The sequence below is a fragment of the Mercenaria mercenaria genome, chromosome 14 (assembly GCF_021730395.1).
Source record: "Mercenaria mercenaria strain notata chromosome 14, MADL_Memer_1, whole genome shotgun sequence".
Lineage (NCBI taxonomy): Eukaryota > Metazoa > Mollusca > Bivalvia > Venerida > Veneridae > Mercenaria > Mercenaria mercenaria.
The window spans coordinates 22,194,038-22,338,216 of record NC_069374.1 but is presented as its reverse complement, the minus strand read 5'-3'; the positions used below and the strand labels follow the sequence as shown (position 1 = coordinate 22,338,216).

The window sequence follows — 144,179 nt, the reverse complement described above, 5'->3', positions numbered from 1 at the left end:
ATAACCACCATTTGCATGAATTCACAACATGACGACAGACGTCAAACAGGTAAGATGGTGTTTTCATAAAGATTAAATATCAGACGAGCTGTAACAACTTTGAAATAATATCCAAATGTTACCTAGAACAAGCATCCAGGATTTTTATCAATGGGGCACGCCAAACTGCAAAAGTTATAGTTTACCAAATTTTTTCGTCGTCTGCACTTTCTTCGTCTCCCACTATCTGAGGTCACATTTTAACATTTTGCGAATTAGTAAATTTCTTGAGGCTTTAATTTATCCGACAAACTTGCCAACCTACTAGAGGGGGTTAACAAGGAAACACTGTTGTTACTGTCAGTCTCAATTTCAATTTCTGCAGGGCCTACGGTCCTGGGTCTCTTGGTTTCAAATGGGCGTAGGAACGGGGGCTGGAGGCAAGGGGACACGTTTCCCCCAATCCTGGCCAAAATTCAAGTAGCAGACATTAACAAAAGGGAAGGCAAATTTACATAACCAGTAACAATGTCTATAGACAATACTTCTATCTGTAGACACCGCTGCAATTAAATATTAATAGAACGGTCGAATTCATATCTTCTTGGTGGATGGATATTTTAGACAAGACAAGACAAGACAACATGTACCGAGAGACTTTGCTACTTCTGAAGTCGCAATTAAATTGGTAAATTCACACAAGAATGGGTCAATGTGGATGGATCTTGGTAGCAAATTTGAAGAAATTATGCAGAAGTTTTCTTCGGATAGGCGCTTCCAGTAGCTGAAGGTTATAGAAGCCCAAGTTTTATCTTTATCTTGGTTGGTCATTGCATATTATCGCTAAATTAAATTTTAGAAAGGGATCTGCATCAGTGCAATGTTCATTTCAATAACGAGGACGGTATCCGCTCGATTGACAGAAACAATGAGGATTGCAATATGGTACATCGTCAGAGGTATCCTTTTTTCTGCACACTGTCTTCCAAAATAACGTTCTAATTTTACTGTGCTTCCAGTTTTTATGAAACAAATACAATGGCTAACACACAGAGTGCCTACTTTTCATTTTCTTAAGAAAGATTTCCTAGTATAAACCTAAATAATACCATTATTTATGAAAATAGATAGCATCGCCTTAAAATATCTTCATTTCAGCGACAAAAAAAACCGATTTTTTTTTCATAATTATTCATATCATATAAGATAGAAATTCGACATTGATATAATAAGGTATGATCTTAAACATCGAATACTAAAACTTTTCAAATCTTCAATACAATATGGAATAAATACATGTTTAAGGTGTGAATATCTAGTACATCTACATGTATATAAATCACACGAGGACGGTATCGCTCACACGAGTAGGTAGCCGAATACCCAGTGTGATTACCATCTTCGAAAATAATAAAGCAAAGTGTGTACCGATGTCACCATAATTACTAAACCTTGTTAGCTGGTAGCAAAAGGAGAGAGAGAGAGAGAGAGAGAGAGAGAGAGAGAGAGAGAGAGAGAGGGAGGGAGAGGGAGAGAGAGGGAGAGGGAGAGAGAGAGGGAGGGGGGTGGATATTTGTGTTCTGTTTAAAAATGAAAAATATTGCTTAAATTTATATTAATTCGAACCACTTTATGATTTCCAGACTATTAAAAGTACTACAATTTCACATCGAAATATACGTAAATTTGACGTTAAGGTTACCTAACTAAATCTCAATATTTTCTATTTCTTTTTATATATGTCGTTGCATATAGATTCATATCTAAATACATATAAAAACAAATTAATTGCTTTGGATATATTTAATTTCTAGGAATTTTAAGATTACCTTATTAAATGTCAATATTTTCAACATCTTTTTATATATGTCGTTGCATACAGGTGTTTTTTTATATATAATTATGTTAAAAAGAAGTTAATTGCTTAAGATATAGTTAATTTGTAGCAATTTTATGATTTCCGGGTTTTCCAAAAATGCTACTATTCCATGTATAACAAGAAGGTCATGATGACCCTGGATCGCTCACCAGAGTAATATGTTTCAAATGTCAAACTGATGATTTTTAGAATTTTTTTGGAAAATTTTCCGATGTACAATCAAGTAACCCCTGGGGCGGGGCTAATTTTACCCCGGGGGTCATGATTTGAACAAAGTTTGTAGAAGTCGACTAGGCAATGTTACATATCGAATATCTAAGATCTAGGCCTTCTGGTTTATTTTAAGCAAATTAATGAAGATTTCCCTATGTACAATAAAGTAACCCCTGGGGCTGGGTCAATCTGACCCTGGGGGTCAAGATTTGAACAAATTTGTAGAGGTCCACTAGGCAATGCTACATGTCGAATATCTAAGCTCTAGGCCTTCTGGTTTATTTTTAGAAAATACTGAAGATTTTTCTATATACAATCAAGTAACCCCATGGGGCGGGGCCAATTTGACCCGGGGGTCATGATTTGAAGAAATTTTGTAGAGGTCTGCTAGGCAACGCTTCAGGTCAAATATCAAAGATCTAGGCCTTCTGGTTTATTTTTAGAAAATTTTTGAAGATTTTCCTATGTAAAATCAAGTGACCCCTGGGCCTGGGGTCATGATTTGAATAAATGTTGTAGAGGTCCACTAGGCAATGCTACATGTGAAATATCTAAGCTCTAGGCCTTATGGTTTATTTTAAGAAAATTTTTGAAGATTTGCATATGTAAAATCAAGCGACCCCTAGGGCGGGGTCAATTTTGACCCCGGGGGTCATGATTTGAACAACTTTAGTAGAGGTCCACTAGGCAATGCTACATGTCAAATATCTAAGCTCTAGGGCTTCTGCTTTTTGAAAAGAATATTTTTTAAGGTTTTCCTATGTAAAATCAAATGACCCCTGGGGCGGGGTCAATTTTGACCTCGGGGTCTGATTTGAACAAATTTTGTAGAGGCCCACTAGGCAATGCTACCTGTCAAACATCTAAGACCTAGGTCTTTTGCTTTATTTTTAGAAATTTTTTGAAGATTTTCCTATGTAAAATCAAGTGACCCCTGGGGCGGGGTCAATTTTGACCCCGGGATCATGATTTGAACAATTTTAGTAGAGGTCCATTAGGCAATGCTACATGTCAAATATCTAAGGTCTAGGGCTTCTGGTTTTCGAGAAGAAGATTTTTTAAGATTTTTCTATGTAAAATCAAGTGACCCCTGGGGCGGGGTCAATTTTGACCCCGGGGTCACGATTTGAATAAACTTGGTAGAGGTCTACTAGGCAATGCTTCACACCAAATATCTAAGCTATAGGCTTCTGGTTTTTGAGAAGAAGATTTTTAAAGTTTTTCCTTTCGGTTGCCATGGCAACCAGAGTTCTGCATGGAATTCAATTCTTTGAACAATTTTTAGAGAAGACCATCCAATGAACATCCCTGTGAAGTTTCATCAAAATTGGCCTGTTGGTTTAGGAGGAGATGTTGTTTAAAGGAAAGTGTGGACGGACGGACGGACGACGGACGGACGGACGCCGGACGGTGAGCGATCACAATAGCTCACCCTGAGCACTTTGTGCTCTGGTGAGCTAAAAAGACGGTATCTGGACAGTCAATTTAGCCTATTAAAATTTATTTATCTCTATTTGTTTTTAAAAAATATTTGAATATAGAGGCGCTAGTATGATATTTACCAAAATTAGACAAATCCTTTTTAAAATGACTACTTTATGACCCTTAAGTGAGTTCCGGAAATTAGCCATAAAATTTCTAGTCTGTTACGCTGATCTGTCTTAGCGAGTACAGATATATGTAGTATTAAACACTTGGAAGAGTCTATAAAATCTCTTGCTTTTCCAGGGAATACACTTTTCCGCATTTCTATAGTTCCCTCCGGATTAATCCAAATAATTGTACTCAAGAGTTGAATATCGTTATATTTTTTGATTGGTCGAACTCCCCCTCATAGTCCTAATAATTGTACGCAAGAATCGAATAACGATATATTTTCTTTTTTGACTGGCCGATATCCCCCTCCGAGAAACAAGAAATATCAGAATGTAAAATCGAAGTCTCATTATTAGACTACCCCCGGATGTTCCACCGGTAGGGGACTTTTAACCATAAAGTTTAGAAGTTATACCAGCCAAAGAAGTATAAATGAGCCGTGCCATGAGAAAACCAATATAGTGGCTTTGCGACCAGCATGGATCCAGACCAGCCTGCGCATCCGCGCAGTCTGGTCAGGATCCATGCTGTTCGCTAACATTTTCTATAATTCCAATAGGCTTTGAAAGCGAACAGCATAGATCCTGACCAGACTGCGCGGAGGCGCAGCCTGGTCTGGATCTATGCTGGTCGCAAAGCCACTATGTTGGTTTTCTCATGGCACGGCTCAAATATTTATTTTTTTAGGTCTTTGTACCAGCAAAACAAGTCATTAATTTTTGCCACTGCATACATCTAAAAATAGTAACGGGTTGGATTTTCCGACTTCTTTCTAGACTTTCTTTTCTAAATACAATACCATATAATACAATAAGCTTTATTTCAAGTCGGCAAGACACAAACATATGAAACATAAGCTCTGATAAACTTTTTAACCGACCATTAACAAATATACATGTGGTCAACAAGAATATAAATAGCTGTAAAAGGAAATATTATATCATCTAAAAACACACAAATTAAGCACATCTAAAGCTGTGGAAAAGCTGCTGATCTTGACCAGCGGTCTAAAAACTGCTATAAGAACTTTGTGTAGATAAAAAACTGAATTAGCAAAACAAGCACAAAAGTGCGACAGAAAAGAAAAACGGTCTTAAGAAATCAATTATCCCCTCAAATCAGATTTGAGAGCAACTGATCAGCAACTTTCTCACACAGAGCAAATACATTAAATATAATATTTAGGAACATAGTAAAACGATCAGTGAAATCATATATAAAAACGGAAAGGATATTATATTATGAGGTCATGCAATAAGTTACCATGCTTAAGACAAGAGAATAAGAATGACAAGTGTAATTGCTGACTGTAAAGTTGCAAAAACTATTACAAAAGCAAGCATAAAACAAAAATAATAAGCACAAAATGATATGCAAAACTATTACAAAAGCTAGCACTAAGCACAGAGTAATAAACACTAATCATATGCAAATGAAACAAACAAAAGGAGAAGCAAACTGCAAAATAAGGAATATTAAGGCACAAGACAACTAATAAAATAAATAATTATTATTATTTAGGTATAAGCACCTGTGCTGTGATTAAATTAGGAAAAGAGAAAATATTAATTTAGCTTGATGAGGAGTTACAGACATCTACAGTTTTGACCATTCCAACAAGACATAAGAGATTCAAATTGATTAAAGTTTGAACGTGTCTGGTAGCTTTCTGGTAGTGAGTTCCACAGCACAGGGGCAGCATACCTAAAAGAATTCTTACCAAATTTAGTTGTTTTCACTGTAGGAATTTCTAAAATATTTGTATATCTGAAATTATATTTGGATTTTCTTTTTTGTACTAATTCTGATAAAACAGGAGATGCCAGGTTATTTAATATTCTGAAAGTTTCAATTGCCATGGTTTTCATTCTTCTGACGTGTAGGCTTGGTAAATTAACTTTAGCAAGTAGGTCATTATATGAGGAGGCGTAGTCGTTGTAGACAAATCTTAGCGCTCTTTCCTTTTTTTCTCCATTTCTTTTAGTATTATTTTAAGAACAAAAATGCCAGAAATGACACTGAACAAAAGTTAAAATTTGAAAGTATAAAAGTATGGAAGATAGTAAGCTTATTTAATTTACTTAAGTTGCAGCACTTTTTCTAGAACATTTAGTTGTCTTGCTGCCTTTTTACAGATGTTGCTTATATGAAAATCAAACTTTAACTTGTAGTCTATATCTACACCCAGCAGTCTAACAACCTCATTACAGGTAATATCAGCTGGACCTATGTTAAAAAATGTTGGTTTTTGTTGTTGTTTTTTCCGGTTTTTCGAAAGCTCTTTTTCCAACGGCTATAGCCTGAACTTTATCTGGGTTTGCTTACATTGCAGTTAAAATTAAACCATTCAATAAGAATTTGACTTTCTTGTTCTAAAAGATTACTAACTTCAGTAAAATCAGATAAACTAAAAGGTAGTGTGTTATCATTTGCATAATTATAAAGTGTTCCTTTCTGTATAAAATAGATAATTGTAATTTATAAATACAATAAAAAGTAGGAGGGCTAGAATAGAACCTTGAGGCACACCTTTTTTATGCTTTTCCATGTACTGACCACATTACCAATTTTGATTCGTTGTTTATGTCCAGTAAGATATGACTAAGGGAGAGTCGTTGCTGATTCGGATAAGCCATAGGCGAATAATTTACTTAATAAAATGTTATGAGATAGGCAGTTAAATGCTTTTGATAAGTCCATGAGGCTAGCAGCTAAGTACAAATTTTGGTCTAAAGTATGTTTCCAATCTTCTAGTTATTTTAAAAGAGTAGTTTAGACAAAAAAAAGAAAAAAAAGGAAAATACCAGCAAAAACAGTACTAACTGACATTAAGAAAACCACAGTTTGTGTTACATAACAGAAAACACTATGAAGTGAAGAGACTTATGAAAAATTATACATTATTTTTGAATTCATTCCTTTTGGAAAAATAGTATCTAGTTTGTGAATCCAGTAAGTTTCCTTTAGAAGCCTCTTCATATCATCATGGATAACATCAATAGGCATAAAGCTAAAGTCATTTAAGCTATGACCATCTTGATTAAAATGAGTTGCTACATGACTAGAAAATGCAGGATCGATAAAACTTGTAATATCAAAACGATGTTTATTCATGCGTCTTGAAACTTGCTGGCTAGTTTGGCCTACATATTGCATTTTACACTTCTTACATGTTATTAGATATATTACATCTGAACTTTTACAAGTTGCATTATTTTTAAGCTTGAAAGTTTTCTTACACTGAGAACTATTAAAACTATCACTTTCAGTAATGTAAGAACAATGTGAACATCTTGAACGATTACATTTAGACGAAGTAAAATTAACATCAGACAACATATGAAAGTCAGTTTTAACTAGAATGTCCTTCAAATTCTTAGGACGTTTAAAAGCCATGGTAGGTTTACACAAATGTAACATTTTAATAGCAGGATTATCTGACAACTGAAGTAAATTCCAGTACTTGTTAATAATGTTGCCAATATTAGGAAGAGATGTGTTTTGTAGGCCAAACTAGTCAGCAAGTTTCAAGACGCATGAATAAACTTCGTTTTGATATTACAAGTTTTATCGATCCTGCATTTTCTAGTCATGTAGCAACTCATTTTAATCAAGATGGTCATAGCTTAAATGACTTTAGCTTTATGCCTATTGATGTTATCCATGATGATATGAGGAGGCTTCTAAAGGAAACTTACTGGATTCACAAACTAGATACTATTTTTCCAAAAGGAATGAATTCAAAAATAATGTATAATTTTTCATAAGTCTCTTCACTTCATAGTGTTTTCTGTTATGTAACACAAATTGTGGTTTTCTTAATGTCAGTTAGTACTGTTTTTGCTGGTATTTTCCTTTTTTTTTTTTTTGTCTACAGCACAATTTACCCAGTGATTTCGTATCTTTGTGATCCTGTACTTACTAATATTATGATTATTAACAATATTATTTTAAATAATGTCTATAATCTTACTATGTATTAAGTATAACCACTTTTAATTTTAATTTTTGTCATAATATACTTTAAACAGTACTTTAGATATACATTTGTGTAAACATTATGTACCCTATTGTACTTTGTAATTTTTACGCCATAATGCTTGTTACGTAACGTCATCTTTTATGACGTCATATATTCATGACGTTGTTTATTTCATATCATATTTGTTTACATCCTGATGAAGACTAATAAAAATAGTCGAAACGTTGAATGAAAATGGAGTTAGCCTTGTAATTCTCCTGTTCTCTGAAAAGAGTAGTTTGGCATCCATGGCCTTTCCTAAATGCACATAAAATATTATCAAAGATTTTGTCAAAATAATTAGGTAACTATATAGACATAACTTTCTCAAATATTTTGGATGGGACTGGTAAGATGCTAACTTGTCTATAATTTGATTTTGTCATTATATCATTTTTCTTATATAGGGGAGTAACCTGGGCTTGCTTAATTTTATCTGAAAATACCTGTGTTGAGAGTATATATATATACTGTTTTATGATAATAGCCTACAACATGACAAGAATTGCTCGACTATTTAGCGAAAATATTACCTTAACCGATATCCATATCCTAAAAGCGAATTAATAGTTCATACATATGGTGGCCATACATTTTTACATTGTCACTTCCTACTTCTCATTTCCAAGGACCTATTTCCTTTAGGCTGTAGCTAGTTTAGTGACGGTGTGGCGTGAAAAACGTCAGACCGTGAGAATCGTAAGATCTTACGGTCCTCACAGTACGGCCGTGAAAAAATGTAAGACGTGAGATTCGTAAGACTATTCTGATGATTAAAGTGTTAAAATTATAGTTGGTTTAAGTCGAATAATAAAGTTCCTTAATATATTGATTAGTCAAAGGGCATTGTAGATAAAAAAAAAATAAAAAGCGTTAAGGGTTCTAAGTATCTGTACGTCTAAATCAATAAGTTACAGCCCTTTTTTGTGGCCGAAATTGGCCCCATTTCCCTATCCAAAAAGTATGTTTTTATCCCCCTACTACAAAAAGATTTTCTTCTAGATCTATTTCTGAAAAAAAATCCCTCATTTGTTTCATATCCCAACCAACAAAATCCTTTCTTGGTGTCTACATGACATGTTCGTTCCGTGTCAAAGCGTAAGCATATCAAGGCCCCAGTATGGATAATTCAAAAGGAAATGACGTCAACGTGAAAGAAAACAAAAAAACAATGTAGACTTTGCTGCGCATTTCCTGGAAATTTAATGACATTGTGGGATGATATATTCGTTTACTTGGTTTTACACGTTTTATGCTAGAATAGCGATAGTGCATGTTCTTTTCGTGTTATAACATCTGCAGAATCCCTCGGAAATTGTTGCTACCCGCGCCCTAACAGGCTCGGGTACCAACCAATCCCTCATGATTCTTCAGATGTTATAACACGAAAAAACATGCGTTCTCCCTACATTAGGCCTATATGTTCGTCCGTCTGTACAGAATAAATGTCAAAAGTCATTTAGTGCGTATATTTCCAGAGAATTTATTGCGTGTTTTTTTGCAAAGAAGTAGTTATGAAATGCTATTTTTATAGCTGAAATTTGACATCATTTTATTGAACCCACTTTGACTGCACAAAGTTAAAAAAAGACACCATTTTCTGCGAGGCTGTATCTTCAGACCTAGTTATGCTAACGTTATGGTTCTGGTACTGTTAGGCCCAGCAGGGTCTGTTGCAACCTTGTTGTAAAGTCTGGCTGGAACCATGTCGTCCGGGCTCAGATGTTATAGTTCAAAGTGACTACTGCTTTCTGTTGATCTCAGGAGCGTAGCTGTTTGTAAGGGATTCACATGGCTATTCATCTTCATACAGCAGAGGCTGATATTATGGAAGATGAAAAACACCCCTTAAGCAATTGTGCTGGCTGATCAGGGTCAATGCTCTTTAGGTAAGGGCTTAGTGTCAGACCAAGTAGCGAACAGCATAGACCCTCATCAGCCGCCACAATTGCGTGCAGGGTGATCTGGGTCTAAGTTGTACGCCAAGGCCTTATAATTCGGAAGTTTAAAGGCTAAGAAATACAAGCGCATTCCCTATTCAATGTTTTCCCAACCATCAATCAGGAAGTGGGGATAATTTGATGAAGATGACAAGGGTTTTGGCTCAGGAAGCAATGTAATGATATTTTTCAGTTTATACCAACATTCATCTCTGATAAGTTTTGGCCGGTAGAACTCATTCTTTGTTTGCCTACTTGATGAAGACAACTAACATAGATTTCACTTTCACTAATGTCAGTTACTAATCCGAGATAGGGTTTTCCATCGTATCTCACTGCTACATATTTGTTCAAGAGTAACGAAGTATTTTCTCTGTAGTCAGGGACAGTTTCTATCTCACTTTGTTCATCCTTGCAAATGTCATCAACAGTCTCTGAATCAGATATATTGAAAGATTTATCTTTGTGCTCAGCAGAGTTTGGTGTGGCTATCTGCAAAAGAGAAACAAAGTGATTAGGCACCCAGTTATGCCTAATCATGTCTGTTCTAGTGCTGGTCCACATTATATGTAAGGCAGGTTCTGTTGATTGGTTTCTTGGGTAAATCATCCGATGTAGTGCTCTCTTACAAATGGATTTCCAAGTTCAGGATACACAGAAAATATTGGAGCCTGTAATACACTGGAGAGAGCAAATATTTGCCAGATACCCATGAATGACCTTGGTCTACACAGTGACATAGCCTCTTTCTCAAATATGTCCCTTATTACATTTTCTGTGAGGGCCATGCCGGGAATATAAAAATCTGAATACATTGCAAAGTTTTTTGCCAGTTCAGGAGTGTCATTTAAAGGTAGTCCTCTTTTCAGATATTCATTTGACATGTAAAATTCCTCATTTGTACACAGTTCTTTGATTATCCTTATTCTCAATTCACTTGCATTTTCAGGATGGCCATAGGCAAAGACACTTTCACATGACGGGAGACAGTCTCCATCAGACTTAACAGTCTCTGGGTATACATTTGTACTTCCATGTTATCTGGTAAATCTTCAAAGGCTTGGTCATCCAGCTTTAGACCAGTCTCCACCATATACTGCTGTTTCCCCATGACTGGCTCAAGCTTAATCCTCCTAACAGTTTGCTTAAGGTTCCTGTATGTTTTACATCTTTCTAAGTCATCCATGTGCTTTTGACAGTCATCGCCTTTTTGGGAGTGTTGACTTCCTGTCACAATGTTACCTAGTGTTCGTTTTGGTTGTGAATTTGGCTTGCTGTCTGTCAGATACGCAGTTCTGTAGCAGTTATCAGAAAGACAACAGTCACTGTCTATACACATACAACTCACATCTCTCACTTTTATCTCACCAGTCTCATCAGTTTTCAGCTGATGTAATTTCAGTTTCCCTGACACAGTTTTAAGCTGTTGTGTTTTAAGTATCTCTGAGAATTGGTTAATACTTTTTTGCTTTACTTCTAACAATTCTACCTTTTTGTCGTTGGTTGCACCTTGGTAACAAATTCAGAAGCAGACATTATATCATCACCATGTAACACCACATTATTCGCAGTTCTTTTAATTGCTGCACCAATGCCATCCGGTATACCCCGGCCATGTCCTGATTCATGAAAATTCTATGTTCCTTTAAATCCTAAATTATGCAGTTCTGTTGAAAACAAATAAAAATTGGCCTTCTTCATATATTGGGTCACTGGCCCATCACTAAATACATGGACAGTGTCAATTTCTGGTATCTCTTCCTTGATTTTCAATAGAATTGGTTTCAGATGACCCCAAACCCCAGCTGTTCCATGCTCTCGGGAGTCTGATACTGTTGTAAATGTTTTGATTTTGGATTTTCAAACAAAGTAAATTCCTGTGTGAAGTGTGATTTGAGGTTTGGAGGCTCCGAAATGCATGGACTGTATTTCTTTACCCATTTTTCCTACATAGTCAGTACTTATTAGAGCCTCATTCTCTTTCAGCATTTCTTTTGTCTCAGGTATTGTTTATTCTGGAAGTGGATGTTTGGTAAACCTCAGCATGTCGTCATTGAATACATCCACAAGTTCAAAGACAGTGCTTGTTCTGATCTGTTTAATGACATGTTTCACTACTTTTTCATTTCCATTTTGAACAATTTTTTTCTCTTCAGTCACACAGTACTTCCATTCAACCGTATCATTCGCTTTCTCATTCGAAATTGTGTGTCTCTTATCTTTGCAACCAATGCAATTTCTGTACATACAGTCTTTGTTGTTCTCATCACAAACAAAAAGACTTATTAGATTTTCTTTGTCACAAGAGTTCAACAGTTTAAGGTTGTAGAGACATCTTGATGTATGTCTAACATTTCCACATAACTTGTATGTATCTCTGTCCGATTCTGTTGGTGAAACAATCCAAAAAGGCTTCAGTCTGTAAAATGTAGTAAACCATATTTTGCTTCTCGTTTCTATCTTATACTGCTTATGTAGATTTCTCAGTGATCTGCTAAGAGTCTCTTTTGATGCTTCTGCTTATTCCTTGTAACTGCACTTCGTATACCTGTGGTGACTCTTGAGATCTCAGATCTTTCAAAGAAATTCTTAACTCTGTCCATTTCTCGTAAGGAAACATTTCTTACTTCTACCACTGTAGATTCCTAGTTCTCTCTTCACTTGTGTTCTGAACTTATATTTTCTCAATAATGTTCCTGCAATAATGTTAGCAATGCTTTTCTTGTCAGTAACTTTCCTACTTTTTATTTGGTTCATCATTACATAGTGGTATACTAAAGTTCTTTTTACATGCTTCTTGTTAACTACGAATGTTTGGACTTGGGGCTTAAATATTTCAAGAGTCTGTTAGTCTTTGTTCTAGGTGAATTTGCCTTATCTGATTTGTTCATTTATCGACAGTCTCTTTCTGTACATTTGAGTTTGTCTATTTTCTTCACTTAGCTTTTGTCTCAGACTTTCTATTTCACATTTCATTTTCTGCCTGTTCCTTTTAATCAGATTTTGTCCCTCAGTTTTCTAACGGGACATGTTAACATTTCTGCTCTCTCCTACAAAGATATCTCTGTTGTTTTGTGCATTCACATCTTGATTGATTTCATGTGTTGGTACTGATGGTGGTGTTTGAATACTCTGCAATAATTTCAACTATAATTTTCCTTTCTGTTTAGCAGTCCCTCATTTTTTTAGCAAATCTTTTCTTTCTGTTTGTCATACTCTTAATGAGCTTTTTCCTGCCTCCAAATTTGTCTTTTCCATACTTCGCCCTTTCCTTGTGCAAATATTCAGCTCGACGCCTTGCATCTTCGTCTCTGCGCTGCCTATAACGACGTTGTCTTTCAGCTGCTGATAGTGCCATGGTTTTGAATGGTATCTGCAACATAAACAGTTGAGATTGTTTTTCACGAAAAATGTTTGTCGATCTCCCACCACAACAAGTCAAGGGCCGTAACTGTACTGAAATTAATGAACTGTAACATGTTGATGAACTATGCACAGCTTGGTTGGCACTGATCACTGCTGTAAGCACTGGCAGAAATCCGCCCAATGGTACAAGACAAGTAGCTAAAACATCATTTTATTTTACCAGTCAGGGGCCATAACTCAGCTGAAAACCACTGGACCAGAACATGCAAGCAATTATTACTTTAATGTTTGTTGGAAATTCATCCAATGTTTTCAGAGAAATAGCCAAAATATGATAAAATTGGATGATAAATCAAGGGCCATAACTCAGCTGAAAAATCAATAAACCGGAATGTGTTGATCTTGGCACTGACCATTCCTGTAAGGTTTGATGGAAATCCATCCAACAGTGTAAGAGAAATAGCCAAACTTTGATAAAATTGGATTAATCGAGGGCTATAACTCGCTGAACTGGAAAACCCAACAATATGCAACTAGGTGTGGCAATGATCACTTCTGTGAAGTTTGGTTGAAATTTGCCTTGGGGTTTCAGAAGAGTTACGCAGACAATTATTGTGACAGACGGACACACAGACAGACGGACAGCACAAAATCAATAAATATCGCCATACTACCTTGTGGTAGGAGACATGGTAAAGATACTAAATAGAAGCCCCAATTTACTTATGATGAAACACAATATTCTATAGATATTATTATATGTACAACAGAGCTCAAACAGCATCTGGTTAGAAGTGGCTCTTAGTGTACAAGACATTGAACTTTATAAAACAGTATGTGTTCACATTTAAGGTCAGGGTCACATGTCTACAGATAAATGTGAAAGTATTGTGACAAGGACAAGTACAAGTTTAACCGTATTGCGCATCACAAATTTCACAACGATAATGTTCATTTTCCTCCACTGTCTTGGGTAAACAAGCCTTGTGCAGCCACCTGGAGCATACATCACACATGACCCATCCAACTTCAACTCTTGGGTCTTTGCAGGTTACTGAATCACACAAGTGTGTGTTGCGTATGCCTTTAGCAAGTAGCCTGTCCTTCACATACCTTCAAAACATTGGCACATTTACCTGGCCAGGATCCAAGAAGGCTTTCCATTCACTAGGCACTCGAGTGTCTGAAAATAATAAAAGTTCTATCAAATATAAATTCATGGTTGACACTGACACCATGACTCTTAAATTTAGCTAGGATATTCCAAGACAAGATACATCAAAAATTAAAAAGTCTCGATAATTTTTTTTATGCTCAGTAAAACTTCAATTTAATATTCTTTATTAATTCTAAATGCCGCCGTTCAGTATGCTTAATAAGGAAAAAACTAGATGTGGCCCCACCCCTGCCACTGTAACATGGTTAAATGACTCAGGTTAAACAATTTTTAAGATGTTTACAATACAAACTTTTAAGAACCTTATGTGTAGTTTTCACTTAGTTGGCCACAACTCTAGCTGAGTAAAATCCTGAAGAGAACACTTCATAGGCTATAAAACAATCCTCTTATGTTTTATGATTCTGGGTTATGTACATTTTAACATACATGTTTCATAAACAATTTTTGAGTAAGTCTGGACAAGAAGTCTGGTCTTGTGTAGTGAAATAATGAATGTAGGTAAAATATTTTCATAGCTACGCACGAAAAAAACATTAAGATGACAATTTTTCCTAGGTCAGGGGCCGTAACTCCTACAATACTGAATGAATCCGGACGCGAAACCACAGGTGCACAACTGCACATGCTGACCAACATTCCTGTAAACTTTGGTGACTCTAGGTCAAATACTTCTGGAGCTACGCGTGACACAACATTAAAATGACAATTTTTAACTAAGTCAGGGGCCATAACTCCTACATGACTGAATAAATCCGGACGCGAAACCCCAGGTGCACAACTACACATGCTGACCAACATTCCTGTAAAGTTTTGTGACTCTACGTCAAATACTTCTGGAGCTAGGTGCGACACAACACTAAAATGACCAATTTTTACAAAGTCAGGGGCCATAACTCCTACAAGTCTAAATGAATTCGGACGCAAAACCCCAGGTGCATACCTACACACTCTGACCAACATTCCTGTAAAGTTTTGTGACTCTACGTCAAATACTTTTGGAGCTAGGCGCGGCACAACATTCTCGGAAGGACGGACGGACGGACGGACAAGAGCAAATATCTATATGCCCCCAACACTCATGGGTGGAGGGCACAAAAAATAGAAGTACTTTTGGGGTTCAGGAACCAAGTTATTAGTAAGCATTCCAGCAAATATTACCTACTACTTCACTTAACAGCCATAGTTATACAGCTAAATATATTGTAAGGAGCTACCCCCTGGGTAGTTGCACATCCTTATTACTCAGGATACCGATCTACTTAGTAATAACTGGTATTTGCACATCAACATCTCCCCTGATAAAGCGTGCAAAAATAAGTGTATGTTGGGATTAACACCAGATGCGTTGAAATGGATACCTGGGACAACCTCTTTGGGTGCGTCGATATTGGACAATCACCATCAGTTAAGATGAAGTGCATATGCATAGGTACTCCTTTCTGGATTACATCAATACCTTCAAATTACCACAGGAACTCGGATGAACGGTTAAAAATAGCTCTTTAATATTGCGACATGATAATAATCGTATAACGCTTACATAACACAAAAGTACGTTCCAGAAGTTGACAATATGGCATTGTAGGAATAATATTACACCGTAGAAATAAATACATCGTCATAGATTAACAATGGAGGACCTAGGCCTATGCAATGGGATCTTCTTCAGTCAAAGCAGTTATATATCGTCGGGTTAGAGCAAAAACCTAGTATCTCTATTTTTGAAAACTTTTCAGGAGAAGCAAAAAACTGTATAATTTTTATCTGCCTTTTATTAGAGGAACAATCTTTTACATATATACTGGAAATAATATATTTTATGTTCTGTTTATTAATAAGTGGTTTGACAGTAAACTTAGTAATTGTGCAGTTAGAAGCAAAAATTGTTTTTGCACAAACAGTTTGTATATATTTCAAATATAATTTTTGTGCAATAACCACGTATGTTAATAAACAATGTTTTTGCTGGAACTGTTACCCGAAAATGTAAACGAAATCAACTATGCAAAAACATTGCAGTTGTAAATACAGGGTTTATGCTGGCTCATTTATGGTAATTCCAGTCCTTATACACTATGCATAAACACTGCAGACGTAAATACAGGATTTATGCTGTCACAGTTTGATTACATTTATCACTAAATCATTGCGCAAGAACATCGCTAATAAAACTGAGTGGCTTATGCACTGACCATACTCATAAAAGTACTCGGTAAAAAACTGTGTAGAAACATAGTATATTCTGATAAGATATCTTGCCATAACAATTATTGCAGAATTTAAGATAAAAATAATGACAATATATAGCATATACATATACAACGTCTTTGCTCAATTGATTGTCTATTAAACAGTGTGAAAAGAAGAAAAATAACAGTATCTGAAGTACATTACTTTAATAAAAAGATAGTTATGGAAGCACAGAGTAATTCATATTATGCAAGTTATTATAATTCCGATCCGTTCTTTATTCCTGGCATTCAAAAAAAGTCAATGGATAACTTCTTGTATTGCTCCCTTCAATGATAGTTCACTTTATTTAATCAGGTTCTATGTCTGCATTGCTTCCCTCAAAGTCTGGTTCTGCAAACACTTCTTTTGCCAATTTACTTGTCGGAAGAGAGAGACTTGTAATAATCATGAAACTCATTGGGAATAATTCTTTTTGCAAATTGTAAAGAAGTTTTTCTTTTCGGCGATTGATGTGGAAGCTTGCTCTTTTACAGCTTAGGTTGTTGGTCTTTGGCTGGTAGTTGACTATCTTTTGTGAGTTGTATCCTCTCAAAATTCTAATCAGTAATACAATATTTGAAGAATAAGCATTTGGATCATCTTTAGTAAACCTGATCCACTTCATTTTCATCCAGTTTACTTCCACTCCATTGTCTTAATGTGTGATCTTGATGTTCCTTAAGTTGTGTAAAATTAGAAAAATATTCATACTTTAATGGCAACAGTCTACGGCTTGCCACATCTGGCCGTGGTTATCACAGTGTTCCACTTGCTTTGACCGAGTATTTTTGGTAAACTCATTCCAGCATGTGTGCTGTCGCACTCCATTGTGTGTTGGCAGATTCAAGAAATTCAAGATACATTTGTTTAGTATTCTTGATTGTGTTTACTGCATGAAATAATTTGATTTCTGTACTGTCCCTTACATGCATCCGACTATTATTCCACAGTTTCAGCTGATTGTGGTAGGTTTTACTTGTAGAAATCTCACAGGAACCCCTCTTCTGACCACACATAACATGAACTGTTTCCTAAACTGTAAACTGATGACAGATTAAAGCAACACAACTTCCTCATACAGTACATTACACTGACTAAATTACAAGGTGTGTACAGAACTGATTGTACAACAATGGAAAGTTTTGGAAATGGGCCATAACTTCATAAAATTTGGTGGTTTGTAGCCAAAGTCGAACTTTCACTAGAGTATTTAATGATTCCTGTGGTGGATAAATATTGCACAACAGCTTGAGTCTGTGTTAAACATATCAAATAATAAGAGAGGTACAGATAAAGTGTATCAAAACCAAAATATAATTCTAAGCATAAAGGGGGCCAGGATATATCGGTGCAAGTGTTATGCACCATGTGTCATGTGATGTGGGTCATGATGTGGAACAACTACTTCAAGTTTGAATTAAAGACATTTCATATTAACTGAGATATACTGAAAATGCATCAAAATTAACCTTGAATTCTAAGTAAAAGGGGGCACAATTCATGAAAAATTGGTGTCAGATTTATGCACCTTGTGTCACATGATGTGGATGATAAGGTGGAACATCTATTTTAAGTTTGAATCAAATCCATTTAGTAATAACTGAGATAAAGTGAAAGTGCATCATAACTTTAACCTGAAATTCTAAGTAAAAAGGGGCCATAATTTATGAAATATTGGTGCAAGAGTTATGGCGGTTGTGTCATATGATATGGGTGATGATGATAACCAACTATTTTAAGTCTGAATCAAATCCATTTAGTAATAAAACCCTTCCAGGCACATAGAAGTTATGGAGCAAAAACAAATTATCTAACCTTTGACCTGGAATTGTGACCTTGATCTTTGACCATCAGGCATAGGTGATGTGTTCAACACATCATCTGGTAACACACTATTCTGACCGTCTTCAAAGTTAGTGTCCATCACTATGTTACTTTGCACTGCATCTTCATTATTGCTTGGACTTTCTGGTGTTATTTCATTGTCACATGCACTAATTTTCAATGTTATTGTCTATCGCGTCAGCTTTATTGCTTGCATTTCTAGCTCTGACTGATTTATTGAGAAAAGAAAAAGATGAGTTATTGTCATCACTTGATCGTCTTCAGCGTCGTCATTGCCTGGTTAAGTTTTATGTTTTGGTCAGCTTTTCTCCCAAACTATCAAAGGTATTGCTTTGTAACTTGCAACACTTGTTCACCATCAATAGCTGAAATTGTACAGCAAGAAACATAACTCCATCCTGCTTTTTACAAGAATTATGGCCCCTTTTGGACTTAGAAAGTCAGATTTCTTGGTTAAGTTTTGTGTTTAGATCAGCTTTTCTCCTAAACTATCAAAGCTATTGCTTTAAAACTTGCAACTCTTGTTAACCATCAAAAGCTGACTCTGTACAGCTAGAAACATAACTCCACTCTGCTTTTTGCAAGAATTATGGCCCCTTTTGGACTTAGAAAATAGCAGATTTCTTGGTTAAGTTTTGCATGTAGGTCAATTTTTCTCATTAACGGTCAAAGCTATTGCTTTAGAACTTTGAGCAGTTATACGCCATTCTACATTGCTTTTTGCAAGAACTATGGCCCCTTTTGGACTTAGAAAATCATAGGTATGACAATACTTCTATTATACAGAGATAAAAAAATCCGATGAGCGTCTACACCTGTAAGGTGGTGCTCTTGTTTTGGTATTATTTCTTTGTCATAAGCACTATTAGGAGTGTCGTTAACATTACTGTTCATCACAATTTTACACTGCACTATTATTATTATTAACTGCAACCCATATTGTTATTTCCTTTTTCACAGATCGTCAACATTAGTATACATCACTGTATTACGTTACTTATTGCTTGTATGTTCAGGTAAATACAATTATCACAAGAATCATTTCTGAATTTTATTATTTCATCATTCTCTGTTCTTGATGCATTTTCACCACTGAACTGCAGACTTTCTTCAGCTAAATTTCCGCCTTCTGTGGTATAATCAGACCTGGCACATCTATGAAAGAACCAGGCTGTCTATTCGCAACGAGCTAGGCTAAGTTAGCCGGACAAGCCTGTATCCGATTTCTGATCTCTCTGTCGTGGGGGCTCTGTCTCACTCTTTTCCTCTGGTCAGATCGCTCTGTGTCTGTACTAGTAGAGGATGAATTATGCGCCCTGTGCGGCTGCATTTGAACTATGTAAAGCGCCTTTGAACGTGAAATTGATCATGAAAAGGGCGCTGTATAAATCTGGTATTATAATAATAATAGTGAAAACTATTAGGTACTACATGTAATTAATGTTACATTCTGTATAAATATTATACTTGATACAAATACAATTTGTTTTATATCAAGAACTATAAAATAAGATAATTATATTAAATAGATTCTCAATAATTATTACCTTAAAACTGTTTGTCATTTACTATGATTAATATTAAAAATAAGTATAGTAAAAATTAATTTTTAAAAAAAAAATATAATAATCTTAACTTTGCTAGTTTTCAGAAAACCAATCACTGTTAAAATGCAATTAATAAATGCAACATTAACCTTCCCAAACTGAAAATGAGAACTTAATACTGCATACTGAAATCCTATATAATTGGTTTTGTAACCATACCTGATGCTAAAATTCGATGTATATTTGGAGCAAAAATGTCATATCTGTTTAAACAAGGTTTGGGCTTACATTTTTAGCAATTCAAATGCAAATCTGTCAGTGCAAAACACCTGCAGTTTTAAATACTTGGTTTCTGCACCAACTGCTTGGTAAAATATTACTGACATGTTGCCTTGTATCTTTTTATACTTTGTTTTTGCTCCAACTGCATGCACAATGGCAACCGATTTTGTTCCAGCAAAAAAGCCAGTATTTCTAAATGCGTGGTTTTTGTTCTAGTAAATGAGTTAAATTTACAAGAAATTGTTTATGCAAAGTTATAGTATTTTGAAATACGTGCTTATTGCTGGTTTGTTTTACTATATTTGTGTGAGTATGTAGGCAGCATATCAAAATACGAGGTTATAATCTTGAAAAATCGCTAGAAAATCGATACTTGATTTGGTCACAAATCAGTATCTCAGAAACGACATTTCCTATAGGTCTAAAAATTTGTGACGATGTGCAAATGACCAAAATACATGTATTTATGCAAAAAAGTCATTTTACCAAAAATGTGTAGATACTAGGTTTTTGCTGTAACCCGGCGATATAGAATCTACATCAGTACAAAACATTATAATATGTGAATATAAGTAGAATTACGTAGACCAATGCATCTCTTTGGTTCTGCCATAACATGGTAATTCAGACTAGGCATACTGCAAGGTTCGGTTTTACATGGTCTTGTATTTACTTCAGAATATTGTTGTTGTTGTTGTTGTTGTTGTTCTGTAAGGCTAAAAGTGCCTATTCTATGAATTTGACTTTCTGCTCTTTAAAATAAAGTTAAGACTGCCTAATAAGTGTTTCTTTTACCTTGCTAAAGAGCTGTGAATGTATTTCTGAATAGAAAAATGTATTTCTTGATAGAAATGACTCATCTGTGAGTTTTACTTCTCAAGGTTTTACGATTGAGAAGATGCCGACTGAACGCGGACACCCGTATGAATAGCCTTTGGAGTGCCAATGGCAATGGCTTTTACCAATGAAAATCCCGGCTTTAGACTAGGTACTGTGATACGCCCAAAGCAACATTTAACAATGAGAACATTAAAAGTGTGTTACATTTCAGGCTCGAGTACTACAGGTACGGCTTAAAAGAAAAGCCACATAATTATTCACGATACACATTATGAAATAACATATTGACAAAAAGCCGGGGCATTATACGCTGAGCGTAGTGATACATGCAGACGAAATTTGTTACGCTAACAATATATAGTACATACATAGTAAAATGTTAAAATTGATGTGAAATATCCGGCTTACATCAGGCTTTAAGTTATTTAAGCATAAATATGAATCCCTAAAAGTTTCATTCATAACAAAGATACATTCACTAAAAGCCGGACCCTAAAAATGTAGAAGTAGTCCAAAGTTCCGTGTCCGCCATTTTTAAATACCGTAAATGGCACAAGGCAGCATCGTCAGACATGTTCCAATACGTCAATAGATAGTCATGATGTGGTAAAAAACTCTTTTTGTACGTGTCTGGGAGTATTTAATTTATTCGCTAAAAGAACCATCTGCCTCCTGTACTAAGTATGGCAATAGTTACGTTTCCTAATGTAGAGTACTCTCTCACAAGGAGAAATGTCAACAACGATGACATTCTAATTTTTGTGAAGAATCTTTTTAGGAAACAGTCCATTTGAAGGAAAGTTACTTAGGTATGACGTATATAAACACTTTAAATATTGAAAACAGTCCTTCTATTAAGTTAAATTGCCCTAGTTATGCTAAATGTTTATTTGTCACATAATTTCATGACGTTCATTTTGTAAGGAAGAGAACCATCACACGCTCCCTACCTTTAAGAATTAGATACTTCTGTATCTGACAAAGTCCATAATAACAATATTTAATAACGTTACTACGTAATAAATTACTTCACCTTTAAAACTCTATTTCAGGCGAAACTGAATAGTTCATATTCTAACTGGAATGTGGCTCAAGCTGGCAAGGAAGTCGCAATAAGGTCCTAGCTGTGCGCTAAAACTGTTTGGATATCCTGACTCGTAGATAGCGATAAGAGAAGTAGATCCAGTTACGGGTTTCATTCTGAGAAATTTTCCTTACAACGGAGAAGTTTGCATGACGAAGACGGGATTCAGCTGAAGTAAGATCAGACTCCTCGGTTCCTGGACGGGCAAGAAACTGGAAGGCATCCATGATGAAGCTTCGGTCTAAAGGCATGTCCCATTGAACAGCTAATGATGTAGAAACAGTCTGCAACATAAGAAGGCGGTTGTCAAGTGAGAGGGTTCTCCAGTCTGCAGGTGGAGATGAGATGCTAACTCAGCAGTAGATATCTCACTGTCAGTATCTGTGGTAGTAGGAGTGGCAGTATAAATTTCTGTTTCCTTTGTCACATCATTTGGTAGGAGAACTGAGGAAGATAATCTTGGCGGAGAGACAGTAGGAAGGAAAAGTCCTGAAGCGCTGTCCATGGAAGCAATAACTTCGGTCTTCTTGCCAGAAACAGATGATGATAAAACAGTGGAGGTTACAGACTTCTGTCTAACTGATGAAGTACGGGGTTTTGTTCTAGAACATGAAGAAGAGCACACGGTTCTTGAAGTAGTAACTGTAGAAGTAGCTGTGGTCAGTAGCGCAGAAGTACCAGAAGTTTTTTGAGAAGACGGCAGATATGGATAAACAAACAGAAGGAGACGTCGCACAATAAGATGACTGAGTGGTTCCAAAGGATGATGAGGATGTAGTTGATGGAGAACACATTGTCATACTTGAAGAAGTCGCTCCTGAGACAGCAGTGGTTGAAGTGATTGAAGTTGAGACGGATTAACACACGGAAGACATTACACAAGAAGATGACTGTGTGGTTCCAGACGATGATGTGGACGCGGTTGATGAAGAAGACATTGTCGTACCCGTGACAGTTGTTCCTGTGAGAGCAGTAGTTATAGTACTAGATGTAGAGATGGATGAAGTAATGGTTGCTGTAGAGGTCGTAGTAGTGGCATCAGGAGACTCTGACTCCCTGGAACTATAGTCTAGGTCCTGCTCATGCAAAAGAGAAAGAAGAGGCGTCATAGACAGCATTGGTGATGTGAAGGATAATGCAGGTGACAACGCTAGCCTTTTTCGAGGTGGGCTGGAGCGCAAGTCTGCAGGCTTCCATCTGTTGACCTCAGTTTTTAACACCGTCATCCCATCTAGTCAAATTGCCTAAAGGATCTTGCCCACTTCTGGTGTAACCTCAGATACTGACCACTGCTTGGGCTGGAGGTTTGGTATCTCCCTGATAGCTCCCATAACTCTCATCAGTCTGTCCCGGCACCTCTGCTCCACACTTTCTAGGGTTTGACGGTAATGAAGCCCACTCCCGCTGTACGCAACTACCTTGGAAAGGAAGCCTCCAATTTCCACTGACTGGACCGTCCAAATCTCAGGCTTTGTTGGAGAGTAAGATCCAGCCTCTGGCTTACTGACTTCAGTGATGCTGTATCTTACTGTAGTGGGGACCATGCCTCTCCAAACGTCGCTGCCACTCCTCAGGTGTTCGGGCGTTATCTTTCAAAAGCTGCTCCTTGATCAGGACGCTTGGAGACTCGACAGAGACTCCTTTCATGCATGTCCGGAAGGCCCTAGGTTCAACCGCTGCGTAGAAGGCTTCTCCAACCGATGGAAAGTCATTTCCATGCTCTTTCGCCACAGCTAGATGCTTGGAGACAATGTGTGCACGCAGATCTATCGGTCTTCTAATTCTGGCAGAGCACCACGCACAGACGACCTCCAAAAAGCGATGAGGCTTACTCATAAAGTAGTTCCTCAAGCGATCCTTGTTTGGAAACCCTTGGCCACATGACCAGCAGTTGAGTACCATACTGAAAATATAGTGGTAAAAGAATTTTGTTACTTGGGCCATCCTTTACTCATTAAATGATCCACATTGCATAAGCCATTATGGTCACTGACTCTTTGTCATCCAAATGGTTTAGACTGGTATTATTGTTATGGATTCGCTGGACTTTTATTGACTGAAGTGCGCTACCGAAGCAATTTCGCAAGAAACGAAAAATACGCGTCGCCTATAAACGTCCAAAATATTTCCGGTGCTATAACTTATGATGTTAAGACTTGTATAATTCATCTAAGAGTTTATGGTTATCTCATCTACCCAACATGTCACAACCGTGAGGTAAGTTAACAGTCTTACTTTTGCTCAACAAGTAAAGACATACACATGTATATTTCCAATATACATAAATGACACAGAACCCACCCTGGGCTCTGTTAGTCACATATTCCAAATATATGAAACACAAAGGCGAATCAAACATCAGCCTTTAAATCACCGTACGCTACCAAGCATATGAAACATAGGCGAGTTAAAACCATATCATTTAGAGCATATATATAAGAAAATTATAAGGCAACTAAAGCTTGCAACAGTAAATATCATCATTTTGTCTTCTGCCTCATGTCTTTGTTCAAGTAATCTGATTCAAGTCTCGAATCCATCGGGGTAGATTTGTTCCTCGGTAGGGAAGAAGTCTGTCAATGTGTACCGCCTTCGGTACTATTTTAGTTGAAGGGCGAATCAGGTACGTCATATCATCAAGTCGTCTCACCAATAGATACGGACCTTTCCAATTGTTTGTAGGTTTGTTACACACACTTGGCTTTCTAGTTGTATCTAGTTCTAGTCTCCTGGATTTGGCTTTGGAATCATAGTATTTCTTCCTGTATTGTGCTTGCTTTTCAAGTTTTCTTCTTGCTATGTTGTGACAATCACGAAGTGTGTCCTGTATATCAGATACATATTCACTGCGATCTAATTCATCATTCTTTTTCATAACTGGTCTCCCAATAACAGCTTGGCTGGGTAAAATGACATTGCGTCCCAGTACCATCATATTTGGTAAGATATTTGTAGTAGAATGCTCAGTAGCTCGGTAAGCCATCATCACCTGTGGAAGATGAACGTCCCATATCTTTTGGTTCGATTGGCAGTATGCTGCCAACATAGTTGTAAGAGTCCTGTTGAACCGGCTTGCGGTCTGAAGCTTGTAGTCCTTGTCTTATAAATTCTAAACAGGTCAAACATCTGTTTAAATAGGTAGGACTCAAAGTTCCTGCCTTGGTCTGTATGGAGTTGTAACGGTGTTCCAAACCTACATATGAGTTCGTTAACAAACGCTTTTGCTACTGTGACAGCTTCTTGATCTGGTAAAGCTACGGCCTCTGTCCATTTTGTGAATTCATCACACATCACTAAGACATACCCGTTTCCTTTCTCTGATATTACAAATGGACCCAGTATGTCCATTGACACCTTTTCCATTGGACCACCTGTGATGCGCTGACCAAGAGGAGCCTTGCTTGATGCTCTGCTTGGTTTTCTTGCACTACATATGTCACAGCGTTGACAATAGCTTTGAACGTCTGTTTTCATTTCTGGCCAAAAGAAGTCTTGTTGTACTCTCTTCAGTATAAGTTTTTGTCCTAAATGAGCTGCAGTAGGTATGTCATGGTTGAGTGTAATGACTTCAATCCCACCCATCTAACAATTCTGGCATATGCTTTGTTTCTGTCTGTGATCTAGTGACTACCCTCAGATGATAGCTAGCCAATGCATGAAAATCTGATTCATTTGAGCATTCATCAATTTCTTTAATGTCTTCTGGTTTATCAGCATACTGACGAGACACCTTGCATGGTACCCTCGATAGAGCATCAGCATTTGAATGTTTCCTTCCCTTCCTGTGAACAATTGTAAGGTCATAAATACCTAGCTCTTGAATCCATCTTGCCATTTGTCCTGTAGGTGTCTTCATGTTTTTCATCCAGCTTACAGCCGAATTGTCAGTACGCAAGAGAACTTTCTGGCCATAAAGGTATGTATGAAATTTCTTGAGCACTACAGCAACTGCCAGCAATTCCTTTCTTGTTACGCAATATGCCATTTCTTGAACATTCAGACTTTGCTCATATATGCTATTACTCGCTCGGTCCCATCATACTCTTGTGACAGCACGGCTCCTGATGCAAATTCTCTAGAATCAGTGTCTAAAACAAATGGTTTGGTTGTCTAAGTTTTGGATATGCTAATACAGAAGTTGTGTAAGTGCTGCTTTCAGGCTACTAAATGCTTCTTCAGCCTCACCTCACCATTGGCATTTTACATTCTTTTCACAGAGTTTGTGCAAAGGTCTGGCAGTTGAAGCAAAATCATGTGCAAAACGTCTATAATATGAGCATAAACCGAGAAAACTTCTCACTTCATTTTTGCTTGTCGGGCGACTCCAGTCCTTTACAGCTTTAGGTTTGTCAGGATCTGTCTCAACACCATTTTCTGAAACTACGTGACCAAGAAACTTGACACTTTTTCTAAAGAACACGCATTTTGGTTTAAGCTTTAAATTTGCCTCTTCCAGTCTTCGGAAAACATGTTCCAACCTTTCTAATTCCTCTTCAAATGTTCGTTCTGGAACAATGATATCGTCCATATATGCCAAACACTCCTCCCAGTGAAGGCCTCTAAGAACTTTCTCCATCAGGCGCTCAAATGTAGATGGCGAGTTGGCTAATCCGAATGGCATAACTGAAAACTGGTACAATCCAAGGCATGTAGAAAATGCTGTTTTGTGCATATCATCAGGGTCTAATCCAACCTGCTAAAAACCACTATTCAAATCCATGCAACTGTACCACTTTGAACCTGAAAGAGCATCTAAACATTCATCAACAGGGGTTATAGGGTACGCATCTTTAACGGTGACGTCATTCAATTTTTTTAATCGATACAAAAGCCTGTTGAACCATCTTTCTTTGTTACTAAGGCTATTGGAGAAGACTAGCTACCCGGCGAAGGCTCGATAACGCCTCTTTCTAGCATTTTATTTACTTCTTGCTTTTCTATTTCTCTTTTGCCTAATGGTTGACGTCTTGGTGGTTGGCGTATAGGCGTCGCCGAACCTGTGTTAATTCTATACTGTACATATGTGTTCATTCCTAAGTCATCAGATGATTTTGCAAAAATATGTTGGTACTTTATCAGTAAGTCAGCAAGTTTCTCAGCCTGTTCTCCTGTCTGTTCTGTTTTACTTCTTCGAAAAGATCTTGAAGGTGCTCAGGCATTTTGTCTGGTCCTGTTTTTTCTTTGTCACCCGGATTTATGTTTCTGTTGTTATATTTAGGTAACTCCTTTGCCTCATAGTATGATTCACAGATGCCAACAGGTACATTCTTTGGTATTCTAATTAGTGTGTCACTCGTATTTACCAGGAAAACACTTGGATTTTTAGTATGGGGCTGGTGAACTCCTTCAACAGCTACGGTTGACTTCCCGTTTACCAGAGACTTAGATACACACATAATAGCTAGATAAGCTAATGTACTGGCATTCTCTATTTCCACTGGCGCCTTGACAAGTGGTAACGAAGGTATTGTGACTTCTTGGTACGTTATAACTCTGCATCGTGCTTCAGCTTGTCCGCCTATCCAACAGCTAATGGGCGTGCGTTTGATCTGTGTATATAGTTGATTTCCTGTAATCAATATTGGAAGCATTGCGAAGAAGAAAATCTTGTCCAAGAATACCATCTGGGACTATATCACATACAATAATAGATGCCTGAAACATGTCTTGACCTAACTCAAGCGTTGCATTAATCTTTGCAAAAATTTCAATACCATGACCATTTGCACCTTGCATAGTGTTGTTTATCTGACTAAGCTCTGGTCCCTTTCCAGACTCTATTGACATGTATACACGATTTGAAAGTAGCGAAGAAGATAAACCATTATCAACCAACATACTAATACAGGGTCACCGCTGTAATTTGTTTATCAAACACAGAACAACATGTACAAAGACCACTGTCCAATATACCCGAATCAAGCAAATGTCAAACTCTCTTTTCTTTGTCTGTATACAAATTTATTACATCATTTGGCCTTACATCATCCACTAACCATTGGTCACTCAAGCTAGCGGTTTGAAGTTTTCCGACTTTTGTCCACGTTTTGGGCAATCCCTTGCATAATGGTTCATCCCCTTGCATAAGAAACAACCAGAAAACCTTCGTTCATAACGGTCACCCCTGCGTCTGTCATCTTTCTCATTCGTACCCACCTTCTCTATTTTTGTCTCCATTTTGTCAAGTCGGCTAGGGATGTTTTGCATTTGGTTCATTATCTCACCTTCTATATTAATGTTGCTATTAGCCCTCTTTGTTGTTGAAAAAGTACTTGGCTTGCCGGTGTTTGTAATATTGCATACAGCTGACCTCTTTTTGTCATCAACTCCTAAGATTGATTCATGTTTTTAAACAATTTCTACGGCTTGTTCAATTGTGTTGCAATTTCTGTCCATACATCTATACTTCAGATCAGGTGTTATATTCTTGTAAAACTGATGAAGGGCAAGGGATTCTTGTGCTTCTGTTGCAAGGTCGGGGTAAGCTCTTCGTGCTAAAAGTCTCATATCATCTCCGTAAGATGCGATAGTTTCTCCTAAATTACGCTTTCTAGTTTCAAATTTTGTTAAATATCTGGTCTGTTGTCTGGTACTTCCAAATCTTTCCGATAGTTTCTGCACCAAGACTACATACAGTCTTTGCTCTCTTGCCCGCAGTCCTAAATAAAATGTTGTCATCATGTTTGTCAAAGTTTACTCTACGTCTAGTTCTGCGGTTTTCAACATTACTCTGTCGGTGTACTATGTACTGCTCATCATTTGGTATATCTCCAATTCAAGCTTTGTTACTACTGACATTGTTATCATGCGGAACATTACTACCATTTCCTTGTCTAGTCAAATCTTGTACCTCATCATCTACGTCTGTATCTGATGCTGACGGCATAGTGTAGTAGGCCACTTGATCCACTTCATTTGCACTGTCATCATTCTGTGCACGATCAGGTATATCGTCCCCAGGGTAACTGTACTTCGGAATCGGAATCAGTCATGTTTGCTATTTACAAATATAAAAGAATGAATAGATTAGTAGTCTGTGTCAAGGGTCCTTTGATATAGACAAAATAAAAAAAAACTACCACTGCATACTTCTTCGATTGCCAAACTAGTGTATCTGCATATGATGCCATCTTCATATGTCTAAAAGTAAAAAGGTATAGCTAATATACATCTAGAACTCTTATGGATTCGCTTCCAATTCCTGATCATCTGGTATTCGCTCCATTCCACCAAAATGTGTTCGTCTCATGGATACCTTAAAAGAAAAGCTATCCCACTTCTGACACCAAGTTGTAAGGACCTACCCCCTGGGTAGTTGCGCATCCTTATTAATCAGGATACCGATCTACTTAGTAATAACTTGTATTTGCACATCAACATCTCCACTGATAAAGCATGCAAATACAAGTGTATGTTGGTATTAACACCAGATGCGTTGAAATAGATACCTGGGACAACCTCTTTGGATGCGTCGATATTGGACAATCTCTGTAGATGCGTCAATATATATATCATATTCCTTGGGAAAAACCTTTTCGGTCCTATCTAGTCAGGATATCAAGAGCATAATGATAACCGATATACATACATCACCATCAGTTAAGATGAAGTGCATATATATAGGTACTACTTTCTGGTTTACATCAATACCTTCAAATTACCACAGGAACTCGGATGAACGGTTAAAATAGCTCTTTAATATTGCGACATGATAATAATCGTACAACGCTTACATAACATAAAAGTACGTTCCAGAAGTTGACAATATGACATCGTAGAAATGATATTACACCATAGAAATAAATACATCGTCATAGATTAACAATGGAGGACCTAGGCCTATGCAATGGGATCTTCTTCAGTCAAAGCAGTTATATATAGAATCTACATCAGTACAAAGCATTACAATATGTGAATATAAGTAGAATTACGTAGACCAATGCACCTCTTTGGTTCTGCCATAACACGGTAATTCAGACTAGGCATACTGCAAGGTTCGGTTTTACATGGTCTTGTATTTACTTCATAATATTGTTGTTGTTGTTGTTCTGTAAGGCTAAAAGTGCCTATTCTATGAATTTGACTTTCTGCTCTTTAAAATAAAGTTAAGACTGCCTAATAAGTGTTTCTTTTATCTTGCTAAAAAGCTGTTAATGTATTTCTGAATAGAAAAATATATTTCTTGATAGAAACGAGTCGTCTGTGAGTTTTACTTCTCAGGGTTTTACGGTTGAGAAGAAGATGCCGACTGAATGCGGACACCCGTATTTATAGCCCTTGGAGTGCCAATGGCAACGGCTTTGACCAATAAAAATCCCGGCTTTAGACTAGGTACTGTGATACGCCCAAAGCAAGATTTAACAATGAGAACATTAAAAGTGTGTTACATTTCAGGCTCGAGTACTACAAGCACGGCTTAAAAGAAAAGCCACATAATCATACACGATACACATTATGAAATAACATACTGACAAAAAGCCGGGCATTATACGCTGAGCGTAGTGATACATGCAGACGAAATTTGTAACGCTAACAATATATAGTACATACATAGTAAAATGTTAAAATTGGTCTGAAATATCCGGCTTACATCAGGTTTTAAGTTATTTAAGCATAAATATGAATCCCTAAAAGTTTCATTCATAACAAAGATACATTCACTAAAAGCCGGACCCTAAAAATGTAGAAGTAGTCCAAAGTTCCGTGTCCGCCATTTTTAAATACCGTAAATGGCACAAGTCAGCATCGTCAGAAATGTTCCAATACGTCTGTAGATAGTCATGATGTGGTAAAAATCTCTTTTTGTACGTGTCTGGGAGTATTTAATTTATTCGCTTAAAGAACCATCTGCCTCCTGTACTAATTATGGCAAGAGTTACGTATCCTAATGTAGAGTACTCTCTCACAAGGAGAAATGTCAACAACGATGACATTCTAATTTTTATGAAGAATCTTTGTAGAAAACAGTCCATTTGAAGGAAAGTAACTTAGGTATGACGTATATAAACACTTTAAATATTGAAAACAGTCCTTGTATTAAGTTAAATTACTCTAGTTCAGCAGTTACTTGTATGCTAAATGTTTATTTGTCACATAATTTCATGACGTTCATTTTGTAAGGGAGAATTCCATTACAATATTACCAAGCGGCATTTCTTATTCATATAGAACAAAGGTTTAAGTGTCTTAAATAGATGTCCCATATATTTCTATAACATATGTAAATGCTTTAACTTACCATCAGCACAATACACCACAACTGAATCTATCAGTCTGCTTGTTGGTGGGAGGTTGGACACTTAACCACTGGTGAAAGCCACCATTTACAATCTTCGATCTTTCACTCATGAACAGGCTGAAAAACAAAACAAATTCCAGACAATGAATATGATTCCGACACCTATCAGTGAATTTATGAGACCTATTACAATGAGGATTGCATGATTAATACGGATTGTAGATAAAATATTCTTGTAGTCCTAGGGATACAGATTCTATTAACATTAACAATGGTCATGGTAGACACCCAAACTACTATGTGTCTGTAGGACAAGTGGTGTGCCCTCAGTGGTATATTTGTTACAAACAAGAGCCATGTTACACATGGCTAATCCCCCCGCCGGGCATATTATAATTGAAGGCTAAAGTTCCTGGCAAGTTAGTGTCTGAAAGTATTAATTCTGGGGAAAGCTTTGAAGAACCGTTTAGTTGTGGTCCGCATCAGGGGTTTTAAAGATGTGGAAGAAAGAATAAGTCAATAGTGAGGTGCTTTACTGCTAAATTTTATTAATTTTCATGAACAGTATAGCTATGATGTTTTTCTATATGGCTACTGTAAAAAGAAGGAATGGAAAGCTAACAGGGAACAAGAGAGCCAGAATGTCACAATATATGCCCCCGTCGCAGCAAATTTCTTTACTCTAGCAGCTGTATTTGCAAATGGAATGTTAATTTTGTTGTTGTTTAGTAATCATTGTAAGTCTTTTGTGTTTTTTTTCAAGTCCACAAAAAAACTCCTTACCAGGTAGAGATACCTTATATATAATAAAATATACCTAAAATTGGAGAGTAACATCTATGTTGTACCACAGAAAAGTGGTCTTATTTTTTCCCTACGGTCAAATTGATGAGGAAAACGAAAGATTGGTCGTTTTACTGCGCGACGCCCGTCAACAACGCGATTCGAGAAGGCTCATGCTCAATCTGGCGCGTTCCACCCACAAATCTGTCTACAACCACCTTTTCTTTTCATAGTTTGACGGCTGATTATTTGTAGTTTGCTATATATATATGGGTTTCTATGGGTTGAAGTTCTAGAAAGTAAGTACATGGATCTAAACTATGGCGAATTTACACTAGAACCCTGGTATAAATACTTTACAGTTCAAGACGACATCACGTTATAGGGTGTGTGATAATGAAATATTTCTAACCGATCCGAATCATTTTCCTATTAACAAAGATGGCAGAAAACAGTGAATTAATTATAAACAAATCTCTTTCGGAGCTGACCCCAGAGAGCGGGGTTGACGTCATGCTCAAACGCAAGCGGCGCGCTGGAAAAGAAACCGATTGAAAACGTGCAAATATTTAACCCAAACTACAATGTGTCTGTAGGACAAGTGGTGTGCCCTCACAGGTATATTTGTTACAAATAAGGCCAATAATTCAAATGTTTGCAGTCCAAAGGGGGTATAGCCTTGGCCATAACTGTAGGTGGCTGAGCCAGACTAAAAATAGTGTGCAATCCCATGTAATGATAAAGACTCATGCAAGGTTTCATCAATTCATATACATGTATGTTACTTTTTAGCTAGGTGTGTCCTAAACCTTTTTCTGAAGCAGGGACTGACGCACAAACAAGACCAAGACCCACTCCACTGATAAAAAAGGTGGACAAATAAAGACATCTAATTTGGCAACCTTTTTCGCATGAAGAGTTCAGAAGACTGTGCAGTTTTTTAAACTTATATTGTTTCAGTTATTTACTTTACATCTACAAGTCATTTAAAAAATTTCTTTCTTGTTCTATATTTAAACTAATGAAAAAATCTTCTTTAATTGAATTTAACCAGTATATTAGATGCGGAGCACGTATTTTATTCTATTGAAGGGGAGGAAGTGAGGAGAAAAGATCGGAGGCTAACGGGGACGCTTTTCTTGTAGAAAATATACATGTAAAGCATTGGTGTAGTGTTGTCTTGACTTATTTTCGCAAGAGATTTAGGGTGGGCAATAAGGAGCTGTTGTCTGCATTTAAATATGGGGTGCGAATAACTGATCACGGTAATATCCTTCGTACAAACCACAACACTACCTAGAGACAGCGATTACCATTCTTGTTCCATGGAACCACAATCAAATCATAGAATGAAAAATCTACCTGTAAAGGACGAAACAAAATAAATGCACTGGCACATGCCAAGCTAAATACCAGTACAGTTTTGATATGCAGTCATCAACAACATGCATAAAAAGTAGCCATTTAAAGCCATTACTTGCTTAACACATGTTATTTTTCTTGGTAACATAGCCACTATTCATTAAATATATAAAATTCTTTCATTTTTGCATACTATTTACATTTGACAGAATTCATGGTAATTTAAAGGTTGATCTTTGATATGATATCAATAAGAGTAAAATTATGTAGCATAAAAGGATAATATCTTGTAGATACACCTATATCCATGTTATTATACACCTTACTATTGATACAATGTCTTGTTGAAATACCTACCCTTTTAAACAAGTAGGTTTTTGAACTTTCCTGCATCCCACAATAGAAAGTTTGTTGTGTAAGAAGATTATGAACATTCTACTGAGCGCTGTCCGGTTGCGTCGTTAGCTTCCCTGGCCAGAAGCTTGGCGTATCCATTCAGCACCTGAAATGCAGCAAGGCACAACTGATAAATCTATCTACGAAATTAAAAATGAGATATTCAAGGCTTGACTGTCTTGTATAGTCTCAGACAGCCTTTGAGCAACTAAATATGATTCAACATGATCCAGTTGCTTAAGTACCTCCATGCATAGTTGCTTTCATAAACATCCAAACCTCTCCTAGTATATAATATTAATGTCCATCAAGCATTACATTTTGACTTTGAAGAATTAATTCAATGAAAAGGTTCTAAATTTTTAAGATTTATCTATAGCTTTCGTTTTGCCAAGGTAACAAACCGTGACCATTTTAAGACAAGATACTACATTTCTCACCCAGCCATGTGCCATTGTTAAAATTGCAAATACATGTAAATCCTTCTTTTACAAACACAAATGGATCTAATGATTGGCACTTGGCAATTAATCCATACAAGCCGCCTCGATATCCTAGTGTTAGAGCGCGGGAGGTCGTGGGTTCGATCCCAGGCCGTATCAAACCAGACGTGAAAAATGGTACCAGTAGCTCCCTTGCTTGGCACTCAGCATTAAATGAAAAACTGGCCTCTTCTCTCATACCCTCGTGGCGATGGATTCCATCCGGAATGAGGTGTCGAGAGTGATTAAGATAAGTTGTAGAACTTTCTTCACCATCGACCTAAAATAAATTATTATAAACTAATCCCCTACAAGCGACCTTGACCAAACACGAGCATGCTAAAATGTCAGATTTGCATATCATCCCTGTACACATTCTGATATCAAATACCCTTAAAGCTTCATGACCACTTCTTCACAAACAATCAAACTACTGTCTCGGAACAAGAATTGAGCTACATGTATATATACAAGTTCTTACCTTGTCGTTCAACCAGTTACTGCCTTTCAGCGTCTCTAAGTCGGCCTGTTCGATCCCTTCTCCTGCCACAGTCAATCTCTCTTCATTACTAAGATCTTGGGGATTTTGGTAATGGGACAGGAAGGAAGGGTTACTGTTGAGAGTTTCGAGAATGTCGGCTGCATTAACTCCTTCTTTGAATGCCTTCGCAAGTACACACCTTGTCAGAAGAAGCGCTCCAGAAAAGTCTCCATCTCCAGGAACACTGAAGACTTTTAAAATGGCCTCTCTCATTTGATTTACCAGCTCTTCTTTCTTTGTTTCCTAGACACATAAAATTTACTTCATATTATCTATGTTCAGATTAATACATTTAGACTCTGCATTATCTCAAACAATTTTGTGCCCAACAAAGCGGTAACACACTGAACCAATTTAGAAACGCATTAGTTTTCTTCAGAATCATAACATAGCTTGACTGTATCAGTGCATATCAAGACGATTATGCCCGACATGTAAATATCAAAGCCTTGAGATGTCTGGTGGTTACGGGTTTTGCTAGAGTTATTTTCATTTTAAACGCCAATCTATAAATATACATGTATAAGAAACAAATACTAATGTGCCTCATATCTATGCTAAACTCTGCCTGACCTTACATGAACAGCTGGAAGTCAGTGATGTAACCATGGACTGGAAATACTAATCATGACAAGATCCTTATATAATCTAACTAGCCAGTGTAAATGGATAAGGATGAATACGAACTGCTTGATCATTGATAATTCATCCGCATTGTTCAAGAATGGGACTACTTGTGTAAGACATGAACAAATTCCTTTGGATGTGGACTAATCAAATAAAGCGCTACTTGATTGTCAGAAATACACTTAACTTTGGTAGCGGGATAAACCCGCAACCAAAAACCATTTTCACTAGCATCTAACAAAAAATAGAGAGACAATTTCATGATTTTTAATGCAAAATGGGTCCTAAAATATTGTATTTAATGCATAATTTTAGGTTTTTATAAAATCTTAGCATTCTAGCGGGTATAGTTTCGACCGGTGGAGATCAGTCCGTTGCTTGCTATTCAGCCTGTAACTTTACCTTGAAGACTCATATAAACAATGAATGGTTCTGTCTCATTTTAATAACAGGCAAGTCCGTTTTAGAATTTCAGCAGGGTAATAGTTAAAAGTATATATGTTAGTGAAGAAATTTTTATGAAAACTTCTTTAACAAGAGTGATAACTACTTCTGTAATGCTGCCTTTAACGTGTTTACACTGATAACTTCTGCAAAATCATTCTCAATGCCGTGACAGAAAAAATATCTCAAGCAAAACATGCTATTCATGTCCACAAGCTAACAAGACTTCAAAGAAATTTTAGAATAACTAAGGAAGGATACAGTAAAACATAATTATGACCAATAAATGTAGTTCTCGTGTTTTCAGTAAATATCGGAAAAACGGAAGTAGTTTTACCTAAAAGTTGACTGAATGACTGAAGGACAACAACGGTTACATCCCTTTGCCAGGTACACAATACTTTAATTCATAAGAATATAATTATGCTTAAGTATAACTTCTACGTTTTCTACCTCACTAATAAATGAAAGACAGGGGCAGGTTGGCAGTTTCCTGTAAATATTACAGGTTACCGAGACCAACCTCCAGTTTTCTTTCATGTTGAGTTTTTTGCAAGCTCGAAACACTTCTTTTACACTATTGTTTGTATCAAGACTGTTGATGAACTTAAGGCACTCAGATTCTTGGCTGGTTGGCTGGCTATCTGTAGCCATTGGATCTGGCATGTCCTGGCTTGCACTTAGCTGTTCCTTGAATAACTTTACATTGTTCACTGACACAAGGCTTTGAAGAATTTTCCCATCCATGTTTTTGAGTTTTAGTCGGTGTCCAATAACTTCTGTTATATTATACGGTCCTGAATACTTAGCACCTAGATCATTCTATCAAGACATTGCTTTAAATATATACTGAACTATGTAGCATAATTTCATAGTTATGTCGAAACATCAAATCAATTATCAATTTGTTTCTAAATGCAGGACATATAAATTCGAAAAGTAAATTATATCCCCTGTCATCAAAAATGGCTGAACCATGTGATACAATTTATCTGACAGATTAAACCACACACTTAAGCAATGAATGTTTTCTGTGATGTGTCTCTTGATTCAACAAAAAAATGGGCTTTTAATCAGGTCACTGGATTCCATTGGCACCAGATCAGAAAGAAAATGCCTCCGCACGTGTTATACCCTACCCCAGGTATTCTAAAGAACCTGGTCCGTGAACGGAAAATATACTAACCCTTTCAATCGCGCAATTTCCATACCTAAAACAACAGCAGTGCGGTAAATTGTACTATGGACAACAAACAAGTGTAATTTATCTTCCACTGTGTTACCGTTCACATTTTTTCAATACAACTTAGCTTAGAAAAACAACGCGTATTTATAATAAATTTCAACTTACAACAAAAAACTTGCTTGAACTTCCCTGGTGAAGTTCCGTTTCTAGATTACAAAACCAGTCTGATTGCTGTTGTGAAAATTATGTCACTACACGTATTTGCTAAAATGTGAAAATGCAGCATTCATGTGCAAAAATGAATAAAATAAACAGAAGCAGATGCAGACCAACGTAGCGAATTCAAAATTAAAGATCATATACAGGATGAATTTCATTCATCATTTCGAGTTTTAGTGTACAATTGGATTTTTATTAAATTCTGTATTTGTTTGTTTACGTTTCGCCCAAACATGTGCACACTGCCGTGACTCTAGACCGGATGGTTCATTAGGGAATGGCTCAAGCAAGTTTTTCTGTACGTTGACGAAAGCATAAAATATGTTGATAATCTCAGCAATATGGTAATATTGAAGACAATTGACTGGTGCAACATGGAACATAAATTATCGCTTGTTCAATATACTAGGTACCCATTCACCGAACTGCGCGTTTGTACGATTGAAACGGGTTAGTGTACTTTCCCGTTCATGAGTTCTTATAGAATACCTAGGGGTAGGGTATAACACGTACGGAGGTATTTTCTTTCTTATCTGGTGCCAGTGCTGGATTCTAAAAGCTTGCTTCATACGGACAAAATCTGACATTTATAAAGAAGTGGAAATCATTCCTGAAATAAACTGCAATCCCGACACAAAGTGAGCAAATACTGAACAAGTTCTATGAAATTCCTCCCAGTTGGTTTATTGGAACTGGCTGCAGGTGGACAAAATTTAGTGTTTTTGTTAAATCTAAGCACTTATTGTTACAAAGTATGACAATGTAAATGCTAGACCAAATACTGGGACCGATGCTTGACAGCACCATAACAAAATGCCATGCAAAAGTAGAAATATTGTTCCATGGAAATACCAAACAAGAGCGTCTATAGGACAGTGTGCTTGACTATTTTAATGCCTGTCCTTACGTGAAGCTTCATCCAATGGAGTGTTCCTGAGGATAAAGACTTTATGGACTTGCAAAAGTATTTAAGTCAAACAAGGGTTTAACTTTCATTATATTAAAGAAACAAGAGCTGTCACTGTTGGTGACAAATGCCCCAGAAGTAGGCCCTAGAATGCCACAGTTGTATGCGCAAAAAATGACATATAATTTTGTGACCTTGACCTTGACCTAAGAGACCTTGGTCATAAACTTAACACATCTCAATATGGTTTACATTTGGGTAAAATTATTTTCAAATCCCTCGATAAATGGCAGAGGTATGGACCAGACAAGAAACACCTTTGATCTTGGAGCTAGGTGTCTGGATCTTGCACATGACACTTCATCTCATTATAGGGAACAATTATGCCAAGTAATTTTAAAATCCCTTCATCAATGGCAGAGTTATGAACCGAACAAGAAACAGACCATGTTAACCTTTGACCTCTAATTGTGACCTTGACGTCGTTTAAACACAATTGTTGATGACGGACAGACGACTTGACGGACGGACGCGGGACGGACACAGCATGATCACAAATAGCTCACCATGAGCTCTTTAAGCTCAGGTGAGCTCAGAAAGTTTTCATAACCAAGGTGGCAATGCAGAAAGACGCAAACGCTGACGCCGGGTCAAGAAGGATCTTTTCCTTATATTTATCAATGCCATCACAAAATACTTTCTCTTTACAAAACAACAAGTAGCAAAGACTAAGGCCATCTATTCTAAGCATAAGAGTTATGTCAAACATGTCTTCGGATGTTGTTCAGTGAGAAATATTAATCTTTGAAAAACATCTTTCCAAGTAGTAATCACCAAACTTAACTAAAGTTTAAAAGAAAAGGAAATATCCCTTTTATAAAATTGAAGTATATGTCATTAATCTCCGAATCCATGTGATTTTTAGGGATGTCAAAAATAACCTATATTCTCTAGTCCTCCGTAGTCATCACTTTTAGTTACAATACATCTCTTGATCTTATCTGCAGCTATATTCCATTAAAATTTTAAACAAGAGCGGTCACTATTGGTGACAAATTCCCCCGAAGTAGGCCCAAGAATGCCACAGCTGTATGCGCAAAAAATCACATGTTAACATTTGACCACTAAGTGTGACCTTGACTTTGGAGCTAGGAGTGTGAGTCTTGCGCACGACAAATCGGACAGTGCGATTTAAATATGCCCACGTTTGGAGCGGGGGGGCGGGGGGGGGGGGGCGGGGGGGCATAAAAAGAATTTTGTATTGATTTCAAATATTTGTCTTTGGATTTGGTTAACTCAAATTAAGGTTGTTGTTTTTTGTTTTTTTTTGATAATTTATTTATTTATTTGGGTTTAACGGCGCACCAACACAATAGCCTGAGTCTGTGTCAAAAATATTAAGTTATAAGAGAGGTAAAGATAAAGTGTATCAAAACACTATATAAGTATATTCTAAGCAAAAAGGGGCCATAACTCATTAAACAGTTCATCAAGAGTTATGCATCTTGTGTCTTATGATGTGGGTGATGATGTGAAAAACTACTTCAAGTTTGAATCAAATGCATTTCATTATAATCGAGATATAATAAAAATGTATCATAATTTCCTTAAATTCTAAGTAAAAAGGGGCAGAATTCATGAAAAATTGATGCCAGAGTTATACATCTTGTGTCATATGATGTGGGTGATGTTGTTGAACAATTATTTTAAGTCTGAATCCGATCCATTCAGTAATAACAGAGATAGAGGAAAGTGGCAATAAAAACTTTAACCTGAAATTCTAAGGAAAAATGGGAAAATAATTCATGAATAATTGGTGCAGAATTATGCAAAATAGTGTCATATGATTGTGATGATGATGTTGAACAACTATTTTTAATTCGAACAAATCTATGATAACAGAGATAGAGTGAAAGTGCATCAAAACTTTAACCTGAAAATCCTAGTGAAAAGGGCTTAGGGTAGGCTAAATCAAAAAATGTTGGCGCTAGTGTTATGTCCCTTATGTCAGATGATGTGGATGATGATGAGGAATAACTATTTCAAGTCTGAACTAAATCCATCAAGTAATTACAGAGATAAGTTGAAAAAAGAGAAAGATTAGTGTAAAAAAAGGTGTGGACTCGGGAAGACGCTGACGCCGGGTCGAGTAGGATAGCTCTCCTTGTACTTCGTTTAGTCGAGCTAAAAATATTGAATTTTAATTCTGTTATGCTTGTCTCTGTTAAAACACTATTACAATAGAATGATGTCACATTAACATGCGTTTAATTTGCGCTTGATTAACAAAAAAATGTATGTCACCGAATTCGTTTTTTCAGTACCACCGATTTTGTTTCCCCACCCCCGAGTTGAAATGCGACGTTATATTGTGTAATTTTAAAGTTACGCTGAAGTTTTCGGACGATTATCGAAAACTTGTACTATGGAACCATTTTCGAAATATAAATCGTAAAAAATATACATTCAAGAAAAGCAAGCATTATACTGAAATATAAAAAAAAACCCACCTATACCAGCAGTACAGTAAAATCAAATTATAACTTGAAATCCCCCGGGAATACGCTTAAAATTGGGTTGCGCAACGTCCGGTGCTGGTGTTGGCGCGGAAAAAGACGAAATTGAGGTATGTGAATGTTATGATTTTGCTTAGTATGAGACCAAGAATCAAATTTTCTCGAAAAAAGCAAAATGCTTATTATCGACACAAATATGATTAATTAAACAAAAAATCAAAATGTAAAATAGCCGGTTTGTAATTATGATTCTGGCTCTATTATCTCAAAAACTCGGAAAAAGTACGAAATTAACAAAAAATGGAATTCCTGACCTCGATATGCCTAATCTAGAGACACTGATGCTTTTATAACTCAAACTTTATAAAGTAAACGAATATCACAATTATATGCTTCAAATCCTGCTTATGGGGACATAAATTACAAAAAATCAATCGGGAATGGGTTGGCGCACCGGAATGGAGTTGCTCGTAGCCATCATAATGCAATATTATGTATACCGCAAAATCCATTCCTGGGGCGCCACCCCATTCCCGATAATTTTTGCCAATCTTTTCGCCCCAAAAGCCAACATTTCATTCAAGTGTATGTAATATTCATGACTGTTTTACACTTGTTTAGAATCGTCACATTTCCAAAAAGAAGGCACAAGAGTTAGAAAATTCGCATTTTTCATGATTCCATGCTTTTTTGACAGCCCGAGCCCACAGGCACGGTGTACATTGGAAAAAATCGATGACCAAAAGAATCTATATGATACTGTGACCGGATTTTTGGTCATCGATTTTTTTTTTCATTTGACTAACATTTAAAAAGTATATTTGTGTGAAAAAAATGGATTTTTTATATTAAACAAAAAATATACACTGGACCCGTGCCTGTGCTCGAGCCAGCAGAGTTTTCGTGATAACAGAGCTGATTATTAATGTATAGGTCCATGTTACGGAGAAAAGAAGTTCGAACGTTATCAAATCATAGAAAGAAAGCATTGTTTTAGGCCTACATGAAAATTTAATAGCATATAAAACATTTATATTATTTTACAAAACCATTGTCAATTTACGCATATATTTATTGAATTCCGGAAAGGGACTGCGTGAATGGGCCACACTTCTGGACAGTTCACAGCGCCGTAGCCACACTGAGGCAAACCGAGGCAGTTGCCTCGGTTAAAATTTGAGAGGCAAAAACAAAGAAGAGTAAAAAGTAGCCTTTCCACTGATGAAAATTTCAGTTAAAAAGTTCAGTGAAGTATATTAATATCATGAATATAACAGAATATATCTCCTCATGACATCATTGAGGCAAGGTGAGGCGGAAATCCTAACAGTCATATTGATAGCCTTGTCCACGCCCAAAAAAGACCAAAAAAAAATGCACCAGAGGCCACCATTTCATAGTTATCTTTACCCAACATGGACACAGTCCCCCCTTCAGTACCTCCCCCTTCCGGTTATAAACTCCAATAAATCTACTAGTATTCTAAACAAGAGGCCCATGATGGTCTCTGAATCACTCACCTGTCCCACATGACCCAATTTTCATGAAGATCCATTGAAAAAATATGGCCTCTAGAGAGTCAAAGGTGTTTCTATTATTTGACCTAAAGATCTAGTTTTTAAAGCATGTGACCCGTTTCAATTTGACCCTAGAATCTTCAGGTGAACATTCTGACCATTTTCAGGAAGATCTATTGAAAATTATGGCCTCTAGACAGGTCACAAGGTTTTTCTATTTTTAGACCTACTGACCCAGTTTTTGACCGCACATGACCCAGTTTCCAACTTGACCTAGATATCATCAAGATAAACATTCTGACCAACTTTCATAAAGATCCCATGAAAAATGTGACATCTAGAGTGGTCACAAGCAAAAGTTTACGGACGGACGAACGAACGGACGTCCACGGACGCACGGACGACGGACGCCACGCGATTACAAAAGCTCACCTTGTCACTTTGTGACAGGTGAGCTAAAAAAGCATGTTGTATGTCTTACTGATGGTTTTCTGATTTTATTGCCTTTCAATTACAAACTTTGAATGATTGTATCCGAGACTATATTAGAATAGGATAAATCCCCAATTATCCTTGTTATAAATATATTTTTTCTTAAAATATGAACGTTCTATGAAATATAGGGCTAAAGGGACGATTTTACTGTGATATAAAACAGTTTGAGAGTGCTTCAGACCGCACCAGTGACGTCCTGGGGAAAAATCCGGGAGGCATGCCCCCGGATCCCCCTAGGTTGCCTCGGTTGAAATTTGTGTCTGGCTACGGCACTGGTTCAGCGCCTTTAAAAACTCACCATTTTAAAAAGTTGTTACATGTCTTCGTTTTGATGCATTTGCAACATCGTGCGAGAGTTTAAACTTTACATAAATAGGTAAAACATCGTTTTTGACAATTGTTTACATTTATTTCTTTACAAATGGAATTCTTATTTACAGGGGGATAACTCATTTTGAATAATTTTAGTATCCAACTCTGTGGGACAGAACAGTAAAACATGTATTGGACAGATAAGTTGTGTGTCAAGATGCTGTTCATTTACTAAAAAATCTGTTGTTTTGTGATATACTGCTAAACCTTAAATTAATAAGTTGGTATTTCACACATATAATTAATGAATAATGATTTATTAATTTTTGTATCGAATAGCATTTTGCTTTTTTCGAAAGCACTCGTAGATTTAATGTGCCATTATTTAGAAAAACAAAACCCCATCTACCTCGATTTTATATAAATTGATGCGCAACACCAGCACCGGTAGTCGCGCAACCCATTTAAGCGTATTCCCAATGGGAATTGGATTGCGCGTTTACCGTGTTGCGGTTAACTCCCTTGTTGCATTTGTTTACTTCACTTCTGCTAAAATATATTCGCTGTTTTGAAAGTAAAAATCAGTTACGTTTATAAACTGAATGTGTTACGCAAATACGTCCAGTAAATTAGATGTAAATGAAATTGCACAAAGGCAGTTTTCTTCTGTTTCTGTTGTTATTGTTGTTGTTTTTTAATAAAACCCGTAGCACAGTATGTGTGTTTTCGCAGATGCTATTGTGCTATTTTTTAACCTGTCAAATATGCATACATTACACGCTCTGTGCATTCGATATTTTAATATTCGACCCAACTTCGGTGCTATCCGTATGTTTTACTGAAAGAAAGTTTGGTAAAATTGTCTAAATATCATTATTAGTATTGTAAGTGAAACACACTCTCATCGATCGTATCTGTGGCTCAGTGGTTACAACATTTGGCTCGAATGCGGGAAATCACTTGTTCGAGCCGATTATCAAGCCCAATTATTATTTTTCATTTTTAATTATTTATATGATTTATATGACTTCGCTGACCGCAGTACCGACACCGCGAATGAAACTGAATGATGACTTTAGCTAGTTGTAATTCATACTTATGAAAGGACATCGGACATTATGCTAGGGATTTTGCCCTAAGTTCAATGCTATTTCTTGACTTCAGTAGCTGATAATTTTATATAACAGCTTCAAATACTGATAAATAAGTTATATTCCTATCAAACTGTCACAAAAAAACAGTTTTATTTTATATTCGTTTTCTTGAAATTCGAACAGTTTGTAACTAAGGGTCATATTTTTGAAAAATTTAAAATGTGTATTTTTATTTGAAATAAGCATTGGTATTTGTGTATGTCTACTATGAAATATTTTAACACAATAAATAAACTGATACCATGCAGATTATCAGTTCTAATGACATTTTTCAAAATAAATGAAACGGAAAAAATAAAAGTAGAACAAAACGTTTGGTCCCTAACTGTACTTCAGTTATTTCCACCCGAGTGCCCATGATAACACTGATGCATTGATCATATCCTATTGTTTGTTTTTAGCTCACCTGAGCAATGCTCAGGTGAGTTTTTCTGATCGCTCAATGTCCGGCGTCTGTCGTCTGTCTGTCGTCTGTCTGTCAACATTTAGCTTGTGTATGCGATATAGGCTGTATTTTTCAACTGATCTTCATGAAAACTGGTCAGAATGATTACCTTGATGAAATCTAGGCCTAGTTTGAAAGTGGGTCATCTGGGTTTAAAAACTAGGTCACTAGGTCAAATCAAAGAAAAACCTTGTGTATGCGATAGAGGCTGTATTTTTCAATTAATCTTCATGAATTTTTGTCAGAATGATTAGCTTGATAAAATCTAGGTCGAGTTCGAAAATGGGTCATCTGGGGTCAAAAACTAGGTCACAAGGTCAAATAAAAAAAAAACCTTGTGTATGCGATAGAGACTGGTTTTTTTTTTTTCAACTTATCTTTATGAAATTTGGTCAGAATGATTACCTTGATGAAATCTAGGCCGAGTTTGAAAGTGGGTCATCTGGGGTCAAAAACTATGTCACTAGGTCAAATCAAAGATAAACCTTGTGTATTCAATAGAGGCTGTATTTTTCAATTAATCTTCATGAATTTTAGTCAGAATGATCACCTTGATGAAATCTAGGCCCAGTTTGAAAATGGGTTATCTGGGGTCAAAAACTAGGTCACTAGATCAAATGAAAGAAAAACCTTGTGTATGCGATAGAGGCTGTATTTTTCAGTTAATCTTCATGAATTTTGGTCAGACTGATTTACTTGATAAAATTTAGGCTGAGTTCGAAAATGGGTCATCTGGGGTCAAAAACTAGATCACTAGGTCAAATGAAAGAAAAACCTTGTGTATGCGATAGAGGCTGTATTTTTCTATTAATCTTCACGAATTTTGGTCAGAATGATTAGCTTGATGAAATCTAGGTCAGATTCGAATATGGGTCATCTGGGGTCAAAAACTAGGTCACTAAGTCAAATCAAAGAAAAACCTTGTGTATGCGATAGAGACTGTTTTTTTTTCAACTGATCTTTATGAAATTTGGTCAGAATGATTACCTTGATGAAATCTAGGCCGAGTTTGAAAGTGGGTTACCTGGGGTCAAAAACTAGGTCACTAAGTCAAATCAAAGAAAAACCTTGTGTATGCGATAGAGGCTGAATTTTTCAATTAATCTTCATAAATTTTGGTCAGAATGATCACCTTGATGAAATCTAGGCCGAGTTCGAAAATGGGTCATCTGGGTTCAAAAACTAGGTCACTAGATCAAATGAAAGAAAAACCTTGTGTATGCGATAGAGGCTGTATTTTTCAATTAATCTTCCTGAATTTTGGTCAGAATGATTACCTTGATGAAATTTAGGCTGAATTCGAAAATGGGTCATCTGGGGTCAAAAACTAGGTCACTAGGTCAAATGAAAGAAAAACCTTGTGTATGCGATAGAGGCTGTATTTTTCCTTTAATCATCATGAATTTTGGTCAGAATGATAAACTTGATGACATCTAGGCCGAGTACGAAAACGGGTCATCTGGAATCAAGAACTAGGTCACTAGGTCAAATCAAAGAAAAACCTTTTGTATGCGATAGAGGCTGTATTTTTTAATTAATCTTGATGAATTTTGTTCAGAATGATTGCCTTGATGAAATCTAGGTCAAGTTCGAATATGGGTCCTCTGGGGTCAAAAAGTAGGTCACTAGGTCAAATCAAAGGAAAAGCTAGTATATGCGATAGAGGCTGTATTTTTCAATTGATCTTCCTGAAATTAAGTCCAAAATGATAACCTTAATGAAATCTAGGCCGAGTTTGAAAATGGATCACCTTGGATCAAAAGTAGGTCACTAGGTCAAATCAAAGAAAAACCTTGTGTATGCGATAGAGGCTGTATTTTTCAATTGATCTTCATGAAATTTGGTCAGAATGATAGTCTTGATGAAATCTAGGTCAAGTTCGAATATGGGTCTCGTGCTCTGGGGTCAAAAATTAGGTCACAGGTCGAATAAAAGAAAATACTTATTTATACTCAAGATTTTTGCTCCAATTTTAATGATAATTGGTCAGAATATTTATTTCCATGAAATCACTAGGTCAAACGTGTTTACAACACTGTTATGGTGTGTTATGGTGTGTTTCTCAGGTGAGCGACCTAGGGCCATCTTGGCCCTCTTGTCTATACATCTATTGCTAGTGGACGCAACTTGACCCCGATGGTTGACCTTTGCATTATGATACATAATGAGGTACAACCTAATATTGAAAAGGAGCGTACGTAAAACACGAGCTGCGCAAGAAAAATTTATGTAGATAAAAATTAGTGTATTGGAAAGTTTCAACTGATCAAATGTAAGTATATATACTTTGATACTGCAGTGTATACAAACTAATTCAATATAAATTTACACGGCTACCCTAAGCACCCTTGATTACTATAATGAAATAATCGATATGAATAATCAGCCTAAGGTCAACCATCGCAGTCAAGTTGCGACTACTATATACACATTATGTGGAGGATTATTATTGAATACATGCATTGGTGTAGCTGGCCATACATTGGCGTAGTTGGCCTTTTTCAATTGAAACGGAGGGGTGCAGGAGACTGCCTATTCCACTGCGGGTTCAGGGATGCCTTTCTTTTAGCATTTTATATCAATGAAACTTCACTAGCTAGTATCAACATTTATATAGATATTCTTGGGGTGTCTGTGTTAGTTCTTTGAGGTCCTTACTAGTATTTCGGTTGGCTTCGAAATAAGTTTCAGACGTGTGAGGAAATTGATGTTAATTCTTGGGGTGTCAGTGTTAGTTATGGGCGAGTCAGTATTAGTTCTATGGGTGTCAGTGTAAGTTCTGGAAGCAATTAGATTAGTTAATGAGATGGTGTCTGGTGTAGTTTTTGTTAGGGTATAGGATGCTGGATCGAATAAAAGCAAATGTTGCTCTTAAAATGCATTCTAGGTTCGCTTGAACTGCGTCCTACAAAAGGTAAAAAAATTGCACCTAAGTGGCACTATTCCCATAGAAGTTCGTCTGTATTTCTTTGTCATGTTTACGTTGAAGACACATAACTATGTAATATGTCAAAGCCACTTGCTTGGTTCTTGACTTATGACAGATGCAGTTGTCTCAATCCTGATAACACTCAATCGACGGACTTAGACTGTCAAGAGGTAACAGATCTGATTGAAAAATTCATAAGATATTCTTATAAGGATAAGGATCTGTCTGTTTTCTAGTTTCACTTTCTATGTCCCCTATTTATTTAGTTTAGTGTTTTCTGTGCTTGAAATATTTACAAAAATGAATAAAGCTGTATTTATGTAAGGTTTAGGAAACACATGCAATAAGTGTCAAATATTTATGTAAAAATTTATTTGCTAACACACTGTACGTAGTTTTTTTCAATTTTAAACACTTTCCCACCAGTGACCAAGTGCCATTTTTGCAGCATACGTATATAATAATTATTTACAAAGGCATGTGAACTATTTTGTTGCGTCACTGGTGGGAAAGATGTTTAAAACGTAAAAATGATTTATGTTCATATTTTAATAGAAAAGAGAATGAGAAATGTCTACAAAGTCTTCTTTTTTGTTCATAAACTTGTAAAATGAAGTCGCATTTATCAAGAAATGGACTTCAACTATCATAGTAACTATGCAATTTCAGAAGTCTATCCCTATGTCACGTTTTCCTTAATCGAATAGGCAATCTGAATAGGAAAATGTCCGAGGTCCTTTGTATAGTCGTGAAATGAACTGTGAAAAAATACATAAAATATATATAAATGTAAATGAGAAATTAATAAAAGAGATAAAAATGAAAAATGAAAAAAAAATACTTGTGAAAATAAAATGATGGAAATACTGGATAAAAATGTCAGATACAGAGTGTTTGTTGAAATTTGTGGGGGAAAAAACTCAGAGGTATCGATCTTATGAACTCCAGGTTTCAAGCTATTGACAATGACCACTGAACTATCGTGTCTTGCGTATATACGTATACACGCTATAAAAATAAACTATTTTAATTGCTGGTTACTTTCCGTATACAAAACAGAATGTATTGAAAATCAACCGAAGATTAGAATATTCTATGCACCGCCCATTTAATCAATATGCATTTGACAGTTAAATAAAATAGGACAATATCAAAACTAACACTGAAGTTTAGCGCGACACTAATTAAAAGAGAGACGTATATTGCTATACATTTTTGAGAAAGTAGTGTTTTAAAGGTACTTCATTTCATTGTCTTTTCTTTTATATGAAATACGGTTTCAAGGGATTTCAATAGCAGAAACGAAGGCAGCTGCGGATGATAGCGGCTTTTGAACTGTCGGCTGTTTGCATCCCACCTACAGACAGTGACAGAATAGTCAAATTCCATGAAGAGTCCATCTTGTTTGTATAATGTCAAATGAAAATATTTGTTTGACATTAGAATGTTTAAACAAATCCGAATACATATAGAGTATTTTTAAATTAGTGTGTGTGTGTTTTTTTCATGAATATGATTTTTCAGTATTCCAGTCGAATGGTAGAAGAAAAATTCACTAGTGGCGTAGGCGTGAATGAAATATGATTTTTCTTTTTCATACCATGAAATGAGAATAAAAACCATATTCATGATAAAAACTTTAGTATTTTGACTTTTATATAAGAAAATGGTTGAAAATGTTTTTAAACATTAATGAATTGCGACAACAACAACAACAACACCAACACAACAACACCTTTTTGTGCGGCCGAAATCAGCCTTGTTTTAGAAATAAATGTAAACATTACTGTCACAAATATAACACATGCAAGTGTAGTTGCATCAACACGCAGTTTTTGATCGTTTCGACATATTTTTGATGCGTTTATTTTTTGACAGTGCTGAAACGGTTTACCGTGTAATGTCACGATTACCGTGTAATGTCTCCTTGAAGAGGTTTGAATGTTGTGAACTCGTATACATCCCAGGTAAAACGTACATTTGAGCCGCACCATGACAAAAACCAACAGTGCATTTGCGACCAATCGCGCAGTCTGGTCAGGATCCATACTGTTCGCTAACGTTTTCTGTAATTGCAAGAGGGTTTGAAATCGAACTGTATGGATCCATGCTGGTCGCCAATGCACTATGTTGGTTTTCTCATGGTGCGGCTCAAATGTACCATACACTGATAGCAATCATTCTAGATTTTATATCTTGACTGCAGTGAAAAATAAATACGATAACAATATGCATTTTATTTTATCAATATTTCTCGATATTTCATTATTGGTATTGAACGTTCAAAAAAAAGTGTATGCTGAATAAATACTAATATTGAATGTCCAACAAAACTGAATTAATGATAACCAGATATGCCACAGACAAAAACAGCCGCGTAACAGGCACCATGATCTTATATCTTATATTTCACACTGCGGTACACATTATGTTTGTAATATTTGCTATACAAAAAATGTATAATAACCAATTTTACTTTGTTCACGAATTTTATGAATCAAAGTCTGTTTCGGTGATATGCATTTAAGTGTCATTATCTTTTTCTCTAAATTCCCATTGAGTACAAACCCAACTCGTAGTCGATACAGATATTTCTGAATTTCCTATCGCCCGTCGCACCCGTAACTTTCCTGGTTTATGTTTTTTGACAGGCAATAACAAATCAGTCTCAGCTGGTGCCGTTGGTATATATCTGCTGACGGCGAAGCCAAGGAGACATACCAGCAGTGTAAGGTGGATTAAACTCTTCATCACAAGTTCTCTCAGCTGCAAACTTGAATGTCAACGACTTTAGATATGCATATAATATATAAACAAGAGCTGTCACTAATGGTGACAAATGCCCCCGCAGCACCTTGACCTTTGACCTGGTGACCCCAAAGTCAGTAGGAGTGGTGTACTCAATAAGTACTATCAGCATGTGAAGTTTGAAGGTCCTAGGTGAAGTGATTCGCATGTAAAGTGCCTTCATGCAAAAAGTTAACGTTGGCCCCTGTGACCTTGACCTTTGACCTGGTTACCCCAAAGTCAGTAGGATTGGTGTACTCATAAAGTACTATCAGCAGGTAAAGTTTGAAGGTCCTTGGTGAAGTGGTACGCGAGTAAAGTGCCTTCATGCAAAAAGTTAATGTTGGCCCCTGTGACCTTGACCTTTGACGTGGTGACCCCAAAGTCAGTAGGAATGGTGTACTCAATAAGTACTATCAGCGTGTGAAGTTTGATGGTCCTAGGTGAAGTGATTCGCATGTAAAGTGCCTTCATGCAAAAAGTTAACGTTGGCCCCTGTGACCTTGACCTTTGACCTGGTAACTCCAAAGTCAGTAGGGGTGGTGTACTCAATAAGTACTATCACCTTATGAAGATTGAAGGTCCTGGGTGCAGTGGTTCGCGAGTAAAGTGCCTTCATGCAAAAAGTTAACGTTGGCCCCTGTGACTTTGACCTTTGACCTGGTGACCCCAAAGTTAGTGTATTCAATAAGTACTATCAGCATGTGAAGTTTGAAGGTCCTGGGTGCAATGGTTCGCGAGTAAAGTGCCTTCATGCAAAAAGTTAACGTTGGTCCCTGTGACCTTGACCTTTGACCTGGTGACCCCAAAGTCAGTAGGGGTGGTATACTTAATAAGTACTATCAGCAGGTGAAGTTTGAAGGTCATGGGTTCAGTGGTTCGCGAGTAAAATGCCTTCATGCAAAAAGTTAACGTTGTGACTAACGAACTAACTAACGAACGAACGAACGGACGGACAGTTGAAAACTAATATGCCTCCCTTCGGGGGCATAAAAAACCCATATTCAACAGAATACAAGCTTACAAATCTTCGCTGATATGTGTAAAGTGAAACACCGTGCCTTCGAATCTCTTTAGGCATTGCTGCAATTCATTAAAGTCTGCAGCACGCTGCATTTTAAGTTTGATTTCTCTTTTTCTATTGTAATGTCTTTCTTATATAAGTGTGGTTACAATGTAACTTTTGTACAGATTTGTGTCAGAGTCGATTCGCAATGAAACAAAACTCAGTTGATACATACGCTTTAATATCGAGACTTAATACTGAAGTTGCAATTTTGAATAAAAATTGGCCGAGAAGATAACTAATAAACAATATCTCATTCTAATGAAGAACTGACAAATTCTTTTGTAGTATGAAGTCACATATAAAAGTTTCTTTTTAACAGACAGTCGTTTTTGAAAATTTGCTCGGTTTTACATATTCGTTAAAACCAAACAAGAGCTGTCTGATGACAGCGCGCTCGACTATTCGAAGAATTGATTGAAGAATGGGGTCAAAATATTTCCACAGATATTCAGACAAAAGAAATAAATAGATTAGACAAACAATGTTCCTGTATTTCTTTGATTTCGATAAGTCTTGCACTAAATGGCAATGTATGAACCAATTTCAAAGTCCAAAAAGGGCCATAATTCAGTCAAAATAGTTATGTACTCTTGTCTACAGATGGAAATCATAATGATAAACAAGTGTTCAAAGTTTAAAAGCCATATGTCAAAAAGTTTTGACAAAACGTGGACTTGTATGAAAACAGAACCAATTTCAAAGTCCAAAAAGGGCCATAATTCAGCCAAAATAGATGACAGAGTTATGTACTCTTTCCCACAGATAGAGAATATTATACTAAACAAGTGATAAAAGTTTCAAAGCCATATGTCAAACACTTTACAAAAAATATGAACTGGTACGAAAAACTTAACCAAGATTTCTAAGTCAAAAAGGGCCACAATTCAGCCAAAATCCATGATGGAGTTATGTACTCTTGCCTATAACTGGATATGGTGATGGTAAACAGGTGTTGAAAGTTTCAAAGCTTTATCTCAAAAGACTTTGTCAAAATATGAACTGGTACGAAATATTAACCCAGATTTCTAAGTCAAAAAGGGCCATAATTCAGCCAAAATCCTTGATGGAGTTATGTGCTCTTGTCTATAACTGGACATGGTGATGGTAAACAAGTGTTGAAAGTTTCAAAGCTTTATCTCAAAAGACTTTGTCAAAATACGAACTGGTACGAAAAACTTAACCAAGATTTCTAAGTCGAAAGGGGCCATAATTCAGCCAAAATCCATGATGGAGTTATGTACTCTTGCCTATAACTGGCCATGGTGATGGTAAACAAGTGTTGAAAGTTTCAAAGCTTTATCTTGAAAGACTTTGTCAAAATACGAACTGGTACGAAAAACTTAACCAAGATTTCTAAGTCGAAAGGGGCCATAATTCAGCCAAAATCCATGATGGAGTTATGTACTCTTGCCTATAACTGGCCATGGTGATGGTAAACAAGTGTTGAAAGTTTCAAAGCTTTATCTCAAAAGACTTTGTCAAAATGTGGACTGGTACGAAAAACTTAACCAAAGTGTGACGCCGACGCCGACGCCGACGCCGACACCGACGCCGTGGTGAGTAGGATAGCTCTACTTATTCTTCGAATAGTCGAGCTAAAAATAAAACGGGTAAATCATGGGTTTCGTTTTCAATCTATTACATGCTCATTTTTTTTTAATTTATTTATTTTACTTTATTTTGAAATACCAAATTTCCAGAATATACAAAAATGGACTAACCGTCTTTCGGGCTTCATAATTTAGTTTCAATTTTCTATAAGATGTTTAAAAAATAGATATCAACAAAAGTGATATCAATACAAAAGCAGATTTTCATAAACACTGGACATCCCCTACCCCTCCCCCTCCCCCCACAATATAATAACCTAGAATAATTTGTATAGCGGGGGTGGGGGCACAAAAATTGTATTTTTTTAGCTCTACTCGCCTTGGCTCCCAGACTATTTTATCATATGATTATAGATTTATTTAACAGTTTTAAAATTGGTAATTATCTGTAACAGTTTATAATTCGTTTATTGTGTTTTAAAAGGCCAGAATGTGAAACACGACTTACCTGTATGTTTTTCTACCTTTCTGCCAACAGATACTCCTTACAAACTGTGGCTTAAATATCCGAGCAAGCTATCATAACTTTGTTTTTCTTTCCGGTCACGTGAAAACCATTAACAAACACAATCAAAGTGCTGACAGAACAGAAAGGTTGAAACCCGCATTTAGTTTAAACATATTTTATTTTTTCGATAAAATTACATAGTCAAAATACATGTGCAAAATACGTTTGTGAAATGTTGGATTGGAGAACAAGCAAGTAAATGCTTATATTAATTCCTTTCCATGGTGGAGTTGGCCTAGTTATGGCCTAACTAAACTAAAGGAACCAGCGTGGGAGCCATCTGGTCTAGTCGCAAATGGCTGCCAGATATTTGAACACTAATTTTTCACTTGGCATGGCAACAGAGGTCTAAATTGAAGCTAGTTTCTATTTAAATTTCATTGTAGGTGTATTTTTGACATTTTGGTAAGAAAAATGGGAGAGCAGGTTGTATTTGGTGAAGTCAAGCTCAATTTTAGTATGAGTAGTACTTCCAGGTCACAGCAGTGTGATTTTGATGTCACTTTACAGTAAGCAAATGTGACCAGAGAAATGTCTCTTAGAAGATACATGACCCCTACTTGTCTCTTCATTTTATATCAGTTTCATCATAGCTCTTTAAAATGAGGTAAGGATTTGTTCTCTGAAATGGGTCTAGCTATGTTTGGTAGCTCTTTAAAAAAGGTCAGTTATATATAGAATATATAGGGAAAACTATTTACCTTATTGTGACCTTATCATTGCACTTATTCAACCGGAAAGTAATGTAAATTAGTGAAAGTAGTTATTAATTGAAACTTTCGCAAAAAGGATTTATATCATTACGTTTACCGCAAAGACTATTATAATAACTTTATCATTGTTATTCAGTTGTGTAAGGTGGTGAATATGATACAAAAAAGAGACAAATTGTGATTTTGTATGGGTTATGATGTCACGCAAGGGACGAAAGGAGTGCAGAATACCACCAAATATATCCTCGTCATTTGTCAAATCTTTTAGTTGCCGCTATGTAGCTCTGGACACGTAGGAAGATTAGTTTGTTGGTTTCGTATGCAAGATGCTCGTCTCCATGAACAAGATTTCTGAGTGTGATACCACATGGGATGTCAGGTAAGTACCGTTGACGTGCGAGGTGAAACCTCGGACACTGAAGGAGAAAGAGAAGCGCAGTTTCGACTGCACCACATTCGCAAAGAGGAGATTCAACAATATTTCTACGATGAAGCTCAAAGTTTAGAGAACTGCATCCGAGTCGTAAGCGAGTATGCTGAACTTGGTACTTACGTGCCCCGACGTAAAAGAGTGGTTTGGAGCTGGAATGGAAAGTTTGTTTTTAAATTCGGAAAGAGAGGAGGCGTTTTGGACAGCTGAAGAGAGCGCGTTCTGACGGATTGTTGTGGACAAAAAAGAACTTGCATAAGACTGGGTGTTTGTATGGATCAAAGGTATGCTGTAAATCGAACGGAGATGGTGAGGTTGAATAGTATGGCTAGGAATGAGATTTCGTAGATACATAGGAGTGAGGTTGTTTTTCATCTTATAGAACTGTATTAGCCGATGTTTTCTTCTCCGTTCAGACAAAGTTTCCCAGTTTAATTCTTTCAAGAGACGTTCTGAGTTGCAATATTGCGTTTCCCCTGTTACAATTCTTCCTGCTGCTATCTGAACCGCTTCTAGATCGTTTTTAAGCTCGTTCGTGCAGTTATCCCAAACGATGTCTCCGTATTCCAAGAGTGGTCTTATAAATGAAATATACATTTTCTCAAGACTGCTTCTTGACAAGTTAGATTTCAGCGATCAGAGTACTCCGATTCTTTGCCATGCCTTGTTAAGACACGATGAAAGATGGGAAGACCATTTGGCGTCGTCAGACAAAGTGAGGCCAACATGTTTGTGTGTGTTTTACCATGTTTACTGGAATCTGGTCCATAAAAAGGGTTGGATGGAAAGGTTTGTTTCGTTTCCGTGAGAAGACAGTAGATTCTGTTTAGGCTGGATTAAAAGAAACAAGCCATAATTTTGACCAAGAGGTGATTCGAGACAGCTCTTCATTTAGAGCAGCAGCAGAGATGTTAGGATCTTCCACGACAATGTAAAGACTTGTGTCGTCGGCGAATAGGCGAATACTAGTATTAGATTTTATGTCAACAACAATGTCGTTTATATAGAGCAAAAAGAGAAGAGGGCCTAAGATAGATCCTTGTGGGACCCCGGCATTTATCAAAGGCCAATTAGATGAAGCATTAGCAAGAACTACTCGTTGCTTTCTATCAGATAAATAAGATTCGAACCAGTTCAAGAGATTGCCTTGTACTCCAGTAGATGATAGTTTAGTTAAGAGTCCCCGATGCCACACACGATCAAACGCTTTAGAGATGTCACAGAAGACAGCACGGACTTCTTTGACCTCGTCTAAATTTTTTTCGGATTAAAGTGTTCAAGGGTCTCATAAACATAAAAAATTGCCATTTGAGCTTTTTAACTAGACTCTAAATCAACCATTGTCATCTGTCGCGAAATACTTGTGCTGGAAATACTGCAGTGTGATTTTTTTGTCCTTAAACGTTGAATTTCCGCTCAGACCTAGAAAGGACATTGTACTATTGTCATACGTGTATCAAGTAGAGTGGCTTGTGTCGCTTTGCGAAACGGTCAGTTTGACAAACTGGACAACTTTCTGTCTTTATCATTCTTTCTTCTATATAAAATTGAGGAACTTCTAATGACTGCAGCACACACCAGAATCTATTTCATATGTCTGTATCTTACATTTTCTTTAAGAATATTGTCAATAAACATCTGTCACAAGACTTGTCTCTATATCAATTTTTACTTGATGCCAAAGATTTGAATATAGAGATACATGTCACTGAAAGTGTAAGTTTTGAAAACAGACATCATGCAAACATGTAACAGATGGCTTAGTAATTATCTTGGTCTAGAAATAAATATAATGCTTACAACATGTTCCTATAACTGCATATTTAAAAGCGAATTTACCGTAAATGTACATGTACTTGAAGAATGAAATAAGACTGTTGAAATAGCTTCTTTATTTTGTTTGTTTTGAAATTGTGCATATGTCAAAGTTCGCCTCAGCAGTCTGATCAGTTCTCAGGCAGTTTAGTGTATTTACTGCAAGGTGATTTGATTATTCCGTTGTAACGCATATGCACACCTGTGTACTTTATTTAAGAATTGAATGCTATTTTCTGTGCATTTATACGGGTATAAACCACATTGGGACTATTTGCAAATTCATGAATCGCGCCAGCGATTCTTGGAAGACTACAAGAAGCCTTCCAGTGCGGTTAGTACCCATATAAACGCATAAAAATAACATTCAATTCTTATATTTACATTTTACGACATCTTGCTACAAAAATAACTGATTTGCTTTCCAGGAGTATCAGAGAATAGAAAGAAATGTCAAAAAAAAATTAAAGACCAGCCAAAAATTGGTTCAACTATAATTCGCCTTCCGATAAAAATACAGTCCATGGTTTTTATTTTAAATATTTTTAACTTCGGTGAAAATTTATACAGTCATGTCGATTCAATTGTGATTTTTGACGTCAGAAATTAAAATGTTCTTTTTTGAAAGTTTTGGCATCCAAGTTGAAAGACTTTTGGAACGGGGCCATTTTGTAAATGTTTTTGGCGGAGGACGTCAGATTACGCGTGCAATCTCGTGGAAAGGGTGGTCATTGATATTACTGCAATGTTGTTTATACGAAAGTTAACGCTTTTGTCTTTCCATTTAAAATGTATGGTGAATGCAAATTTTGTATACAACAAATAAGTTTGGAAAAAGAACTCATTTTGCTTAATTTGCGAATAACAAATTTCGTCCTGAATGAATATACAGTCTAGTCCAAGTCCTTCCAAAATGCCATCCGTACCCCCCTCCCTGACTTGTAACGTTCATCACTTTATATAGACCTTTCTTAACATTCCGAGCGGTTTGTGAATATTTTGTTCTAAACTGAAGAAGCATAGTTTTGGTTAGAAAAGTCACCAGATGCCACCCTTTCTATTCGTTTTCTCTAAAACTTCCAAGGGCACGGCGGGGGAACCAACTTAAGTATTCCCAAATGGGCTCCGCTTCAAATCATGTTGTACTTCCAGTAGTACATATGTGGTAAACATTTCACAGAAAAACTGGTGAGATTTTTATTTGCGAGTGAATTTTGTGAAAATGACATGGTTTTGCCAAAATATCGCGATGCAGTGCAACCAAGTATACATTACCAAGCACGTTTACCTTAAGTGCATTTACCTTACCTGTATTTGTTGAAATGACGGAGAAAAACTTATCTTCCCTGAAGCGGTAAGACTGAAAAATAGCAACATTTTTATCAACAGATTGAAATATGTTGTATTTGCCCTGCCCCTGCTTAAATTTTGCACTTGAAACCTTCCGTATACTAAACCCCACTCAGAAGAAAACCTATATGGCGATCATTTATATTAGATATTTATTGGCGAAAAACCAAATGGGATACATATGTTGTGCATGGGCGATACCTATGTGGTGCAATACACTACGTTGGTTTTCTCATAGCGAGGCTCATTTGTCTTACTACAGAAACTGTAATTTGCATCCTTATTTAAGTACTTCATCGCCATTAACTGAAAGCCATACATATTTTTCTAGTTACTGAAGGATCCTTTTTTTTTTCAGACAAACACCGTCTGAAAACAGGAATTATTTCTAAACACATGTACTTGTACAAACAATAAAACAACTATGAACTTATTCCATTTATTGCAAGAGTTACCTTTACAATTTAATGAACATAAATAATAGTTACAAACTATACAATGTGCTCTACATAAACACATAGTGTATTACAAATGCAATGTCTGATAATACAGATCTGTTTTCACCTCTTATAACAGCACATATATTCCAATTTCTTGGGCTAAAAATAATATCCTTTCAAAATTTCTAAAACAACTGTATTTTGATATAAACTAACTTACTAACACATAACTTTTATAAGGTATCCCTGTAAAATACAAAAAAAAGACCTATCAAAATGAGTAAAATGTCTGAGCTACCATTAAAATGACAAGGAAAACAAACCTTCAACAAGGACTTTGTATAAATATTTCACCCTGGACCACTTCATTTGTTGTTCTTCGATGTCATATAAACATTTTGTATTATTTTATGTGTTAAATAACAATTTTCCATCCAAAACAGCTTTAACTGACCAACATTTGGAGTATTATAAAACAACCATGTCATTGCTGCCACACTTTTTTACATGAATTTATATCTGCTGAAGAGATACTTCATTTATGACATTTTTAAAAACAGAAATTCTGCCCTATATTTTATGGGTTTTTTTTGTTGTTTTTTGTTTTGTTTTTTAGTTCAAAAATAGATGTTTTAGAAGTCCAAGATGACACAGCTTTTCCCCATCCTATTATTCTTGCAGCAGGGCTACCTGTCTGCTATAGGAACAATTAAAATGCATAAAGCATAATATATTCAATATCACAATGTTCTTTTTTCTGTCATGCCTGAACTATACAGCATTTAAGACTGGTACTGTTTTGGCATATGAAATATATAAACATATAAGCATTACGGGGCTTTAAACAGACTTGTTCATGTTATGTTTGTGGGAAAAATTAATCATCTATTGGGCTTTAAACAGACTTGTTCATGTTATGTTTGTGGGAAAAATTAATGATCTATTATTTAGATACTGCTAAGTACCCATGTAATGTATAAAAATAATAATTTAAAAAAATAATATATCTGAGATGCTTTAGAAATTATGAACAAAAATACCATTCTATTTACAAATCTCTACTTAGTCTTATGCTTCACACTCTTATATTTGATACTGTATAGTCATAAATATTTATTGGGAGCTAATCCTTGAGAATTCAACACTTGATTCAATCAAGAACTTTAAGTCTAGTATATAAACAGAAAATTTCTTTTCATCTTTAAATAATTTGATAACTGCACAAATATCACTTGTTTAAAACCACAAAACTTTATGCAAATGAAATTTAATGATGTCACAGTACCTGACATATAATTTACATCAAATGTATACTGGAAATTTTTCTATTTGACAATATTTATTTATTTGGGTTTTATGGCGCACCAACACAGTATAGGTTATATGGCGCCAAACAGGACTACAAATTTTGGTTTCACATCTCACAGAACAATTAGCTATAACAAGACAGTATACAAATGTATATACATCTTTCATCATAAAAATAAATATCACAAAACATTATATCACAGTATAAAGGTTGCTGTCATGACATGAAGCACTTTGGTCCTGGCAGTTTTATAGCTATAGTCTGCAATAATGTATGGTGCACCAACAAGGACACCATGTGGGAGAATATTTTTTTTGGTGATGAATTTCATGTCACACCGAAAGAATTATAAATCAAAGGGATTTGCAGTTATGGGAAGGCATCTGGTTAAAATCAACAACCTTCTGCAAGTCAGTTGGAAGCCTTGGCTTCCTCGTAAGGAAGAATTTTACATTCCAAGCAAGATTTAAGTGATTCCAAATCAATGACCTTAACCACTCAGCCCCCACTGAGATAATGAAATTTGTTTGTTGTACTGAGTGTATATAGGAAGGTTAATATCCTATACTTATTATGTTGGAAAGAAAATATTTACATTCACCTTATTCATTTCCATTGAAAATTATGACGTTCATTTCGTATAAACAGCAAAAGGAAAGGCACGAAATTTACGTCATCGCTGCTTAGTGATAACCGACCACTGTTTTGACGACATCCGCGTATAGTCAGGGAGAATGTTCCTTAGATGACGTCGCAGTTATACCGTGTGTTGAACAGAATGGCCGGGAAGCTGATTTTAATGTCAAATGCCACAAAATATGTGCAATTGATAATATTATATTCTTTACAAATCGAAAGGAAATATAATGTAAATATAAGAAATTTAGCTACTTTTTTCGGTGTTCATGCAAAATGAACTACAGAATAGCATGATTCATGGATTTGCTGATCCTATTCTGTTGTTCATTTTGCATGAAGACTGAAAAAAACATTTCATTTCTTAAATGTCTTCTTTGGTATGGAGGTATTTACTTTTCACTGACATTTGTTTGTTTTGTAAGTTTTAGCTCTGAGGAAGTTGATTCACTGAGAAGTTTGTTCTCTTGGGGAAAATAAAAATGATTTATTGCATTTTTCTCCCATTTGAATTATTGAATTTCAATAATTAAATACCTATATATGATAATTTCTCAGAGAAAAATATGAAATATTTTTTCACTGTGTTATGTGTGAATTATATCAAGTAAACCAGAGCTGTCACTAATGGTGACAAATGCCCGCGCAGCGCCTTGACCTTTGACCTGGTGACCCAAAGTCAGTAGGGGTCGTGTACTCAATAAGTACTATCAGCATGTGAAGTTTGAAGGTCCTGGGTGCAGTGGTTCGCGAGTGAAGTGCCTTCATGCAAAAAGTTAACGTTGTGACGAACGAACGAACTAACAAATGAACTAATGAACAGACGGACAATTGAAAACTAATATGCTTCCCTTCAGGGGCATAAAAAATTTATTTAACCAATACTAACAGAACATATTAATATGTTTGCATGCAAGATGAAGTACGGGTATGTTTCACTTGTGGATACCAAATCTTAGTTTTAACTCTTTGCCATGCTACTCTTGAAAATATTACATATGGCATGAACTCAGTGAAAGATATTTAAACAAAATACTATCCTCTACTTCCTTTGTCTTGAGGTACTTGCTTTTCTGCACTGTCATTAAGGTAGTTCCACACATATGGAAGAAATAATTTTGTCAAAACCAATATATTTAACCAATAAAACAAATAGGGTCATGGGTTCGATTTTTCATTTTTACACTTGTTTTGACAAATAACAATTTAAGTCTTTGTATTACTGCTTCTTAATTGTTACCAGTTTAAATTGTTTTATATAATAACCTATATAACATCAACCTTAAGAAAGACAGTATCACCGGCTGTTTAACACTTAATACACAAGCTATAACAGATTTCCGCTAACAATTATGCCACCCATATAACTACCTGGCATTATTCTAGGTTTTACAAAATTTAATGAACAACATTACCACCATCATATCCAGTTAATCAAATGTGCAGAACTACCTTAACAGAGAAAAAACTGATGTAAAATAATCCAGCTTGAAAGTTTAATACATGTCTTTGTATCTAGAGGTGTTTGCTATTCAGAGCCTATCTAAATATTAGTCTTCCCCCTGTAACAAGCTTTCAATCTTATGAATTACACAAAGTCTTCGTAAATGCTAATTAGAGTTTTAAAAAAATCTAAACAAAACCCTGTCAAAAATGCAGTTCTCTCAAAAACTTAAGACAAGAAAATTCTTAACTCTAAACCTTAAGTAGACAACATTGCATTTAAACAGTCTAACATGTCTTAAACAGTCTTTAAAACAGTATGTGCAATTGGGCCCTTCCAATACTGCAGGTCGCTGCTGAGTAGAGGTCAAAATATACAGAACATACAAAAATTGGGACTTGAAAATGCAAATGCTTAAGGCACAGTATCTGCTTAACAAATGTGGCTACCAGCACAGTTTATACCACTAACAGAAATCTCAAATAGTTCCGAGTACCAGAGGCAAGCACCTATCAACTGTAGGAATCGTCTTTTTCATGAAGCAGATTTTCAAACTGTCGAGCACTTGAGTCTCTATATCTCTGGTGTTTCATTTCGAGATATTTCGAATGGTCTTTCTCTTGCTGTAACTGACTGTATAACTGATTTAACTGTTCTTTTGTTTCATGGTCAGCTAAGTCTGCATAATCACTAAGTCTTGATATAGTCTTCCGACTTGCCTGTAACAAACAAAAATTTTTAAATCATTGTTTATATCTGTGTTCATTAATTACCACTTCTTTTTTCGCATTGACTTTTCTATTAGGTTACAATGTATTCCACAGGTTCATTTAGAACAAGTTCAATCTTCAAAGTATTCATATTTTTTTCATATTGAGCAGTTTTTCAAACTTCCATGGTTCAGTTCCAACATCACAATTCTGCAAAGAATTCCATTCTAGTTAATTTATCTGCCTTTTAATACCTCCCTGAATCATTCAAAAGCTGTTCATGCATGTTTAAATTATTCAAAACATATCTGAAGAACTTCACTATCTTAACACATACCTGACATCAGTTTTCTGTTGATGTTAGTAAATATATGTACCTGAATCATTTCCCAACCTATTTTACACCCTGCTTAATTCATTTTCCAATCAATTTCACAACATACTTACATACCTAGTTAAAACATTTCATGATTTTTTTTCAAAAGCCACCTGAATCATTTCCCCAATCATTTGAATATTATATACATACCTGAAAACATTTCCCTATCCATTTGGAAATCACATACATATCTGAATCATTTCCCTATCCATTTGAATATTATAAACATACCTGAATCATTTCCCCAACCATTTGAATATTATATACATACCTGAATCATTTCCCTATCCATTTGAATATTAAATACATACCTGAATCCTTTCCCCAACCATTTGAATATTATATACATACCTAAATCATTTCCCTATCCATCTGAATATTAAATACATACCTGAATCATTTCCCCAACTATTTGAATATTATATACATACCTGAATCATTTCCCTAACTATCTGAATATCAAATACATACCTGAATCCTTTCCCTATCCTTTTTAAAGCATATACTGAAGTTACTATTTCATGTGTCATCCAGATGATCACTTCCTTATTCATTTCCATACCTACCTGAATCATTTCCTTTGCTTTCTCAGCAGCTGCCTGGGCTTTCCTTCTCTCCCCATCTAACTTTTTCTTCTGATCAAAATTCTCTTCTTCAAGCTTCTCCTGTACTTTTCTACAGAAACAAATATAAACAAATCATAGTAACAATAAGAGAAAACAATGGAGCCTTCATTTCCATCCTATTGCACAATAAACGAGACAGATATGTTTGCCCTAAATTACTCCCATGAAAACACTGATGCAGTTGCAAACTAAAAGTGATTTATATGTTGTATGATGATGTGAGGAGGAATTTAAAATAAAAAAAAAATAAATTTGTGTACAGAACTTTTTTGTGGAAGCTGCTATGATGATTAATAGCAATCTATGAACTTGACAGACATATTTATTTATATAATTTATTTATTTATTTGGGTTTTACGGCGCAAACAGAACTACAAATTTGGGTTCCACATCTCATTTACATCAAAATAAAAACATGAGGTATGGAATCAAAATTTGCATACCTGCTGGAATCACAGAGTTACTGCAAAACCAAGTGTTAAGACCCTATTAGTCGCCTCTTACGATCATGCAAAGGTAAGGCAGTGGTTCCAATTCTTTTCATACACAGATTATCCCAGAACTACATGGGGCTATTTATTTAATAGTCAAGATGACACTGCCTTTAACTTTATGGGCAAACAAGAATAAGTGTACAAACATTTACCCTACAGACCAAGTTTGGTTAGTATCTATCAAACGCCTAATGAAAAGATGTACCATAAAAAGTATTTCAAGGTTTCTATCATTTTTTTTTGTGTTCAGTTGAGTGGAACAATTTAAACAAATTTAAGAGAAAACAACTGATGCAATATGCTAAACTTGGTTAAGAACCATTGAGCAGTTTATTAGCAGTTGCGTGAATGTTTTTTACTATTCTTAGCTCTGGCACTCCCTGTGTACAAAGGAGTATAACTGTACCAACAGACTTAAAGAGATGTCTATGCAAAGATGCTGCAGTCCAAGTTTAGTGAAAGTCCATTAACAAAGAAGGAGGTTGTTTTAAAAAAAATCTATTCTTAACTGCTATGGCGTGTGTGAAATGAAGCAGACTGAAACACAACAAAATGGAAGTCTCTTAACTTATTTGGTAAAAATTCTGAAGAAATGAAAATTAATTTTTTGGTGATAATGCAAAATGAACGACAGAATAGGATTGGCAAATCTATGAACTGCGTGATTCATGTTTAATTTGCTGATACTATTCTATCGTTTATTTCGCATGAATACTGAAAAAAATGATTTTCATTTCTTATATTTACAGTGTATTTCCTTTCCGTTTGTAAACAAGATTAGATCATAAATTGTACACATTTTGTTGCATTTACATTAAAATCAGCTTCCCAGCCATTCTGTTCACCAGACGGAACAACTGCGATGTCATTTAAGGAACGTTCTCCCTGACTATACGCGGATGTTGTCAAAACAGCGGCCTGTTTTCACTTAGCAGTGTTGATGCAACTTTCACGCCCGTCCTTTTGCTGTTCAATGTCAAAATTTTCAATGGACCAGAATAGGGCGAATGAAAATATTTTTTAACCTTTAGCCTGCTGGCGGCAAGTGATTCTGCCTTTGCGACCAGTGCAGACCAAGATCAGCCTGCACATCCGTGCAGTCTGATCATGGTCTGCACTGTTCGCTACTCAGTCAGTTAATTTTCAGTGAACACCCCTTTGAATAATAAGTGATACTGCTCAAACTGAATGAGGGACCAGTCCATTTCAGAAATTCAGCAGGGTAAAGGTTAATAAACAACACATCTACATTAGTTTTGAAGAAAAGCATTATCACATTCAAATTAATCATTAAAATCATGACAATGAAATGAGCCATGCCATGGGAAAACCAACATAGTGGCTTTGCGACCAGCATGGATCCAGACCAGCCTGCGCATCCGCGCAGTCTGGTCAGGATCCATGCTGTTCGCTAACAGTTTCTCTAATTGCAATAGGCTTTGAAAGTGAACAACATGGATCCTGACCAGACTGCGCGGATGCGCAGGCTGGTCTGGATCCATGCTGGTCGGAAAGCCACTATGTTGGTTTTCTCATGGCGCGGCTCAAATGTTTGAATTCTTCAGCACTATCAGACTTTCACTTACTTTGATGAGAGAAGCTCCTGCTGCAGGTTATCAAACTTGTCCTTGAACCACTCATGCGCACTCTTTAAATGACTCGATATCTGAAATATTGCATTGTTTTTCGTAATATAACTACTACCCTTACTGTTTTTATTAACTGACAAATGATATGAAATTAACATTCCCTACATTTATTCAGATAACAATCGTCTATTATATCATTTATAGTGAATTGTTCAACCCCACATATACGCTATCACACATAACATATGAACCACTGCTGTCATAATTCCTGAATGTAAAGCTTTTGTCTGGAAAACAAGAGTTTAAATGATCAAGATTCAGCTTTGTCTGGAAAACAAGAGTTTAAATGATCAAGATTTAGCTGAATGGTGTTTACATACTTCTAAAGATTCTTCCCTGACTTCGTTGAGACGTTTTTCTGCTGAAGACTTCATATGATCCAGTTCATCTTCCTTTCTTCTTGAATGCTGTAATAAACATAATATAGAAAATATCTTAACACTTCCTTTCCTAATCTTTTGTCAAAATGTCAAATTTCTATACCGAATTTCAGCAAATAATTTTGTCTTTAATCACTCAGTACATATAACTGATTAAAATAGGGTTACATAATATTACATTATAAATTTTAGTGTCAATTAAACTATACAGTTGAACACTGCAGCACTGATGGTTGCAGTACAGAGGCTGACTCAAGCATTTCACGTGTCCTCCCTCCCCCTCGGCTCGCAATTTTCTGTGTATTTTCCAAGTTTTGGAAATCTAGCATTTTCCCATTCCCTAAGGTCCTAAGATATGTAACAATACTTTTTAACAGTCTTTTTATCCCCCAATTCATTTAGCCAGTTTGTGTTCCTTACCTTCACTCAATTTCTAACTTATTGTCTATAACTGACAACTTTCCTCCTGGAGACAGAGAAGGGTCCATAATGAATTCAAATATATTGACGTTTGTCCTAACAGAAAGATTTGGTTGCATGTAGTCCAAGATGTTCTGTACTTAAGACTTTACAAGTACATAAACAAAAACTGAGAATGTACCTTATATTTCTTTCTAAAATCGTCTTTCAACTTCCTCTCTTTTTCTATAGATCTTTCTTTTTGAGTCATGAGGTCCTGGGTTTGAGACTGTGCATGTGCAAGCTGCCTCAACTCAGTCTGCAGGGAGTTGATCTGAGCCATGAAGGTTGAAATCATCTCTGCCTGGAATAGAAAGACAAACTTTTTAGCACTGATAAAATTACTTGTAGCACTGACACTACAGAAACCACAACTAGGTACTATATTATGAAATCATTAAAATTGGTTGGGGGATTAACTATATAGATTTAATGGTTGCAGCATCACTCCAAAAAATTAAAATTTAATATCAATGAACAAACAAAATTCCTATTTATTTCACCATCAAAACTTGAAATCTACAAATTCATATCCTCATATTCACCATATTTTCGTCACAAAAAAAATGTATTCCCAAACAGTCTTATTTTCCACATTAACAATACAAAATGTTGCATCTGTTCCATATGAGCCGCACCATGAGACAACCAACATAGTGCGTTTGCAACCAGCATGGATCCAGACCAGCCTTCGCATCCGCGCAGTCTGGTCAGGATCCATGTTGTTCGCTTTCAAACCATAAAATTGCAATTAGAGAAACTGCTAGCGAACAGTATGGATCCTGACCAGACTGCACAGATGCGCAGGCTGGTCTGGATCCATGCTGGTTGCAGATGCACTATGTTGGTTTTCTCATGGCGCGGCTCAATTAATTTAACTTATATCATAAAAAGACATGAAATAAAATCAATCTTCCACTCAAACAAACTAATGCCATTCATATCCACAGGTGCTAGACACATAACCAAATATTTTACTTAATAGACCTATATATATATGTATATAATAGACTTATTATATACATATATAGGTCTATTAAGTAAAATATTCGGTTATGTGTCTAGCACCTGTGTTCATATCCTTCCGAGCGGATTTTTTATTTGTATCTTTTCAATCTCCAAAGTTTCTGTTAATTTCAAACACAACTTCTTCACATGACCAAAGGGATGTTTTTTACAGTTTCACAGAGAAAGTTGCAAACCCTTATTGCTCCTCCACATAACAAGATAGGCCTACAACCCAAGTATTCCAAGTACTAGACTCACCGAAAATACTGTTTTTTACACATTGTCAAACCTTTATGGGCAGTATTCATATTAACTCCCTGAGGCCGATATCATAATATACATGCTGCGGCGAGATAAGAATTACCATCTAACGTCGAAGAACATTACCTGATCTTTTCATAAGCACACTCGCATGCAGTCAATTGAAATCATGCATGGAAAAATTATTAACATGGGTGTACATCTAACTATACTTATAAAACCTTCCACGTTTGTACACATATTTATATATATCCACTTTCGTCCGTAACTTATATCCAAATAGAATAATAATTTCACTTCGAAACATTCGCCATTTTTACACACCTATTGCGTTCAATATAGATATTTGAACATTTCAGATTTTATTACTTTTTTCACGTGTAAACACATTAAATTCCAATAAATAGAAATACATTATTAAAACAGAGTATTAACATCAGCATTACTCAAAATTAACACCCATTTTTGAGTGAATATCGATGGTTTATTTTGATGTATAATTAATTTCTAAACATGTAAACTAACGTTGTGTTACACGCACTGAGACAGTTAAGCTGTAATATTTACACCCATCTTTGAAGAATTATTAAATTTACAAAAAGCGTTTATTTACAAACATTTTTATGTATTGCTCGTTTTATTTTTATCCATTTGAATTTAATGATGTAAGTGTACGAATATTTCACCCATCTAAAACTTTACATTTTTCGACCATCAATTTCTTTGATAATGAAATTTCATTGTCGGAATCATCATCCGACGGAACTGATACGTCAAAATCAGCATGATAATGAATATTTTCTTCAGTGTAAGAAAAATCTCTGACAGCCGACATTATTTTAATCTTTTGAAATACAGTATGAACGAAACGCAGCGGAGTTCGTCTTTTTTATTTCCTTTACCGCATATTTACAAACATTTATTTTAACAAGGAAACTAATTATTAGCATAATTAATAATTATAACATGTAAGAAATAATAGCCGGTATGCAAAATAATTTTGCTTTTATCAGGACAATCAAAATTTAACAAGTACGTGACGCAATCAGCATGATCTCGGTGCCGCGACTATACTCGTCAATCGCCGTCCTGGGGAGTCCTGATAACGCGCGTTTAGTCGGATATCGACGCTACTGGGGTAGAAAATATAGCGCCTTTAGTCGTATTTCGGCCCCAAGGAGTTAAGTTTGTAAGTAACACTTATTCCTTTAAAGTTTACAAAGGTATTGGTATATCAATATGAAAAGTCATGATTCAGAAAATTCATTTTTTCTCTTCAATGTTCATGAAAGCAATGTATTTTTTCAGCTTACCTGTTCTTGGTTTTTAGCAATGTAAGTATCTCTGAGGTTTTCCAGCTCCTCAATGTCAGCTTTCATCTCCTGTAAATATTAACAGAAAATATTGAAAGAAGTTGCAAGCCTACCATAATATCAATGACAATGGCCGAGAAGTTTTCAAAACAGGAAATCAAATGTGCTAATTCTGATATCTTAGTCACATGTGCATAAAATATTCTGAAATGATAATTAAAGACAACTAAACTTCAAAACAAACAACTACAGATGTATCAATTGAGAAAGCACTTATTTCTGATATTACATAAATTATGTGTCGTTTAAAGCCTTCTAAAATACCTTCATCTTTTTTACATATTCTTCCACATCACTTTTCCCTTTCCTCAAGTAATCCATTTTGCGTTTCTGATCAGTAATTTTGTCTTTTAAGTCTTGCACAACATTTTCCTGATCTCGCATTTTCTGACGCATCTCTGTGTTTGATTTCATCAACTCCATATTGCGGGTAGACAGGTTGTCATTCTGTTTCTTAATCTATAAAGAAACAAAGTTCATCCTTTTTATGGAAGCAAGTAAACTGTGGTTTTGTTTCAAATTATACTCTCTATATAAATTTCTCAATAAATAGACTAGATCACAAGTAACATATATTTGTAACTTTACATGTTCAAGCCTAACACTGCCCGGATAAATATAAATGATCTTTCTTTCTAAATAAGCTATGCAAGACTACAAAATTTTGAAATCTTTAAAACTCAATATGAGCCTCACCATGAGAAAACCAACATTGAGGCTTTGCGACCAGCATGGATTCAGACCAGCCTGCGCATCTGAGCAGTCTGGTCAGGATCCATGCTGTTCGCTAACAGTTTCTCTAACTACAATAGACTATGAAAGTGAACAGCATGGATCCTGACCAGACTGCGTGGATGCGCAGGCTGGTCTGGATCCATGCTGGTCGCAAAGCCACTATGTTGGTTTTCTCATGGCACAACTCATATATATTACAAATTGGGATTTTTTACGATGTCTGCTGAAAACAGATGCACCATTTTATGATAATACAAGTATGTATAAACAAATAAAATACCAACTGATTCTTTCATAAAGTTGCCTTAGATCCACTCTTTTACACAAAGAATAACATACTGGCTCCTTCCATCAAAAGTAAAAAAATATCATAGTTGTAAACTGAGCTAAACTGTCAAACATGCAGTTCATGACTTCATGAAATTGCCATTTTGGCCAAAATTCTAATTCCACAAAATGAAACAATTTGACAGTTACCTCAGCAATATCTTTGGTAGTTTTTCTCTGTGATTTGTCTCTCTCCTGTCTCAATTCTTCACGTAGATTCTCCATCCTTTCCTCAAACCTTCTCATCTCTACCTTCCATTCTTGCTGCTCTCGATTCCTGAAACATTCCAAACCATTCTTGTCTACACTCAACCGACATAACAAAATGCTTTGATTTTTTTCTGTATGACAGTGGTTATCGCCATTTTTGAATATTACTAGTAACATGTAATGGTAGTCGATTACCCCACACTAACTTTTCTTTGTACATAACAGACAATTTACTCTTGTGGAATAGGGATGGATGACTAATGACATGAAACTACCTGGTACCTTTGGTCAAATTAAAGAAAATCTGCAGTGCTCTATGATTGAACTTGTGGCCTCTATATTGACAGGCCGTACTAACCTAATTGGTTATTAACCTTTACCCTTCTAAATTTCTATTGGACTGGCCCCTCATTCAATCTGGGCAGTGCCACTTATCATTTAAAGGGGTGTTCACTGAAAATTCACCGAATGAATAGCAACAGTGCAGATAATGATCAACTTGCATGGACATAATGTTGATTTTAGGCAAAACCCCTTGCCGTCAGCAGGCTAAAGGTTAACATTAAGGTTCAGAAAGCTGCCATGTCACAAGTTTTGAATTGTGTTCATGCGAAATCATTTAATTTCATGGGCATGATATTTTGTTGTTTTGACCACAATCATTATGGCTATTAAGTGGAAATGTTAATTTCTTAATTTCAGATTTTGAACATAAGATTAATAGGAACTTTACATGTGTCTTAGTATATAATTCCATGACTTGACTCAACAAAATCCCTGAAAATTAGTCCCAATGAAAATAAATGATATCACAGTATGTGTGTGTGTGTTCGGGTTTAACGTCTTTTTCAACAACTTTTCAGTCATAAAAAAGACGTTAAACCCGAACACACACACACATACTGTGATATCACAGTAATTTAGAAGTGAAACAGTAAACATTTAAGTCCATTTGTTTCAACAAGTAGAAAGTAGAAATTGTAAGAATTTGCAAACAGAATCAATTTGAAAGTAAAAACAATTGATTCAATAACTCTTAGGCAGTATTCATTTACATTAAGAGATGTTATATGTGAGTGACAAGGTATCCTCTAAATGGACTGCTCTTGACTGTGGTTTAGTTGTGGCCTGTTATTCAGGGGGTTTGCGGGTGTCCGATCACAGCTGATGGTTTAGAATGCCTCATGAGGGCCCCGTGCCAAGTTTGAGTTAACCTCATGGGTTTAGTCTCACCCAACTCTTTAACGTGTATTTTAAGAATATATATCCCTGTATGTATGCATACCACTGACACATTATATATTGTAATTTAAATTTTTGCGGTATTTGCGTTGTCAATTAATGACGTATTTTTTGTCAATTACTGACGTATTTTTCAATAGTATGTTGAGCAGCTGTATCGTTTTATAATTGATACAGTGGTATAGGATTGGAAGATTTTACCAGAAAAACAATATCCTGAGGTACAGACCTTGAACATGCAGATAACACAACTTCACATACTGCCTTACATTTGTGTAAAGTTTCATTAAATCCCTTGAATCATTTAAAACCCTTACCCTGCAAAATTACAATAATGAACTTGTCCATCTTTCAATTTGGACAGTACCATTAAAAGGGGTGCTTACCAAAACTGACTAAATGGCTAATGGTGCAGATCTTGATCAGACTGCACAGATGTGCAGGATGATCATGGTCTACACAGGTTGCAAAGGCAGACTCAATCATGTCCAGCATGTACAACTGGGATACAGACCATACAAACTAACGCACATACAGACAGTGCAATTACTGTTTATATATCACCTGAAGGGGGCATAAAAACACTGGTAAATTATGTAAAACTACTGACTGTTTGAAGACTTTCTTACTCAACTTATATTCTGGGTGTATTAGATTGCAATGTCAACAATATATCTAAAATTTGACAAGGAAAGGCTTACAAGATAACAGACGGTTCTGTGACATAATTTCAGTGATACCACAGCTCTAGATATCACCAAAAGTTTACTTATTTTGTTGAATCCTACAGTAACTCTAATTTCCAAAACTTGAATATAGCTTGTCCCCTATAACATAATAATACACATATACTAGATCAATGTGAAACATACTTCTCATTTTTCAGTCTACTGATCTGGGAGTCTTTCTTGCCAAGATCAATCTGTAGACCTTCAACCACTGTCTGTAGCTGAGAATGTGAGGCCATGACTGACTCGAGGGTAGATGCTATCTCCTTATTCACTGCCTTAGCATCCTCATTATTCTTCTGTAATGCCTTCACCTGGAAAAAATAGCCACACATTATATAGTGTCATAGAATTTATACAACAAGGAAATAAATTTAATTTCTAGGGGTGAAAGCAAAAAGAATTCTAGTTCATATATATATTCAGACTTCTTTTCCTTTCATCACTTAGTATATTTAGCTTTTAACTACTGTCTGTAGCTGCTAATGTAAGGTTTGACCGAGTTCAAGGAAAACAAGAGCTGTCGGAGGACAGCAACGCTCGACTATTCAACAGCCTTGTCAATTGAATGAATACAAAAGTTGAAAAAGGGGCATAATTTTGTAAAATGCAAAGTAGAGGTATTGAACCTCTGTACTGCATGTCATATCATGACAGTGAACAAGTGTGTGAAGTTTCAATCCTTTCCAATTTGTGGATACTGAGATACCAGCTTACACACAAAAACTTAACAAAAAACTGCTAAGTCAAAGGGGCATAATTTTGTAAAAATGCCAAGTAGAGTTATGGGACCTTCACAGTGCATGTTAGATCATGACAGTGAACAAGTGTGTGAAGTTTCAATCCATTCCAATTAGTGGATACTGAGATATCAGATTACATACAAAAATTTAACCAAAAACTGCTAAGTCGAAAAAGGGGCATAATTTTGAAAAAAAAGAGAGTAGAGTTATGGGACTTGCTTAGTGCATGTCAGATCATGATAGTGAACAAGTATGTGAAGTTTCAATCCATTCCCATTAGTAAGTACTGAGATACCAGCTTACATACAAAACCTTAACCAAAAATTTCTAAGTCGAAAAAGAGGCATAATTTTGTAAAAAAGCAAAATAGAGTTATGGAACCTGTGCAATGTAGATCAGTTCATCACAGTAAATAAGTGTGTGAAGTTTCAATCCATTCCCACAAGTGGTTACTGAGTTACCAGCTTACATACAAAACCTTAACCAAAAATTTCTAAGTCGAAAAAGGGGCATAATTTTGTAAAAAAGCAAAATAGAGTTATGGAACCTGTGCAATGTAAGTCAGTTTGTCACAGTGAATAAGTGTGTGAAGTTTCAATCCATTCCCACAAGTGGTTACTGAGATACCAGCTTACATACAAAACCTTAACCAAAATCGGGACGCGGACGCCGATGCCGACGCCGACGCATGGGCGAGTGCAATAGCTCACTATTCTATGAATAGTCGAGCTAAAAAGGCTATAAAGTTGAGTTTGGAGACCAGTCTCAAAATTCTTATGTATGATTGGTTGTTTCCAAGCACAAATTTGAAATTGACCAATGGCAAGGCTGCTTTCTCAAACTGGTCTCCAAACTCAATTCTATTAGAACCCTTGGCCATGATACTATCTCTTTTGTTCAGTTGTCATTGTTTTTCTGTAACATATCCAGGTATGAGTTATCATGAAAAACTATATATTTAGCATACTCTATGAACAGACATGAAATAGCTGAATGAACATTTTTAAGTTGTAAGACATTTAATTAATCTAAACTACTTTATTTTAATATTCATGTTCCTGCTTTACTTTTACATCCATGTTTTTTTTTTTTCAAAACAAACTGTCAATGACCTGGATCTGAATTCATAAACGTTTTAAGTTTGAATAAAACCTACACTCAGTATCGAACTTAAATAAATTAGAATAAACTAAAAGCAAAACAAAACTAGGGCTGCTTTTGAGAAAAGCGCACGTCTCCCACAACTGCAATTCCCAATCAAACTTTCCTTGCTTTGATTATCAAAAACAATGTTTCAAGGACCATAATTCCAAAAGGCCTAGGCTGATTTGGCTAGTTATCGAACTTGGCCATGGACTTATGGTCAAACACAATTTGTTCAAGTTTGGTGGAGATTGGATGAGAACTGTTTGACTTAGAGTGCGGACAAGATTTGTGACCAACTACAGAGGGACAGACTGACACACAGACGGTGACACACAGACAGGAGTAAATCAGTATGTCTCCCATACCACTGTGTGATGGGAGACATAACTAAACCAATCACTAAAACTAAGAAATCAACTTTTCAAATCATCAGAATTAAAGTATGAAAATAACATTTCAAAAAGAAACTAGGAAATTAAAAGAATCCCAACTATGAAATCAACATTTTAAACAATGAAGTCAGTATTTAAAAAATACTAAGTTAACACATCAAGCCGAAATAGTGTTCACTTTTCAATAACAAAAACACTAATTTTACCTTACCTTAAAAGACTGTTAATGGAAAATAATACAAAACTTAAAGCACATTCACAGTTAAGGTGGAAATTTTATTATCACCTCATTATAAAATCAGTAAAATAGGTGAGGGACTGCATCTATCCATAAAATTAAAACACACTGAAAAGAAAATCCTTTTATTTTTACAATATGAACAGAGCTCTGAAAATTTGCCGGTCTGGCGGTTTTGGACCGATTTTTGACTTTTCAGACTGATTTGTGAAACCAAAAAACTGAGAATGTTTGACAGAGACTATGTGTCGAGTAAATCACTTTGACGCTTTGTATTTTACAAAAAGCTGTCAAAAAATGAGCAAACACCACAAAGTACTTGCTGTGTATATAAAACCGAAGTCACATGCATTGGCTTTTAGACTAGTTAGGTGAAAACACAGTGTGAAGAAAACAATGCCTTGGCAATCTTATCCTTGAAAATATTTTCATGGAAAAACATTGAATTTTAAACAAAGTAACGATCACATATAACACTGAATGACTTTTCATTGTATGGTAACTCACAGTGACCCATAAATCATTTTTAATGTATGACATTACTAATTTCTTTACTCTATCATGTTTTATAAATACATGTATAGTTTATGGTAATCAGTGATAGGGGTAGCGCATATGTTGTGATTTGTTTTGGACCAACTAAGTTTTCAAAATTTCCAGAGCCCTGAATATGAAATAATCTAAACATACAATGTATATCCCAGCAAAACCTTCACATTTTAATCAATCATACCACAACAAATTTTAGCCTTGAAACAAATTTTGAATATTCAACGTTCTTAGATCCAAGGCCACTTTAGAAAATTCCAGGATTTTAAAGGTTTTGAGACAATTCCAATTTTACTTGAAATCTGCAAGAAAGTCAATACATATGAGCTGCACCATGAGAAAACATTTGCGACCAGCATCCGTGCAGTCTGGTCAGGATCCATGCTGTTCTCTAATGGTTTCTCTAATTGCAATAGGCTTTGAAAGCGAACAGCATGGATCCTGACCAGACTGCACTGATGTGCAGGCTGGTCTGGATCCATGCTGGTCGCAAACACTTTGTTGGTTTTCTCATGGAGCGGCTCATATATTGTACTATTGTGATATCATTTAATGTCCTGGTTACAGAATTTCAAGGGTTGGCCAAAATCTCATGTTGAAGATAACAATTTTTGAAGATAAAATGAATGATAGTTTAGTTTGTTCATTTTTCGCGGAAGTCAATGAATTAAAACAACAACGAAATCCACAAAAATTAGTCCACGATGAATATAAATGAGCTCACAGTATCAAGTCATAGAACAGTTACATTACCTTTCTTTTTTCTCTCTCTTCTACACTCTGTAGTTTGGTAAGCAGTCTCTGGTTTTCTTTCAACAGTTCGTCCTTGACTATACTGACAGAACTATAGTCACTGTGCCTGGTATCTAGCTGGGTGTGGGCCTGCTTTAACTGACTTTCCAGTCTTTGAATCGTTACTTTCAGTTCACTTATCTCTGTCTCACACTGAAAACAGATAATCAATCTTGTTTAATCCCATTTACTGTAGTTTATATCAATTGTAAAGAATGTTCTCCCAATATATGTTTACTGTATATGATGACTACTTCCTACATTTCAGGCCAAAACATCTGCCTCAGACACCACAACAAAGGTCTGCTCTTGCGGGGATTCAAACCTGCATCTTCCTAGATCACATTCTAACACTTTAAGCCTAGTTCACTGTGCCTCCTTTTAATACATTGTGTATGTCATTCAGCAGATCAAAGACTTTAACTATTAAAGGTGTCAACATGTTTTGAATTTCTTTTGAATGAAACAACCACAAGCAGGTCCTTTCAAAATAATTATAATGTTATGATTCAACCTAATGTTTTCCTTTACCCATCAGAATTGAATATTTCTTATGCCATTCACAGCACTACAGTTAGACAAAACAGATCCCTTATTTTCACAAAGATACTGAGGATTTATCTATGAGCACATTATATTGGTTATATGATTTTAATACCAATTGTACATTACAATACTGTGAAATCATTTAATTTCGTGGGCATGAAATGTTGGGGTTTTGGTCAAAACAGCAATTTCGTTGGGATATGAATTCGTGGATTTCAACTTTTGAACACTAAATGAAATTGAATTTTACTTGTTCGTTGTGATTGAATTTCGTGGATTTACTCAACCACAAAAATTAATCCCCCACGAATATTAATGATTTCACAGTAATGCTATCAGAACTGTGACAAGTCATTAAGCACTTGACGTGTTTAGAAGTGACAGAATGATACAGTAAAGCCTGGTTTCAAAGTTTTTAGACTAGTCTAAAGCCTCTAGTGCTTGAATGTTGTTTCAAAGTATATTCTTAAAACTGACAAGCCTGCATTATGGCTCCATTTTATATCCTTTGAGCCAAGGGTCACAGATTTGACCTTCTGCAAGGGCAAAATGCTCCTTCACACACTAATCCAATATCCTAGTGTCACTTGTCCTCCATTTTATTACATGACCAAAAGACCTTTCATCATGCAGAGAGAAAGTAAATGAGCCACACCATGAGAAAACCAACATAGTGGCTTTGCGACCAGCATGGATCCAGACCAGTCTGCGCATCTGCAATAGGCTTTGAAAGCGAACAGCATGGATCCTGACCAGACTGCGTGGATGCGCAGGCTGGTCTGGATTCATGCTGGTCGCAAAGCCTCTATGTTGGTTTTCTCATGGCACAGCTCAAATCAAATACAGTAATGAACATTTTAAGCCTTTAAGATTTTCATCTGAAAGAAACACTAAAGTTTAAACCCAAAATATCTGATACAATAAAGAGAGATTATAGTCAGCAAGCAGGCCCATTTACCTGACTATATTTTGAAGCCAGTGCTTCTGAAATCTGTTTATACTTTGTCACGTCCAGATCAGATTTCCGCAGACTTTCCAACTCGAGACTTGTTTGTTCTACCAGGGTCTGCAGACGTCCGTTCTCGTAGGCAAGTTTGTTCTTCTGATCCATCATCTCTTTTAGTGTGTTCTCCACATGTTTTTGTGCTTGCTATATAAACATAGAATGAAAACTTCGAATCAGAATAATCCTTGCATAACTGAATGTACACAAAGAAAGTTTTAGGCTCTAGTTGTAACAAATTTTAACAGTCTTAGAATAAATATAACACAGGTATACTTTACCAGAATATATCATAATATACTGATATTATAACCTCTCATCCCCAACTTTTATAATTTGCTATTACAATAAAAGAATATAAATACACATTAATTAATGCAAAAGCAAGAGAAATGTAATCAAGTTGCGATTATGTATTAAAATGACAAAACAATATATTCAGAAATGAATAAAAAATATAACAATTGACAATTAACATCAACAAATAGATAATTTCATGTTCCTCCTTTCTTAGAATGGAAATGAGCTTTAATAACAGTAAACTTTAATAACAGTAAACTAAACATGCATTCTTTGAACCCCGAAAAACCAACACGTTTTCTTGATTATATGAATCAGCATACTACACAGACCTTACATGGATAAAATGACCTGCATGCACTCAAAATAGCTTTTGATATTATATTTCATTACATAAAAGCAATCTTCAGTACTTCACTTCCTTTGCTCATATGAAAAGAAAACTTCTTCCTGTTATTATTAGTATAGCCTTGCTCATTTAAACCTTCCAATTCGTTGACAATTGTTATGTGATTTACACCAAAATAAGACAGTTTCTCAGTAGATGAATTAAGAAGTTATTGGTCTATAAACTAGAGCTGCTTTTGAGAAAAGTGCATGTCTCCCACAACTGCCTAATCATCTGAATAGTAGTATATGAGTCACCCTAACTGCCTTATAAGACTTTCAGTGCTTCGATTATCAAAAACAAGTTTCAAGGGCCATAATTCCAAAGTGCCTTGGCCTATTTGACTTAAGTTATCAGACCTGGCCAAGGACTTATTAACAAACATATATTTTTCAAGTTTGGTGAAGATCGGATGAGCCATGTTCGACTTAAGTGTGGACAATATTTTTGATAGACACACACACAAAACACAGACAGGAGTAAATCAATATGTCTTTCACACCACTGTGTGGTGAGAGACATAATAAACTTCTAAGCAGATGAATTTTGAAGTTACTGATCTTTAAATAAACTTCTCCTGCCACTGAATTCGAAAGTTAGAGATCTTCAAAGTTCTCAGTAGATTTTGATCTATAAATAAACTTTTCAGCAGATAAATTTGGAAGATTTTGATCTATTAATAAAATTTTCAGTAGATGGCTTTTTATCATTATGAACTTGCAAATGTTGATCTACAGATAAACTCAATATTATCTTTGGTATGGGATCAGGTTGCATATCTTATATATTCACTGTTTAAGCACATGCACTATTTCCGACTTGGAAAGTATACATATATACAGCCTTTCAGACAGATTTATCTCTCCTGAATATAGTGATCAAGTATGTATTACTGATACCAAGGAACAACATCACTTGAAAAAGTACCATCTTTTAAGTAAGTCTGACTTCATGTAGCTTGAAGACAAGACCGTAGAAAAGAGCTACATACATCTAAAGTTCATGATGATCATGCATTTGCAGTTTTATTAGAGTCCTTCAGAATATGTGAAAGAAAGAAAGATTTCACTCTAAAATGTTTGGCCATGATGAACCAATACCGACCAAATAACAGTATGGAGAGCTTTGTTTGTGGAGGTGTAATAAAATACCTTAAGTTAAAGTAAATATCTTATAAGAAAGTTTATTCCACCATTAAAGTGGGTGTTTTTTCTAATAGAGTGGAAAGAACTCATGCAATTCCTCATAATGCATATTCATACTTTCTTCCAATGCCTATTCCTTTTTTGCTCCATTATAACTTACCGTAGACTGCAAGATTCCTTCTGTACCAGCAGAACAAGGTGAAATCAATTAACAAATTTTCAAAATTGTCCAACATGGTACCTTTTCATGTGATGTTGCTCAATATTACACTGTTACACAGAAGGTTACATTACGTTACAATCTCCTATACCTGGTAACAGAGTTGTCCACAAAGATCTGTTACTTTTTCAATCTTTTAATACAGAAAATTATATTTCACATAATAATCTAGTAGAAAAGTCTATGGAAGTCCAATTAGTGTTAAGAACTAATAACTGCAGTGTGCCTACAAACTTGCTTCTTGAACTGGTGTCTTACAAGACATTTTTCAATAATTATATACAAGTCAAAGCTGAATATGATGTAAAAATACAGATGATAATAATTGTGATGCAGACAGTTATGATGATGTTGATGATGATGATGATGATGATGATGACTCTACAGAAAATTAAACAGATAATGACAGTGAAGCTATATGAAGAATGTAACATTTATACTGATGACAATTACAATGAAAATGATGATGATGATGATAATGATGATAATGATGGAACTGCAACATGGAAGTGATGATGATGGCAAATCATGATCATGAAGTTTATGTTGATAATGATGACATCTCCAAATTGTAAATGATGAAAATGATGGTGCTGATTACGCTTAACATCACGCTAATGAATTTGATGTATGCTCCACTAACACAAATCCCCCTGTAATTAGTATATGTATTATATTACACAAATCTATACATTTCACTACTATATATATATATTGTTAATGACACGCTGTATGATTAATGAAAAACACAAATTGGTCATTATCAAACACTATATTTGAAACATATCATCACTGACCAGAAAATTTCTTCTAAAAACCCTTTGTTACTTCCCACAGATAAACAAATAAATGGACATTCTTTACAGTAACCCCTAAGTCTAAGATGTTAAATGACATTGGTTAATGAAACAATCTTAGAGGACCAAACATTAGGACTCCAGACCTATAATATACTGACCTCATTCTCAAGCTATGAGAAAAATGGAAAGATGCTATGAGAAAATGATTATGAAATACAACATGAAATGGCTACCAGTGATAAACTAAACTGTCAAGATCACAAGTACATCTTATCAGGATAAGTCTAATCAAACTGAAGATTCAAAGCCTATAGAGAAGTGATGATAATCTTAAAAAATTTAGTGACACTATTATGTTCATCACATAATCAGGTACTGCAGATTTTTTTGAAAATTTTTCATGACTTTTATTTCTTACTTTAATATTCTTTGTATGTATTTGTCAGGTATATCTGCAATACCAAAAATTTGCTACTGCACACCATTTTATCATTACTTGTTACAAAAATATATGCCAAAGTTTTCAGTTCATGAATGAGTGAGATCACCAATATTCGAAAACCTTAAACTTGCAAAAAATTCCCTATTTACAGTTCATTAGAAGTATATCTTGTTTAAACAAAAAGCAACTTCTGTCAGCTTCCAAAACATGCAGTCTATAAACGGCATAACAGTTCTGTTCTATGTATTCAACTTCATAACAAAGCTTCAATGGGATCTCGCAACAGACCAAGAACTATGATATGAAAACTGCAAAGTAATATTCAAATTTTATTTAGCTTGAGAGGCACCCCTTCAAATTATTGTCAAAATTTCCAAATTCATAACAAAGTACTTTCAACTGTAAGTAACTGTATGTGAAATTTATGAAGATTTATTGACCATAGAAAAAATGATAAAGCCTGGGTGGCATAACCAGAGATTGATATTAACTTTTCCAGGTTGATAAATTTTCACAGAACATAAAACATGTAGAAGGTAACAATTATTTTAATATTAATTCCAACAACTGGAAGTTTATTTGTAAAAAAAAATATCAATTATCATTTGAACAGGTTGATAATATTTTCAAGGCCTAGCTTAAACTGTGAATAATCTCACATTTTTATGACATCACAATATTATGACATTACATCACTGCTAAATTAGTGAAAATTTGACATATAAATCCAGAGGCTACCTTTCTCATGCCAGACTTTATTTATTAATAAGTTAAATGAATTTAAAAACTTCTTTCCAGGTTTTACAGTTTTCATATCAATTACTTTTATCAAAACCTGAGATACATATTTTGCACCATGCTTTATACAGAAAAGCACTCATACCATGTGAACTGTTAATCTAGCCTAAAGGTAAAAATAAAATCCACGTCTTAGTATTGTTAAGTAACTGTCTGGTAGACTTTCCAAACCTTAGATCATTTAGTGAAGGCACTATCTATAGTGAGAATGATGTTTCTCTTACTTTAAGGAATATCTATTCTTCTTTCATAGTTTTAATTTGATGTTAAAATTATGACTTTACATTTTGTGGGCTGAAAGGTTAAACAAGTATGCCCACGGGCAGAATGTTGAGTCCGCCAACTGTCAAGGGTGACCTTGACCTTAGACCTAGGGACCTGGTTCTTGTGCAAAACACTCTGTCTCATAATGGTGAATATTCATGCCAAGTTACATCAAAATCTCACCATGCATGAAGAAGAAATGCTCCTTGACATGTGACCTCCAACTGTGACCTTGACTTTTGAGATAGGAAAATGGAACTTGCTCATGACACTCCTTCTCAATGAGGTAAACATTCATGCCAAATATAAACAAGATTGGTCCATGCATGTCAAAGCTATGGTCCGGACAAAATCAGACGGACGCACGGACATACACTGACCCGCCAAAAGTGACGACTAAGTCAAGCTCACTACAAGCAGGTTCAACAAAAATGAACTCTATATGAGCCGCGCCATGGGAAAACCAACATAGTGGGTGTGCGACCAGCATGGATCCAGACCAGCCTGCGCATCCGCGCAGTCTGGTCAGGATCCATGCTGTTCGCTAACAGTTTCTCCAATTCCAATAGCCTTTAAAAGTGAACAGCATGGAGCCTGACCAGACTGCGCGGATGCGCAGGCTGGTCTGGATCCATGCTGGTCACACACCCACTATGTTGGTTTTCCCATGGCACGGCTCATATATGTTTAACAATAAAATAACTGTAACTGGAAAAGGAAAACATGTAGTTTTGAAAACTGGGAACAAAAACATGAAATACATTAACTGAAACACACCAAGTAGTTTTTGATGGAAATAACTGAAACAAATCTTATAAAAGCTAGGATAAAACACTGTTTGCTTGCAACATATGAGCCGTGCCATGGGAAAACCAACATAGTGGCTTTGCGACCAGCATGGATCCAGACCAGCCTGCGCATCCGCGCAGTCTGGTCAGGATCCATGCTGTTTGCTAACAGTTTCTCCAATTCCAATAGGCTTTAAAAGCGAACAGCATGGAGCCTGACCAGACTGCGCGGATGCGCAGGCTGGTCTGGATCAATGCTGGTCGCAAAGCCACTATGTTGGTTTTCTCATGGCACGGCTCATATATTTTTCAATAAAATCTTAAAGGAGCTTCTTTGAAAGTATAGAATGCAACAAAGCAAAATAACATCAGATTTGGTTTCATCAAGAGGTAATGAAAAATACATCACCACTTATGGGCCTTTGCACCGGCTTTAGTGAAATTCTATTACACTGGTATTAAAAGGACCGAAGTCTGAAGTCGTTGTCTCTATGTATTATCAAAATTGCTATGAACTAGTAAAGAGGTAAGAGACATCAATATTTGTGAAAATTTGCATGAACAAGTAAGCAAAACAGTATCTTATACCCATCTTCATGTACCTGATACATATATAGTGCATGCTAAATGAGTCACAATAAATCGTATTAGTTATTAATTTTTATTACTGCAGATAGAAAAAATAAAGATGAAAGCAATGCTTAGCTGAACTTCAAATAATCAATAAACAAAAAAGTTCAACTTTAGGCATTTCTGTCTCTTATGTTTCTCACGAAATGTACTTTCTGCCTCAAAATCCTCCACTTGAAGTGAACTTAGCCAAAACCACAGATCTACCTTATTTAAAAAGATGGTTTAAATATGCTCAAATACCTAAAACCTACATTACATAAACAGAATAGTGTACAGCAAAGCTTAAGATCATAAAAGAAAAGTTATTTTTCTGTTAGTAAAAAAAAAAAATATAGCTGCACTACATTAAAATTAGATATATGGCTGCATTATGCTACTGAAAACGGCTGCATAATTTCAATGTTATGTAAATATTACACGTACCTGCTGTTCTTCAAACCCGGACACACGTTCAAGCAGATGAGCATTCTCATGTTCCAGTTTTCTCCGAGCCCTCGAGTGACTGTCAAGGTCTAACTGTTGCTGCTGAACTTGCTTCTGTAATTTTGTTCTCTCTTCAACCATTGTATCAACTGTTTGATTAACCTGGAACACATAAAATTTTATTACATAAAAATAAAGCATCAATGGTTTGATAAACATGGAACAGATAATAATTTTCATTTAAAATCAAACATCAACAGTTGAAATAAACAAGTATACCAACAAGAGCTGTCGGAGGACAGCAACGCTCGACTATTCAACAGCCTTGTCAATTGAATGAATACAAAAGTGGAATGGAACCTTCACAGTGCTTATCAGCTCATAAAGTGAACAAGTGCGTGAAGTTTCAATCCTTTCCCATAAGTGGATACTGAAATACAAGCTTACATACAAAAACTTAACCAAAAACTGCTAAGTCGAAAAAGGGGCATAATTTTTTAAAAAAGCAAAGTAGAGTTATGGGACCTACACAGTGCATGTCAGATCATGCCAGTGAACAAGTGTTTTAAGTTTCAATCCATTCCCATTAGTGGGTACTGAGATACCAGCTTACATACAAAGCCTTAACCAAGAATTTCTAAGTCGAAAAAGGGGCATAATTTTGTAAAAAAGCAAAATACAGTTATGAAACCTGTGCAATGTAGGTCAGGCTATCACAGTGAATAAGTGTGTGAAGTTTCAATCCATTCCCACAAGTGGTTACTGAGATACCAGCTTACATACAAAACCTTAACCAAGAATTTCTAAGTCGAAAAAGGGGCATAATTTTGTAGAAAAGCAAAATAGAGTTATGGAACCTGTGCAACGTAGGTCAGTTTATCACAGTGAATAAGTGTGTGAAGTTTCAATCCATTCCCACAAGTGGTTACTGAGAAACCAGCTTACATACAAAACCTTAACCAAGAATTTCTAAGTTGAAAAAGGGGCATAATTTTGTAAAAAAGCAAAATAGAGTAATGGAACCTGTGCAATGTAGGTCAGTTTATCACAGTGAATAAGTGTGTGAAGTTTCAATCCATTCCCACAAGTGGTTACTGAGATACCAGCTTACATACAAAACCTTAACCAAGAATTTCTAAGTCAAAAAAGGGGCATAATTTTGTAAAAAAGCAAAATAGAGTTATGGAACCTGTGCAATGTAGGTCAGTTTATCACAGTGAATAAGTGTGTGAAGTTTCAATACATTCCCACAAGCGGTCACTGAGATACCAGCTTACATACAAAACCTTAACCAAATCGGGACGCCGACGCATGGGTGAGTCCAATAGCTCTACTATTCTTTGAATAGTCGAGCTAAAAAGTCATTTTTTTAAGCTTCACTTGAAAAAAAGTTTTCTGTTGAAATATATATTGTGTATTTTACAGTTAATATTTCTGGTCAGGTTCTCCATGAAAAAAACACTACATATTTCATAATTTTCTGTGATTTACAAGAATATGGGGAATATTGGGACAGATTTTATCTTGTTAAATTTATTGATACATAACATCATTCTTACATTCTATGCCAATGATAACAAATAAGCTTTAGAATCAGAACATAATAATATGTACAAACTCGTATATTAATAGTACTTCAATCTAAAAACACTGAAGCGAAGAACTCCACCTTCATTAAACTTTTATTCCCCTAAAATTAACTGAGAATATCTGACAGAGAAAGATCTGTCAAAGACAGCTTAACTTCACTGCTGTAGGTACCATTACAAATAGGACTGTCAATGAAAGAGTGAAAACTTATTCAGGCAGTTTGAAGTCTGTGCATTTAACAGATAGTCTGATTTGTACAGTTAAATTTAATCTAATACGGAGATGATATTTGAAATATTTGTGTGAACACATTCTGAAAGCTCTATAAAGATACAGTAACAGTTCAAGTGCATTAACCTTTACCCTGCTATATTTGTAAAATGGACAGGTCCTTTATTCAATTTGGGTAGTACCACTAATTTTTAAAGGGGTGATCTCTGAAGAGTTACTAACTAAACAGCAAACAGTGCAGACCATGATCAGCCTGCACAGATGTGCAGGTTGATGTTTGTCTGCACTTGTTGCAAAGGCAGAATCACCTGCTGCCAGCTGACTAAAGGTTAAGAAGAAAGTCCTCAGATACAATTAAATTCCAAATGACAGAATTTTGTATTCCAAATTCCAAAATAATAAAATTCTATCAACTTTACTTTTATAATACAAAGGGAATTTGAAGTTCTTTCATTGAATTTTAAAATACACAACGTATTTTTTACATCATAAACTTTCAATCTGAAATGATGGCGGGAAAAACCTTATTTGCAACTCAAGGCATTATTTCAAACACCTGGCTAGAACTATTGACCTGGCACCTGGCTAGAACTATTGACCTGGCACCTGGCTAGAACTATTGACCTGGCACCTGGCTAGAACTATTGACCTACCACACGCTTAACAGACAGACTCTCGCATGAAGGAATTCTAAAGCTGAGTCGGGTTTCATATCGACAGTGATGGGGAGCAAGTGATTCAATGTCAGAACCTTACTTATTAGCATTTAAAGTCCCTAAGGGAATATGAAAGGATTCAACGGACTTCACCTCTTCCAACAATGCTTCTTTGTCTTTAAGAGCTTTGTCCCTGTCTTTCTGCAATGTCTGTAACTGTTCTCGTAGTGACTGTAATTCCTTCTCTAGACCGTCTGCTGTCTTAGTAAACTCTTCATCTTTACTCGACATCTTAGTTCTCAGTTTCGATACCTCTTCCTCAGACCTTTTCCTGTAATTGTAAAAATCAGACATATTTTTATTTATTTAGTATATATATTTTAAGGTTTTAGTTGGGAACAATAATTTTTTTTATTATTATCAATATTGAAAGTTGATAGTAAGAGTTACTTCAAAAATTTTGTTAGTACTGCAACACTTACTTTAAAGTCATCAATCAATGTGAAATAAATAAGGCTGATATATGTAATGGTCTCAATAGTGCAAGTCTAAAATCTTATATTTATATTTTCAACTTCAACTGGCACTTTTGGACCTGGAAAACCACTTAATTCAATCAAGTACATCTAAACTCTTGCTGTATTTGAGTTTACTATCATTCCTGTTCTACTATATCTCAATGCACAACATTAACCCTCCATCCTGCTAAATTTCTAAAATGGACTGGTCCATCATTCAATTTGGGCTGCATTACTTATTGTTTAAAGGGGTGTTCAATGAAAAATTACTGATTGAACAGCAACCAGTGCAGACCATGATGAGCCTGCACAGACCTACAGGCTGATCTTGGTCTGCACTGGTCACAAAGGCAAAATCACTTGCTGCCAGCAGACTAAGGGTTAATGCATGGTATGTGCACACCTTATGGTATCAAATTTAGAAAATTTCTTATTTCAACAAAATTAAAAGTCCAAATTGATAACATGCTTGTAAAAACTTATTAAAGCTTGTATATATCTATAAGAAGGAAGTTGTATAATGAATCTTTAAAAAAAATTAGCAGGCTCTTTATAGCTACCTATATGATTTGTGACACAAACATAGACATATGTTGAAATCTAAACTTTTTGTCAGTCTTTAGGAATCTTACAGTTTTTTCCTGAGATCCAGATTGTTCTCTGTAATTTCTGCCACACTATCTTTCAATCTCACTGCTTCTTCTTCAACCACCTCTTTATCTGCTGTTTTCCTACGCTCATTCTGTAATGGATGTTAAATGTTTATTTGAATATCTTGCATGTCTAATCTTAAAATACTGACTAAATATTTGATATCCAGTATTTTTACATGCAGGCCTGGGTATCAGTCGAAAACCAAAAGCCTGATATCAGGACCAGTCCTCAAAAATTCCAGACCTGTGCATGGCAATTTACTGCGAGGAAACAAGAGGACCATGATGGTCCTGAATTGCTCACCTCTTCCCACATGACCCAGTTTTGAGTATGATGTCGTTTTTTCTATTATTTGACATAGTGACCTAATTTTTGAGCTCATGTGACCCAGTTTTAAACTTAACCTAGATATTATCAAGATAAAAATTCTGACCAATTTTCATGAAGATCCATTGAAAAATATGGTCCCTAGAGAATTCACAAGGATTTTCTATTATTTGACCTATTGACCTAGTTTTCGAAGGTACGTGACCCTGTTTTGAACTTTATCTAGATATCATCAAGGTGAACATTCTCACTAATTTTCATGAAGATCTCATGAAAAATATGGCCTCTAAAGAGGTCAAAAGGTTTCTCTATTTTTATACCTACTGGCCTAGTTTTTGACCGCACGTGACCCAGTTTCGAAACTGACCTAGATATCATCAAGGTGAACCTTAAAATTAATTTTCATGAAGATCCATTGAAAAATATGGCCTCTAGAGAGGTCAAAAGATTTTAATAATTTTAGACCTACTGACCTAGTTTTTGACCGCAGTTGACCCAGTTTCAAACTTGACCTAGATATCATCAAGATGAACATTCAGACCAACTTTCATACAGATCCCATGAAAAGTATGGACTCTAGAGAGGTCACAAGGTGTTTTTATTATTTGACCTACTGACCTAGTTTTTTAAGGCACGTGACCCAGTTCAAACCTGTCCTAGATATCATCAAGGTGAACATTCTGACCAATTTTTATGGAGATCCATTCACAAATATGGCCTCTAGAGAGGTCACAAGGTTTTCCTATTATTTGACCTACTGACCTAGTTTTTGAAGGCACATGACCCACTTTCGAACTTGACCTAGATATCATCAAGATGGACATTCAGACCAACTTTCATACAGATCCCATGAAAATATAGCCTCTAGAGAGGTCACAAGGTTTTTTCTATTATTTGACCTACTGACCTAGTTTTTGAAGGCATGTGACCCACTTTCGAATCTGACCTAGGTATCATCAAGGTGAACATTCTGACCAATTTTCATGAAGATCTCATGAAATATATGGCCTCTAGAGAGGTCACAAGGTTTTTCTATTTTTAGACCTACTGACCTAGTTTTTGATAGCATGTGACCCAGTTTCGAACTTCACCTAGATATCATCAAGATGAACATTCAGACCAACTTTCACACAGATCCCATGAAAAATTTGGCCTGTAGAGAGGTCACAAAGTTTTTCTATTATTTGACCTACTGACTAGTTTTTGATGGCACGTGACCAGTTTCACTTGACCTAGATATCTCAGTGAACTTTGACCAAATTTCATGAGATCTGTGAAATATGGCTCTAAGAGTCACAAGTTTTTCTTTTTAGACCTATGACCTATTTTTGAAGCACGTGACCCATTCGAACTTGACTAGATATCATCAAGGAATATTCTGACCAATTCATAAGACTTGAATATGGCCTCTACAGAGGTCACAAGGTTTTTCTATTTTTATACCTACTGACCTAGTTTTTGACGGCACGTGACCCAGTTTCGAACTTGACCTAGATATCATCAAGATGAACATTCTGACCAACTTTCATAAAGATCCCATGAAAAATGTGACCTCTAGAGTGGTGACAAGCAAAAGTTTATGGACGCATGGACGCACGCACTCACGGACGACGGACACTGCGCGATCACAAAAGCTCACCTTGTCACTTTGTGACAGGTGAGCTAAAAAAACGCAGAATAGTTCTAGAGCTACTAAAAATCATAAAATCAATAAATTTAGTCATTAAATGCAAACTAAGAATGCCTCTGAAAAAAACAAACAAGAGGACCATGATGGTCCTGAATCGCTCACCTCTTCCCACATGACCCAGTTTTGGGTATGATGTCGTTTTTTCTATTATTTGACATAGTGACCTAGTTTTTGAGCTCATGTGACCCAGTTTTGAACTTCACCTAGATATTATCAAGATGAAAATTCTGACCAATTTTCATGAAGATCCATTGAAAAATATGGTCTCTAGAGAGGTCACAAGGTTTTTCTATTATTTGACCTATTGACCTAGTTTTCGAAGGTACGTAACCCTGTTTTGAACTTTACCTAGATATCATCAAGGTGAACATTCTCACTAATTTTCATGAAGATCTCATGAAAAATATGGCCTCTAGAGAGGTCACAAGGTTTTTCTATTTTTATACCTACTGGTCTAATTTCTGACCGCAAGTGACCCAGTTTCGAAACTGACCTAGATATCATCAAGGTGAACATTCAGATCAATTTTCATGAAGATCCATTGAAAAATATGGCCTCTAGAGAGGTCAAAAGATTTTAATAATTTTAGACCTACTGACCTAGTTTTTGACCGCAGTTGACCCAGTTTCAAACTTGACCTAGATATCATCAAGATGAACATTCAGACCAACTTTCACACAGATCCAATGAAAAGTTTGGCCTCTAGAGAGGTCACAAGGTTTTTTTTATTATTTGACCTACTGACCTAGTCTTTTATGGCACGTGACCCAGTTTCAAACTTGACCTAGGTATCATCAAGGTGAACATTCTGACCAATTTTTATGGAGATCCATTCACAAGTATGGCCTCTAGAGAGGTCACAAGGTTTTTCTACTTTTAGACCTACTGACCTAGTTTTTAACCGCACATGACCCTGTTTCGAACTTGACCTAGATATCATCAAGATGAAAAATATGGCCTTAAGAGAGGTCAGAAGGTTTTTCTATTATTTGACCTACTGACCTAGTTTTTGAAGGCATGTGATCCACTTTAGAACTTGACCTAGATATCATCAAGATGAACATTCAGACCAACTTCCATACAGATCCTATGAAAAATATGGCCTCTAGAGAGGTCACAAGGTTTTTCTATTATTTGACCTACTGACCTAGTTTTTGAAGGCACGTGACCCAATTTTGAAATTGACCTAGATATCATCAAGGTGAACATTCTGACCAATTGTCATAAAGATGTCATGAAATATATGGCCTCTAGAGAGGTCACAAGGTTTTTAAATTTTTTAGACCTACTGACCTAGTTTTTGACCGCAGGTGACCCAGTTTCGAACTTGACTTAGATATCATCAAGATGAACATTCAGACCAACTTTCATACAGATCCCATGAAAAATATGGCCTTTAGAGAGGTCACGAGGTTTTTCTATTATTTGACCTACTGGCCTAGTTTTTGATGGCACGTGACCCAGTTTCGAACTTGATTTAGATATCATCAAGGTGAACGGTCTGACCAATTTTAATGAAGATCTTGTGAAATATATGGCCTCTAGAGAGGTCACAAGGTTTTTCTATTTTTAGACCTACTGACCTAGTTTTTGATGGCACGTGACCAAGTTTCGCACTTGACCTAGATATCATCATGGTGAACATTCTGACCAATTTTCATGAAGATATTGTGAAATATATGGCCTCTAGAGAGGTCACAAGGTTTTTCTATTATTTGACCTACTGACCTAGTTTTTGACAGCACGTGACCCAGTTTCGAACTTGACCTAGATATCATCAAGGTGAACGTTCTGACCAATTTTCATGAAGATCTTGTGAAATATATGGCCTCTAGAGAGGTCAAAAGGTTTTTCTATTTTTAGACCTACTGACCTAGTTTTTTAAGGGATGTGACCCAGTTTCAAACTTGACCTAGATATCATCAAGATGAACATTCTGACCAACTTTCATAAAGATCCCATGAAAAATGTGACCTCTAGAGTGGTCACAAGCAAAAGTTTACGGACGCACGCACGGACGGACGGACAACGGACGACGGACACCGCGCGATCACAAAAGCTCACCTTGTCACTTTGTGACAGGTGAGCTAAAAACATTTATAGCCATTCAGGAGTATGTGTACTGTGATGACATAACTCTTTATGATGAAATATGAATTAGAAAAACAAGGATTTTTTTCTTCTGTCTTCATATTTTTTCACAGTTTTGATATTGCTTACACCATGTTCGCCTTAACTCTCTAAGGTTACTCATTCAAAGCCAGAATAAACATTTAAATTGTTGATAAATGCCCATCTTGACGTAAAAACTTTTTATCACATTATTTGATGTCATGGGAGTGAAACAAAGCCATTACATATTTTTGGTATTACACAAGCTATACTGGTGACATTGTTTTAAGTATAGGAGACAACAATCAAATTTATTTTGTATATAACATAAGCAGGGCTCGACAAATTCCTTGAAAACAACTTATCCTGCAGGAGCTGCCTAAACTTTTCACTCATCCTGCTACATTTCTTACTCATCCTGCAGTTCACTAAAAATGATTATTACAGACAGCCTCTTTCTTTAAATCTGTTTAAAACGGTACAAACTGTAATTTTGATCTAAACTATCAGGTGTCCAGCAAATGCAATCACAATGCAGTATCATAACATAGCAGGACAGAATTTTTGAGTTGCGTAAAACAAATCAACGTCCATTTTAGATCTTCTGCTATCCAGTTCCCACTCCCTTTTAATCTGATTTATCGTAATTTTGGTAAAAATCGCACTCACCGGGAGCCGATTTCTGATTGTATTTCGAGTGGACTAGTGGATGTGTCAAGCCCTGATAAGGAATGATGAAATTTGATGTTTCGGTGAAACAAACCTAACATGTGTTAAACATAATATTACATTTGTACATTTCTGTCTTTCTACTTTGAATTCATTAAACTTGTTAAATTAAAATGACCAAATGCTCAGCAGAGCCTCAGATTTTCTCAATTAATATATTTTTTTTGATAAATTCAATATGAAAAGGCACTCATGTAATATCTGTATATATCTTGCAAGAAGCAATACCGAAATCTCATAAATTCACATTTTGACATAAACGAATATTATAATCTCACCAAAGAAAAAACAACAGAACAAGAAAACTGATATCCCTTTATAAAGTACTTGTGCACGGTATAAATAACCTCTAATTTTTAGAAACACAACAAGAGCTGTCCGTAAGACAGCGCGCTCGACTTTTCTCAGTGCCTGACTCTCAATTAGAGCTTTGCCAGAAAAACATTTATAAAACTTTTAACTAAAAAAATGTAAGTTAAAAAGGGGCATAACTCCATTAAAATTCAAACCAGAGTTATGGGGATTGTTTCTCCTGGTGTACACTTTGATAGTAAATAAATAGTTTAAGTTTCAAGTCAAAAGCTTTGATAGTAACAGAGATATTTGGCTTCATCAAAAACTTAAACAAACAAGAGGACCATGATGGTCCTGAATCGCTCACCTATCCCCACATGACCCGGTGTTGAACTGAGTATGACATCGTTATTTCTATTATTTGACATACTGACCTAGTTTTTGAGCACATGTGACCTAGATATCATCAAGATAAAAAATTCTGACCATGAAGATCATTTGAAAAATATGGCCTCTAGAGAGGTCACAAGGTTTTTCTATTATTTGACCTAATGACCTAGTTTTTGAAGGCACGTGACCCACTTTTAAATTTGACCTAGATATCATCAAGGTGAACATTCTCACCAATTTTCATGAAGATCTCGTGAAAAATATGGCCTCTAGAGAGGTCACAAGGTTTTTCTATTTTTCGACCTACTGACCTAGTTTTTGACCGCACATGACCCAGTTATGAACCTGACCTAGATATCATCAAGCTAAACATTCTCACCAATTTTCATGAAGATCCATTGAAAAATATGGCCTCTAGAGAGGTCACAAGGTTTTCCTATCATTTGACCTAATGACCTAGTTTTTGAAGGCAAGTGACCCACTTTTAAATTTGACCTAGATATCATCAAGGTGAACATTCTCACCAATTTTCATGAAGATCTCGTGAAAAATATGGCCTCTAGAGAGGTCACAAGGTTTTTCTATTTTTCGACCTACTGACCTAGTTTTTGACCGCACATGACCCAGTTATGAACCTGACCTAGATATCATCAAGCTGAACATTCTCACCAATTTTCATGAAGATCCATTGAGAAATATGGCCTCTAGAGAGGTCACAAGGTTTTTCTATTTTTAGACCTACTGACCTAGTTTTTGACCCCACGTGACCCAGTTTCGAACCTGACCTAGATATCATCAAGGTGAACATTCTGACCAATATTCATGAAGATCTCATGAAAAATATGGCCTCTAGAGAGGTCACAAGGTTTTTCTATTTTTAGATCTACTGACCTAGTTTTTAACCCCACGTGACCCAGTTTCGAATATGATCTAGATATCATCAAGGTAAACATTCTGACCAATTTTCATGAAGATCCATTGAAAAATATGGCCTCTAGAGAGGTCACAAGGTTTTTCTATTTTTAGACCTACTGACCTAGTTTTTGACCGCATGTGACCCAGTTTTGAACTTGACCTAGATATCATCAAGCTGAACATTCTGACCAATTTTCATGAAGATCCATTGAGAAATATGGCCTCTAGAGAGGTCACAAGGTTTTTCTATTTTTAGACCGACTGACCTAGTTTTTGAACCTACATGACCCAGTATCGAACTTGACCTAGATATCATCAAGGTGAACATTCTGACCAACATTCATGAAGATCTCATGAAAAATATGGCCTCTAGAGAGGTCACAAGGTTTTTCTATTTTTAGATCTACTGACCTTGTTTTTACCCCCACGTGACCCAGTTTCGAACTTGACCTAGATATCATCAAGCTGAACATTCTGACCAATTTTCATGAAGATCCATTGAGAAATATGGCCTCTAGAGAGGTCACAAGGTTTTTCTATTTTTAGACCTAATGACCTAGTTTTTGACCCCACGTGACCCAGTTTCGAACTTGACCTAGATAACATCAAGGTGAACATTCTGACCAATATTCATGAAGATCTCATGAAAAACATGGCCTCTAGAGAGGTCACAAGGTTTTTCTATTTTTAGACCTACTGACCTAGTTTTTGACCCCACGTGACCCAGTTTCGAACTTGACCTAGATATCATCAAGGTGAACATTCTGACCAATTTTCATGAAGATCTTGTGAAATATATGGCCTCTAGAGAGGTCACAAGGTTTTTCTATTTTTAGACCTACTGACCTAGTTTTTGATGGCACGTGACCCAGTTTCGAACTTGACCTAGATATCATCAAGGTGAACATTCTGACCAACTTTCATAAAGATCCCATGAAAAATGTGACCTCTAGAGTGGTCACAAGCAAAAGTTTACGGACGCACGCACGCACGCACGCACGGACGACGGACGCCGCGCGATCACAAAAGCTCACCTTGTCACTTTGTGACAGGTGAGCTAAAAATTCTAAGTAAAAAAGGGGCATAACTCTACCAAAATTCAAATCAGAGTTATGGGGATTGTTTTTCCTGGTGAAGACTTTGATAGTAAACATCTACTTCAAGTTTCAGGTAAAAAGCTTTGATCATGTTGATAGTAACAGAGATATTTGACTTTATCAAAAACTTTAACCAAAAATTCTAAGTACAAAAGGGGCATAGCCCTATCAAAATTGAAATCAGAGTTATGGGGATTGTTTCTCCTGGTGTAGACTTTGATAGTAAATAACTATTTTAAGTTTCAAGTCAAAAGCTTTTATAGTAACAGAGATATTTGACTTTATCAAAAACTTTGACCAAAAATTCTAAGTATAAAAGGGGCATAACTCCACCAAATTCAAATCAAAGTTATGGGGATTGTTTCTCCTGGTGAAGACTTTGATGGTAAACAACTATTTCAGTTTCAAGTCAATAGCTTTGATAGTAACTGAGATATTTGACATTATAAAAAACTTTAACCAAAAATTCTAAGTCAAACAAGAGCACCGCCTTGCGGGTGCTGACGCTCATCTGATTTTTTTTTGTGTAATAGAAATATTGTCCTACCCATGATTTTCTAAGTCTAAAAAGGGCCATCATTCTTGCAAAAAGCAGGATAGAGTTATGTTTCTTGATGTACAGTGTCCACTTATGATGGTGAAAAACTGTTGCAAGTTTTAAAGCAATAGCTTTGATAGTTTATGAGAAAAGTTGACTTAAACATAATACTCAACCAAGAAAATGATTTTCTAAGTCCAAAAGGGCCAATAATTATTGCAAAAATCAGGATGGAGTTACGCTGCTTGCTGTACAGGGTCAGCTTATGATGGTGAACAAGTGTTGCAAGTTTCAAAGCAATAGCTTTGATAGTTTAAGAGAAAAAGTTGACCTAAACATAAAACTTAACCAAGAAATCTGATATTTTCTAAGTCCAAAAGGGGCCATAAATCTTGCAAAAAGCAGGATGGAGTTATGTTTCTTGCTGTACAGGGTCAACTTATGATGGTGAACAAGTGTTGCAAGTTTCAAAGCAATAGCTTTGATAGTTTAGGATAAAAGCTGACCTAAACATAAAACTTAACCAAGAAAACTGATTTTCTAAGTCCAAAAGGGGCAATAAATCTTGCAAAAAGCAAGATGGAGTTATGTTTCTTGCTGTACAGGGTCAGCTTATGATGGTGAACAAGTATTCCAAGTTTCAAAGCAATAGCTTTGACAGTTTGGGAGAAAAGTTGACCTAAACATAAAACTTAACCAAGAAATCTGATATTTTCTAAGTACAAAAGGGGCCATAAATCTTGCAAAAAGCAAGATGGAGTTATGTTTCTTGCTATACAGGGTCAGCTTATGATGGTGAACAAGTATTCCAAGTATCAAAGCAATAGCTTTGATAGTTTAGGAGAAAAGCTGACATAAACATAAAACTTAACCAGGCAACGCCGACGCAGATGCCGACGCCGACAACCGCTCAAGTGATGACAATAACTCATCATTTTTTTTCAAAAAATCAGATGAGCTAAAAAGGGGATAACTCCATCAAAATTCGAATCAGAGTTATGGGGATTGTTTCTCCTGGTGTAGACTTTGATAGTAAACAATATTTCAAGTTTCAAGTCAATAGCTTTGATAGTAACAGAGATATTTGACTTTATAAAAAACTTCAACCAACCACAACGCCGACGCCAACACCGGGGCGAGTGCAATAGCTCTACTTTTTCTTCGAAAAGTCGAGCTAAAAATACATGTTTCATCTGTACATTTTTTATTATGTTTTGCCTCCAATGTATGTGGTAATTCTTAAACAATTATGCTTTCACACATTATATTTCATCTTTGAAATTCTATAAACAATATGATCACTCAAACTAGTAATAAAATTTTACAAGAGAAAGTCCTGTTACCCGTCACCAGAAAAGTGCACAATAACAGATTACTGGCAATTTGCGTGCTGAGTCAATAACCAGAAGTTACATTTGGGTACGTATCACTTTAACAACTCATTCAACTGAAATGGCTTGCCTTAAGTGGTTATTAACGTTTCTAAACCTAAATAAACTGTCATGTCAATATCAGTTTACTTGTGCCAATAACCACTTATGTCACATAATTGCCATTGAAAAAGTGAAAACTGTTTTAATGCCATTGCTTTAAACATTTAGTATTATGTGCTTTTTATTCTTCTGTCAAAATCAATTTTTGCACAAACTGTAAACCATTACCTGAAGCTCACGTTTCAATTGTGCATTTATTTTATCGTGATCGGCTGCTGTCGTACGCAACATTTGTGTCAGATTCTCATTCTCCTCCACCAACTCTTTATTCTTGTTCTACAAACACAGCAAAAACAACACGTGCAGTGAGACAATGTGCACATGTAAATCACAAAAAACATTCAATAGAGAGGAACGGTTCTCAACTGAACTCCACTTAATCCAAATCACACCCCTTCCCAGAATTGCCTTTGTTCTCAAAGCTATTCAATATTGAAAAATTCCTGTGGGTCTACATTAAGTACTGACCAATATCTGTTACTTGATTTTAAGATTTTTTTAAATATTGCTTATAAAAGTCACACAATATATTGGTAGTGAATTGCCGAGTCATAATTTAATATTTATAGGTTATTAGCTATGCACGAGTTCAGTGCAGCGGAAATACTGCGCGACTTTTGGAGCACAATATTCTTCCGCTTAAGAAGGAGTGCATATTTCCCAATGCAAAGATAACCTTTTTATTACATATGTACCTACAAGTATAAATGTGATGTAAATATTATGAATATGTTCAACAGCCTGAATAAGATTGACAATACTGAACTAAATCAAAAAAATGCAACAACACACATCAAATTACGTCAGCACCCGATATGAAATTCAAGCTTCAGTGTATGGAAAAATATTGACCATTGTAACTTAATGGGGAACAGAAGTGAGTACTAAATAAAGAAGAAAAATTACAGCAAAAGGACTTATATAAATGAATCTGAAATTACCAGAGATGAAACATATCAGAGCTTTTCAACTAAAGGATTTTTTTAACGATATCACCTTTCACATATTCTGCATAAATTAAAAATAACATAAGAATGAAAACTTTTAAATTAGAGAAATCACTCAAAGCCTTTTGTCATGGCATAGTTTATGTATGGGATATTGTCCCTAAGTCAAACGAATGTGTCATTGTTAGGAAAGTTGCATCTAGATTTCTACCAGTATGTTAATTACACACCCAGTGCATTAGAGAATCTTATGGGAAGTTTTTCTTTAAGTTCAATAAGTTACTATAATGTTCCTACCAGGCAGACGTCAGTATATACATATTTCTGTAACCCCATAATGAATATCTTTTACAACATATTTATGTCCACTAATAAAAAATATCTACAGAGTGTTTGCTTTTTCTAAAATGTAGAATACAAAATGACACAATTATCTACATAGTAAATCAAACATCATCTAAAAGTGACATACTTTCAAAACCGTAATATACTGTATTTTGCATAAAATATTTAGGCAGCTATTTACAAGTCGTTTACACCAAGGATAAAGCAGTTGTTAAGATCAAGCAAGTAACTGCAGAACATAAAAATCTTGAATACATATATGCAAGTCTGACAGCCAAAAAAAATAAAATTAAGCATCAGAACAATTTTTAGATACATGCACTCTTTAAAAACAAAAGCTTGCAAATAGCCTCTTTTGATCAACAATTGACTCTTATTGAAATTGTATTACCGTATGTCTGAAATTTCTTCCTTTGCAACTGATCAGTACTTTACCTAAAGCCTTTTTAAAATATATACAATCTACTTTGTCTTTTTATCCACTTGCTTTCAGCTCTGTCAGGGTCTGTGATAATTGTTGAAAACATTTTAAATTACTTTAATATGGCACATGCTGCCAACTTCTTTGCTACATTTGACAACATAAAAAGACAAAGAGGAAAAGAAACTAAATTAAATTTCAATATCCTAACACTTGAGATAATTGTCATAGATCTGTTTTTATAAAATGAGTAAAGAAAACTCAAGTTCAGCTCTCAATTTACAGACAGCAAGCTGGTAAATAATTTAAAGCAGTAGCAGTTATATCTAGATAATGTTTCTCCCTTTGAAACACAAGCTAAATGTTAAGTGTCTCCCCTTTTATTTTCTTTAACTTTGCAGATGTTTGGACAACCTTGGATAATTTAATAAATATCAATAAACTGAAAAAGTCACACTTAGAAAAACTTACTATTCTACAAAGCAGCAGACAAAATTGTAAGTGCTCTAACAAGAGGGTTATGATGACCCTGGATCGCTCACCTGAGTAATATGAGCTACATGTTTCAAATGTCAAACTGATGATAAAATATTAAGAAAGTCAGTAGGTCACATTCATGGTCAATGAAATTCAGTTTTACAATTTGTGTGCAAAACTGTGTACGTCACCAAAATTTCAAGGCTGTATCTTAAAAAACAAGAAAGTAGGTCAGTAGGTCAAGGTCACAGTCAAGTGACATCATATTACTTGGGGTCATCAGGTAATTATAATTAAACAGTCTTGGAAATAGGATCAGATGATTTTTGAAGTATTTTTCCTATATAACTCACATAATAACTAAGTGACCCCAGGGCGGGGCCTCTTTTAACCCCAGGGGCATAATTTGAACAATTTTGGTAGAGGACTACTAGACAATGCAGAATACCAAATATCAAAAGCCTAGGTGGTATGGTTTCAGACATGAAGATTTTTGAAGCTTTTTCTTATACAAGTCTATATAAAACTTGGGACCCTTAGGACAGGGCCTCTTTTCACCCAAGGGGTACAATTTGAACAATTTTGTTTGAGGACCATAAGACAATGCTACAAACCAAATATCAAAGGTCTAAGTGTTGTGGTTTCAGAACAGAAGATTTTTAAACTTTTTTTCCTATATAAGTCTATGTAAAACTTGGGACCCCCGGGGCGGGGCCACATTTGACCCTAGGGGGATAATTTGAATAATCTTGGTAGAGGACCACTAGATGATGCTACATACCAAATATCAAAGCCCTAGGCCATGTGCTTTTGTACAAGAAGATTTTCAAAGTTTTTCCTATGAAAGTCTATATAAACCATGTGACCCCCGGGCGGGGCCATATTTGACCCTAGGGGGATAATTTGAATAATTTTGGTAGAGGACCACTAGATGATGCTACACACTAAATATCAAAGCCCTAGGCCATGTGGTTTTGTACAAGAAGATTTTCAAAGTTTTCCCTATATAAGTCTATATAAACCACAGGACCCCCGGGGCGGGACCATATTTGACCCTAGGAAGATAATTTTAACAACTTTGGTAGAGGACCACTAGATGATGCTACACACCAGATATCAAAGCCCTAGGCCCTGAGGTTTTGGACAAGAAGATTTTTAAAGTTTTTCCTTTCAGTTGCCATGGCAACCAGAGTTCTGCAAGGAATTCAATTCTTTGAACGATTTTGAAAGGGGGCCACCCAAGGATCATTCCTGTGAAGTTTGGTGTAATTCTGCCCAGTGGTTTTCAAGAAGATTTTTTTAGAAATTATTGGCGCCCGACGCACTACGCACGGTGGACATCAAGCAGTCACAATAGCTCACTTTGTCACTTTGTGACAGGTGAGCTAAAAAGGCATACATACACTTAATAGCTGGCATTTTTACTCTTTACAGAAGTAACAAACTATTAAATGTTGTAGAACAAAACAGGAATCTTTAACCCAGATTTTCTTGAAGAACCTTGTCAATACTAAACCAAAATCAAGGATAAATTGTGTGTTCTAGAACTATTACAGTGCAAAAAAGACTGAGAAAATTTTCATTCCGCCATAATGATTCCTTTTTTTCGCATTATGTCACTATTTAGTGCTTGTACACCTAAAACTATACTGCATTAAAACAGTAAGCAAAATAAAAACTTCAGTGTTACCAACCTACCGTTACCCTTTTTACAAAGTAAGGTAACAAAGGGGAAACACACACTTGTTCACATCATTTTAGATTTCACAACATGCTATAAGTATATGCTCATCTGTTTAGCTATGTTATTCACATTTTTCTTATTCTTCTTTCATTCATTAACAAATATAGCTTCTCTTACCAAACAATCGGTCACTTGGTCAGCAGATTTGAGCTTATCAGTTAAAAATATTTCCTAAAATATTCATAAAGGGATGTTTTTTTACAAACTAAAATATCTATTTCAAACAAGAGTTTAATCTGCTGTTGGTTACCACATAATTTACATATCACTGACCGAAGTAATTCTAAATGAGCATCTACAACAAATACAAAATGTCTGAAACACCAATATCAACCAAGAAATCAAGTACATGTACTCTTCAACTATATATGAGCCGTGCCATGAGAAAACCAACATAGTGGGTTTGCGACCAGCATGGATCCATGCTGTTCGCTAACAGTTTCTCCATATATAGGCTTTAAAAGCGAACAGCATGGAGCCTGACCAGACTGCGCGGATGCGCAGGCTGGTCTGGATCCATGCTGGTCGCAAACCCACTTTGTTGGTTTTCTCACGGCACGGCTCATATATGCTTCCTTAACCTTATCAAATTTGTACATGTGCAAAAACATACATTCTTAAGTGTAACATCTTACTCTGGAATAAAACCTTTTAGAGAAATGTCCCTGTAAACAGTATTTCATAAAAGACATGATTAGAATATCAGTTGCTTTGCTGGTGAAATAAAATTAAGACTTTTTGTAAATAACTGATCAAAACCACACTAAGTCTAGCAAATCTTATTTCCACAAAATTGTCCTTAAAATTCCATAATGCTGACTAAGCTGAGGGTAAGGAATCAGTTTAATTTTACTGCATCTGATTGGTTGATATTTACACAGTTTTAAAATTAACCAATATGGTTGCATTCTGAAACTTCTTCTTCTTCTTCTTGGCGTTCACCAATTTTGAAACTGGTCTCCAGCATCTGATAGGTCGATATTAAGCACAGTTTTAAAACTGACCAATAATATGGTTGCATTCTGAAACTGGTCTTCAAACTCATGTTTTATAACCATGAACCCTGATATCACAACAATAAAGTCTTCAATAAATATATAGCACCGAACTCTCACCAATAAATTAACTATAAAACATGCACTGCCTGCTTAAAATATCCTTGGTAAATAAAAACAGAAATATATAGAAAAACATTAACTAAGTTCCTCTAAAAAGATTTCAACACAAAACAAAATGATGGACCAGCTGTGAACTCATGACCTACCTGTTGTTTGTCTATGATTGTTTGCGTCTGCTCCATCTGTTTGATTAAATCTTCATACTGCTCTCGCAATCGCGTTACCTCGGTAACCAGAACCTGACGATCGTTCTCCGCACTGTTGTAATTCAACAATAAATTATCTGAAAATAAAAAGTAATTATTTTACAAAATTATCAGCAATGAACAAATAAATGATTAAAATTTAAAATATCAATTTACCCAGGTTACACAGTTTAGACTACAAGACTGTCATCAATAGCCAAACGTTTATTTTTCCTCGCTTACACTACATTGACCTTCCTACAGCTCTGAACAAATTTTTGTAACTGTTTAGCAAACTGTGCTTTTAACTCATTTTAATTATAAATTAGTCTGGAAAATTACAGACATAGTTTTATCGTCAATTTGTTCTTCTTCTGTCATTTGTATCAGTCAAAACTGGCAACAATCTGTAATGTCAAAGGAAATCTACCAACTAAAAGGCTGTAACAATTTTTTCAGTTGTTTTCTTTTTTTTTTCTTCGCAATACAATGTACTTGGTATATGGTTAAATCATTCAATTTTTGTTAGCACTGAATTTCAATGTTTCAACTTAGAGGACTGGGACTGAAATTTATTTGAAACGATGAAACCAAGAAGCCCATAAAAATATAAGTCCAAGAGTTATACTGATTTCCTAGGTATTTTAGCCACAAGAACATTCATAAAGTACAAACCTTTTTCCTCACACAGCATGCTATAGCTGCTTTCGGCAGTCTGTTTTTTCCTGATCTCGTCTCTCAGCTTTTCTCTCAACATCTCTGTCTCTGCCTTCATCTGGGCATACTCTGTGGTCATGTTCTTCACCTAGAACAGGTAATTAAATCAACTCATTATACTGGACTTCAAGAAATTGCTCAGGTATTTTGAAAAACATGCCATCATGCCATTATGTGTGTTCTTCTTACCATCTGTAGTCCTGTAATACACCATTTGATGAGAAAAGTACCAGTACCAGTACCTTCTTAATATACAAGCATTTTTCAGACCAACATTTAATAAAGCTTTTGAGAAGTAAATTATGATATACATGTATACTAACACAGTTGGTAGTTGAACACAGTTGGTAGTTGTCCTCTCTAAAGACTTATGGTAAAAAAAAAAGGCTGTTATTAAATTAATTTATTCATTATTTAAATTATGTCTGGAATCTAAAATAAACAAAGTGCTTCCTACTTCCAAAATAAACCAAGCTTGCTTGCAAATAGAAATTCTTTCCAGCTGAAAGATCATACCATTTTTAAGTTAGATAAATAAATATAAAATTTACCCCTGATCTTTCAATTTCAACAACACTCTCCATTTCCCTAACTCTGGTCAGAAGTGTGTTGTGTGATTCCTCCAAGCTGGCACGCAGGCTCTGCTCCCTGGCCACCTCCTCCTTCAAGTCTGATATTCGTTTCTGTAACTTCTGCTGGGACATGTTCAAGCCCTCTGCTGTCATGGCAACCTCCATCTGAGCAAGTAGTGAAATGTTTTAGAACATTTTGTTCCTTTATGAATCTATTTAGTTTCAACAGGTTGAAAAGTCTTTGGAATAATTTCTTCCGCTGACAACATAGTGTTAAGGATATACCCTTACTTTTCACAATAATTCTGCATGAATAGAATTTTGAAGCACGGATTTTATCAAAAACACAATTGTTTATACTGGTTCTCTCGGAGGTGCCCGCTATTAAATAATGCACAGAGGAGCAACTGGGGTCTTCCTCCGCCATGGAAAGTCGCCATATGACCTATAATTTGTGTCAGTGCGACATTAAGCCAAACAAAACAAACAATTGTTTATACAAATTCTTACAGAAAACAGAATTTGTTATTTCATATAAGTTTAAGCTGCCTTGCCTATGAATGGAAACTAACGGAAATCATAACAGAGGTTTTCAGAACAATCATAAGTAAAAAGAATATACAGTTTATTGATTGCATTTTGGATCTATAACCGACACACAGCAATGCAACATGACTAAAATAAAAATTTGAAAGTTTAGGCAAGTATTATACCCTTGTTTCTGCAGCCTGTCCGAGAGCTTTTTGTAACTCCCTTATCTCTTCCCTGGCCTTTTCCTTGCTATCCAGCTCCGAGTTCAATTCTTCTCTATAATATTCTACCTGTCTAGTCAGTTTTCCTGCAATTTAACGAATAACAAAAACATAAAATAGTACCATTTTTGTTAGTATCATTGATATTTGTGACATCAATCTATTCGAAAAACCCCCAAAAAAACCCAAGAGGGCTACAATGGCCCTATATCGCTCACCTGAGTCTATTTGAACTATGTGCCACCCCACCCCAGGGAAGGGCCATTTTTAATCCCAGGGGATAATTTGAACAATCTTGGTAAAAGACTATTATATATGTGATGCTACATACTAAAATATTAAAGCCCTAGGCCATGTGGTTTTGTACACGAGGATTTTCAAAGTTTCGCTCTATTTATAAGTATATATAAACCATGTGACCCCCAGGGCTGGGCCGTATTTGACCCAAAGGGGATAATTTGAACAAACCTGATAGAGGACCATTAGGTGATGCTATATACAAAATATCAAAGCAATAGGCCCTGTGGTATTGGACAAGAAGAGTTTCAAAGTTTTTCCTATGTAAGTCTATGTAAACCATTTGACCCAAAGGGCAGGGCCATATTTGATTCTAGGGAGATAATTTGAACAATCTTGGTAGAGAACCACTAGATGACACTACATACTAAATATCAAAGCTCTAGGCCCAGTAGTTTTGGACAGGAAGATTTTTTAAAATTTTTCCTTTCAGTTGCCATGGCAACCAGAGTTCTGTATTAAATACAATTTTTTTAAAAAATTTTCAGAAGACTATCCAAAGAACATCCCTGTGAAGTTTCATCTAAATTGGCCTAGTGGTTTAAGAGAAAATGTTGTTTACAGGAAACTTTGGACAGACAGACAATGGACGGACGCCCGACGGTGAGCGATCACAATAGCTCATCCTGAGCCGTTTTTCAACAATATTTCAGTCATGTAATGGCGGGCAGTTAACCTAGCCAGTGTTCCTGGATTCTGTACCAGTACAAACCTGTTCTCCACAAGAAACTGCCAACTTCCCCACATGAATCAGAGGTGGAAGACTAATGATTTCAGACATAATGTCGTTTATCAAATAGTCACGGAGAACATACGCCCCGCCAGAGGATCGAACTCACGACCCCAAGATCCTTAGACCAATGCTCTACCTACTGAGCTAACCTGGCGGGTTATTTATGTTACAGTTTTATCAAAACATAAAGTGCAGTAACTCAATCGAATTCTCTGTTGAGTGGTATTACAAGTGTAAAATGATCTCAGAGATAATACTACCATAAAAAAAAAACACCATAAAAAGTAGCATACCAAAAAAACTTTTTTTTTCCAAATATAACAGACAAAACAGTGTTGCTCAATGCTCATCTACATTATTGTACCCTAATATGTGATGCCCTCTTCAAGAAACATACCATGATACATACCTATTTCTTGTTCATAGGCCTCTCTTGCAAACTGGAACTTTTCTTTCATTTCAAGGTCACTTTTCTGCTTGAAGTTCTTATCTCCATGTAAATTCACCATGTTTAATTTCAAACTTTGTAGAACACTTTCATTTTTACACACTCTTGAAACTAGGTTTTCATAGTTGTTTTTAAACATTTCGAAATTTGTCTGGTTCACCTGGCCCCGAAAAGGGGAAACAGTTTCATATGAACCACTTTTTCCTTCAAGAGGTGTATCAAACCCCATACTTCCTAAATGATCAATGAGTAGACGGGTATCACTTTCAGCAGCTTTCAGTCGCGATTCTAACATCTCATAACTCTGTTTCTGTGGCAAAGGATCCACAGTCAATGGCGGAATTACTGCCCTAGCTGACATATTTTCCAACTTTTCCTTTCTATTCCTTACACCAGATTTTACGCATTATTTACAAACTATTTGCAACACGTTTTCAAGTGCACTGAGGAACGACAATCTTTTATCTGTCTATTTCGCTACAATTACCAGGAGAATATGAAGAACTCTATTCAAACACAAGCTGATAAAAGTTAACTTCTTCAATGTGAAATATCTACTCCTCTCTCTTCACTGAAAGTTCTACTTCACAAAATAATTTTGCCTACATCTTCAAACTGAGATTCGGTAGTGCTTTACAAACACCGAAATACTTGAATTTTGATCTTGCCTGTAAATCAATACATATCTTATCATTTACAAGGTTTCCACCTAATCCTCTTCAACATGTGTTCAAACTAAAAATCCTCAGTGTAATACCAATTATGCCATAAATTCGCATAAAACAGACATAAATTCACATAATATCTTGCTACCCACGGACAGCACTTAGTGGAAATTTCTCGTTATTTTACAATTTCCTCTCCAGTTTGACATATTAAGTACACTGTATCAGTCTGTATACAATTCCATTCATGTTCAGTCAGGTTGACAAAAATGTTACCAAAATTCCTTCTGTTCTGTATTTTGTTACTATCCTTGTACCTATGATAGAGATTTCATTGTCGGGTATTGATTGTTGACAATATCGATGAACTGGCTGAATTCGAGATTATATTCTGAAAAAGATTAAAAGATATTGATACAAAGAATTTTGACATTAAATTACAATGCTGTGACATTACATTACAGAGTTTAGATGTCCGACATCTGATCTCATGAAATTCAATGTGAACCAATCAAAAATTTAAATGCATCCACAGAATGGCAAAAATAATTTTCATTCAAAAAGCATCACATTAAACAAACTGAATGTGTATTATAATCATTAAAAAAAATCTGAAAAGTTGGGACTTTTATTTAACTTAAATTTCAATTAGATTTCAATAGCATTAACTTTGAAACTCACAACTGAAATGTTAGTAGTGAAAATTGAAAAAACGGAAGAAATATAAGTGGTATTCCCTGTTTTAAGTACCGTAAATTTAACTAAATCATAGTCATGTAACCCATATGGGCAATTCCTGAGAATTTCATCCACAGAACTAAGTTATAATTTTAGCTGTATAACAGTGCAGCTGCTAGATACAGAAAGTGCGTCAATTTCAGAAGCTTCCCTGATTCTTTAGTGTGCCTGATACAAAACACCCTTACAAAGTTCTCTAACATAAATCCAAATGTCAGAATTTTATCTTGGGGGGGAGCAGGGGCTTGAACTAATTCCTCCTGATTTCATAGCCAGACAGTACTACAACTGGCTAAAACTTTGGTCCTCACTCAATAAAAAATATATTAAACCTTATCCTGCTACATTTCTATAATAGACTTGTCCATCTTTCAATTTGGACAGTATCATTAACTGTTTAAAGTGGTGCTTACCTAAACGATACTGACTTAATAGTGAACAGTGTAGATCATGATCAGACTGCATGGATGTGCAGGCTGATCATGATCTACACTGGTAGCAAAGGCAGAATCATTCGTGTTTAGCATTATAAGGGTTAAATGTTTTTAGGAGTTCACTACAAATTCTGTATACGAGATGAGCAAAATATTTACAAAAAACAGAATTTCTACAAACTTTGGTATTGAAGGACAATCATCTAAGAAACAAAGATATGCAGTCAGTCATAGGTCACCATGCAGTACTGAAAGAGTTATCTGCCTTAAAAACAGCATTTAGTAGTAAGCGTGTTAAATTACTACAAAATCCAAACCCTTCAAGATTTAAGGCACCAATTTTAAACAAATTATAATTTATTTGGCATATTCAAATGAATTACTTTAATTCAACCATTAATTATTTGCGAAAGTCTGCTTCAATTACTGAAAAATAAGCTACAAAGTTGGGAATAATAAAGTCGAAAGTTTATGCTTTTGTTAGGTTTTGTATCATGTAGTAACTAATGCTTTGACAGCATATTTTGAGATTTTTTTTTATCTAAACTTCTTACAACTATGCAGTGACCAGGAGGAGAAAACTGTAACGACTAAATCAAATGATAAAATTGGGTGAAAATAAATATATAACAGTACAGGAGAAAATTACTTAAAAGCACATTCTTTTGTGTTTTTAAATGGATTATATTATTTTAGGAATGAATTTTCTTTAAAATATGTAAAAAAGTTAAGATCATTTTTTGGCAAGAATGTGGTGGGAGGGAATTGTTTTTGGAGTGGGGAGTCATGCTGAATTTTAGCCCTTAAAATGCTGTCATGGTATGATTTATTTTAGCAAAAAAATAAGTGGTACAAGATGTTTCATAGGATCCAGAACTGATTGCCTGGCATATCTAAAGCCCAAGTATCTGTCGGTTGCATCAATAACAATTGATACTAACTTCATTCAGACCGAGTCTACCTACCATTTATTCAATCTTGAGACTAATCACAATCGAAAACTGCTGCAGACAGTGCAATTTCAGGAAAACTGTTTTAAGATGAAAGATTATATACATGTATTATCATAGCAAATAAATATGACAGAATTTCAGAAAAAAATGCAGGGAGGAAAAGGTACAATTCTTTGTAGCTAAGCAATAAATTCAACATGGTGAATGGACGTATGCTTATTTCACACAGTAGTCATACCTTCTTCTTAAAGTGAATGTCAGTGCCAAGAGATTTGAATATCTATCAATATATAGTCGGTCAAATAAGGATGAGACCAGCAAAATTTGTCCGAGTTGTCAGCTTCAAATTAACCATTGAGATTTTGGGACATTACAATATGTACCTGATAACTCAACTGCCGTATGTGTTGTAGCAATAGTAAATGGTACATTTGTATACAACATGTATGCAACAACAAAAAATATGCTTTGATAAACACATGTCAATCAATTTTCTAAAGGCAACATTCTAACAGAAATATCTGAAATGTGTCTTGTATGTTCGAGGGAAAGATATGAAATGCATTATAAAACAATTAAAAACATTTGTCAGGACCTTTGGTCGAGTCTGAGAGTTAGAATTTTCTGGTGTTGAACAATATACCTTATATTGGAATTTTATCAAGACTGGACAGTGACTTCAAGCAAAGGATGGTGTTCAAGCTATCTGAGTTTGATGGCTTAGGACAAGCTGATAACTTCTTCATTTACAGGTTACTATCCTTTATGGGGATGCCTTGGATGGCCATAATAGAATATCAGATATGACAAGCCAAGTGAGTAAGTCATTACTATTAAAGTAAACCAAACTTAAAATGTATATTTTCTAAAATCGCCAATTTCCATCACTCTTTAAGGACAGCTGGCACTAGGCCTTTATTTTTTTATTGTTTGTTTTACAAACCATGGAATTGCCCAAGTGTCGTAGGAGGAGGGAATAAAATTAAAAATAAAATTTCAAATCCCCATTTTATTTATACTGTAGAAAAGGAGTATAGAGTAAAAAATAAAGAATAATGACAGAGGAGGAAATAAAAAAATTAATTTCCCGACAGAAAAGTAAAATTCCCCAATTTATTTTGTCGTAGGAGGGTTTGTAAAATGAAGAATAAAAATATTATCGCCCTAGTAAAAAAGATTATCACACTGTCTTAACCATCCTATCATTCTCACTAATATTATACTCATTTGACAAATTTTTTGCATGTAAGCTCATGATTTCAGTGCAATATCACAATGTGACAGTGTCCATGCATAATAGCAAACTTTGTAATTTTCTCTCAAAACAGACCTTATTTAAAGAGAATATGAGCATTCAAGTTAAAAAGAAAAAACTTTAAGTGTTGTCAGATTCTTGAAGAGCAGGCCTAAGCAATGTTACTTTACTGAATGTTGTCCTGAAAATGATTCACAGCCAAGTAGCAGTTCCAGATGAAACAGGGCTTAAGCTAGGCTTAGATTTAAGGGAGAAGTCACTTCTCCCTCAGCTTAAATTAGGGAGAAGTGGAGAAATTTAGGTGCCACGACTTGCCAGACAAAAAAGGAACTAAAATTTATATACTTGCAACTGTTTTTGTATAATTTCCTTTTTATAAGACGGTTCATTTAAAGTATCAAACACTGTAATGTGCAGCAGACAGGCTGGTGTTAAGTAAGAACAGAATTAGAAAAAGAAATCAAGTTTCCAGTCCTTACTATATTAAAAGTTAAATCTCGAAAACCCATAAAAGCATTTCACAGGCCTTTTAATGACATTAAATGTGTATTGCATCGGCCCTAAGTTAACTACTTGTTAACAGCAGTCACCTGATTGACGTCACATGTCTTTGATCCTGCTAGTGTCAGCATGGATCAAAAGAAAAAGTTGTCCAACAGGTTTAATCCAGTTTCTGATGCAGTAAATGTCAAAATGTGCCTGAATTTCAGTAAAGCTATTTTTGTCAGAGCAGGTATCTAAATCTGAGTGTTTTACAATGTAAACTTAAGTGGATTTAATGAAATGATTCGAGTTAAGATATTTCTTAAAGCACAAAAAGAGAATATTTCAGTTGAAGTAATATCAATCCCTCCTATTAAGATTAACAACACAAACTAGTGACGTAACCACCTTCATACTTCTCGGGAATGGAAGTAGGGGGAGCTTAAATTATACCTTCATATATTTGAGTCAAGTTGACAAGCTTGCAAATTGTCAGTAGACCAATAATTGGTACATGTACGGATAAAAAAATTGAATGACTTGAGTTTTGCTTTGATGTCAGATTAAAGCGAAGTGGGCAGCTCCAGAGTGACTATTTCGCTCAAGTCGCCCCTTAGCTCAAGCCTTGAGAAAGAAATCCTGGGCTGAAAACAACAACAAAATGGCACAAGTATAATTAAATATTCACAAACTGAATGGTTTACTTTAACATAATCTTATGCACCTATACATTAAATACAGACAGAAAAACATTCTGTTTTCCTGTATCATTACACTAACCTTTCAATACTGCACTCATTGCAAAACAATGTGGCTAGGGTTCCAGTCATCCAAAAGCCTAAAGATTCAGTTACCAGACCTCTACAAACTCTTATAGTGGGATTTCTAGACAACCTGTATAAATAGTTACTGAACCTCTAATATTTACCCACTCATGGACCACACTGGACATAAAAAGGTTTTCAGAGACACATTTGTGCGAGTGGGTACATGAGCCTGAGAGGAGAGAATCTGTATATGTTTGAATGTTTTTTTATATTTTCCATTAGTAAATGGTGATATTGAAGCTAGATGTAAAAGGGTTTTTTCATGAAAATATATTTACCTATCACATGTGATTAAATTGAAATTCAAGGTATTTTGTTCAGTCTGAGCAACCAGTGCCAATGTCAAGAAAACCCTGTTACTATGTATTCTGAGTGCCAAAAAAAGATTCAACAATTACCTCAGGAACAAGAGCTGTCGGAGGACAGCAACGCTCGACTATTTAACAGCCTTGTCGCTTGAATGAATAAGAAAGTCGAAAAAGGGGCATAATTTAGTAAAAAAATAAAATAGGGTTATGGAACCTGCATAGTGCTTATCAGCTCATGACAGTGGACAAGTGTATGAAGTTTCAATCCATTCCCATTAGTGGGTACTGAGATACCAGCTTACATATAAGAATTTAACCCAAAAACTCCTAAGTTCAAAAAGGGGCATAATTTTGTGAAATGCAAAGTTGAGTTATTGACCCTTTGCACTGCATGTCATATCATGACAGTGAACTAGTGTGTGAAGTTTCAATCCTTACCCATTAGTGGATACTGAGATACCAGCTTACATACAAAAACTTAACCAAAAATTTCTATGCTGAAAAAGGGGCATAATTTTGTAAAAAAGCAAAATAAAGTTATGGGACCTGCTTTGTGCATGTCAGATCATGACAGTGAACAAGTATATGAAGTTTCAATCCATTCCCATTAGTGAGTACTGAGATACCAGCTTACATACAAAACCTTAACCAAAAAATTCTAAGTCGAAAAAGGGGCATAATTTTGTAAAAAAGCAAAATAGAGTTATGGAACCTGTGCAATGTAAGTCAGTTTATCACAGTAAATAAGTGTGTGAAGTTTCAATCCATTCCCACAAGTGGTTACTGAGATACCAGCTTACATACAAAACCTTAACCAAAAATTTTTAAGTCAAAAAAGGGGCATAACTGGTAAAAAAGCAAAACAGAGTTATGGAACCTGTGCAATGTAAGTCAGTTTATCACAGTGAATAATTGTGTGAAGTTTCAATCCATTCCCACAAGTGGTTGCTGAGATACCAGCTTACATACAAAAACTTAACCAAATCGGAACGCGGACGCCGACGCGGACGCTGACGCATGGGCGAGTCCAATAGCTCTACTATTCTATGAATAGTCGAGCTAAAAAGTAAGTATTGACAATGATTGAAACTCCCAGTGCAATTAGCACAATAGCATCATGAAAACCCACAAAACATTTGACTGTTGTTTTTAAATATAAAAGGTGTACTGCACTCAGGCCTTTTTTTTATCAATTTGGGAATGCCACTGACACTGGTGGAATTGGGAAAATACTCTCGGAAATTGTCTTAATTGGGACAATTTGCAATTTACCAAAATCTACATAAATGTGTTTTTGTGTGAAATATTAATGAATTGCATTTCAGTAATCGTTCAACAGTATTATAATTTACCTAAATATACATACAAATCAGCAAAACTATCTTAAAACAGCAAAAACCCTAAAAGGTATAATCATTTGGGAATTTTAAATTCAACTTTGGGAAAAAAACATACTTTTTTGCATTGGGATTACCTCCTTTTACGGGAGGTAGATTTATACGGGGAAAAAGCCCTGGCACTGAGTCCCTTAATGAATACATGTCAATAATTGAGCAGTGACTTCACACAGAATAAACAGGTTCCTCAAATTGATCCCGCTATTATAGGCATGAATGCAAAGAAAAAGCTAAAATTGTCCGACAGGTTTTGCCCAGTATCTGATGAGGGTGTCAAAAAATATGTGTGAATTTCAGTTAAGTAGTTTTAAATATTAAATTGTGGTCTGAAAAGCAGAAGTAAAAATTATTTGGAACTCTTGAAAATATATATTTAAGGTAAGTTACTTTTTTAACATTTAAAGAACAGAATCATAGAATTAATTGTAATTGCAACAGAACAGTAACTGCTCAAAACTGGATATATTATATATACTGTCTGCTAATTGGCTGCAAATTACACCCCACATGTATGTCAAAATGTCAATGACATATGCTACTTCATAATATGTATGTGAAATTTATTGCTGTATATCATTACTTCAAAGAACATCATTACAGTTGTTTACATAAAGCAGTCAAATTGAGGCCTAACAAATGCATAGAATTTACCATTTTCACCACTTGCAATTTTTTATTCGCCACCTTGAATTAAAAATTTTGGAAGTGGCTATTCCTACTGTCCCGTAAGAATAGTGAAATAGCCCGCAGGTGGCTATTCCTACGGCTCTAAAGACAGTTTTGTATGTCCATCTTGAATTGCACTGTACTGAATTAATCAGACCTGGGGTAATTAAAAATGTAATTGTAATTAATTGCAATTAAATTACATTTCCTAAGTAATTGAATGTTATTTGTAATTGGGTCATTTATCAATTACGTGTAATTGTAATTCAATTAATTACAGAGCAGTTTTGGGGTATAATTGACAATTACATTTCAATTACTTTCCAATTACATGGCACATGCTAATCCAGTTTGTTGTGCAAATAGTATATATACATTTATTACCAGTGACACTTCACTTTAACATGCTAATTTGCATTTCATAGCTGTTAAGAATAATAATAGAATATTATGGTAGGTGTTATCCCTTGGACATAGCTCCTTTGTTCTGATATAATTGTCTTATTAGAACCAACTGGTAATCTTTGATGATGTTTGTCACTATGTTTTTGGAGAAAATGATCAGATTATGATTTGAAATTGTTATTTGCGTCATTATTATTTAGATTTTTATCAGAGCAAAAACTGAAATGCTTAGCGTATCATTTTTTATCTGTGATAAAATTTGTTGTATTAAATGATACAAACAACATAGCATTTGACATCACAGTTCTAACAAGATAAAAAATATAACTAGAAAATGCTTTTGTAAAAAAGCGCATGTCTCCCCCAATGCAAAGTCCTATAGGCAAGAAGTCAATAGGGGTCAGGAGCGAAAGTCAAAGAGACACTGATGGTTGGCTGCAATAGGGATCATCTACTTGGCATGTCCAGTCATCCCGCTAAATTTCAACACTCTTGGCCTAGTGGTTCTCAAGTCACTGTTCAGGCTCCTGTGACCCTGACCTTTGATCAAGTGACCTCAAAATAAATAGGGGTCATGTACTCTGCATGTCCAATCATCCTATTAAGTTTCAACATTGTAGGTCAAGTGGTTCTCAAGTTATTTCCCAAAAATGATTTTACATAAACAAGCCACTGTGACCTTGACCTTAAACAGACTGACCCCAAAATCAATAGGGGTCATCTACTCTGCATGTTCAATCATCCTATGAAGTTTCAACATTCTGGGTCAAGTGGTTCTCAAGTTATTGATCGGAAACGGTTATCAATGTTCAGGCCCCTGTGACCTTGACCTTTAACGGAGTGACCCCAAAAACATTAAGGGTCATTTACTCTGCATGAACAATCATCCTATGAAGTTTCAACATTCTGGGTCGAGAGGTTCTCAAGTTATTGATTGGAAATGGTTTTCCATGTTCAGGCCCCTGTGGCCTTGACCTTTAACAGAGTGACCCTAAAATCGTTAGGGTTCATCTACTCTGCATGACCAATCATCCTACTAAGTTTCATCATTCTGGGTCAAGTGGTTCTCAAGTTACTGACCGGAAATGGTTTTCAATGTTCAGGCCCCTGTGACCTTGACCTTTCACAGAGTGACCCCAAAATCGTTAGGGGTCATCTACTCTTTATGACCAATCATCCTATTAAGTTTCAACATTCTGGGTCAAGTGGTTCTCAAGTTACTGAACGGAAATGGTTTTCAATGTTCAGGCCCCTGTGACCTTGACCTTTAATAGAGTGACCCCAAAATCGATAGGGGTCATCTACTTTGCATGTACAATCATCCTATGAAGTTTCAACATTCTGCGTCAAGTGGTTCTCTAGTTATTGATCAGAAATGGTTTTCAATGTTCAGGCCCCTGTGACCTTGACCTTTGACGGAGTGATCCCATAATCAATAAGGGTCATCTACTCTTTATGACCAATCATCCTATCAAGTTTCAACATTCTGGGACAGGTGGTTCTCTAGTTATTGATTGGAAATGGTTTTCAATGTTCAGGCCCCTGTGACCTTGACCTTTAATGGAGTGACCCCAAAATCAATAGGGGTCATCTACTCTTCATGACCAATCATCCTATGAAGTTTCAACATTCTGCGTCAAGTGGTTCTCTAGTTATTGATTGGAAATGGTTTTCAATGTTCAGGCCCCTGTGACCTTGACCTTTGACGGAGTGACCCCAAAATCAATAGGGGTCATCTACTCTTCATGACCAATCATCCTATGAAGTTTCAACATTCTGGGTCAAGTGGTTCTCTAGTTATTGATCGGAAATGGTTTTCAATGTTCAGGCCCCTGTGACCTTGACCTTTGATGGAGTGACCCCAAAAACAATAGGGGTCGTCTACTCCAGCAGCCCTACAACCCTATGAAGTTTGAAGGTTCTAGGTCAAATGGTTCTCCAGTTATTGCTCGGAAATGAAGTGTGACGTACGGACGGAAGGACGGACAGACGGACAGGGCAAAAACAATATGTCTCCTGGGGGAGACATAATTATTGTAGACATTATGAGTAATCTACAGTTTTAATGACACAGTTATTCTAGGATGGCTTATGAATGTTTTACAACTTATTTTCAATGTGGTCTTTGGATAACATGTAGTGTCAAGAATAAAAAATTTAAATATATGTTTAAAATGTAAATGATTAAATACTGAAGTATTCTAGTTAAATTAGAAACATATTGCAGAACCATGATCATATAAACTTCAGAGAAATTCAGACCTCAGAGAAATACCTGACTTTACATGCATCATTCTTCTCTAACCGAATTCTGCTTGACAATGTATTAACTATTAATTTGGACTGACTTTTAGCTCCTTTTGCAATAATATTAAAGACTGAGTGATGATTTCCCGCAAACACACATTTTACTTTGAGCTTAAATTCAATTTTGAAATAACTGAAATCAGTTTACAGGTGAATTATTATGTATATGTAGTACAAAGTAAAAGAACTTTGCTACAGTGTTCATGTAAGAAGTACCACATTTGGTATTGTAATTGAATGTAATTAATTACAATTTGCTATGTAATTGTAATTTAATTAATTACATTGTTAAATTTAATATAATGGTAATTGTAATTTAATTGGACATTTCTCAATGTAATTGTAATTTAATTAATTACTTTAAAATAATTGACCCCAGGTCTGGAATTAATTTAAATTGTATATTTTCGAACAAATTGTTTACTTTTCAGTATCACATCGAGAGAACAGGAAGTGATTTCGAATAATGGAAAAGGCTAATTTATGTCTATGAGTAATATTGTTGTTATAGAAATGATATATGTATAGATATATGCAACAAATCAATGAATTCAATGAATGTAATGATAATAGTGTGAGTAATAAATATGTCATTATTTTAATTTTACATCATGTTTTGAATATCATTTGGATAGAGCTGAAAACTGATATTCAACTATAACAAAACGCTTTCTGTAACTAATACACTCTATGTGATGACAACAATATTGCCCATTAGACATAAATTAGCCTTTTCCTATATTCGAACTCACCAGACCTCTCGTGAGTGGGCGACTTGAGCGAAATAGGCGCTCTAGAACTTCAAACTTTGCTCATATCTAACCTCAAAGTGAAATGCAAGTCGCCCGATTTTCTTTGATTTCCTCACTCGCTAATTACTGCTACCCAGACTGTTGACAATTTCCACGGTGTCATAACAAGTGTAGAATACACAAACACACGCCGATAGCATAATTTAAGCTCCGCCTACTTCAGGTACTTGCGAGATTTTCCCGAGAAGTGTGAAAGCGAATCAAATTATCCGATACACCAGAGTCGATTCTGTTCAGCCAATTAGCGCCGCGTTTACGACTTTGACACTTCGCTTTAATTGTCCACATGTTCGAGTGCAAAAAAAAACCAATGTTTTATAAAGAAACTGCTGATTAACCATACGATTAATTGGAATATGGTACACAATTATTTGTTATCTATGATAAAATAACGACATGTAATTTATAACTACGTTAAACTGACTTCTGTCGATGAATTTATTTGAATATATGTATTTCTCATACCTGTCAAGACACACACGCATTTCGGCCCTAGATCACGCTCACACGCCTACTATTCAAGGTCACACGCATTTTAAAGAAATAAAGCAATCAATTGTTTTTTCGTAGAAAATTATTGAATCAAACATGCGAGGCTATGTTGACACAGTGTTTTCATACCATGTAATACAGCTTTTACATTCACCGGTGCAACGTGTTATTTCTACCGCATGAATAAACGTCACAAAAAGTAAACATGGAGGGAGACTATTCAAAACCAGATCTATTTTGTGTTAAAAATCTAAATTTTCCATGTGAGGGCGTTTCCGGCTTTTAGGGATCATCGCCCTCCAGACTCCCACGAAGGACAACCTTCCTTTCGAACCCCGATGACACACGTGGCCTTTGTGGAGCCTTGACAGCTATGATTTCTAATTTACACAGTTTACTTTCAGTTTTATTCGAGTGAGATACTGACATTCCTCTATGAATGACTTGATGTAAATAATAAACACTTCATACAAGATATAACCAAAATTCAGCGGGTTACAAAATCGGCTTGAATTTTGAAAAGGACTTTTTTCAGAAATTTGTACCGAAACAATAACCACTGTATGGGAAATGATGTAACTAAGAAAATGAATGGTCACATCAATGTTTTTTATCAAGAAACAAGAAAATTACAGTGACCTTTCGAATCACTCAACATCATTGCAGTAGGTAGTCTGTCCACTTCTCCCCACTTCTCCCTAAATCAGCTTGAGGGAGAAGAGACTTCTCCAAAAAAATTGGACCTAGCTAGACCCCTGCTCCCTCTGGATGTGATACTGAAAAGTAAACAATTTGTTCGAAAATATACCAGTTGAATTAATTCAGTACAATGAAATACAAGATGGACTTACAAAACTGTCTTTAGAGCCATAGGAATAGCCACCTGTGGGCTATTTCACTATTGTTACGGGAGAGCCGTAGGAATAGCCTGTGAGGCTATTCCTACGGGACTGTAGGAATAGCCACTTCCAAAAATTTTATCAACTAGCCGAATTGGCTCCTTTGGCACAACGGTGCTGCCCCCTGTGCTGTCATTGCTAAATAAGACTAGACAAGAATTGGACAGACAGAGATATATATGTATGTACTTAAGGTAGAACCCGCAAATAGATCTAATTTTTTAACAGCTAACTACTTACACTAGGATACATTCAATTAGGAAGAATCGAAGTACACACCGGCTCCGTTATTGCGACAAAATATATTTCAGTTTTTGAATGAAAATGTTGCGCTGTACTGATGCATTTGATTGACATAATATGTAAAGAAATATCTCATAAATAAGTATCAATTTCTTACAGCCAGAACATACTGGTAACAAAAAATACCTATATTATTTTAAAAATGTTATCCAGTTTGTGCTTGTTGTTACGATTTTTTCATTCGGATTGACGCAAATCGGACTTTACCGTACGGTTTGACTGATAAAGTCTGAGGATTCCGAATTTCTTGTGCAGAGTTAAATTCTTACCAGAGCGGTTAGTGTCAATCAACAACAACAACACGTGTTTCAGCTGTCAAAGTGGTTTAATCATGTCTCAGAGAAAAAGACGATATTACCAAAATGATGAAGAAGAAAACAGATTTGAAACAGAAGCATTTTCTCATTTGAACGATGACGAAACTGAAGATTCAAAACCTGAACATGATCAGGAATGGGGTAATGTGCAGATAACTGGCCAATAAAGGTCACTTTGTATTATAAATGAAGAATGATCAGACTTTCATGATCACAGGTACCTTGCGGCTGCATGTATAGCTGTCAGTTTACTCCCTGTCATGATTTGACCGTTATTTGTCGTATTTGAAATTATTTACAGTTACCAAATACCTCTCGGCTTCCGATTTAAAATTAAAATATTCAGTATCTGCCGATGATATTAACAAAAAAGACAAGGTAGCCCTGACCAGGGCTCCAGATTAGATACGTATTAGCATAAATTACGCTTTGAAATAATGCATATACCCATGTTTGATCATTTTTTTGCGTATAAAAACGTATATATAAAAATGCAGAAACGCACGCAACGGCTTGTTACTAGCGTAAATAAATTGAATTGGTACTCTACACACCTAGGTTAAATGTTATTATACACTCAATGTGTGCGTAATTCAAATAGTTGGGAATTGATATGGATGATACAGTAGGGTATTTTAAAGCGGTGTTGATTTAAAATAGCAACTTCTAGTGCGGAGTAAACAACAATAATGTAAATATGGCAAGGTAGCCAAAATGAAACATTATAGTGTTTACGCTTTATTAATTTGTTTTACTGTTTATAATGTTTAAACCATAAAATGATTCAGTTTTATTTTGTTACACGATTTTATCGTTTAATTATATTGTCTGATCGTGTTTTTACCTAAATCTATATTCACCACAGAAAAGGTCTTTACTAGTTTTGATGTAAAGAGGGGGATTATGCCCTATCACGAATTTATCTCAGAATCAGTTCTGAGGTCAGATAATTTGAACTACCCTGTGGATTGAGTCTGGCTTTGCAGTGATATCCCTGTGCACACCTGGAATCTTGCTCTTTACCTGTCCTTGCGGATGTTGTCGTTTTCATTGCAAAGCCGGGCTCAGTCCACTTCCATGGTTGAAAATATGGCATCAGGTTTACGGTACTCTACCTTGTTTTTGAGCTCACCTGAGCAATGCTCATGGTGAGCTATTGTGATCACACTGTGTCCGTCCTGCCTGGGTCCGTCTGTCTGTCTGTCCGTCGTCAACAATTGTGTTTAAAAGACATCTCCTCCATAACCACTGATGGATTTTGATGAAATTTGGCATGGAAATTCCTTGGATGGTCCTCTACCAAAGTTGTTTAAAACAGATCCGCTTGGTTGCACATAGGGGCCGCCAGAGCTAAAAATAGAAAAAATTTCAAACAACATCTCTTCCTAAACTGATGGTCTGACTTTGAAATAATTTCACACAAATGGTCCTTATGTCACCCTCTACCAATTTTATTCAAATTATTTTGATTTGTCAAAAAACATGGCCGCCAGAAGGCGTGGTCACCTTTCCCAATATGTATGTTGTGGAAACTTTAAAATTCTTCTTGTGTGAAATTGCTGGCCCGACTTTAGAATAATTTTACACAAATGGCCCTTATGTGACCCTCTACCAAGGTTGTTCAAATTATTCTGATTTGTCAAAAAACATGGCCACCAGAGGGCGTGGTCACTTTTCCTTGTATGTATATAGTGGAAACTTTAAAAATCTTCTTGTGTGAAACTTCTTGCCCGATTTTAGAATAATTTTACACAAATGGTCTTTTTATAAAATAATTAGGCACAACCCTGCCAAGATTATTCAAATTATTTTGATTTGTCAAAAAACATGGCCGCCAGAGGGCGTGGTCACTTTTTCCTATATGTATATATAGAGTGGAAACTTTAAAAATCTTCCTGTGTGAAACAGCTGGCCCACTTTTAGCATAATTTTACATAAATGGTCCTTGTGTGACCCTCTACCAAGATTGTTTAAATTTTTTTTATTTGTGAAAAACATGGCGGCCAGGGGGCGTTGTCACTTTTTCCCTATATGTATATAGTGGAAACTTTAAAAATCTTCTTGTGTGAAACTGCTTGCCCGATTTTAAAATAATTTTACACAAATGGTCATTGTGTGACCCTCTGACAAGATTGTTCAAATTATTTTGATTCATCTAAAAACATTGCCGCCATAGGGCGTGGTCACTTCCCTATATGTATATAGTGGAAACTTTAAAACTTTTCTTGTTTGAAACTGCAAGCCTGATTTTGAAATAATTTTACACAAATGGTCCTTGTGTGACCCTCTACCAAGATTGTTCAAATTATTCTGATTCATAAAAAAACATGGCTGCCAGAGGACGTGGTCACTTTTCTTCTCTGAATCAATAATAGCTAGAACCTTAATATTTGGCGTGTGATATGAGATATGTAATGTCTACCATAATTGTTCAAATTATTATCCTAGGTTCAAAAGTGTGTGTGACATGTATATAATAAAGGCTAACATAGAAGAAAACTAACTCTGTACTTATACAAACACACTTGAAGCCTTGTACACAGATGAGTGCTTTAGGGTCAATGACCCTCTTGTTTTTTTAATATCATTTGCAAATTCTGAATATTTAAAAGAAGCATTTAAATGGGAAGCTATGGGGTATTTGTTAACTAAAAATGGAGATAATTTCCTTTTTTACATTTTGCTAAATTCCTAAAAAAACTTAAAACTCCAAGGGAATTCCTAAAAGCACCTAACTTTTTTTCTCTAAATTCCTATTTTTTGTTTTTCAGACAAGTACTTGTTAATATATGTATCTAAAATGTTATAGAATTATACTTTCTTGTAAAATTATATAAAAATGATTATAAATGTATCAGTCTCTTCCTATATAGAGTGCTTTTGGAATGCAAGTATAGTTTACCAGTTAATTCATCTGGCAACGTACATAGTCAAATCTAGCTTATTAGACTATTAAACATTCAAATATAGAGGGATTTACACTTGTGCGATCCTTTAATAGCAGCAATAATAAAATTTAGCGAATGCACACTCTACATAGGGCAAAAAGACATGATGGCACAATGTAAACAACGTTAAAGTTATATTATATTTCAATCTATTCAATCTATTCAATCAATATTAGTCACTCTGTATTATAATGAATTACCACTGCAGGACAAAGGAAAATATATGTTACTCTAATGTACTTGTTTCTGTTAAATCACACTTGCCAGTACACTAAAATGACGTCATGTTAAGTTCGATGATGTCAGTGTTTTTGTGTGGCAAAATAATTTGTAATATAGTGATATGAAATTATGTAGGTTTGCGTATTGTTCAGTGGTCTTTTTGCGACACATAAAGAATTTACACTTGTGCATCAAAATCAAAACATTTGGTAAGAATCTTACCAAAGTTTAAGCAAATTCCCAGACTGCCATAGGGTTAGTGTTTTACTTAGGTAGAAGCTTCAAAGTCTCTTTCTATGAAAGATTTAAAAAAGGTTTAAAAATCGTATTTTTCAAAAGTGCAATATTTTGAAACAAGCAAATATGTATAATTTGCATGTACTGGTACCCTGTTCTTAAGACCTACCAATAACTTCAGACTGCACCAGAATGTTTTTTAATTGAAATATATATATAAAAGAAGGCTGTGTGGATGGTTACTTAATTTGTGAGTTAACAGATTTTACTCTTAACAACCTATTTTTGGCTCAACTATTCATAGAATAGAATAGCTATTGGACTCGCCCGTGCGTCGGTGTCCACGTCGCCATCCCGATTTGGTTAAGGTTTTGCATATAAGCTGGTATCTCAGTAACCACTTGTGGGAATGGATTGAAACTTTACACACTTATTCACTGTGATAAGCTGACTTTTATTGCACAGGTTCCATAACTCTATTTTGCTTTTTTACAAAATTATGCCCCTTTTTCGACTAAGAAATTTTTGGTTAAGGTTTTGTATGTAAGCTGGTATCTCAGTAACCACTTGTGGGGGATTGAACTTTCACACACATATTCACTGTGATAAACTTACTTACATTGCACAGGTTCCATAACTCTATTTTGCTATTTTTGCAAAATTATGCCCCTTTTTGACTTAGAAAATTTTGGTTACGGTGTAAGCTGATATCTCAGTACACACTGATGGGAATGGATTGAAACTTCACACACTTGTTCACTGTCATGATCTGACATGCACTAAGCAGGTCCCATAACTCTACTTTGTTAATGTTTCAAAATTATGCCCCTTTTTGATTTAGCAGTTTTTGGTTAAGTTTTTGTATGTAAGCTGATAGCTCAGTATCTACTTATGGGAAATGATTGAAATTTCACACACTTGTTCACTGTCATGATCTAACATGCACTGTGAAGGTCCCATAACTCTACTTTGCATTTTTACAAAATTATGCCCCTTTTTCAACTTCTGTATTCATTCATTTGACAAGGCTGTTGAATAGTCAAGCGTTGCTGTCCTCTGACAGCTCTTGTTCTTCTCCTATTTACTTGAATATATTTTTTCTTTTAACATCCTTAGTGACTTGACATACTAACTGTCTACATCTCCACAAGGAGTCAACAGAAACGAAAGATAGGTAGATAGTTTTAGTGAAGCCTAATTCATTGCGACTCTGGATTGACCCATCTTTAAGATTATAAGAATTGTTCATTGGTTGAAGGTAAGGATGGAAATATCCGGCTTGAGGGTAAGTGTTCAGGCAGTAACAAGGCCGTGACAAGCTACCATAAAAACAGTTACTAGAGAGCCAGATATTTCCATCCGCACCTTCTACCAGTGATAGAGTCTTTTTCTTGCATACCATATGCTTCAAATAATATAAGTAATGACTAATAAAATGAATGTATTTCCTTTATGCACTGTTTTATTATAGTAGCATATGAATTTACAAATTCATTCATAAATTACAGTATGAGTGTCATCTAACACTCCCGGGTGTAAGACTAGTTTTTCCAGCACTGACAAAAACATGGAATAACCAAGAATGACATGAAAGACTGAATTTTATTTGTCAGACTATAAGACATCACATATCAACATTTTCTCGATGTCTCTGTCACAAGATTGGACTTGTATGAATGTCACATAATTGAAGAAATATGGAATTAAATATGCTATAAAGTTATGTTTAAGTTTCTGTTTATACTGTGTAGCTCTTTGATGCAATTATATTTTTTGTTATCAAGTATTTTAATCAGTTTATTTCAGGGAAAAAAAGGAATCTGTTTTTTTTTCTACATCTAGCTTAAATTAATTTTGATAGCAGTCTTTGTTAACAGATATCCTAGGTAGATTTGAAATCATATTGTAGTCCCTTCTAGTTCCTTTTGTATGCATTGAGTTGTCTGTTAGCAAGCAGACAAACTAAAACTTTATAAATCACTGACACTTGATGTTATTGTTTTATTAGCAAGACCTTTCTGGTCCCAAGTGATAGTTTGTACACTGACAAAACATATGAGCCGTGCCACGAGAAAACCAACATAGTGGGTATGCGACCAGCATGGATCCAGACCAGCCTGCGCATCCGCGCAGTCTGGTCAGGCTCCATGCTGTTCGCTTTTAAAGCCTATTGGAATTGGAGAAACTATTAGCGAACAGCATGGATCCTGACCAGACTGCGCGGATGCGCAGGCTGGTCTGGATCCATGCTGGTCGCATACCCACTATGTTGGTTTTCCCGTGGCACGGCTCAATTATATTTCATAGTTTGTTACTATAAATTATACTATGAGAGTACAGATGTACTTTTTGAACTAGACACATAGCTAGTGAAAGACCTTTAGGTAAGTTCTAAAGCAGTAATTAATATGTTTTTATATTTGTTTAAACAACTTTTGTCTACTTTATTATTATATAAAGTAATAGAATAATTTTGTAATATTTTTTTCATAATTATTAATATTTAGTATTTCTTATACTTTCAAAGGAAGTGAAGACTCAGATCCAGAAGATGTTCAAGAGAAACCAGAGACTGATAGTGATGATGAAGCTCCGGATGATGTTGGTTTCCATGACAGCAGGCAGTCAGTCCTGTCACAACTCCGGTCTGCAATGAGACAAGTTGATGCTGAGAAACAAAAGAAAAAAAGCAAACGGAAACAGTTAGATACTCAGTTTAAAGAACAGAAGGTATGATTTGAAAAACAACTTAACCTTTACCCTGCTTTCTAAAATGGACTGATCCATCATTTAGTTTGGGCAGTACCATTTGTTTATCAAAGGGATGTTCACTGAAAAGTTTCTGACTGAATAGCAAACAGTTCAGACCATAATCAGCCTGCACGGACGTGCAGACTGATCATGGTCTGCACTGGTGGCAGTGGCAAAATTTTTTGCTGCCAGCAGGCTAAAGGTTAATGAAACCAGCCTGTAAACGCAATTGATAGACTGTGTGAAGAATTTTGTAGGGACTAAGGTTCAGACTAAGGTCCAAATATCAAAATTTACAAAACAGATTAAAATTTATGTATACAGACAAAATAATTAATGTTTTCAGTACACCACACACTACTGATTAAATCAGGGTGTCTATCTAAAAATAAGGACATTCGTATGAAAATCAGAATGGCAAGCTAGAATGTTGCCTCAAATTGCAAGTGTATGATTATGTCGCTTATTTAGAATTCAGACTGATGGTAAATATTTGTTGATGGATCAAAGTAATAACTATTTTTGACTTTTTATGATTAAGGCAAAGAAGCAGGAAGATTTAGAGAAAACAAAATTACCTGAAGATTTCTTGGAAAGTATTGATGATGTCATACCTAAAAAGATTCAGAAAACAGAAGGGAAGAGATATGAAGATGGAAAGAAAAGAAGAAACAGAAAACCAAAAACAGGTTAGTACATTTCTGCCACAAGAAATTACTGTGAAATCAATGAATTTAGTGGGCATGGAATTTTGTGGTTTGGGCCAAAAAAAGGCATTTTATTGGGATAAGAATTTATGGATTTTAAATTTTGAACATAAAAAGAATGGGAATTCTACTTGTTCGTTGAGATTTAATTTTTTATGATTTTAAAATAATTTCACACATATAATTATGATCTTTGAGGGACTATCAAGGTTGTTAAGATTATTTTAATATGCCAATAAATATGGCCGCCACAGGGTAGGGTCATTTTTCTTTGTAATATATATAGTTAAAACTTCATATGTCTTATTGTCACAAACTGTTGGTTTGACTTTAAATAAATTTACAGAAATGATCCTTGCATGGCTGTCTGTCAACTTTGTTCAAATTATTATGTTGATTCATGGAAAAACATGGCTGCCAAGCAGCTTATTCACTTTTCCCTATATATATTAAGAATAAAGTTTAAAAATCTTTTTGCCTGATTGAAAAATAATTGTAATTGGGTGACGTTTTTCTAAGGATGGTGAAATTCATATTCCTCAAGACATGGCTGCCAGAGCTAAAAGTAGGAAAGTGTTCAAATGACATTGCCTCCCAAACAACTGGTTCAATTTTAAACCAATTTCATAGAAATTTTCCTTTGGTGACCCTTAAACAAGATTATAATTCAGATTATTATGATTTTTAAAAGACATGCACACCAGGGGTTTGGTCATTTTTCCCTATAAGTTCACCGTGAAAAGTCTAAAAATCTTCTTGTTCAAATTTATTAGGTGGTTTAAAACAATTCACACAAATAATGTTTGGGTGACCGTTTATCTAGATTGTTCAAATTATTCTGATCCCAAAAATATTCAATCTGTAGCATGTAGAATATCACAGAAATCCATAAACCATGTTACCATAGTAACTTAAAAATGCTATTTCAGAGGCCACATTGGAGATGGACTCAGCAATAGTTCAGAAATCAGATGACAGACTTAGTGCTAACTTTATTGCATTTACTGACAGGTATACTGGCTTTAACACTAATTTTCTGGTATAGTAGAGTACTTCTGCACCAGCCCCCCCCCCCCCCCCCCCCCCCACACTACTAGTCACAATATATGTCTCAAGTTACCTCCCCTGAAGCATTCTCCTGACTGGAATGAAATGGAAGTGATAATTCAGCCATAAGCTGGACTACTGGGCTACTAACTCCCATCTCATTTTATTATAATTATTCCACATTCTTTAGCATCCTTTTTTCATATATTTAAAATGTTCAGAAGTGCTTTTCAGACAATTCAAGAGAAAAAATACAGTGGATGACAAAGCAGAAAATTCAGTATGAAATAAGATAAAAAAAAATTAAAAAGGCATGAGACTGAACTAGACAAACAGGTTTAGATATAAGGCATTAAAATGACACAATTACTTGGTCAGTTTGCAAATTGTTTTACAATGAAATGACTTTAAACCCAAGAAAACAGGCACTATCGTCCTTGAAACCGTATTATTTATGCTGAATTAGATTTAAACATAGTAACATAAAGAATTCATTTTTACCAGTTGTTATTTACTTATGAAATACATGCTGTATTTTTCCAAATTCATGTAGGCATAAAATAAGGCAAATTTATTATGCAAAATGTATGAATCTACCTGGAAATTATACTGTGGTCATTCAGCTTTTACAGAACAGTTGACCAGCTACAAAATTTCTGACCATGATTATATACTGTATACCGCACCTGGTCCAATAGCTGGTTTTAAAAACCAGCTGCTGCACCCGTATGTATGGTTAAAATGCTCTTACATATTGGGTTGCAGCAGATGGCAATTTGGTTGCGACACATGTCTGTGTAAACAATTAATTATAATTTCCCCAGCTCCAGAGTTATTTTTATGTAACTGTTCAATAATAAATGTATAAAGTCACAGAGGGAATGAATAATAAGTTTATATCTTGTTGCAGTGCAAGTGGTGTGCAGGTTGCAGATTTGAAGTATCTTGAGAAACAGAGTAAAACAGTAGCACAGTTAGCCGCAGAGTTCAGACACAGTAAACTATATGGGAAAAATGTTAAACGAGAAAGTAGTAAGTATTGTTTGTTAGCATAGGGTACACCCTATTGTCTTTATAAGACACTCCTGATTGTCTTTATAAGACACTCACCATAGTCTTTATAAGTCACTCCCCATGGTCTTTGTAGACACTCCCTATTGTCTGTTTAAGTCACTCCCAATTGTCTGTGTAAGTCACACCCCATTGTCTGTGCAAGTCACTACCCATATTGTCTTTTTAAGACACTCCCCATTGTCTGTGTAATTTACTCCCCATTGTCTTTGTAAGACACCATTGTTTGTGTAAGACACCCCCATAGTCTTTTTAAGACATTCCATTTGTCTTTTTAAGACACTCACCATTGTTTGTATAAATCACTTTCCATTGTCTTTGTAAGACACTCACCATTGTGTTTGTAAGACTCTCCTCACTTTCTTTGTAAGACACTCCCCATTCTGTAACACACTGTCGTTGTCGGGCACTCGGCATTGTCTGTAATTGTCAGACACTTCCCATTGACTTTCTGAGACACCATCTGTTGTCTTTTTAAGAAGTCCCATCTTGTCTTTGTAAATCAATACACAAATATGTAAGAACCCCACCCTCACCCCATATTGTCTTTGAAAGACACTACACTTTAATTTTGTGATGCATTCCCCATTGTCTTTGTAGAGCAATCTGGAATTATTTTGTGATCTATTTTACATCGTTTTTGTAAGACACTACCCATTAACTTTGTTATACAGTCCACATTGTCACATCTTGTCTTTTCAGTCCACTACCCAATGTATTTGTAAGACTGCCTCCACCCCCCATCCCCTACCTCCCCACTACCACCAACAAATAAAACAAACATATTGTCTTTGTAAGACACTTACAACTTTTCGGTTAAAAAGCTCTTATGAGCTTATGTTGTATAGTTGTAACCTCTTGCCGACTTTAGATAAAGCTTTCTTACACTGATTTTGTCATACGTTCTTCATTGCTTTCTGTTAGACAGTCTTGAATGATCTGTTTTACATTGTCTTTTTAGACACTACCCATTCACTTGGTGATTCATTCCACATTGCCCCAATTTACTTTGTAATTCAATTCACATTTTAAGGCATTGCCAGTTGACTTTTTCATACTTCACATTGTCTTTATAAGACACTCCCGATTGACTTTGATAATTAAGTGACTGTAATAGACAAATAGTACTGAGATACACCTTCCTCCCATTTTGCCAAAGCAGACAAAAAATAATTAGCACAGGTTTTATATAAAAAATTAGTTTGACAGACAGCTAGGATTAGAAAATACCATAGATCATTTAAGTTTTGGATCTGATTTCTTTTTACTTTCGCTAAAATTAACAGCCCTACAATGCTTTCCTGTTTAATGTGGGGAAGATCACACTTTCCAGTCATGTATTTGACCATCGGATACATACATGAGAAATGAAAATTTTAATATGTTTAATGTTGACACTAGGGTAAACAGCTGAAGGTAAGGTCTGTGCAGTCCTTGGAATGAGTCATCTCATCGAATGGCTTTATCACACTAACCTATCTGACCTTGGTACATCTATGTGCCTGGTAACATCAAATTATTTTCCTCTTTCCTCGTTAATACACTTTTGATGTGAAAGCTAGCTTGATAAACAGAATTCTTTCCTGCAAGGAAGCTATCAAGTGGCTTGCTGTAGGTCTGGGGTTCATACACAGGTATCTGCTCTTTACAGAAATGATATTATTAATTTGAAAGGCACATGAGATCTTTACCGATCATAAAAACTTTAAAAATGCCATTTGACCTTAACTTAGGGCAGTAAACCCAAGTGACTTTTTGATATTGTTCACATACTTATAACTTTCTTAGTGTACGATACCAAAAAGTCAAGTGGGTTGGCAGACGTGTAAACTATGCTCGCATGACAAAATTGCAACAAAATGTCCTTCCAGTCTGGGGCCACACAACCATCTCACGTAGTACTCGGATCACTTAACCAGAAAGAAGGTATAATTCTTGTAATATAATATATTTTCAGATCAGAAGAGGCTTGCTAAGAAGGAAAAAAGACGTCATAGAGTAAGATGAGACCTATATTGACAATGTTACATGATTACCTGTTAATAACGGTGAACTGAAAACAGAAACTGAAATACACACAAAAAGATAACATTGGAGCATAGAGAATAATTTTGAATCATGTTTGATAAAAGACTTGTGACCGTAATGATTTAAAGAAACCAGACCAAATATTAGTTACCGGAACTCTGCAGAATTTCTGGGGATAGAAAGGTGGTTTTTCTGTAGATTTGGTACTTCTGCGTCACATTTACTTTGCCATATTTAAGTTGTCAAGAAGTAGAACTTCATAGCTGGTTATTGACGATATTTCTGCTTACTGTTCACAGCTGTTTTGAATTGACAAGTTGCTATGTTTAAGAATATTAGCAAAACTTAACCAGAGAGTATATCATCTTGTCTATTGTAATTGTTGTGTAAATAGGCTTAGCACGCAGGTCTGAAATGTTTTTGTTTTGACATACATGTATGCTGATATCCTGTTCTTTATAGGCATGAAAATATTGAATATACATGTATATTTTGCTTCGTGATTTGTTATATATTTTTAGCTCACCCTGAACCGAAGGTTTTAGGCGAGCTATAAGTTTGGGGTGGATGGTCTGTCGTCCATTGTCGTCCACATTTTTATTAGCTCACTTGAGCCAAAGGCTCATGGTGAGCTTTTGTGACCGCTCAATGTCTGTCGTGTGTCGTGCGTCGTGTGTCCGTCAACATTTTCTAAAAACATCTTCTTGAAAATTACTGGGTAGAATTTCACAAAACTTCACAGGAATGATCCTTGGGTGGTCCCCTTTCAAAATTGTTCAAAGAATTTAATTCCATGCAGAACCCTGGTTGCCATGGCAACCGAAAGGAAAAACTTTAAAGATCTTCTTGTCCAAAACCGCAAGACGTAGAGCCTTGATATTTGGCATGTGACATCATCTTATGGTCTTCTATCAAAATTGTTCAAATTGTGCCCCTGGGTTGAAAAGAGGCCCCACCCCGGGGGTCACAAGTTTTACATAGACATATTGGAAAAAACTTTAAAAATCTTTTTGTCTAAAACCATAAGACCTAGACCTTTGATATTTGGTATGTAGCATTGCCTTGTGGTCCTCTACCATAATTGTTCAAATTATTACCCTGGGGTGAAAAGAGACCCAGCATCGGGGGTCCTCATGTTTTACTTAGACTTATATAGGAAAAAACTTTAAAAATCTTTTTTACTGGAAATACAAGACCTAGGCCTTTGATATTTTTTATGTAGCATTACCTTGTGGTCCTCTATAAAGATTGTTCAAATTGTGCCCTTGGGGTGAAAAGAGGCCCCGCATTGGGGGTCCCAAGTTTTGCATAGACTTATATAGGAGAAAACTTTAAAAATCTTCTTGTCTGAAACTGCAAGGCCTAGGCTTTTGACATTTGGTGTGTTGCATTGCCTTGTGGTTCTCTACCAAAATTGTTCAAATTATTACACTGGGGTTAAAAGAGGCCCTGCCCCGGGAGTCCCAAATTTAACATAGACTTATATAGGGAAAAAATAAAATCTTCTTGTCTGAAAGTTCAAGGCCTAGGCCTTTGATATTTGGTATGTATCATTGCCAGTTGGACCTCTAACAGGGTTGTTCAAATTATGCCCCAGGGGTGGACAGAGGCCCCACCCTGGTGGTCACTTGTTATATGAGGTATATAGGAAAAAATACTTAAAAATTTATCAGATCATATTTCCTAGACTGTTTAATTATATTTACCTGTTGTATCCAAGAGATTACCTGTCACCTTACTGTAACCTTGACCTACTTTCTTGTTTTTTTTTGAGATACAGCCTTGAAATTTGGATGACATGTACAGTTTTGCATACCGATCTTAAAACTGACTTAGTTACCATGTGACCTACTGACCTACTTTCTAATATTTTAGCATCAGTTTGCTATTCTTAAAGCTTCAGCTAGGAAATTTGTTCAAGCAAACAACTCTACTCAGGTGAGCGATATAGGGCCATCATGACCCTCTTGTTTTTAATTCTTTTTGTTATTTTTACATCCTCTAAAACTGCTGGTCAGAATAACACCAGATTTGATCTATAGCATCCTGGTGAGGTCCTCCATCAAATTTGTTCAAATGTGGGCACTTGGCCCTTTCTTGAGGCCGCTAGAGCTAAAAATAGAAAAAACTCTATAGGACTTCTCATGAACCGCTTGATTGATCTTCATCAAACTTTGTCTGTAGCATCATTATAAGGTCCTCTTCTAAGTTTGTTCAAATGGATACACTTGGGCTAAAAATAGAAAAACCTTTAAACGACTTCTTCTCATGAACCGCTTAATGCATCTTCATCAATCTTGGTCTGTAGCATCATTATAAGGTCCTCTCCCAAGTTTGTTCAAATGGAGGCACTTGGCCCCTTTTAGGGGCCACTAGAGCTAAAAATAGATAAACCTTGAAATGTCTTCTCATGAACCGCTTGATGGATCTCAATCAAACCTGGTCTGTAGCATTATTCCAAAGTCCTCTCCCAAATTTGTTCAAATGGGGGCACTTGGCCCATTTTAGGGACTGCTAGATTTAAAAATAGAAATACCTTTAAACGACTTCTTCTCATGAACCACTTGATGGATCTTCATCAAACTTGGTCTGTAGCATCGTTATATCCTCCTCTCCCAAGTTTGTTCAAATGGGGGCACTTGGTCCCTTCTAGAACTTTTGTGTACAGTGACCAAATCATTTCTGTTCCTTGTGCAATTACTGAATGCATCAAGGGGGTCATTTCGTGTTTTACGAGCTCTTACTTTTAAGCTCGGCTATACGAAGTATATGGAGAGCTATCCTACTCACCCCGGCGTCGGCGTCAATGTCTTTCCGCGTCCCCACCTTGGTTAAAGTATTTTTTACACTTTCTCTTTTTTCTCCTTATCTCTGTAATTACTTGATTGATTTGTTCCAAACTTCAAATAGTTAAACCTCATCATCACCTACATCATTATGGGACAAGGGCAATAATTCTCACACCAATATTTCATGGATTTTCCCCCCTTTTTACTTAGAATTTCAGGTTAAAGTTTTTGTGCACTTTCACTCTATCTCAGTTATTACTTTATGGATATTATTCAAATTTAAAATTAGTTGTTCCACATCATCACCAACATCATATGACACAAGGTCCATAACTCTGGTACCAATTTTTCATGAATTATGCCCCCTTTTACTTGAAATTTCAGGTTAAAATTTTAGTTCACTTTCACTCTCAGTTATAACTAAATGGATTTGACTCAAACTTAAAATAATTGCTCCACATCATCACCCACATCATACATAATCCAAATGACAAAATGATACATATTGCACTCTTGCAAAATCCGCAGCCACTATGGTAACGTTGGGTAATGTTTGGCAGGGCAATCTACTCGTGACGGGAATATGGCATCTGAAAAGCCTGTCTGACACCTTTAAAATTTACATCTTTTCAAAATATTTGCCTTTGCATGATATACCTTTCTCCCACCTACAAATCCACTTGCCAATGGATGACCTGAAATGCTCCTTTGGAATTTTACGGAGTGTTTCCCGGACAACAGTCGGCTTTTCCTGATGCATGGGCGTCCAGATCTTGGGTAGTTGGCAACATTGTGCAAAGGATCATTCTTGAAGACGTTGAACCACTCATATATGCTGGTTTTCTTCAATTTTTGCCGTAAGTGTCCACAATCATGGAGAGCGTCTCTGATTTTGTTTTTTCCATTAATATACAAAACTAAGGAATAACGCTGTTCAAGTGCCATATTGACAACTTCAGCAAGATATATGTTCTCTACTTCCATTGTTTACGGAAATGACATCAGATTTCAGCCCATGACTATACGCAGGAATTGACAAAATGGTGCCAAAGATGCATGTATATTTTGAGCAGTTTTTGACGTTGAGAATATATCTTTTAAATTATGTACTCTTTAAAGACACATAAACACTTGACATGTTTCGCGATGTCACTCGACGTGGCTATAATGACAGTGGATTTTGCATTTTGCCATTAGAATCGGGTTTTCTGTCGGATTACGTACAAAATATATCAAAGTAACACTTGAAATTTTTATTTTAATAACCCTATAAATAAGTTATGAGACTTTTCGAACACCTCATATATACATCCTTGTGAGGATCTCCCTAATGTTTATGCAAACTGTTCAATTTGACAGTACATGTATTAAGGACTGACAGAGCTTGAAATTGGAAAAAAAAACACTTTTACTGATGTCTTCATCAAACTTTGTCTTTAGTATCCTTCAAAATATCTTTTTCATGTTTGTTCAGATAGTTCCACTTGACATGCCTTTAGTAGCGTAAAAAAAGCTGAAATCATGTGCTGTAATGAAAAATTTGGACCTCTCAATCTTTCGTAATGGGAGTCTATGGGAAAATCACAACTTTCATAACATTTTTGCAAATAGAAATTTTTCTACAATGTAGATTTTAATGCAACTTCTCAAGTCATATATAAACATATGGTCTATAATGTGATGAAATAAAATCTATAGGTCCATGTGCTTGCTTTCGAGATATTTGACCATGATTAAAGTGAACCGCACATTTTAAGCTAATTTTAAGACATTTTGGATCTGTGTCAGATGTTTTAATATGATCATACTTGAACTTTAGAAAGATAGTAACAGTGCCATTGTAAGAACTTTACTCACAGGTTGCCATTACTTCATATCAAAATGATTTTTCATTTCCCTATGCTGAATCCAGGCTTTATTCTACATTTTCCGGATAAAAGACGTTACGCCATCACTGCCAGTTTATTGAACATGCAAAACTACCTTTATACACCAAAAGCCACATTTTCTTCCAGATCCACATGGAATCTTGTCAGAATGTTCATTGTATCTACTGAATATGGGTTTAATTTGAAAGGCCACAATGTAAAATTTACCACGTCTACTGAATACTACTTAAATTATTCTTTGAAATTTCACCAACCGGCTGCACAGATTATTAAAGAAGCAAGGATGAAATTAATAAAATAGATGTTATGTTTTTCCTAAGAATTACAAAGTACTGAAAATAGTTTAATCAGAAAATGACAATAATATGCACAACTATGTTTCACACTAATTACTTGTGAGGATTGGTGAAATTCATCATAATGTATGTAGAAAGTAGTTTAAAATATGCCACATCAAGGGCTATAACTCTGCTGAAAATCACTGAAGTGGAACATGCCAAATTATATGCACAAGACTTGGCAATGATCATTCCTGTAACGTTTGGTTGAAATCCGCCCCTACATGTAAGACAAGTGGCTACAACATCTTAAGATTTTATCAAACAACAAACTGGAACTTGCTGATGACATGCGCAACTAGGCTTGGCAATGATCTCTCATGTGAAGTTTGGTGTACATCTTCTTCTGGTATTGGAGTAGTTGCCCAGACAAGATAAAATAGACCAATCAAGTGCCAGAACACCTTTGAAAATCACTGAACCAGAACATGCAGACAATATGCACAGTGAAGCTTGGTACTGTAAACTCCTGTCTGTAAGGATTGGTGGAATTCCACCCAATTATATCAAGTAAGTGGCCAAAACATCATAAAATTGGATGAATTGAGGGTCATAACCCAGCTAACAAGAGCTGTCAGAGGACAGCAACGCTAGACTATTCAACAGCCTTGTCAATTGAATGAATACATGTCGAAAAAGGGGCATAATTTAGTAAAAAAGCAAAACAGGGTTATGGAACCTGCACAGTGCTTATCAGCTCATGTGTGAAGTTTCAATCCATTCCCATTAGTGGGTACTGAGATACCAGCTTACAAAAACTTAACCAAAAACTCCTAAGTTGAAAAAGGGGCATAATTTTGTAAAATGCGAATAGTTACTGACCCTTTGCACTGCATGTCATATCATGACAGTGAACAAGTGTGTGAAGTTTCAATCCTTTCCCATTAGTGGTTACTGAGATACCGTACCTGCTTACATACAAAACCTTAACCAAAAAAGTCGAAAAAGGGGCATAATTTTGAAAACAAAACAAATAGTTATGGGACCTGCTTTGTGCATGACAGTGAACAAGTGTGTGAAGTTTCAATCTATTCCCATTAGTGAATACTGAAATACCAGCTTACATACAAAATCTTAACCAAAAATTTCTAAGTCGAAAAAGGGGCAGGATTTGTAAAAAAGCAAAATAGAGTTATGGGACCTACTTTGTGCATGTCAGATCATGACAGTGAACAAGTGTGTGAAGTTTCAATCCATTCCCATTAGTGAGTACTGAGATACCAGCTTACATACAAAACCTTAACCAAAAACTTCTATGTCGAAAAAGGGGCATAATTTTGTAAAAAAGCAAAATAGAGTTATGGAACCTGTGCAGTGTAAGTCAGTTTATCACAGTGAATAAGCTGAAAATCATCCAACTCAAAGATGCCAAATATTTGCCCAATGATGCACAACTAGGCTTGGTAATGATCACTCCTGGGAAGTTTGGTATAAATCCCCCCATTGGTTTTGGAGTTACGTAGATAAACTTGTGACAGACAGCACTAAATCATTATGTCTCCCCCACTACATATTGGAGACATAATTAAGTACACTCGAGTATTCAAAGAATTGATGTAAGTACTGGTTCCTAGTTATCTTTAATGGTGTACCTAAAAAGTTCTTAGTAGAAAAGTTATATACTCTTGTCTACAGGTAAAGACCATAATGGAAGCAAGTGTTGAAAGTTTCATAGCCATATATAAAACAATCTAGACAAGGGCCACAACTAAGTCAAAATCCTTGTCCTAGCTATGTAGTCTCTTGCCTACATATGGAGACTATGGTAAACAAGTGGTTAAAGTTTCAAAACCATGTCGAACATTTTAGACAAAATACGGAATGGTACGTAAAAAACTTTGTTCATTTCCATGTCCAAAAAGGGCCAAAATTCAGCCAAGTTTCATACATAGACATAGTTACATACTCTTGACTACTGATGGAGATCATGACAATGAACAAGTGTTCAAAGTTTCAAAGCAATAATTTTGTCAAATAAGTTTTGACAAAAAGGTGGGCTTGTACAAAAACTGAACCAATTTCTAAGTCCAGAAAGGGCCATATTTCAGCCAAATACCTGACAGACTGTTATAGTTATCAAGAGATAAAAGTATAAAAGCTCAATCTGACTAAAGTACATCTCCTATATTACGCTACGCATAGGATCTGAAAACGACCTATTCATTGCCTCGTTCTGACGGCTCTTTCGCTAGCCAATCAGAGCCTAGCTTGCAACATCTTGCAAATCTACATGTAGCATTGACTTTTGATATTTACAATTCTTATGTCGTTATGTATCAGATAGCCGGTTAGCTCAGTCGGTAGGCCACTTGCTTTGTAAGCGAGGGGTCCCGGGTTCGAGTCCTAGAATAACCGCATATTTTTCTTATCCTTTGACAATCGAACAAGTCGTCTGATTGGATAACATAAAAATAGCAATACTGGAAATCCAAAATATACAGAAGACGAATGTGAATAGGTCGTTCTCAGATCTTCGTTTAGAAGATCAAGTACTTTAGTCAGATTGTATAAAAGCTGTATGTCAAATAGCATGCACAAAATATGAATAGATACTAAAAACTTGACAAAGAGATGCAAGTTAAAAGGGGCCATAATTCAGTCAAAATCCTTGACAAGAGGTTTTTACACTTGCCTAAAACTGGATATGGTGATAATTACAAAGGTGTATGATGAAATGTTTTGTCAAAATGTGGACAGGTATGAAAAACGTAAGGTGTGATGCAGGTGCTGATGCCGTGGCAAGTAGGATAGCTCTTCTTTTTCTTTGAATAGTCGAGCTAAAACTGTATACCAAACAGGTTTGTTCTGTAGACGGGAGCATATATTGTACAGTACGAATGCCAGCATACATGTGAATGTGACTCTGGGAGATTGCAGAGATTTTTTGATCTCTTGTGGGAAATGTATGCAACTATTAACCAATCCAAAATGATAAAAACAGTTTGTCTAGTTCGTTTCTTTAGATAATTGTTTCAATGAAATGATATAAATACACTGGAACAATCAGTTACACTTTATTATATGACATCAAAACACATTATCCACATCTTACTGTACCAACTATCACTTTTAAACATTATTTTAATATCTACTCAAAGATTTTTACTAGTAATTATAACTGTCTTTCTTTCACTGTCATCTGAACATTGATGTCACATTCAGTGAGTTTTCACTACAACCTTTGAACATTACTTAAATGTTACTTAAAATAATTTTGTTTATACCTCACAGTCACATTTGAAAAAATTTGCACTAATGTCACACAGTGAGTTGCACGCTTTTTTTCCAGTGTTCAGCAGATCCCAGCCATCGGAATCAAGAGTGTTAACATTAACAGATAATTAAGAGTTTATTGCACCTACTGACAGGTAACTTCAGTTATCTGTCTGAATTTTCCATAGAAAAGCTACACTTTGGGGTCAGTATTACTGTGTGGAAGACTCTGTAGCAACAGCCTAAGTCAAATGGGTTTTTCCTGTGTGGACTACTCCGGTCAGTGTTACTGCGTGGAAACTAATAATAGCAATGTCCTAGTCCAAATTATTGTGTGGTAGACTCAGTAGCAACATTCTGGGGCAGTGTTACTGTGTAGAAGACATAATAGCAATGCTCTGGGTTTGTATTACTGTGTGGTAGACTCAATAGCTATTTCCTAGTCAGCATTACTGTGTGGTAGACTCAGTAGCAATGTTCAGAGTTAGTGTTATTACATGGTAGATTTTCCTGATGGTAGCCTCAGCTCTTTAAATTTCAGCGAGATAATATAAAGCGATTCCATCTGATCAGAGAACTGTATCCTACTACCTAGTTGATCACCAATGACTCCCTGTGAAGCAGATCCAAGTTAACTTCTTGGCTAAGATGCAACTGAAATAATGCAACAATATTAATCAGTGAGAGAAACAACACCTCTTAGCTCGATAGTGAAATAAAACGTATGTACAGGACACTAGAGCTATCACTGGAATATACACCCAAAATACTTTTTTACCTGAAGAAACAGTATTTCAAGTGTAAAGTTTCTATACTGACAAGTAGATTTCAAACTGGAGCTATCACTAAAGGAATTTTATACACTCAGATGCAGCTACAGAAACACAGAAAGTAAAATCATGACCTTGGACCGTCAAATGAGATCTTGACCTAGGACCTAGTAATCTAGATTGTGCACTTTGCAGGTCATCTGGATGGTTTTAACAACTGATGCTACTTTTATATTTGGTCCTTTGAGTTCTGTGACCTTGACCTTGGAACTAGTGACCTGGGTTGTGTGCTCTGCAAGATATCTTGGATGAGGCAAGTATCTGGTGTATCTTCAAAACAGTTTAAAAGATATGGAGGAGACATGAAGTTATTTGCTACTTGACATTTTACCTCAAACTGTCACCTTGACCTTTGACTGAGTAAAATGGGTTATGCTCTCTGTACCTTGTATAGATGAGGTAAAAACTGGTGTTAGTTTTATGGACATTTTCTTAGCAGTTAGTAAGATATAGAACTGACATGAATTACAGATGAGTTGGCAGGACATGCGAAACTCCTAATACTTTTGTGTCAGGGGGTACAATTATCTTGTTTGAGGTGGTAGTAGAGGGAGTGGGGTTGCTATGATTGGATCCCAGAATAGTTTCAAGACCTAAAGGTATAAAGAAGAAAATTGTTTCTGGGTGGGTGGAGGGTTAAAAGTGGGCAGGAGGCAGATTTTTGGAGTATTTGTTTTGTTGTCTTGGGTTTAACACTGTTTTTCAATGGTATTTTAGTTATGTAATGGCGAGCAGTTAATTAAACCAGTGTTCCTGGATTCTGTACTATTAAATACAAATTAGCAATTACAAGAAGTTATTTTTTACAATCCGATTGTGCTTATCTCTCCATGTATCACATGGAATTCAAGATCTTCTGTGTCAAATTGTGATCTCCATTTTCACTGTTGGGTCTCTTCACAAATGCACAAATGTTATGTTATTTCACCTTTATGAAAATTTGCCAATTTTCAAGTCGACAGTTTGGTTTTATATTTTCCCCATACTTAGTTACGCAGAGTCGGATCTCAGTAGTGAACAGATGTTAATAAATGAAATTTGACACATGTCAGAGTTACAAAAAGTGCTAAATCCATTGAAACAAGTGCTTCAAACAGGAATTATTCAGAATAACATGTTCTTTTTCTAAGCATTTCTATGTAGTTAGCCAATATGTGCCAGACTAAATATACTAAAGCTTGTTTAAAAGCTTATTTGAGAGGCGCCATGAGAAAACCAACATCATTCATTTGCAACCAGCATGGATCCAGACCAGCCTGAGCATCCGCGCAGTCTGGTCCGGATCTATGCTGGTCGCAAATACACAGTATGTTGGTTTTCTCATTATGCAGCTCATTTTATGCAGTTGCATTGCAGCTATCACTTCCTACATATGTAATTAACCCTTAACATGCTGGACATGATTGATTCTGCCTTTGCAACCAGTGCAGTCTGATCAAGATCTGCAATGTTTGCCATTCAGTCAGTATCTTTTCTTCAAGCATCTCTTACAACAGTTAATGGTACTGTCCAAATTGAAAGATAGACAAGTTCAATATATATTATATAATTTAGCAGGGTAAGGGTTAAAAATATGTTTAAGATAATACTACACAGATGTGGCGAAAATTCTCATATACATATACTCACTTGAAGAATGAAGATACTCCTACATATGGAATGTCTGGGCTTTTGCAGAGGTAACTTCCTGGCTTACATTTTGTCTGCTAGGTCACATTACCATGGGTATTTGCAGGAGCTGTAATTTTCATCAGATTCTGATCAGGTAATCGATTTGGTCGAAAGTTTAACAAAATTAATGATCATTCACACTTGTGTGTGTTCACCAACTGCTTAATACATAACAAAATTTCACTGTAGATATTTTTGAAATTTGATTTTCCTATCCCAGGTGCTCAACCAGGATAGTTATTTTAGCATGTGCATGAATTTATTAAAGATACTTCTCATGAATATAAGAACTACTGTATTATGTTTGTCAAATATTTGCATTAACAAATAAATATCTAGCCAAAATTCATTACAAATGCAAGTTTGTAACATTCTTATCAGCTCCCTTTAATTATCCTGGCTGCACAACCAGGATAGATTGGAAATAAATGAATTCCAAAGCTAAACACTAAAAACTTGCCTGTTGGTTAAGATTGTTAAAATATTCCAATGCCTATTTAGGAATGACATTTAAATTAAAAGCAATAGCCCACCTTTTGAATATTTTCATATTAAAGGGGGAAAATCACAAAAGTTATAAAATGTAATAAAACATACATTTCTAATAAGGATCTAACTCTATGAAAGGAACATTTGTGCGAGGTTACATGTTACACTGCCTAACTTGAAAATGAACTGCTTTACTGTGTGAGGCTATGATTCTGTTTGGTATGCTCAATGCTTCAAGATTCTACTCTTACATTTGGACACTGTGCTTAACTTAAGAGATTAATGACGTGCCAGGGAAAACCATACTTCTTCCTATTAAAAGCCAAATATCAGTTGTTATCTACCTCTTATATTAAACAATGGCGGAATCAGGTAAATACATGTTTGAATCATTGATAAGAACACTTGACACGTTTTTTTTCAGAAATCTGAACCTGACTGAAAACACGATAAAAATTTCATAATAGGTTGTAATATCTTCTTACTACAGTGAAGAGGAAATACACTGGACTTTCGGCCTATACCGTGTCAAAAGTATAGTGCAAAGGCAGTCCAAACTGCACTACAACAGTGAATATGCTACAGAGAAGATATGAATCGCACAACAACAAATTCATTTTTTTTCAATATTGCCAATTTAGCTTGCTGCCCGAGTCTTTTTGCCAAGGAATATGTCCTACTTATTCATGTAACCATTATACAATAAAATAAGGTGAAAGCTATGTGGCTGTAAGTCGGACAATTGATTTAGCTTACGCTGTCCAAATAAGTTCCGTAACAATACTCACTTTAAATTAGAGGTATACTTGTGGTTGATCAATTCATAGAATGATGTTTTCCGTAAAAGGCCATGTGATTTTGTGCTTACAGCCATTGGAATAGAACCACTCTCATCCTGAAATTATTAATAAAAAAGAAAAGAAAAAGCTGCCAAAAGAATGAAAGAAACATGGCCTAAATTTAATTTTTAAATAGAGTTCATATCAAGTTATCAATAGATACTGTAAAAATTTTAATATTTAAATTGAGTTGATACATGTACTAAGTTATCAAGAAATACCACCAAAAATTTAATATTTCATAAATAGAGAGAAAATATCAATTTTCACAGAACTGGCAAATAGAGACTCTGTTTGGAACTGGCTATTAAATAATGAAACAAAAGTTTAAATCATTTCTACTACGATACTGGCTTACTTCAAAGAAAATTCTTCTATTTACTGAATAGATGCTAATAACTGTCACAATTTTGACCATTTCATTGATCCTTACTATTTGACCTAGGTGTCTGTATAAAGAATTATATTCAAGATGAGAGTATAACAAAACTTAACCCTTGGTCATAAGTATTTTTATAATTATGCATTGTTCTTGACATAAGCAGCTACACCAAGGCCTTATCATGTCTATATCATGTCCAATAAACTTATTAGTGCTTACTTTATATCACTTCTTAAAGAAATTAGATTGTATACAAAAAAATTGAAAAAATGTTTTGACAGTATTTGGTAAAAATTCAGATGGCTTACAAAACAATTCTTGAAAAAGAAAGAAGTTCTGCCCAGTGTATATTGCAAACAAGTTGAACAGATATCAGCAACTGCTGGCAGATTAAGACCTAGTACAGAGAAAACTCTAGAAAATCCTTGATTCCACCTCTCTCAACACAGGAACAACACTCTTCTAGCAAACCGCTGGCCCGGAAATGTAGATCTGTTACTCCCAAACGACCCCATTTTGCGGATATATTGTCACCAGAATCCTCAATGGTACCGTTAGTAGTCTTGATTGGCAGTCAAAAGGATCTGAGAATTATCATAGACAGACCTTGAAATATGGAAAAGAAACAAAATGCTGAAAATGGAAGGCGTAAAGAACCCGACGATTCCTGATTCCCATCTCTCTAAACACTGGAGAAACCTTCATCTAAACACTGCCGGCCCAGAATTGTAGATCAGTTAAACTCCAACACGAAACCATCTTGCGGATATATAGTCACCGGGATCCTAAATGGTATCGATAGCTGTGTGGATCAACAGTTAAGAGATCTGTCAGGCCTTGACATCAGTAAAATAAAAAGGAAAAAAAAACTTGGCCACAGCCAGAAAACAGTGACAATGGAAACCTATCGTATTAGTTTACATGATTTACCTAAGTTAGCAATGATAATTAGCTTTTAAATCTTAAAGAAACAAAATTTAATGCAGCAAAAATTATGATAATTAAAAATTGACACGTTAATTTATGATAATTAAAAATTGACACGTTGAAAAATCTCCAAGGTGTAGCTAACTCACGGCTATCTTAAATATACTGGCTCATTTCAACTTCCTACTTCTTAGCCTTAACCTGAACGAAGACTGCAAAGACGACTAACTAAAAAAAAAAAAAAAACTTGAAAAAAAAAATATGAAAGATAGCCAAGCTTTATTAGATATAAAACCATACTGAACAAAAAAGCTAACCTGCCATTTGCTCTTTGCCAATATTTTGAAAAATTAATATTTGTAAAATAAACCGTAATTTGTTACTGGCTACATGAAATTTATTTCAAAATGTACTTTTCTAAGTATTAACTTGTATCTCAATACCATTAACTGACTTTGTACCAGAACAGAGGCTGATGATGTAACCGATTTGAAATCAGCTCAACAAAGTAACAAAACTTTCATTTCACCGCAGAAAATATTAGGCTACTGTACAACAAGTATACATTTACTTGAATAATACTAAATCCTATTTTACCTTTGAGCAGCACTCAAATACCAGGCATTCTATTGAAAGAAAAAAACTGCAAACTTACTGGAGTTTTGTGCATTACCCACTTTACTTGAAAACT

The 144,179-nt window shown here is 35.6% G+C and overlaps 2 protein-coding genes across 11 annotated transcripts; one reads left to right on the top strand and one right to left on the bottom strand.

The window, feature by feature from the left end:
- Window positions 1-58,264: 58,264 nt before the first annotated feature.
- LOC123526554 (coiled-coil domain-containing protein 150-like) lies at window positions 58,265-119,011 on the bottom strand. 10 transcript variants are annotated; one of them, XM_045305753.2, is made up of 23 exons: window positions 118,920-119,011; window positions 105,811-106,905; window positions 104,333-104,457; window positions 103,599-103,784; window positions 103,006-103,135; window positions 102,292-102,428; window positions 101,145-101,198; window positions 97,262-97,369; window positions 87,487-87,596; window positions 86,490-86,667; window positions 83,860-84,021; window positions 79,803-79,844; window positions 77,614-77,805; window positions 76,071-76,262; window positions 72,394-72,563; window positions 70,220-70,346; window positions 69,272-69,466; window positions 68,948-69,016; window positions 66,508-66,669; window positions 65,847-65,933; window positions 65,464-65,543; window positions 63,324-63,432; window positions 58,265-62,387 (listed from the first exon to the last, which is right to left on the bottom strand). In XM_045305753.2, exons 2-23 carry the CDS (start codon window positions 106,208-106,210, stop codon window positions 62,181-62,183), a joined length of 3,222 nt encoding a protein of 1,073 aa, XP_045161688.2. In that variant the 5' UTR covers window positions 106,211-106,905; window positions 118,920-119,011; the 3' UTR covers window positions 58,265-62,180. The 10 variants fall into 10 exon arrangements, with proteins under 10 accessions (XP_045161688.2, XP_053379018.1, XP_053379017.1 ...); XM_053523043.1 differs by lacking the exon at window positions 101,145-101,198 and adding an exon at window positions 101,663-101,692 and having other exon boundaries at window positions 118,731-118,926; XM_053523042.1 differs by lacking the exon at window positions 79,803-79,844 and adding an exon at window positions 83,406-83,426 and having other exon boundaries at window positions 118,731-118,926.
- Window positions 119,012-119,050: 39 nt separating this feature from the next.
- Window positions 119,051-130,616, top strand: LOC123526555 (nucleolin-like). The gene is made up of 6 exons (XM_045305760.2): window positions 119,051-119,251; window positions 125,045-125,247; window positions 125,810-125,957; window positions 126,905-126,986; window positions 127,933-128,054; window positions 130,051-130,616. The coding sequence occupies exons 1-6, from the start codon at window positions 119,125-119,127 to the stop codon at window positions 130,098-130,100; spliced, it is 732 nt and encodes a 243-aa protein (XP_045161695.2). The 5' UTR covers window positions 119,051-119,124; the 3' UTR covers window positions 130,101-130,616.
- The last annotated feature ends 13,563 nt before the right edge of the window (window positions 130,617-144,179 follow it).

Excerpts from the sequence above, each read along its gene's own strand:
- LOC123526554 (XM_045305753.2), bottom strand. The coding sequence starts at position 106,210 with ATGTCAGCTAGGGCAGTAATTCCGCCATTGACTGTGGATCCTTTGCCA. Across the intron at positions 103,136-103,598 it reads TTGAAATTGAAAGATCAGGG|GTGAAGAACATGACCACAGA; the intron begins GTAAATTTTATA and ends TACCTGTTCTAG. Across the intron at positions 79,845-83,859 it reads CCGGGTTTGAAGAACAGCAG|ATTGAAAAAGTAACAGATCT; the intron begins GTACGTGTAATA and ends CTGTATTAAAAG.
- LOC123526555 (XM_045305760.2), top strand. The coding sequence starts at position 119,125 with ATGTCTCAGAGAAAAAGACGATATTACCAAAATGATGAAGAAGAAAAC. Across the intron at positions 125,248-125,809 it reads CTCAGTTTAAAGAACAGAAG|GCAAAGAAGCAGGAAGATTT; the intron begins GTATGATTTGAA and ends TTTATGATTAAG. Across the intron at positions 125,958-126,904 it reads AAACAGAAAACCAAAAACAG|AGGCCACATTGGAGATGGAC; the intron begins GTTAGTACATTT and ends ATGCTATTTCAG.